The sequence below is a fragment of the Barbatula barbatula genome (genome assembly GCF_947034865.1).
Source record: "Barbatula barbatula genome assembly, chromosome: 6".
In the NCBI taxonomy this organism is placed as follows: Eukaryota; Metazoa; Chordata; class Actinopteri; order Cypriniformes; family Nemacheilidae; genus Barbatula; species Barbatula barbatula.
Window position 1 is genome coordinate 21795332 of NC_136765.1, and position 142618 is coordinate 21937949.

Here is a 142618-nt window from a genome sequence, read left to right on the forward strand (position 1 = left end):
GCACTTTTAATGACTTTTTATAGTAGCTTAGATGTTTGCAAAACCCAGTAACAAACATAAAGGGTGACTAATAATAAAGATTTATGATAAAAACAAAATGCAGTTACAAGGTTTCAGAAGGTCAGCAGCGATAAGAAATGAATTAATGTCGACTAAAGAAAGCTAACACTAGAAAGGGTTTTTCACAGCAATGCCATAGAAGAATCGTTTTTATTGACCGTGAACCTTTTGGTTATACTGTAGCTTTTTACTGTAAAGACAGACATAATATGTTTCTTACATTTTATAGTCTGAAGAACCTTTTTCCTCTACTGAGGACCTGTACTGTACTGCAGGTTTTTAATGTGAATATCATTCCTGTTTCCTTTATGAAGTAAAGAAAAATGCAGTTTTGATGTACTCATGCTTTGTTGGCTAGATAAACAGTCGTGATGCACAAAGGAAGTCATTACTAATTTAAACCAAACATATCTTGACAGAATGAAGTGTTTACTGAGCGCATTTCATATGGTTTACGTGATGAACAGGTGAGTTTTTCTCAAACATGGTTTACCTCATGAACGCCTGAGAAAAAATGAAGTGTTATATGATTTGTTTGCCTGTCACTGTTCTGTTAGATTCAACAGCAAGTGAGCAGATTTGACATTCAAATGATACAGGACAGCAGCTCCATGTTATTAAGTATTTAGTCAATTTAGTTAGGTATAATATTAACGGAGTAATCAGCTTCCATGCAATGTTTGTTCTAGATAGTTTTGATCTTGTACACATGCCGGTTTAAAGAAAATATCAGGATTTTGGCCACGGGTTCCACTCAAAGGAAATAAAAATCTCAAATAATTCATCTGTAATATCTGAGTTGTAAGTACTAGGGAAAAATTGAGCTTTTAAAATAATTTTCCAGTGGAAAAGGCCCAAGCAGTCTCATGTGTGTCTGTTCTGTAAAAAGAGAAAAATTGCAGTTCTCACTTTATAATGAGTTAAGATATTCTTTTTGCCTCAAGCATTAGTTGATGTAAACTGCATTTAAGTTGAATCATTCATATTAAATAAAATATGTGTTCACCTAAACTGGTTCATATAAAATTGACAATCTGCATCAAAAGTTAATTTATTGTCAAATTCTTCTAAAATAAACTGAACAAAGTTATCACATTCATTTTATTGCTCTATATTATTACTGTGTGTCAACAATTGTCTCATCTCATGGTTTTTGAGGAGAAACATACAAGTTTATGTATGGGGTAAATGGGGTTCAAAAACAAATCAAAACTAATAACTCTTATTAGGTCTCCTAAAATATGAAAGAGAGCGACCTCTGAGCAATGACTTTTTTCAGGTTCCATTCGTTTTCATGTTTGTCAAAGGTACATGTTTCAGCTTGGGATTCGTAGTTAAAAGGGTAGTTGACCGTAAATGTGTCGTTTAGTGCGACAGCAAAAATGTTGACAAAACTAGCAATGGAGAGAAATTGTTCAACAATTTTCTAATATAAATGTAGCTAAAATAATATATTATTAATCTTTTTTGTTGTTGTAACACCATAGGACACATGTACGTATATTTGTGAATGACCCATATCTCATAATGGAACAATTATACAAACTTTTCTCAGATAACCTATGATATTCTACGATATTAGATATTCAAAAGAGATTGTTTAATTTATTATAGAATATCTAAAAAAACATTTTCATAGCATTCTGAATTTAACATCACTTCTTTATAGGAGAATAAAGTATGAACAGACAGAACACAGACTAAATAAGTATGTGAGGATCCTGACGAAATGTTTTGCTGTATTTTTAGTGTTCTAGTTTGTTCTGAGATCGTGCAACGCTTGACGTAGAAGATAATCCTGACGTCCATGTTGACACATCAAGATGTGTCCTCCTGTCCCCCCCCACTCTCTCTCTCTCTCTCTCTCTCTCTCTCCCTTGTAAAAAGGGGGGTTAGGGGTTGGACCACCGGGAGGGGTGTGTCTCTATAAGACGACCGAGCAACAGCATCCTTTTAGGAAACAAACAGAAGCGGACGAAAGGAGAATAATACTGCCCTCAGTTTCAGCAGATCTGCTCAGGACGGGTACCTCATTTCCGCACATAGAACAGGTAAGATAAACTACAAATATAACATTTGACCACTTTGCAAAAGTCTGTTTAGTGACTGTTTGTGATGTAAAGTGTGAAATATGCAGTAAGAGTTTTGTTTTGAGTTATTGTGTATTAACAAGGAATGATTAAAAAAATGAAGGACCAGTAGCTTAATCCATACTTTATTTCTTATAACTTATGTAAATAACTCTTAATAACTATATTGAACTGTTATGTCCACATGCAGCTTTTTTATTTGCAATACTTCAGACAAAATGGATCAAATCTAAGTTAACCACATGCATGATACTTTTTACATGATCCCCAACTGATTTAAAGGACTGTATCAAATGAGGTGTGTAAGAAAGAGTTGTTTGCAGGTTACGTTGTTATAAATCCTCTGAAACCCATTAATGTGAATGACAGGGGCATATTTTTCACTTTGTGCTCATAATTGTATCATTGATTGATACATTAGAATCAATGCATCTCTTCAAAGGGTATAAAACAGGACACTACACACACACCAATCGCTTCAGGGAGATATTTATTGTACTCTGGTGTTCATTTAATGTTCTGATGTGAATATGAAAGGAAATATCGACCGTGTTGCGATATATTTCTTTAAAGGAACTGAATCGAGCTGCCCAAAATGCCCGGCACCTGCTCTCTTCATGGGCCATTAACATGCAATGTTCTGTTATCTGTGGCCAATGTCTTTAGATTGCTTATCTGCTAGAGTTAGTTTGGATTTAGTGTTTGGGTTGAAAATGGATGAAAGAGAAAGATGAAGGTCATAATAAATTAGCCTTTAAAGACTGTGGATCTCTAGACGATATTTTACCTCCGTAATTCAATAAATAACTTTCAGATGTTGCATCGTGATGGCTCATTTTGTTTACTGTCATTTGTGACCATCAGATTATGCCATTTATACACAAATACATGGACAGATAATCCACATATACAGATATATATTTAAAACATTTCTTACGTGGTAACACTTTACAATAAGGTTGTACTTTCTTGACATTAGTAAATGCAACTAAGCTGAGCTAAAAATGAGCAACAGTTTTCAGCATCAGCAATCTCTGTATGTCAATACAACTATTCATGTTAGTTTATTGTGCATTAACTGATGTTAACAATTACAAGGTTTGATTTAAAAAATAAAGAGAAAATACTCAAATCAACATGAACTTAAATGCTGTAGAAATATCCTAACATTTACGCATTTGGCAGACGTTTTTATCCAAAGTGACTTACATTGCATTGTGCAATTTTAGTTTTGTTTCTAACTATGTCCAATCCCCTGGGATCGAACCCATGACCTGCTCCAACCACTGAGCCACAGGATTTGTTAACAAATACAACTTGTAATGGGTTACCAATAGAGAAATAAGTTAGGAAAAAAGTTAGTTTATAGGGCCTTCTGAGGTTATGTGAACTTCAGTCTAATTTCTCAAAAACTAAACGTATTGCACGTATTACAGATGGCTATATACTATGAACAGTTTAACACGTTTGAACAGCACTGTGGGAAATTTTAGCCTTTGAATATGTATTTTGTAATATGTTGCTGTTTCTTCTATCTATGTGTTAAAGGAGCAATGGTCAGCATGTTCAAACATGTCATAAACAAAAAGCACAGACTGCGGAGAAAACAAAGCTTTGTGTGAAGTGCATTGCGGTACAGCAGCGTGGTGTGACGCAATGATTTATTATTGAATCCTCGAATAGAAGGCGTAATAGGTGTTAAAGGCCATGATAAGGGTACAAACTTTTATACGATTCATAACCAGGATCATCCGTACATTCAACTTGCATTATAAAGTAGTTTGACTTACATATTGACACATTAACGCTGCCTGCTCCTATTTTTGCAGGCTTTCGTTTTTAGACTAAAATGTGTGTTAAGAGGCTGTATAATGATATTGATTGTTAATCTAGAAAGTCTGGTCAAGGATCCATCGTGAAGATTCTTTAATGATATTTCATTAAGGAGATTTTGCCCTTAACTTCACTTTAAAAAGTAAATTCAATATTGCAGTTGAAGCAATGAATCTAGCATGCAAACGTCCTCAAGGCTTTTTGATTAAATAATCTATATTTATGTTACGGGCATCAATGCAAAGCTCATCCACATCTGAAATGTTTATACGCTTCTATATCTGCTGATTGTTGCTTATGAAAGAGAATATTTTAAATAGTAATGGTTATTTACAGACTTATTGGAGATATTTCACATTTAAATTGTACTTGTATTATTGTTTTGTAGGTGTAGGTGTAGGTGTGTGTGTGTGTACGACTGCACAAATGTTTGTCTTTGACCTTCATGGGCTGCAGTGATATGTAGTGGCCCTGCCGAGGATCTAACAAGTTATTTTATTTCATGAAATCTTTTGTGCTTTCATGGAGCCAACTCTAAATAATCTGTTCATTTCACATGAACTTCATAGCTCTGTAGTGTATGGCACCTATTGTTACGTTTGAAAGGAACTGTAAGAGAAACACCTGAGAAATACAAGAATGAAGCATAACTGTGAATCCCTGTTATGTTTCCTTAGCTATGACAAACAATGTCTGAGCATTCATCTTCTTCTGGCCAGTGTTGTTCCATCACCGGTTCTAGTAATTGCAGTAATATCCTCTATAGTCAATAATAATGGAGCTTTTACACATCAACTCTAGGATACCTAAGGGACTTTAACACCGCATTGACCATAATGGTCATTGATTTCTCCGTTTTTGATCCAATGATTCAATGGCTTATACGTGATAGATATCAACCAATCACCAATCCAAACCAAGTGCAACTGTTGGCATCATATATACTATTTATTCTCATCATAAAAACTGCTTTCTTCAAAGAAAGTTACAGAACTAATTTTCCCCTTGAGCACTAAATAACTAGCGGTATCTATTAAAAAAATAGTCAATTTAAACATCAAATCCAAATATGACAAAAAACATTATCTAACGACCCAACAATAAGAAGCTGTCACTTTAAGAAAAAATGAACTAAAATCAGGAATTACATCGACTTAAACCTACGCTACAAGTGATGACTGAAAACTGAAAAAACATGAAACAATGGATTCCTATGGATCTGGTTAAGGGACAGTTTATTTTAAGTAAATAAAGACTTGCGCAACTGCTTCCCGACCAAAATGGTTTGTTTCATACATAATGTAAAGTGCATAGCCTATATATATATATATATATATATATATATATATATATATATATAATGATATACAAGTACCCTTGCAGCAATTGTTCTACGCTTTCCATCTGCAGTTGCACAATTTGTGATGTAATTAGATGAAGCAGCGATGTGCCCCTCTTCCAGTATGAATCCCCTCTGGTGTTTAGCTTTGAATATGATGCTTTTGATTGAGAAATGAGCTGTGCATCACCAGCTCCATTTAACACTGGAGTTGAATTGAGTTTGTTTTAAACCAACCTTGTTAAAAACATGTCAAAAATGATGGAGAACATGTACAACGGTAACTGGTGGTGTAGACAGAAAATGAAGTGGTACTTGGTATTTGTCATTTACCAATTGTACCATCATAACATCATAATATATTTATGATCATCAAAAACAAAACAAAAAGGGATCATAATATAAAATATATGAAATAACGGAAAAAATAAACTGTATATGAAAGGTATATGGGCCAAATACAAGCTCAATTCTAATTTCAACTCTGGTTACAAAAATCTGTGAAATCTGTTCTTTGATTCATGCAAGAAATGTCTTTGGGGCAGGTGTTTAATGTCTGTCCTTTAGACAAATGTATTTAACCTAAAATATTTGCACATCACTAAATGTAGAGAAAGTGTAACAGACCTTATAAAATAAACCACACCATTTTTATATAAAAGAGTTTTCCAAGTAAATGCATAATCTTGTAAGCCAAGAGTTAAATCACAGTGTCTATCTTTAAGTCTTTTCCCTACATAACTGAGTTAAATAATTGAATCGAGCTCTGCATCCCACATGAACTTGTGAATACAGGCCCGAAACTACACAAAAGACTTGCACTTGCACTGCAAATGCGAAACTTCAAGAATGCAACATACGTAGAAACGTATAAAGTAATAACAATAAACAAACTAAGCTAAAAGATAAATACATCAGCCGAAAGTCACCAATTTCCTCTAGGACAATGCCGTCCCTACCCACCATCCATTAAGGTGCATCTTCTGGCAGTGAAAAGAAATAAATTAACTTAAGAAGCAGCCAAAATCAATATCCAGTCCTTTCACTCTGCGTAAAGTTGCGTGTAATTTACTCGCACACGTAAAATTATGTGCATCCCCTCTCGGTTGCGCATACAGTCGGAGAATTCAATAAAACTCGCTGGAGAGGTGGCAATCGATTCTCCGTGACTTACACCTTTGCTTTTGTTCCTGGTGACATCTTCAATACAAGCGCAATGCAGGTTAAATTGATTTACCTCCAAGTTGCTTTAGAACCATCTAACAACCTTTGCTTTATAAGTCTGACAAAGAAAATGCAGGGCAAGGATTTTATTCAAGCGTGTCTATACTTCTAATGCTAAAGTTGTATAGTGGTTTTTGAACTAATGTGCTTAACCAGTGTGCATCACAACGGCTTAAATCTGTCTCCCCGTCGCCATTACGCTCTCATTACGCCACGAGTGCTAATTCTAGCTTCAATTACTGCAGATGATAGGTTTTGCTAATGAAGTCCTTTAGATGCCAAGTCTGTCTCACAGTCGAACTACACACAAATATGATGCTGGGGGGTTATTCCAGGAATTTTCACCTGTTGTCTCTCTCTCACACTTTCTTCTATTTATCATCCGCGCAGACCGCACTTCAACACACTTCACGATGAAGACCCCACTGTGGACGCTACTTTTGCTCGGACTGTGTAACTCAGCGTGGTGTGACTGCCAGAAGGACTGCCACTTCTGCAGCCAAATGCTGCCTAAAGAATACGCCTTCAACAATCTGGTAATTCCTTCCAGACATTGGTCATACCTCAGAGTGATAGTTCACCCAAAAATTAAAATTCCATCATCATTTACTCACACTTTTGTTATTCCAAATCTGTATGACTTTCTTTTTTTTGGAGGGCTTAAATGAAGATATTTTGAAGAATGTGGTAACAAAATAACATTGGCCCCCATTGGCATTGGTTTTGTGTCCATACAATAGAAGCCAATGGGTACCAGCAGTTTATACAGACATTCTTCAAAATATTTTCTCTTGTGTTCTGCATAAGAAAGTAAGTCATACAGGTTTCATTTTGGGGTGATCGTACTTTTGATTTGTTCAAGTTTCTTACCCATACCCAGCTGCGAGATTACATGGAACACGTGAAGACTTTTGAGCGAGCTTCGTGCCTCTCCAACATTTCTTCTGAGCTTTGCTTTTCCCTCTGGTTTAGACTAGCAATATTATTTTCAAATCTCTATACATTGTCAATAACATCTCATATGTTTCTATTGATTCTTCATTTTTTTTAAACCCGAAGTTGGCACTTCAATGAAGCATAACTGACAACTTTAAACCACAAACATTAGTCTATAGAGGCAAAAAAAGCCTAATACTATTCTATATTTTCCATTAAAGGGATGATGTGTAGTATTCATGTCGTCTATCTCTTGCAGAAAACCATTTTGAAAAATGTTGGTGCCCCAATAATATTGACTTGCATTGGAAGAGACACAAAACCACTGAGACATTTTTCGTCTTACAAAAGAAAGAGTTATACATTTTGAATGAAAATGGTGCAAAAATAATGATTAAATTTCATTTCTAGCTGACCTTAATTCCTTACATTTGATCTCATGTATCTTTATGTATCAGTCCTACACGATACATATTGGGTTGTTTTGTATCATATGTTCCTTAAATTCCTTATTAGCCGACATAATTACAATGATCATAATAGTGGAATGTGTTACTGCACTGTAGTTGATTATAGCTCAGAGGAGAGGAGGTTGTCCACTCTATGATTCATGTCAACACGATGCATTTGAGGGGGCAGAAGTGCTAATTTGGTTAAAGATGGCCCTTTGACTCAAAACAGCTGCTGTGATTCAGTTATCTTGTCATGTAATTAGGTAGAAACACAAAGAAACATCATCTGGCAAGGCTTCTCGAGGAAATTGATGGACCAGCGGTGCCCTCCGTAGCGTTAAATGGGCTCTCCCCGGGGTGTTTTTTATCATCTTTCAGCATGCATAACCAGAGATCTCCACAACTCCCCCTTTCTGATGACTAAGAAATTCCCCCGAAACCTGGTTTTTAATTTGCATCGTCTAATTGATTCCGCTGAATTACAGAATGCAGATTGCCCTCTCTTCCCATTTTAATGTGCAAGCAACGTGATTTTTGCTCCTAACTGTTGCTTTCTAAGCGTCATTCCTGGTATGCTGTATAAGTAGTCTCTTTGTCTATAATAATAACATAATACAAATAATTATCTTTCATTTTTATAGAAGGACATTGTGCTAAGTAATCCCAAACGTTGTACCGTGAGCTCAAACAATAGGCTAAGCATTATTCTATTTCCCTTTCTGGACTCACAGACTGTTAAAAGCACTGTAAATAAAGGTGTATAATATCAAATTGGCCACGCCCATTTTCACACAGGTGCGCTAACGCGACGGGGCAGTTCGTCTTAATAGCGCGATTTGCCGATTCTTCACGCAAGTTAGATTCAAAGAGATGTTTGCTACATTCACCTGCTAAAAACGGCCAAGTGTGGCGACAAATCTTTAGCAAATGTCTTTATTTGTAACGTAATTGTAAATGCAAAATGTAAAATGCACGTTCACGACCCATCCAACCTGACATGTTAACAAGACAAACGTAATAATACGAGCCAATATTCGCTAATACTTTTTAAAAATTATATTATTAAACAGATTTATGTAATTTGGTCAAAACAGGTGTGAATTTTGACAAAATACATAATTCTCTTAAACATCGATTGAGTACTTACTGAAGTTGACGCTGTTGTTCCATGACAAATGACGTCACTTCCTCAACGGTGATGCGTTATGGAACAGGCTTTGGGGTATTATACAGACAAAAAATATGTTTATACGAATATATACAATAACATATTTATAAAATAGTCACATATACAAATATAATATAAGACTATTCATATAAAGAATCATGTAGAATATTTTAACACTTTAAACGGCACGTTAAATAAAATCTGTTCCAAAGTATTAAAATGATTTCAAATCTACCGTTGTGATAAATGCTGATATGATTTCCAACTTTATTCAGCTTAAAAATGAAAGAATTTGTTTAAAATGTTGAAAAAAAAAGATTTTCTCTTTTTCTAATAACAGATGGACACTGCAACTTTTCTCACTAATGATGCTGACAATATTTTTTCTTACATCAAAATTGTTTGTAATTTAAAGTTTAGCTTTTCAACCGTTGTGTTGCTGCGTTAACACAAAGTGTTATGTCGTTCTATCTAGGTATGTTTGGTCGAGTGTCATGGTAACCTTTCTCCAGGTGACACTTGGGAGTTGTGTCGCAGGACCATTGTGGAGCAGAATCCAAAAGCATCCGTGCTAAAAAGGGAAGAAGAGGAAGCGGACGCCTCTCTGCCTCTCAACCAGGACGATGGCCAATACTCTGAAACCCTCCAGAGGTTTGATCATGTAACACGGGCTGTGGGAGCACAGGACCAAGACCAAGACCAAAACATGCAGCTGGGTAAAAAAAACAAGTTCCTACAAGTACAGTCCACACAGGAATCTGAGGAAGAGCAAGACGGAGATAGCGAGAAGGGGGGAGATGAAGAACAGGCCATCCACCTGATCAAACGCTTTGGAGGCTTCCTCAAAAACAAGTATGGCTACAGGAAGTTCGTGGATCCTGGCAGGTCTTTGCAGAAGAGGTATGGGGGCTTCATAGGGGTCCGCAAATCTGCCCGGAAGTGGAACAACCAGAAGCGCTTCAGCGAGTTCCTCAAGCAGTATTTGGGCATGACCACCCGAGCTAGCGAGTTTAATGAGATATCTGATGATTACACCCAAGAGAACAAATAAGCTTTGACCTTTGAAGGCCAAGAAACTAATCGTCCAAACCATCAATTGTTATGCTTCATAATTAGTCATAAAATATCTATCTCCCTCTTTCAACACACAAAAATGTTGTTGTGTGTAACAAGGTTAGACGTGCATTTACTTATTTAAATCTGAGTTGTCAATCAAGACTCATAAGTTATTTTTGCTTAAATCTTAAGGAAAATTCAATTCCGTCTAATCCAAATAATCTATACATTTCTTTGATATTGTATATGGTTCATCCCTAAAGTTCAATCATTTTACAAAGATCATTTCAAACCCTGAATAGGTCAAAATCCATTTTCCCTGTACAACACTGTCATCTATTGGCCAAAGGATAAACCTCATTTGTGTAACTGGTGGGATGACACAACATGCAAAATTTAAGGAGTTAAGAAAGGCCAATCTGTGTTTACTGTCTCCCCTAAAATAAATAAAGCCCGATTTCCCATAATCCATTTCACGACTGTGAAATGCCCATTTTTTTTGTTTTGACTTGCATAACCTTATATGTTTTGCTTATAGTCAGTATGTTTTCTTTTACAGCTGCTTTGTAACAATGAAAATTGTAAAAAGCGCTATATAAATAAAGTTGACTTGACTTTACAAACACAGCAAATTCTATCACACAGAGTTTCCTCCTTTGTTTAAAGAATGGAAATCCAAAAATTTGTTTTTTTAAACTGACCATGTTGATTTGTGTTTGTGCATATGAAAATGCAAATATTGCTAAATCTTGCTTTTCCCTTTATTCCAATGATATAAATCATGATATTCAGTAAATTAACTGTATATAGCAACATTGAACGATCAATAAAATTGTTTACGATTTTCTGTGGCTTGTCATGCAGCAAATGATTGTGTCCAGACGTATTTTGTTCACGTTGCGTGATTTTGAAAGATTTTAATCTAAAACTGAGCTATATTTTAACATCATCACTTTGTGTTTTATTTTAATATACCCTGTGCTTTTAATAGCAGTGATGATTCATGCAATGTACTAAAGGTAAGGTGCATCAGTTCGGTGCGTGTTTGTTTTCCCAAACCATCCAAGTTTTTCACGTAAACACATGTAAGATTGCTCTACAAAAAGTCAAAGATTAAACGCAAAAGTAACAACAACTACATTATTTGCACTTGGGTCATTTATTTGCAAGTTTATTTTAAAAAAGGCATGTTCAAGCAACATTCGTTCATGAAAACAAGTTATTTTCTCTTCATCTTAAACACATCTCAGACAATTCAGGACTTTCCCTAAAAGGACATGAAAATAAAAATGCACCAAAAAAGATTGTTCTAGTGAGCGCCATCGAATGTCTCTCAATCTTTACAGACAAATTAGTACGGCCTAACATTGTGAATATTTGGAGTTATACTGACTGCCAGAAATGAATAAAGACTCTTGAGGTTAACGTACATTCAGTTGTATAAAGTCAAATCAAGCATTACAAAAGTGAGGCAACATATAAAAACATAAATGCTGATGCATACAAGCTTTATATCAACCCAAAAAAATATTGAATTTGGACCCAAATGTTAAGAACAAGAACCAATCAAATAGTTTGGTTAGGCTTTTCTTTTTGAATAGATTTATGAGTGATTTCACATTATTTTGGAGAGGTCTATATGATTTTATCATACGATTTATCTTGCAGAGATTCTCTTTGGCAAGAACACAATCCAGATAAACAAACAGCCAGTGGGTTGACTGGTACCAGAACGAGAAGCTAAACGAATACATATAAAGTGTTTCATTTCATGCATGTTCCATATACAGGTTTTCCTCAGCTGTGACATGACAGGAAAGTAAATCACCTTATTCCACAGAAGTATAACCTGTGTCATAAAAATACACTGATAATGACGTGACATATACACATCACCGATATCAAAACTGTAATACAAAATCCATTTCCTCCTTAAAAGTTTATTTTACAAAACTTTACAACGGAAACAGAGGAAATGTCTGCTTAAGAAGCAGGTAAACATGACATGCATGATCATAAAACTAAAATAAACCAAAAGCTGCCATTTTTGCCCCTAAAACTATAGACCGTTGTAACGTACGCCTCCATCCCGTCTCATATCACCATGGAATGATAAGAAAACTGTCCATCCGTTGACAACGTGAGGAGGTTTCCGTCCCGGGGGGTGGTTGGTTTAAAACAGATTCAACAAAATATGGCTGCTGCTGTTGAGCGGTGTTTGGCTGCCTCTTGTTTAAAAAAAGTCACGCTGGATTAGTTGCTGATATAATATAAGACGCAGGAAGACTGCAGGGGCGGAGTCTGTTTTTTCGCTTTAGAAATCTTTCAGCACCAACATGGTTGCTTAGCACAATTTTGTAAAACGAAAAGCTCTGTGGTAAAAAGTAAGTCACAAAGGTGCTATTTTGGTTTCTTTCAACCATTGTTCCAGGTAAGATCCCATCTTTTAAGGTTAGTGTTCAGTTTCTTTGTTTCTCAGGAGATACTTAGTCAAGGAATCTCTGGCAGGCCTTTTTCCAGCGGCAGGCGGTGCACCACTGGTCTCGGTGTTCGATGCCGTACACCTTTCTGCACTTCTTGGCCTCACCGCGAATTCTCCTGGTGCGGAAAATAAATCAATTAGAATTGACATTAACAACCTGAAATTGTATTTGCAATGCACATAACCTCGGTTATGTCACATTTAAGTAGAAATATTCTGGTTTAAATAATGTCATTTTTGAAGAGCATTTTATTACACGTTTTACAATATTAGTGGTTCATATTTTCCACACCAACCCAGTCTTCATTACTTCAGCAGAGAATTTATAATTTAATGACATTTTAGGATATTTTGCCTCATGGACTAAATTGCAAAATGTATACCCAGGCACCTCTGTTTAATTTTTTTGATTTTATTTAACATATATAATAAAACACTAACTACATTAGCTATATTTTTATTTGGTTATAAATCATGTTCTGTTGGTTGTATATTGTTCACACGTTTGTGTAGTGTTAAAAGACTGAAACAGGAAGTTCTTCAGAACCCACATTGTTTACGTATTCTGAAGTGGTATATAATGAGTACTAAACATAACACCTCGTTTCTATTTAGAAAGATTTTGGGTGACTACAATTATAACATTTTATAAATAGGTGGGAACTAACCTGGTAGTGCAGTGGTTTCTTGGAGGGGATACACTGACGGGATGTGGCCTGAAGGTGGCGCTGTTATTCTGAAGCCATTGTTCACCTACACTTACTGAACGACGGCGGAATGGTGAGCCCTGCAGTAGAAAGAGAGAGGGACCAACATAAGTCACAGCCACAAACACTACTTTGTCAAAAAACTATAATTTAATCTTTTAATTTAGATTACTTTATAGATTTGGTAGACGCTTTTTTCCAAAGCGACTTGCAGTGCATTCAACCAAATTTGTTTTATTCATTTGTGTGTTCTTTGGGCATCGAATGCAATGTGTTAACCATCGGTGCAAAATAAATTGCAATTTCAGATTGAAAATAGTTTAGATAGTTTTTAATAGATTTCGCGACTACCTCATATTTACACTGCTTGCAAAGCTCGACAGCGTATGCATAACAAATCATGCTGTATTTGTCCCAAATATGGTGACAAGCATGTGTTCAGACAAAGAGAACAAAGTCTGATGTGCTTTCTAATCTCCACTAGATGGCACTGCAATAACACTGGCCATGTCTTGTAGGCGGAGCAGGATAAAGAAAACAACATTGGCATGTCACTTCTATTTTCAGTGATAAAACGCATCTAAATCTGAAACCATGTGGCACTTGAAATATTCTCAAAGCCACAGAGAAAACATTGCATATAACCAATCCATTTGCTATAAATATTCACAGCACAAAGATCCTGTTGCACGACAGAGGCACACTGTTTAACATCTGTTTATTTTGCCTTTTGGTTGTTAACTAAAACGCTAAGAAATGCTCACCTGTTTGCTCTGATGAACCGTGAGAGATGGACTCCAATGACAGGACACAGGCACAGACAACGGTTTAGACTGCGTCACAACCTGAACAGACAAAGGGGCATAAATTGATGAACATGAAATATTAAAACAGCTTTAGAAAAGCGACTTGAATCCAAAGTGAGCCACAATGCATTCAGTTCATATACATTTATCAGCACGTGTACCCTGAGATTGAACCCGCGACCTTTGTGTTGCTAACATGCTCTTTAAGTAGAGCTACATGAACACAAACAAAGAAATCTGGCAACATTCAAAGCCGATCTGAGCTTTAACTGCAATTAAAAGCTTCCGATAGGAATGTGGTTTTTAGTTACATTATCTCACCTGGTAAGAGTGCTCAGAGTGGACCTGCCAGAAACTGCCCGGAGCTGATTGGCTGAGAGTGCTGGGCTGGGCCAGATCTGTGCTGGAGGGGGAAGGGGGTGTGTGCCGGCTGGGGCTGGATGGAGAAGCGCAGGAAGGCTGATGGCCGACAGGGGGAGACGTTTGCTCCATATCCTGATAGACTTCGCTGTAGTAGAAGTCTTCTTCCCTGTGGGAGTGTTCATCGCTTTGCCTACAGAAAAAGCAACAACATACAGTTAAAACAACAGTACAAATGTTTTGGTAGTCCCAGAATGCAACATTCATAAGCAATTAGATTTTACCCGAGGTGAGAATTCCGGATGTGACGTTTGATGCCCACCACTGTGGTCAAAACTTTCCCACAACTTGGCCACAAGCACCGATACGCTACTTTTACGGAGTTCTAAACAAACAAACAGCAAAAAAAGGAATCATTTTAAAGTTATTTCAATTTATTTGAAAGATTATGTTATCTTATTGAAATAAAGTGTTCAAATTAACTATACGTAAAACTACAAATACATTATTTGAAACTTGAATATCTATTCATATTTTTTAACAGCTTACTTTGCGTTTTCTTGGCGTCGGCTCGTTGAATAACATTTGGTCCATCTCCATGTCCAGGCCTTCATCGACATGGCCGGCCTTGTCCGACTCTGCGATGGGTGGGGATGGTGCGGGGCTTCCGTTTCCATGGTCGCAGCTCCAGTATCCACCGTCAGACAGTTCGCCACCACCGCTTTCCATTCCACACAAAGCTATCACAAATATAGAGGTGAATAAAAAATTGAAAAGGTCATTTAGATATTACATACAGTAAGAGAAAGTCATACAAGTGGAAAGATGTTCTACATTTTTTGCTAGCAGCATAGTTAGCAACTGAATTGCATCACGTTGGAATAATTTGTACGTGCAGATCTTCAGAGGATCTTCATGGTGACTAATGTCTTCTTAAGCATTGTGTAATCTCATCTGCTATCAGTCATGTGATTTGTGTACTGTATTGTCAGTGTGGTATGTGTTTACTAAAACTATAATATATAAAAAAAATGTATAATGTAGATAAAATATATAATGTTCTCCCAACCTGGCGTCCCTTTCCCCTGGGCTGAGTTTTGGATGACTGGACTGCAGGACAAACTGGTAAGCACCAGAGCAGCCATCATCTCATCCATGTCCACTGTCTCTGGCTTCCTGTTGTGATGAAGTCAAGTTGTAAGAGTGTGGATCATTCAAAGGTCAAAAATCCTTATGCATCCTTATACATTTTGCGTTCATATATGTATAAAATATAAAAAATACTTAAATTCTTATCTTACATAATTAAAAGTGAGAATTATGTTCTTGCACAACATACTTCATGATATACATCTCAAACAAACGGGGGAACTATAACCTCTATAATCTATAGATCATATACTGTACAATTTTTATAGGATCTTATTTAAAAGGGCTGACATCCTTTAGAAGCTGTACCTTTTTGGCACATCAATGTATGGAGAGACTGAGGTGGTGGGACTGGACATGGGGCTTGTCCAAACATCTTCCAACTTGCGGTGAACATGCTGGTTGAGCTGTGACAGGAAGATGGACACCTCATTGTCCACGTGGTTATGCTGCTCCACCACACCTCCGCATTCCTGACCGCCACAGTGCACATAGACCTAAAACATATCACAAAACAATTCCGGTGAAGTATCTGCTCGCGCTACTGTTAACATTGCGAATTGCACTGTGGCGTATTGAAAATACCAGATAGAATTATTGTAGAGGGACCAGTGAGGATTATTTGTAAATATTTAATCTTTATAATTACATTACTTAAACATTTTTACCTTTTGTCCTGGGTAAAGTTTGATTCTGTGAAACCCACTGTCTGAGGATCCATGGTGCCCCATTTCAGTCATGCCCTCGGCAGAGGAACTGCACACCAGGGTCCCCAATGGGGACCGTTTACCAAGTCTGGTCTTCGGTAGCATTTCTGTTACTAGCACCTTTTATTTTCTGAACTTTTTTAAGAACTCCTGATGGAGATTCAGCAGCACTTTTTAAAGGACAAACGGAGAGCTGGAAAGAGAAAACAAACAACGGTAACTGATTTTGGTCACGCAGCACATTTCGATGTCTGAAAGAGCCCCTGAACTGAAATTTAGCTGCCAGTATCTTTTTCAAAAGTGCTTCATAAATATTTATGGCATAAAATCTCAAAATGTCCCATTTAAAACTTAAAACATCCAGATACATTCAGTAAATAAAGGACAGTTACTAAGAACTGATGCAACTTTGTCCCGGGTTGTAACCTGCTGATGCTCATCTGTGAAATGTCAGGCCATGTGAGAAAATCCGGCAGCTAATCATCCAAATATTTAGATATCACAATACAACTGATGCAAAAGCTGAAGTATACGTGCAATTCCACGAATGACTGAGTCATTATTGGTCACCACAGAATGAACCGTGAGAAATATTTGAAACGATGCAACAGCTCAAGCTTTCAGTGGGTTGAATACTGTTCATTAAACTGAAGCCGGATCTCAAGTTTCCTACTTTCAATAAAAAGTCATTGAGAAAGTGTAACTCATCCTACAGAAAACGCTAAATGATGCATATTTATACAACTCACATCATTTGAGTAGATTCCATTGACTTCATATGCATGTTGTTCAAAGTTATATGAAACGGTTTAAATATACCTCTACAAATGGTGGCCATGTAGTAAAACATTTAGCAAATAACACCGAATCTGAACTGCGTTTATTTATTCAAAAGAACTTCCAAACCACCTTCACTCATTTATATCCATAAGCTAACGGAGCACAAAATACTGTGCATACCATAAACATACAGCAACATCACGTTTACATTCTCCACCCGGCACGCCAACGTTGCGGAACATACAGCGGCTCGATCCGATGTAAACAATGTACAGCAGCCGTGCGCGTTTGGTACAAAATGTACCGTTGCGATGTTTTGACTCGATCCAATGTAAACAATGTATAGCAGACGTGCGCGTACGGTACAGAATGTACCGGTGAAATTGTTGGTGTCCATCAACTCGTTCGGTTTCGATCATCTCTAGATTTCTCTCATTTCAACTGGCAATCTGTTCATATTTAGCGCTTAATATTTCCCTTTAGTCATTTTTCTACATGTAAAACACGCTGATCTGCAGCAAAGCTAGTTTCATAAATCGCTTCACTAAGTTTGTCTTCTTGACCGAGGCGTTGGAGATTATCCTATGAGCGTGACGTCACCGTCTCGCTCGCGTATTTAAATGTTCCATAGTATAGTTTAGTGCGTACACGCGCGCGGTCCCTTCTCACATGGCCGCCGCCGAGCGTCTGGAACGCGCAGCGGGAGCGGATAATCCGAGCGCTGTTCATTTGAAGCGAAAATGCTGTATTTGCAAAACCTTCCAGAATGTGCCATCTGAACAGTTTATTTCTGATCGCAGCGAGGCAACGCGAGAAAGTTCACGTTCGTGCATTTTCGAGAACATTCAATGAACCACATGCCTTATTTTTCCAAATATTGTTTTTCGTTTAATATTTAAACGATCTGATTTCTCAATCACACGTGCATAAAACAAAGTACGCAACTTCGCGCATAATACACGAAGAAACAGTTTAACAAGCCGCACGTTTGCCAATCTAGACGAAAATCGGGGAAAAACAAGCTTGAGTTGAATTTGCTGTTAAAAGGTACGAACCTGAATGACACGAAACACACGCAGTCTTGCCGGAGAAGCGTGCGGTGTAGTGAGACACAAATGTGTTTGTATAGCGAGAGAAACTTTCAATGAACGCACGTACCTCTGCCAAATTTCAACACACCCCCTTCCACAGGCTTGATCTGACCGGCTGTAACTTGAAAATGTCCTTTTACAGAGCTCAGAACTGGTTGCGTTCAGGTATTCGAAATCCCAAACTGGAGTTGTACAGTGAAACGGAATGAGCACGCAAACGATCCGCGGAATTATAAATCCAGCGACACGAAAGCAGCTTGTGTGGATCTGCAGTGTTTTTGTGACACGCGTGTGATTTCGTTTTAATCAGACTTGCTTTCGTTTTTGCCGAAATTAGACAATCTTTTAAAATCCGGCGCCGGGTTTTCCATCTGCTGGCTTCTAGCGGGCTTCTGCTCTTGTAGTAAACAACCTGACCATGTGGTAGGGACGTCGACGCTGATTGGCCAAGCAGTGCTTTCCAAGACACACGCCCTACAATTCCAACTTGTTTACGCAAAAGTTGAGGAAGGGTCAAAAACACAATGGCTTCGCGTTTGACAATGTATTTTTTAATATATTGCTTTCATCACCTTCGCGACCTCGTTGTGGCTTCTTGTTAATGCATTCGACCACGAACGCAGAGAGACAATGCGCAACAGGGATGCAATGTTGCATGATAACGTGCAAGCATAATAATGCTACTTATCTAAATCGCGGATTCCGACCAATTTTATTTTTTTCGTCGTTGCACTGTATGCACTGAGCTAACACGGAAGTTGAATATCACATGTGTGTTTTCAAGATGCAACATCTGTTGACGTGCACGTGCACGTCGTGTACTTTGTAAAAGGTGTCTGGTTGATGTTGCATTTGCATGCTTTACTTCACTAGATGGTTAAACGTTATGCATTGTGGTCTTTAAAAACATGCAGTACAGTAGAAAAGCACATTTGAAGAGCAGCAGATGCATTTATGAAGGGGGAGGGTGTGATTGGGTTACATAATACGTGGTTTCCCCAGTCAGGTTGCATCGCTGCTGCACGCCATTGGTCGATCGCATTGACGCGCCTCCCCACGCGCAGAGCTCGTGGAGAGTTTCAGGCCAATAAACGCGTACGTGCGCGGCCTCACAGCTTCATGCCAGAACGGAGCGAACGGTCCAGGCGTTTTGCACGTCTGTCACAGACCTGTGTGCGTTTCCCAAACACCGCAATGACATAATGTAAAGAGATTGTTTAACGTTAACACACGTGTCACAATGTGTTAGTTTGTTGGTGCGGTTTATTTGTTTGCTCACCGTCGAATTAAGCGATTTTTAAATGGATACACAAAACGGCTGCACATTTCGACACGTTTGACGGTGACTTCGTGACCAACTAACAGACAACCGTGTTGATAATGCAACATGTCGGTCATTCTTCATTTGTGGTGGCCCTCTAAGTTCAAATAAACTAAAAAATGATCAAATGTTGTAGGATACACACAATTTGTGCACTATTAACGGTTACATCTTTGTTATAAAATGACTTATTTAATTGAGTTAACTAAATATGCATGTACATACATAGAGAGGTATCATGGAATGTAATTGCAACATTGTTTTACACAAGTAAAGTGGTTGTATTGTGAATTATACTTTTATTAACATGTACAATTTTATGAAATTGTTCTTAAAGAAAAAGTGGTGTCCCCAGATTCATGTCTGTGGTGTTACAACGATGGATGTCGCCCCATAAGAAAAGTGGGGAATCTATTTGGACTACTTCCTGTGAGTAAAGGTCATTGCATGTGCTGGTTTATCTGAGGGGTGCATGGTGACTACATTCTTTCTCATTCTTCTTCTTAAAGTTAGCGAAATTTCTGAGGTGTGGTGATAACTTGCAGATTTTACATATTTTAAAATACATTTTGATAGATACATACTTATTAATGTTTCCAAAATGTCTCCTGATATTGAGATCATCATGATGGCAGCCTCCATTTGAGAAAAGTCTGGATTTAGGCACATTTTTCTGTGGTATTATTGTCTGTGGTGTTACTTTCTTTCCTGGTAACACCACAGACAATCTTTCCTGGTTCCGTGAGCGTAAAAATAAGGCATCACGTGTTTAAAGTTAGAAAGTATGTTATCAACAAGTAGCTCTCTAGAGGATTTTAGATATTTTGGTAGCCCTCGCTTACAAAAAGGTTGGAGACCCCGGATCGATAGTAAATAAATGAATAAAAAAGGTTGTTTCACCAGTGTCTGATTAAAAAGATTTTAAAATCAAAATGTCATTAAGCTTCAATTTAAATGGATATAGCACATTAAACTAATCTAACTAAGCAAGCATTTTTACAATTTCTGCCTCTAATTTGCAATTTATGACATCACTCTGCCTGTCATTAAAGAATGGCCCCTTTATTTTATTATCACGTTTCATTTGTAGTGTGGATATGTGTATATGGATGGGTCGAATAACATCAAAATAGTTTAAAACTTTCCTCATACCCACAAAAACGAATTCACTGTCTAAAGCCTAAAACACTCACAATCATGCTTGCGTTAATATACATACAGATATTCATCTAAGAATGAATGTAAAAACAGAACAGTTTCACGTACTTCATTTCATTAGCCTATAAAAAAGGTTTCTTTAGTGTATTGTCCGTTCACCTCATCCTCTGGTGTGGAGATGGAGAGTGGGACACTTGATGTTCTTGTTTAGTGTGGAATATATTGCATTTAAATCGGTGACCACCTGAATAGTGATCCCTATCAGAAGGAGGATCCCAAACAGGAGTGACCAGAAGATCTGGATCTTTCTCCTGAGGGTCTTTGTCCATCACGTCGTCTGAAATGTTGCATTGATTAACCTTTGTATTTGCAAGATATAGTTTCTATAGTCGGCAGCAGTTTCACATAGCAGGATGTGTCCGGTTTGGTAAGTCTGGAAATTTTTTGTTCTCCAACTGTTGGTTTACTATGAAAGCACTTTCAGGTAACATATGTATAGATGGAGGGAAACGACAAGCTTGTTTCCACCATTGAACGTATATTTATTGCTGCTGCGTGCGGTGTTACACCTTCTTATATCAAAGTCATTTTAGTCACCTCATTTTTAAACAAAAAGAGAGACACAAAAGTGCTTGTATGGTCATGTGACATTTCACTGGAATGCAACTTTGAGTGTATATACAGGATGGTGAAAATTCTTTTTGCAATGGAAATTACAAACAATTTTCTATTAGAAAGGTGGAAACCAAGCTATTTTAAAAGCAGCCAACTCAAAGTTCTTATTAGACACCCTATTATTCTGATAAATCTTCAACATTGCCGTTCAGTTTTGATCATGCAGAGTGACACCTGCAAAAACCAAAAAAATTTGTCATGTTATGTGTCAGTCTGTGCTGTACATTTCTCATGGCTATAAAATGTATATTTAGATGTTTAGATGTTCAGATCTATCAGAATAGCCTACAATATGTGATGTTAACCAATTTATTGACATCAACTGGGAATAAAGTACTTTTTTCAAGAACAATGGCTATACATACCTGGAGTGAGAGTGTGAGTTCTGTAGGGTTTGTAGGCGAGTTCATCTTTAGCAATTTCTATGTTCCCTAAAAGAACAATATCAAAGTGCATCTGCTGAGTTTGTTTGCCAAACATTGATAGTATCACAGCTACAGCTATTCAAGAGCTCTTCAAATGAAATGCTTGTGTAATTAAAAGCTCAGTTTACCAATTTCATCACTGGTGATTTCATTAATAGCGGGGTTGTGTCTAGCCTCATCCACCTTTTGTTCCTATTAAGGTGACAAGCACACGTTATCACATTGTCAGCACACACAAGGTTTACAGATCCAAAAAGCACTCACCACTCTAACAAGTGTTGATGATTTCTCCTTGGGTGTCTTTTCCTTTACCTGAAATGAATGTCTGCAAAGTAACGTAGAGGAAATGAGAAATGGCTCTTGATGGATGGGAGAACAGTGAATGTAGCATGCAATTTGCGATTACAAAACAATTATTATTCAATGCAAACTTAATAAGGCCTGAATTTTCTGGCACACACATTGTTCATGAACTACTTTCTGCCATCTGCTGGATGAGATTAGATCGCAATGTAAATGGTGAAACATTAGATTTTTCTAAATGAACTATAAAGCAGGGGTCTCCAACCTTTTTGAAATCATCCAGAGGGCTTCTTGTTGGATATAATAAGAAAATACGTCCAAACGTTAAACATTTTTTTCGTTTTACTTAACTGTTAGGGTTGAATTATAATTAATCGTTTAGTTTTTTATTACAGTCTATTTCACCTTACAGCCTACCACCATAACCATTTACAAAAAGTGATTGCTTTTTTGTTTTAATGTTATACGAAATTGTTAGAAACAAAATATGTAGGCCGCCTAGATTAATCTTTAAGAGCTAATACACGGATCCAGCATACTGTTACACGTGCATTTTATTTTGTACTGTTAACATTTTTAACTGTTTACGTTTGTTAAAGCAGGGCCTTTTTGACATCCTTTGGAATTATGACATCACGTTATGACGCCATTACTTATTAAACAATAATTGTCCGCCAAAACCCCTCAAATCTGGACCTTGTCTCGACAGAGCGCCATTCACATTGTTTAACAGATAATACATATGAAAATCTTCGTTAATGTAAATACCGACTAAACCAGGAAACACTTAAACACGTGCAAATGATAAACTTTCATGACGAGGCAGCACCCGCCCGATCGGTATAGTCCCGGACGTCATCCAGGATCAGCTTTCTGTGCTTGGCGGGCACCTCACACATTTCCGCGGGCACAAAGTTGGAGACCACCGCTACAGTCAGAGCCAATAAATAGTCTGTTAATCGATTTCCATGTTTAAGGGCTTTTTTAAGGAAGAACAAGTTAGAAATGTTTCTATTTAGTTTTTGCTAGTTGCTGTTAGAAAAATAATTCTATTTTTTTATATACTTTCTCATTCTAAAAGTATAAAAAGTAACTGCATGTAAAAGTTAGCTAAATTAAGTTAACTACAATTGTTAACATGAACTTACTATGCAAATATTTTCCTGGTTTATTTATGTTGCAAATAACAAATGTATCAAAATACGGTTTTTGCATTTGTATAGACAAAAAAAGGAGATCAAGGGAATTATGGGGAGCTTTGAAAGGTTAGTTTAGTTTACTAAAATTATTTTAGTTTATTGAAAATATTGGTCTAAAACTGATTGGGGAAAATAATAACAAAAAAATTAAATTCTGCCTCAGAAATAAAATTAGTTTAAAGCACTAAAACTAGGACTATAATAATAAAAACATAACACTAATAAATCTTATATAGCAACATAACAAATAAAGTAAAAATATTACAATAAAAGCTTATTTAAAATATGAATAAAAATGAAATAAAAATAAATTCAGAACTTTAATAACTCTGCTAAGGATACATTAAATAATACCCAAATACATATTATTTCTACAGCCGTTATTAATCTTAGTTAAGTCAAATTTAATGTTTACCAATACATTTTGGCAATGACTCGATGTTGGTGTCAAAAGTATAGAAATTGTGCTTGTTTCTTTCTTCTAAGGCTTTAAACACAACTATTCACACATCCCTAATAGTTACAACATTGTTCTGTTTTTTCACTTGTGCTTCCTTTTCATACGTCAACTGCTGGTCATATGCAAGACAATGAATGAGCCACATTCCTGCTTCATTCCACGCATTTCTGTAGTGGAAAAACTTGACAGTGCCGTCCTGGAATGCATCTTACAGCATTTATTGTGTTGACAGTATTACATACCCAAAGGACACGCACGATCGCTTCTTTACCTCTGACTTCATCTGTGGACACATGCTTTTGTCTCCTAATGCGGCACATACATATCATGAAAGGTTAAAGTCGTGAACCTTAAAATGTCATTCAGCGACAACTCACTTTTTACAGGTTGTGCAGATAAGGAGCAAGGCGATGCTGAGAACGAAGACGATGAGGATGGAGAGGAATGCAGCTTCTGGTGTCTCTGAGACCGCCCAGCCCGCCAGATCTGTGCTGATCGGTGCCATGATTCAGATACTACAGGTGAACAGGAAGATTAGAGATTAAAAGATGTGTCTCGGTTAATAATAATTGTTTATGAACACCACTTGAGAGGGAAAGACCACTATGCAGCAACCTAATATGAATACATTACTCAAAGTTCAGATACATATTATATTATACAGACAGATGCACATGCATAACATATATAAAACAACTCAGTGAAGACATGCAAATATAGTGACATGATGTATACCTTATATAATTTTATGTAATGATCATTTATATTTTACATCATCATGTAATTAACATGTATATGCCACACCAACAGATCTTTTTCACAAAAGTTAGGCTACATAGTGACATTTTATAATTTTATAATGGTCTCATCTTTATAGCTTGGTTCCTTAACATTTCTCTTGAAAAGTTAAAAACACAGACATTTGCAATGAAATTCAATCTTGAACTTAACACGAATTTAACTTTATTTCCTTTAAAGACTGACTTCACTAGTATCCGAGACATTTGTTTAAATGCTGAAGAGCTCAACAAAAAGCCTTTCATTTACTGATTTGCATATCTAATGAACTTCATCAGTTACCATAGAAATACGTTTTCGTATGTTTCACTGCTATCACCAGTAGATGCTTCTGATATTGACAAATGCTCCAATGACTCAATATATGAGAGCCTGTACTTAAGATGTCACAATTGACTGTTGATACTGTAAATCTTGAGAAGGCCAGTGTGTTTGAAGGGCCCTGAAACTATTTAAAGAATGTTTAGTGGCTCTGACAGTTTCATTCTATCTAGTTCATATACTATTTGTTGAAAGTCTTAGCCTTGAATGTTTCTGTTATTTTAGGGCAATTAATCATAAGCCAGAATATCCACTTCTCCATGACCTAGTAAACTATTTCTGCTGTAACCTTCCCAGCATACGGAAAATATTTTACTTTAGTTATTTTGATATGTAAATCCAATGTATATCATTACAGAATACATGTGTTAGGGAGGATTAATGAAACCTGACCCCATAGTCAAAATGACGATAAAAACAAAACCTTCAGATACACATGATCTTAGTCATTTAAGATGTTACCTCTCCAAGTTTCGCTCTTCTTTTATAACTAAACATTACAAATCAAAACTTTGATAAAGAGTTTTTTTCAAACCTAAAAAAGTAAAATCTAAAGGCAAAAACTGGCCATTTCTGTACATATTTTCTTATAACAGTGCACACAAAAGATCAAAGAGTCCCAAAATTGACATTGATAAAAAAATGAGAGATCAAGACTCACTTTCCAAGATGTGCGGCTGGAACCAATCCCAAAGAATCTGAGCCAAAAGTCGTACCAGCGTTTATAATAGTTCAATGATCCTTCTCAGTTAGTAATTTCTGCTTTTGCTCTTGTACACTACATGTCGACACAGACTAAGAACAGACGCCCGTCGGCCAGCTGACTTAAGCCTTACACTGACTCTACTACTGATGTGACCTTCTAACAGGTGAATATGGTTTTAACAAGCCTCATTTCCTCATTCCTTCACCTGTCTTCATACCACTTCACTCCCTCAAGACTCAGACGGTCCGCCTATGACTCACTCAACAACTTCAATCATACTCTTACGCCCAAGATCAACTTACAGATAGCTGCTTACAGACATTTTGGTACAGTCGAAAGCAGTCTTCAATATTTAGTTTTTTTGTATCACAAATGAAATATATATACGATAAGTAAAAACAGAAGTTTAATTATTCCAAACAGTAATACAGTTCTTATCTTAAAGTTGTAACAAAGATGGTTTGTTTGACATCTTTAGAATATGACCAATAGAGGACTGATGTTGTGTTTCACTGGTGTCTGTTGTGTCGTGCTGTTTACCAATACAACTAACTGGAAATTTGCATTTTATACAAATGTAATATTACGTTTCACTGTACCAGAGAAGACAGTTTATATGTATATACGGTGGACACTGGTAACATTTATATATAAGCAAATTCTATATGGTTACATTAAATAGTATAATTTAGCAAACAAAAGTCTGCAGACAACATCTTAAAGCGACAATTCTGTCATCACTTACTTACCCTCTTGTCATTTCAAACCTGTCATTTCAGACTCTTCTCTACACAAAAGAAGAAATTTTGAAGAACGTTACCCAGCCACGACTGTACCTGTTGACTTGCATTGGTTTTGTGTCTATACAATAGAAGTAAAGGTTCTTTTGTGTTTCGCAAGTGGAGGAAAGAATGTCATACAGGTTTAAAATGAAAAGAGGTTTGAGTAAATGATGACAGAATTTTCATTTTAGGGGGAGCTATCACTTTAATGACACAGAAGACCGGGCTAGTTGTCACAAAGCGAAGTCACAAGGGCTAAATCTGACTAACTAATACACAAATGCATTCTACATATATTTCACACACACACACACACACACACACACACATTTAGTACTGTATAATATGTTTATAATATACTGTAGAATATGCTATGAATTTCTATAACCGTTTATACCCTGAACACAGAGGATGCCGAACCCAGTAAACAGAAGAACAAAACCTCAGACTTTCCTCTATTCATATTCTTGACCTCTCCCCCAGTCACGCATAAGGTGTGGAAAATGTCCTATTGGGCCATATTTGAATGAATCTATAGTTTCTGTAATATAGTTCTAATTGAGATGGAATGACATCAATTGACACCAGATCCTCGTGTTCAAGGAGCTCAATGAATCTGCAAAAAACGATCTGTTAAAAAACATGTTACATTTACTTCGACGTGGAGATTGCTCCTCCATACGCAAGATAAAAGCCCTTTTTTATCATAGCCTTCCCGGTGTAGTGCTATTTCTAAACACTTGCATGCAAAGTCATGCTTTCATTCCCCTCACATTTCATGCATATCTCAGTCGCCCGGGCAACCATGCTTGCATCCATCGCAGCTCCCTTTGTTGTATTTAACCTCTGCTGCAGCTCTGACAACATTGTGGATTTTAAAGGGAAACACACCCCTAATAAGCTGTTCTCAAACACTATATGGGTGGGTTTCTTTTGTGTGTGAGGAGGAGCTCATGACAGCATGGCACATGTGCACATTTAACATACAGGCGTGTACTGAGTTTGCTGGGTGGGCATGTGTGCTGGACGCAACCCAGCCAGCAAATCCTCTCACCATACCCCCCCCCCCCAGGAAGAATTTCTGTCTCTCTCCCTTGCTCATTCTCGCCTATTCCCTGTTAGCGATCTGGCGATAAGCTGATATCACAGAGGAAGCCGGGAGTAGATGTTCTACATGTATCAGGAGACACGCACATTCGCAGCAGCACAAGTGTTAAATAGGTAAAATGCCAGCTCAGCTGAGCTTGGCAGACCAGGAGCGGGATTGGAAGAAGGCAGGGAGGATGGCAGAGCTGGGTCTCTCCATCGTCTCAGAGAAGGGACCGCGGAGGATGCACGACCCTGAGAGGAAGCAGAGAGGTTAGTGATGCCGTAACATATGTAGCATTTGTTCCCCTAAACTGTCATTCTGTTGCATGCGTGGTTTCGATCAGTGCTTTATAGAACTGGATTAAATTTAATCTGATTTAGCATCAAGATGAAACATGCGACGCCTATTCCAGAAAACTGTTAGTGGCCACGATATACTACCCATGAGTGTGTATACTATGTAATAATGCTTTAATTTCCTCATAAATTTAAATGGTGACGTATTGAGGATGGTTGCGTGTCTATGTATGTGTGCCAGATGCACTAAAGGTCTTTATAAGGGTTAATCTCAGTTACAATCATATAGTAGTCTGTTATATAAAGGTCCCCCAAAACAAGTCTGCTTTATATAAATATTCATGCAAGTTTATTCAGCAGGAGTACAGAGATTTAAAAAATTTGCATTCTGTCATCATGCACACCCGCGCATTTTTTCTTTCAAGGAACACAATAGGGAACATTTGGCCAGAATGTTGTCTGACTGCCCCATTCACTTTTTATTGTTAGAAAAATGATAAATATCAACAGTCTTTAAAAAAATGTCAAAAATGTGACCTTGATCCTTTCATGAAAGAAAGTCACACAGGTTTGAAATAGTGTGAAGGTGAATGAAGTTAGCCCTTTAAGGTCCACCCCAATAACATCACTGTAGTGTTACTCTTGAGTGTTAAGTTCACCTCACAAGTTCAGTGTCAGCACGTAGTCTTCAGTCAGGCGCTGAATATGTTGTTCTACACAGCAAAAGTGAAACAAATGTTGTCTTTGTAACTGTTTTCCAGCCTCAGGCCATCTTTATTTAAAAAAATATGCTCAAATCTGGCATAAGACAGGCCTCATGTTTTCTTCCATATTTGCCTTTTGGCTTTGATTTGGGGTGTTAAAGGTATTTTTATTAACTAATACATTAGGCTAATACATTTTTAATTCTACTTTTTAATATTGTATAGTTACAATCGTAGTTTGACACATTTAACCCACTAAGGTTAAGAAGGCCTTGTCAAGAGCTAGGTGATGAATAATCTGAGTTTAAAAAATGCCTCTGGGTTTATAAATATGTGAAAAGTGTGAAATCCCCATGACACCATGTGATCAAATACTAAGGAGACTTTAACAGGTAGTAACATTCCATGAAAGTATCTGGCTAAACACAGAAACATCGTCATAGCAGAAACAAGCATTCATAATTCTGAGCAATCCTCATTCTTTCTGTACTATTGTAAATCATTGCAGGTAACCCGCCTATGTGCTTTTCAAACAGGGCGGTCGAAGGTTTCTTGTGTGAAGAATGTAAATGTGTAAAAACATAACTGGCAATATAATCACAAGCTTTGGATAATGAAAAATGTGAAGTTTTTTTATTGTTATTTACAGTTTTAAAAAGAAATCACCCTACACTATTCAAAGAACATTCCCAAATATTTCATAATATTTCCAAATATTATGATATTGATATTATCAAAGTTGCCTGAGTAAGAACAGATTCAGGTTTTTGTTTTGCAAAATAATGAAACGATGTAAACAAAATCATTAGTGTTTAATATATACAAAACTGAGTACCTTAAAATCTATCTTGCTAATATAAGTACATAATGCAAATTTACAACGCATCTTCTGCTGTCGTTTTTAGATCCCAGCTCTGACGTGAAACCCAAAGTCGTGGAACAAAAGAGAAAATCATGTGCTCCTCCGCGCATCAAATCCACTCAGATTATTTTCAACAAAAGAAACGCAGCAGGTCTGAAACAGCTATGATTTATATATCGCTTCCACTTGTCATTTTTCCTCTCAAACGCTTCCCCCACATTCATTGAATCTTCATTGACATTGTATCCCTGGCAGCAATGTCAGTCTTCAGTTCTAAACCTCGGAGTAATCTTTTTTAATGAAAGCCTGAGCATATCCAAGCTGACTTTTAGCTGTTTCCATCAGCGTGTTTTTGAAATGAACATTCTGTGCACTGAAACTATGTCATGTTCTGACATTTACTATTTTGCCATTTAGAGTCAAATGCACTCAAAGTGGATGAGAGACTGCTACTGGCCCGAGAACGAAGAGAGGTGTACCAAAAACAGCTGGGTATTCCATTTAGTCCGACTGCATAACATCTACACCGACTGAGAAATGAACTAAAAGGATAATTACTGTTAAATTACGTATTTGATCGGTCTGAATCTCAATTTTCTGTGGTTTATGTGAACCGCAGCCTTGCGAGAGCGCAGTTGGTTGGCGAGGGAGGAGCGAGCCAAAAACTTCTACCAGAAACAGCTTGAAGAGCGCAAAAGAAAGCTGGAGGAGCAGCGACAGAAGGAGGAGAGGAGAAGAATAGCAGTCGAGGAGAAACGTAAACAGAGACTTAAGGAGGAAAGAGTGAGTTCCCATAAAAGTGAAAAATCACAGGGATAGTTCATCAGAAAATCTGTCATTTATTTACCTTCATGTCACTCAAAACCTGTATCTGACAAAAAAAATATTTTGATAAATGTGTCAGTGGTTTTGTTTCCAAACAATGGAAGTCAAGGGGACAAATGTTGTTTTTAATTTTATGTACTGCAGAATATAGTCATACAGCTATAATTTATAGCTCTGCCTTTAATATTTAAGCCATTCATATGTAAAATAATATAGAAATATAAGCCCAAGATCATAAAGTTCTGCAAAAGTGTGTCGACATGTTGACTGTCCAGTCTATTCACACAGAATATTATCTGAAATGCTATGGAGATTTTTCAATGATTAAAAACGTACGCACAGCACAGAATCATGGGAACACTGTTTTGCATCAATGTCACAGGAGCGTTATGAGTCTGTGGTGCGAAGGACAATGGAGAAAAGTCCGAAGGCCAAACAGAAACTTGGCCACTGCTCACGACGGACCACCAACAGCGACCAGAGCAACAAGAACGGTGAATTTCTAACAACACAAATAAAAAAGCACTACTCTTTTCTAAGCTTGCAGTATCTATTTCCTCAGCTCTGTCTTGTCACTTTCTGTTAGTGTCTGTGCTTTCTGCTGTTCTCTAGCTAAACGCCGCTCTCTTAGCCAGTGGGAGACCGAGCTTGTCAGTCGTCTTCAGACTCCCACCATTTCCTATCTAGCCAGAAGTAGAAGTGCTGTGTGTCTGTCCCGAGACACAGGTACCTCTATAAAACAACCAAACTATGAGGAAATGTACTTTGAGTTAAAAGGAATTTACCAATCTGCTTTCTTCCTTTCTGACTCACCAACCTTTCTTTCTCCATGCCCTCTTATGGCCATTTCACATTGTGTTGTGAAACAAAATCTACCACATTTTTTTAGTTGTTCATGTTTGTCGTCGTTCAGCATCATGCCACTCTGGTTCCACCCAAAAGGCCAAGGCGCATTGTGGGAAGGCAACCAACAGACCTGCCCGCACAGTTCCAAGCGTCAGCATCCGCAGAACCACTAACAGAGAGCTGGTGAGAAAATCCGACTGCATGTTTGGATAAATCAATGTCACAAAGCTTAGTTCTAGTTGCATAGAAATCTAAATTACTGCCGTAACAAATGTTCGTATGCGTTCTTACACTGGCTTGCAGGTGGCAAAGGGTGGTTTTGAGGCAAAAGACCACCAAACACAACCTCAGACAATAGTTGAAATCCATCCCAGACAGGACACAAATCCACAAGAGAATGCGGAACCCCCAACACCAGGGTATTTTTTCTCTGTAAATAATAATGATTGTAAATCTGTATGCTTTAACATTGAGATTCTTTTCATGTACATCTCAAGTCTGCAGATTAGACCCCACCTTAGACACGCTTTACCCAAACAAGATGGTTTGCCTCCACTTCTGGAAGAGGTGGATTTAGAGCAAGAGTATGAGCTCGCGCCACGTTTTCAAAAACCCGAGACGAAAAATCCACAATGTCTACAAAGAGATCTCAAACAGGATGTACAACTGCAGTTCAATACAGCTCTGAATCCTCCAAACTGCTCTCGGACTCCTAATGGTTAGTCTTCTGTAGAAATCTGTACATTTATTTATGACCCTGGACAACAAAACCAGTCATAATGGTCAATTCTTCGAAATTGAGATTTTTACATCACCTGCATAAATACGTTTTCTATTGATGTTTGGTTTGTGAGGATAGGACCATATTTGGCCCAGATACAGCTATAAAAAGTAATTTGTTAAAGTGTTGGCTATTTAAAAGGTACTAGCAGATGTGTTTCTTCACATAAAATCAAACTTAATGTAAATATCTTTGTGTGTGTTTTAAAAAGTCTTTAATGAACGTTAAAGACGATTCGAATATCAGTCCTGGACACTTCTTTCCTCCACTGTTTCTTCGTTTTTATAATACCTGAATACTCTGTCAATCATTTTTATAAATCAATGTATTTTTGACTGTATATACTCGTGCTACAAAAGACTACCTTTTGGTCCAGGGTCACATATATAGAGATGCTATAATATAGTTATAAATCCCCTAACTTTATTTATGCTTAATGACACCTGTAATCTTTGAAAAATGTCTCCCGTCTGTCCAATCTCAGGACCAAGTCAGATTGGTGACAGAGCCCAAATCAGATCTCCTGCATGGACCACAAACCCAGAGGAGGCCACACGCTTGCTGGCAGAGAAAAGAAGGCAAGCGAGGCTTCAGAGAGAAAAAGAAGAGAAGGAACAGAGACAGAAGGTGCAGATTGAGAGGTAAACGCAGACTTCTGTATTCCAACATAATTTGAAAATCTTGTTAGTTGGATTGTGATCATAAAGTAGCTTGTTTTATATCACAGAACGCACATAAAAGTTATGAGAGATGTTGAGATCTGACTGGTCTGTTATTTAACTCTGTAGAAGGGGAAAAGAAGAACTGGCCCGTCGGAGAGCCGAAGAACGTGCCAGGCAAGAGGCAGAAGCCGTGAGACTAGAGGAGGAACAGAAGAACGGAGAAGGAGAAAACAGACGTCAGGCTGAGAAAGAGAACTCTCGCAGACAACAGGAGGAAGAAAAAAGACTTCAGCAACAGGTATGTAAATAAAGGACCATGTAGTTTGTTATAAGCTATACTTTAAAGGGAGTACTGGACGTTATTTAGCATTGTGGTCCCACCCTGCAAGACTATTAATATAGTTTGAAAAACTAAGACACAATGACGTCAAAACAGGAAAAAGTAATATCTATGCCCATTGTTTCAGGTTTAGAGCATTTCTTTCCAAGTCTGTACAATATTATTACATTATGGTTGTGTAGTACAGACATCTCAATAATGTGTTTCTCAGAGAGAGGAAGAGGCGCTTCAGAGGGCACAAGCGGAGCAACAGAGGCTGGAGAGAGAAACTCGCTTCCAGAGAGAAGAGGCCGAGCGCCAAGAAAGAAAGAAGGTACATGTCCAACTCGCTTAAAGGGATAGTTCACCCCAAAATTTAAATTCTGTCATCAACTTGTCGTTTCAAACCTGTGTGACTTTAAGAAGATATTTTGAAGAACATTGTTAAATTAAAACTCGGCGGTCCCCATTCACTTCTCTTGTAAGGACACAAAACCAATGCAAGTCAATGGGTACCGTCGTTGTTCGGTTACCGACATTCTTCTATATATCTTCCTTTTTGTGTCTTGCACACGAAGTAATACAGGTTTGAAATGATAATACGGGGAGTAAATAATGACTGAATTTAAATTTTTGGGTGATCTATCCCTATTAGGTGAGCTAAAAACAGCTCGCTTGTTACTGACCGTCTGCATCTTGCATATACTGTATTTATAATGCTTTTTTACATATCTCCCAATAAGCGCCTAGAGGAAATCATGAAAAGAACCAGAAAGACTGAATCTGAGGATAAGGTGAGACTGGTTTTAAAATGCACCATGTTGCTGCCCCGAAGGAAAAATCTCACCTTACTGTGTCCCGTAGAAACCAGTATCGGTGAAGGGCACTTTATCCGGCGAGAATGTGAAGCCTGTTATTAGGCTACCAGGTCCCGGACAAACATCAAAGCTGGAGATGAGGGAAGCGGACGACATGCTTCCTACTGTTGCCTTCAAAGAACGCAGATCATTCCGCCCTCTGTCTGGCCTGGATGCGCATCAGCAAACAGGTATAGGAATAAATTCATCAAATTTGTATGAAATCTTAAATGTACCAATTTTTGTCAACAAAAGGGATCAAACAAACATTGCCAGCAAATCACTTGACACACTTGACTATGAAAAGATAAACTTTAATACCTTAATATTGTTAGGAAAGCTATTTATGAAAGGTTCAAAATTACATGGAGTAATATTAAAGGTCCTGTGTGTAAACTTTAGCGGCGAGGTTGCGAAATTGCAACCAACGGCTTACTTCACCCCTCCACCCTCCCTTTCAAAGCACTACAACGGCTGACAAAGAACTAAGACGTCGTCAAGTTTTCACTTCTTTGCTGAGGGAGAAAACGTATTTACGAAACACAATCTGTAGAGCAGTTTGTCCGTTTAGGGCTACCGTAGAAACAACATGGCGAATTCCATGTAAGGGAACCCGCCGTGTTATAGATAGAAATAGCTCAATCGAAGGTAATAAAAACACAACGCTTCATTATGTAAGGTCTTTATACACCTACGAACACGTAGTTACTGCATGTATATTATATTGCATTTCTGTCGATAGATCCTCCAACAAATTACACACTGACCCTTTAAGTTATAAGAATTAAACACGGTTTCAAATATTCATTGTATTTTTATAAGCATTTGTACATATGTGATGTTATTTTGATGCTTGAAAGGTGTTATACAGTACAGTTGATAAAAAGTTTGTTTTTTCTCATGTCCTTCAGAGGTTATTTAGCCCATGGAGTCATCACATGATGTCAAGACGTTCAGAGCATCTTTAGCAAGCTTTTGTTGGTAAAAACTGCTTCACCTGCACTTAAAAAATCTTTTTGGTAACAACTGACAGTTCTCTGCTCTACTGCACAACTAAAAAGCCCAATAACTGCTTGATCCGCTGTGGTGCCATGTCACTCCGTACTCAGTAGCTAGATAACTTTGTGTGTGTTAAGATTGTCCAATAACGGCATGTTAACCCACTAAATAAAACTTGAAACATTTTTCAGCTTTGATTTACTCATTTTATTATTTTATATTAGAGTCGGTTTATGTTTATGGTGAAGAGAAATGTATAGCTCACATTAGTCTAAGAGAGATGTCAGTCTTAGGTATGCACATACACGTGCTCGCAGAAATTCACCTGCACACAGCTATGTGTATTTATTTATTGTCAGATTGCTGAGCTACAATAAATAAACTATATGCTGTATCTTTGCACTGCTGCTGTTCGTAATACACAAGTACTTTTCCATCCGTTTATGCTGACTGCAGTTTTTTCGTCACAGTTTATTACCAAAACAGGTGAGCTTATTCATTTCTAGTTTCCATTGTTCATTTTGCTCTGCTGCTATTTAGCTGTTCCAAATAATGTTGAAAACTGCTTTTCCTTAAATCACATTATATTAATAATATGATAAAGACTATCACATGCTCGGCTGCCTTTATGAGCATTATTATTGTGCTTGTTCCTGACTTTGTGCAATATATAGATGCTTATTCAAATGTAAAGATGTAAACGATTTAGTTCATTTTTTAATGGTGTAAGTAAATAAACTTCAAAACCAAAACTGTGGTTGTGGTATGTTGGAAAATGTGAATGGATCTATTCATACAGATTGACGCAAATCATTCAAAATATTTTATAGTTTGGCTCCAAAATTTGATTTAAAAAAAAAAATTATTGTGCGGTCCAATGAATGTCAATCAAACTGCAGTTGGTTTTGAGCCATAATAATTCAGAAAATACAGCCAACTTACACAATAAAAACATGTTAACATAACTCAAATGTTTTTATCATCTCATTTTGCAACCAAACTCTTCATATAAATTCTACATTTCTTTGACATCCTTGACTATAAGATAATCTAAAGATGGAGCACAGCCTGTGAAAAAGCTAAAGTGTATTCAATTTGGACCGGATTTGAAGATGAAGCTCTGCATTAAGCTGAATTTTACTGGAAAGGACTGAATGTTCCTTTGTACCCGTGTAACGGACATGCTGCCAGTTGGGTAAACAGTGCCACACAAGAAAGGGAACATGAGAGAGTACATGAAGTTCAGTACTGTTAATTGCTGGCAGAAAAGACTACATTCAAAATAAAACCTCAGGAGTTACCAATGTTCTGGCCTTTAACAAAAGGCCCCTTCAGGTTTGGATATTAATCCTTGCAAACAATGACAAAAATCAAACTACAAGCCAGTGAGCAAGGACGGCATACTCAGAGGTGGGAAGAGCACCCAAAAATCTTTACTCTAGTAAAAGTACAAGTAACAAAAGAAATTGTTACTCGAGTTAAAGTCACTATTTAAAAAATTACTTGAGTATTTTTTTTTCATAGCATATTTTTTTACTTTTACTCAAGTAGCTAGTTACTTTGTATCTGATTATACTGTATAGTATAAATATTATTCCTAAAATCAATATTAACGCCAATATTTTAATTATTATTATGATCATAAGCAGATATCTTTGCAATATACACACAGAGACTAAAGAATAGACAAACACAGAAGAGACGAGCATTTCTGTCGCAATTGAATCTAGTCGCAATGTCAATGTAGTCTACACAACTACCACTTATTTAGAATAATAGACCATGTAAAACAAAAGTGAACCTAAGTTTTGCATTTACAATGCACTTAACTAAACTCAGAGCATTTGCTAAGATGATCTAAAACATCTGCAGCGCTCTCTTATATGAAATACAAACCGATTTTAGACTAAATTAATTATTATTGTGTGTATTGTGTATTAAAGTTTTCAAGTTACAAGAGGTGGACTAACCGTCTCATTTGGCTCGATACAATGTCACATTTTTAATGGTGTGTAGAACACTCAAAAGTACTACAATGTCCACAAGACATATACATTGTGCTTTCTGCGACAACAGTCTCGTGGGGTGACTGTTCAGACGCACGCACTTTGGACTTTTAACAAAGACCTTCTTTGAAGACTTTGTAAGATTGTGGAATGCTCAGCTGTCGTTCCATTTATAGTCACCTGTAAACAGGTTTCATATACACTATATTTAACTGTGGGTCGACCATTTGCCACAAACATTTCAAATATCAACTCATACTTCTAATTTAAGCAGAGCAAAACGTGCACACTGGTTTATTGATGTGAGCTACGGAAACGACCGAGCGTGCACGAAAATTCACGAGGTGCCTATTGCAAAAATCCTCTTCGCGAGGCACACAGAAACTCTATAGGGCAGCCAGCATATTGGAAAAGAGTGGACCGAACACTTTGCTTGTTTCCTTTTATTCAAAAGTCTGTGTCAATTGAAAAGCCACCGCCACATAAATCGCCACTTTAGTAATACAGCAGGCGGCGGAAGAGTTCAATATGTTAAACTTCTTGGTTGGATAAGTGAAACTGGATCAAATACTCCTTTTTAAAAATTCATGATCTTTTGCTTGACGTAGGCAACATCTATCTTCCTATTCAGAAGCATTCTTGTATTATTTTGCCATAACACCGATTCTAAATATACTTTCAATTATAGTTAAATACATTTGAATTCAAATCGAAATGAATACATTTATGACTAAGAATATATTTAAATATATAATTTCAGATAAATCTAAAAATAAATATTTTGTCCTCCAGGTGGCGTCATTACACTAAACTCAACCTAAACTAAATGTCGAAATACCTTTATCACTAAACATTTTGTTTTTTCAAAACGTACTCAAAGCAGTGCAAAACAAAGAAAAGACAGCAACAAAAGGATATATCATTTATTGCACTCCGGTGCATTAAACATGAATAATCTCCATTACAAAAGCAGGACAGAAATTCACTTGGTGACTTTTAAAATGTTAAAGACACAAGTTATTTCCCATATACATTCTCATGCAGACTTGCAGTCTAAAGTTTGGCTTATGTGCGGTGTTGGATGTATGTTGCAGGCTGTGAATGTTTAGGATGCGTAACAATGGTCTCTGTTCTGAGTTCAGTGTAACTTGCCACGATCATGCCACTGTGCTGGTTTCGGGATTAAACATAAGGGAAAACATGTTTTTAAGACATTAGAGGTCCCGCGGGCCCTGTCATTTAGGGATTTACATCAGTCACGAGACCTTAAACACCACTGACAATTTCAGTGTCCGAAATTTTTAATTCAGTCAATATATTGTCATTATAAATGTGTAAATAAACAAAACCTGTTCAAGATCCTTGCATTTCGTAAAATGCATAACATACTGTATATAAGAGCAGAGTGTATTATTTAAGGAATAGACTAATTTTGTCTTGTGGTAGTTAAAATTTTCATTCACTGAATCTTTGGCAGCTCTTCTCTTAAAATATTAAAAGTGCGTCTGAGACCATAAAAAGCTTTCTAATGTAACTTAGAAAGCCCTATAGGTTTTTTTCCTTTCAAACAATATGTACCATGAATACCCTGGCCTCATCTTATAAAAAATGTTCACTTTAAACTATCTCAACATATATTTGTGCTGAAAAAACTTTAGTTTTATATAACGCATGTGATTTCATAAAAAGGGCGTGATCGGTGTGTTCATTTGTTAAAAAACATAAAAAAAACTTGAAGCTTAATAGCATTAGAGCATACAAAGAATCTTGTTTTTCTTCATATAATCTAAGCCCACACAACATAAAAAGCCAAAAGGCATGTTCTTCAAAAGCATTATAAATAACCTACGTAGCATGGGCACCTCAAATCAGGCCCGGTTGACACAGATTCAAAGGTTACCCAATAAAAGTTATCCGATGAACAACAGAAAAGAAACACTTTCCATTAGTCTCCATGTCCAGGTATAAAAGTAACTAAAAGGCAACAAAAGAAATCGTTGTGGTGTCAATTGTCCTGTCCTTCATGCTCTTTTAAAAGCTGACCTGTGGTCAGAGCTCCTGGTTTCTGTTTGAAAGCTGATCGATGAGAATCCCGATCAGAGGTGTCGGTGCGAGAAAGTTTCTATCATTCGTCGGTGTTAAAAAACAGTTTGGAAGGCGTCCGCGAGTCCATCTGAGGCAGGACAAAGATGCAGTATATGAGGAGCCAAGCAACCAATAGGATGTAGATATCAGACCAGGCTGTATCAGATGTGGTTTCTGGAGTCGCTGCAGTCTTGCTCTCCAAGCTGTGATGTAACACAGAAACACACACACAAGTTTGTACCACATGTAATTAAAGGAGATGAAAGCTCATAGGGATGCACATATAAAACACAATATCCTATTATATTTTTAGGATTACTGTTGTAAGAACGGTTTGCTCTGTTACATCACCACAGGATTGCCTGGGACGACATGAAATTGTAAATGTGAGGATTAAAAACACATCAGGAACACGTCCCATGCAAATCCTATAGTGACACTCATATCAGCGGGTACCCTGAAAGCACCCAGTTTGAACAATACAAACAGTCCTGGTGTGCAACTTTGAGGCAGCAGGGATCATAAAAGAGGGATGGAATTGTTTCTCTTGGTAGGTTTTAAATCTGCTGAGTCAGCTCTAACACCGTAGATTAAAAGTCAATACTGCTATTACTGCATTGTGTGAGGTGGTAGGAATGTGGATTGACTGTTTCTGTAAAACACAATCATGAAGCTATCCCCCTAAAGGCTATTTGCACACGTCTTGATAACAGATTATAGTTTAATAATAACTGCGGAAAATGACTCTACTGCATCTTCAAATACACTATCACCTCTGTAGAGAGTAAACATATTTGCATAAAGTTACAATCTTGTTTTTTATGTCCTCTTAGCATAAAAAACAAATCCGTACTCATAATTCTAGCATTAAAGTGTTAAAAAACACATTCGGTTACCTTTTATTTATGATGGCACTGTCTGTGGCCCTTCCATTTCGTCCCTGGGGAAACAACAACAGCAATTGACATAAGACAAAAATTTGATCAAACTATTAATTCAACCGTCCAGAAAAGGGACACTCTTCACAGTGCACAATGTGTGTTGTAGGTGGCTGCTAGGGTATTGCAAATGGTTGCTAAGGTACTCCGAGGAGTTTGCTAGGGTGTTCATGCTCAGTCCACTGAACCTCGATTTGCTATAATTGTCTAGATTAAAAAAGCATGTTTCTTAAAACAAAACAACGGCACTGGCGTACTTTAATATTCAAGTGTCTTTCATTTTTTTCCATGCTATTTTAATAAAAGATGCTTAAATATTGCAACTGCACTAATTTGCTGTTAGTGGCCAAACTTGGGCACTTTGTGATTCCATAGATATTTTACACACTGTCAATGTCATAACACCATCTTAATGTTAAAACTTTCAAGATATGCATTTATTTTGTGATATGCATTTATTTTTAACCTTATGTACCTCATTTACCCCATTCATTTGAATATAAAATAATTTTCTTTTATGTTTTTTAATCATTAAATAACAGTTTTTATTTGACATCATTCCGAAAAAACACTGTTATAGGCTTATTCAATTGTACGTTTTTGTGTATGTGTGCGAGTGCCGGCCAAACTGAGGACGTTCTATACGCTCACTCCTTTATATATGTGTATGAATGATCTGCATTATGTTGGATTTGTTGCATGTTTATTGGACGAATAAAAGAAAATTGCTGTGACATTGAGTTATTTTCAATGGAATTTTATTGTCAACAACTTAACATTATCGAATAAAGTCCAACTATTTTGGGTGTGCTTAGGTGAAAAACTTAGGAAAAGTAGAGTTTTGTACCAATCATATTAAGAGGAAAAACATTTCTAGAAAAAAACTAAATAATTTTGCCCACATTTGTCCCCAACATCACTTTAGTGTTAAGCTAAGCCCTGTCTATGAAACATAATATTTAGGGTTTGAACACCAAACCCATGACCTTAAGTATAGATAATGGTTACGGTGATAGTAATCTTATCTATATCTTGTGCATTACCTTTGATTCACTGGTTTCAACAGTTTTCCTTAAGTGTATTGTAGTCAAAGGTTGGCTTTCGTCTGCTCCATCCCTTTTAGAAGAAAGACAAATTCATCATAGCTGATAAAACGGTTAAATTCATAAGCTCAACTCTAAAGAACCTTACAAGGACATAAGTTACAGTTAATGTATTCACGACAAACTGAATCCCAGCCAGAGAAAGGACTTCTGTTAATGGAAACCAGATTTTTTTACAGTAACATCATCCAGCCATATAAAATGAATATGACCTGCTTGCCAACTGCAAGTTATTTGAGTATCACAGAGTACATTTAAGGAAATGTACAAGGGATCAAAGGCCCGTGAGGTCACATCCTTCAAAAAACACAAGGTCCCCCGGTGCATGGATTGTTCCTGCGGGAGACTAACAATAGATTAGTACCTCAGGGTCTCCGTGTTTTCTCTGGCACCAGCACCGGTCAGGTCTGCATCTGTCTTAATGAGCTCACGATGCTCAGCTGGCGATTCAGGTTCCACAGCGCCCCATTCTCCAGGGTGTCTGTCAAAGGGGTTTTGTTCCTGGATATGTGCGGATCCCGCTTTTGCCTAAAGAGACACGTGTAGAGCGAACAAATGGGTCAGGGGTTCGATTCTCATTGTACACACACGCACGCAGACAGATATCGATTTTCAATCAAATGTATTTATAATAATATTTGACGGATGCTTTTATCCAGCAATTATGAGTAAAAATAACGGTTTCTAGATGCATTTATTTGCAGAAAATTTCAGAAAGGTCAGAAATTTTTCTGTATTGTTTCAGACCTAAAATATAAGTTCATATTCACTTTCAAGCAATACAACAGTAATAATTATACACGTGTTCAGGAAAGGTTCAAAAATAAAAACAATTGTGATAACCTCGACATTCATCACTGTTTCGTGTGTCTTGTCATGCTGTCAGTCTTTCACATTGCTGTTGGATGATTTTGTATCACTCCTGAGGTTTGATTTTACTGAAATTAAGCAGACACTGGACTGGCCACAATACATCTAGAAATGCTGCTTACATGTATACTGAAAACTGTACATACTTACACAATACATACTTTTCTGGCTCTGAAAACTGAGCTATACTCAAAGACCTGATACTGCAGCTACTGTAACACAATATTAAAGCAGGAGGAGCTCATCTACAGTAACATGCTCAAGTGAACTACATTCAGAAAAGGAGGTTATGACCCTAAAAGAGCACATACAGTACTCTGATATCGTTGTTTTTGGGTCAGTGCGTTAAACTGAGCCTACTTTTCTAGGCCAAAGAAATGGGAAAGTGAAAAATAACCTTTCTCGTCTTCGATCCCCCGCCGTGGCCCTCCGAAGCATCTTCGGTGTCTGTATCCGACTCTGTCAGTGAACGCTGAGGAGGTGCGGGCTGAAGAGGAGTCATGCTGAGAGACAAGCGTAGCTCCGCCGGACGTCTATCAGGGTACCCGCGGATCCCCATGACGTGCTCAGTCTCGCTTTGACTGCCGGGTGACTGACGGTCCACATCATCACGGGGAAGTACTGATAAAGGTCTGTAATTTGTGGCTTCCCCGGGCTTCTTGTTTTCTGAAACCTGAGCTTGGCATTCACCATTTGCATTGTGAGAAACCTCAGTCTCCCTCACGCCGTCTGACCCACTTTCTGACTTTCTTCTACTTTCACTAAGGCGATTGTTGCTAATACTATTAGTCTCTCTCGAGTCACTCCCAAAATCCCCTAAAGTTCCATTCAGCTTATTGTTCTGTTGATTTAGTATGTGTTTACACGTTTCACCTGCTTCCAACTCCGAATTATAACCGTCCTCTGTTGAGCTTTTGGCCACCGGACCTCCACACATACAACACACCTGATCTTCATCACATTCTTCTCCTTCATTTTGGATCGGATTAGACACCACCACAGGTTCCTGTAGTTCTTCCAAAACCACGTCCTTCGCCTCACTTTCAGGAAGACCGTTGTGGACGACATTGTCGTCTTTAGTTTCATCATGACCATTTAAGCCATTTGGAAGATTGTTTGTGTCTGGTTCCTCAGCCGTATCTGTGCTCAGTTTAATGTCCTCTTCACTTCCTGATATGGAGACCCGTTCGTACTTGAGAACAGGACATTCGGGTTCATCCTCGAAAACGAGAGGTTTTTCATCTGTTAATTCCAGAGGGTTCCTCTCCGTGGCTTCTGTATTGGAAGAATCAACATTGTCCTGAAAAGATTCATTCTCAGTTTTATTTTCATCTCCACTCATGTTTACATCGATATTGGAATTGAGCGGACTCTCGCCAGCGTCCTCAGGTTGAGCTGGTATGGCTTCCTTATGATCCTGAAAGTATCCTGAGTCACTATGAATGTAAGTGGGTTCTTCAGATGGCTTGATGGATTCCTTGTATTCCAAAGAATCCGTTGGCGTTCGTTCTAAGCTTACTGCATCTGTCTCATTCCTCAGCAAACTATCAGCAGATTCCTCTTCTTTAAGATCAAGGATATATTTATAAGCATCTTCCTCCTCCGTCAACTGGGTGGATTTGCCAAGTAAACTATCCATGGAGCCGAGAGAATAATTCCCCTCGTCTATGAAAAGCTGGACCTCCGGCGTGCTCTCTGGTGAAAATGGTGACCCGAGATCTGACGTACCTTCATCGGTTGTCGAAGACTTCTCACCGGTCATACTGCTTTCAATTGAGTCATCTCTGACCCGTTGAGTTTCCTCTTGTGTTGTATTCTCACTCAACGAGTCTGGCGAGTTCACCGCAGAGTCCGAGATCGCAGGTTGTGGGGATTCTTTGTTCAAGTCCAGAGGGTCATAAAGCGACTTGTCTTCTGCAGGACTGGGGCTTGAACTTATAGATGAGGCTTCATTTGACCAGGGTTTGTCGTCAGGGGGCTTTAAGAGGACAGGAGAGGTGTTCTGCTCTTGATCTTCCGACACAGAGGAGACAAAGATCTTTGGTGGCGGTTGAACCAAGTCTCTCTTGACCGTGTAAGATTCACGTTTCCTCTGTACGCCATTCCGGACAGGATAATTGTTCGTACGAGCGTCGACTTTACTTCTTTCCAGAATATCTGATGTCTCATCCTTTATGAAAATATAAAGGACATAAAGCACCATTAGTTAACAAAATATTTTGTCATGTTAAAAGGAACAGTTCACCCAAAAATCATTACATCTTTCAAAGCCGTGCAGAACATGCAGAATTTCCATTCTCAGTCACCATTCAATAAAAGTAAATTGTTACGGAGAGAGGCTGTCAATGCAAACATTCAACCTTTTGTGTTCCATAAAAAAAGTTTTGAATGACATCAGGATGAGTAATTGACCACATGATGGTTGTTTATATACAACAGGATGTTCCTACCTCTTCTATTCCAGGAAAGTGTTCCAAAAACTGGGACACGTAGGTCATTATAGATTGTTCATCCGGACGATTTAGCATAACATCTGAGGAGAAATGTTTTATTTTTAGTTCAACTGTGCTGATTTATTTTACTCGAAGTAGAACAAACGTTCTTCAATGACACAAGGCGTATCAAAACATTTTGACATTTACCCTCAGGTTCCAAAAGTCTTGGGATGCCAAGGCTATAATGTGCTGTTCTGAAAGCCTCCTCGATGTTCTCTCTGGCCGACCGGAGCAGAGCCCGTCTCATATCCACCAGACTGGAGTCGATGGATTTGATCACAGCGAGAAATGCCAGACCGCTCGCCCAGCTCTTTCCAAAGTCCTGTACAGCAACTCCATATCTAGATGAACCGAATATAGTAAGTGATGCTCTAACCGTTTCCTTCATAAAACCTATTATAAAATCTTGCTTACTTTCTGGTACGTCTCTGGACCCACTGTAGGAGCCTCTTGATGGCCTTCCCGTGGCCCCTCGGAGCGACGGTGGGCTTCTTCTCATCCGAGGGTGTGCTAGAGTGGGAAGTGTCTGAATCGGAGCTGGTGGGGATGGAGGAGAGGCTGGAGGAAGACGGAAACTGACTCTTGATGTTTCCTGTGAGTTCCTTGATCTTTAGAGCAAAGAGATCAATAATAAACATTGGCTCGTGCGATGGCCTTCTGTGGTACTTCATATAACGCTGTTAAACAAACTTTAATCTTATCTAAACATTGACTAGACAGAAGTGATAAGAGTGTCGCCTTGTTTCAGAGAATTAGTCCTTGATAAGATAAGTGAGCAAAGAAACACATTTGGATCTAGTGTCGCATGGCCAATTATCACAACTACTTAAAGGCACATTGAAAAGACTGTAAAGTCACACAATTCATTGAATGCCCAAAGAGCTAAATCTAATTATAGGCGGTCGAACTCAATGCAAAAACTACAACAGAAGTTGCTTGAAACTATATTTTTATACCTGGAAAAAGAGTATGATATTCCATATAAGCCCAAGCACTATGGACGGATTTCCATCTGCGACATCGGCTGCATCGATGCTCACTAACTTCACCTGAAACAGGACATTGATTCATCACACGGATGTCATTTCAACAGGATCAATAAGGATGTTTACAATAGGGTGGGATATCAAACTAGACTTACGTTTCTTTCTTCCAGAAATGTCAACACCTTGGCAATGTTATTGAGCCTGAAAATACGATGCGAGGATGGCTTAAACCCATGCAGCTGAAATGTCAAAGGTCACGATTTCTTAGTCGTTCACAGTAACCGGTGATTCAAAAAGATTCATTATTAGCCATTAAAAGAAATCTCACCAGTTTGCATCCTGAGAGCTCTTCAAGTAGGGCCATCAGAAGCTTTCCGTCTTGGATGTCACGAAACAGATCACGTACCTCCAAAGGGGGATTGCACTGCACACCGAAATACAGTCACAGTTTACCATTTAAAAAAGATTTCAGTTTGTAATAGATGAAAATAATAGACTTTATTTACTCATCTTCATTTAGTTCCAAACCTAAAACTTTTTCTCAGAAAATAAAAAACTATATTTTGGAGAACGCTGGTAACCGAACAACACAAGCCCCCTTTGACTTCCATTGTATGGACGCAAAATACAAAACATTTCTCAGAATATCTTCTTCTGTGTTTCACAGACGAACGAGTCATATACAGGTTTTGAACGTCATGAAGGTGAATAAATGATGACAGAATTTTTCTTTTTGGGTAAACTGTCCTTTACTATCCCTAATATAATATATATTTATGAATAAGAATTTATGCAGCAAAGAAAAATCTATTTTATTTTAAACGAAGGAAACTTAGAAGGAAACAATGTGACAAAACAACGGAATTTGGAGGGTTAAGGGTAAAATTTTCCATCGAAGTAGACAGACAGTATGTAATTGTCCGATAGTGGGTCGAAGGTTTCAGAAATCGCCAAACTTGAGGTCACGGAATAGAGCAAGATTGTGTGTGAAAACAAAGGATTCATCAGTGGTTGTTTTCAATCAGAGCTTTGAGGCTCTCAAATATGGCAATGGTTTGATCTACAAGCGTCTGCAGCACAAGAGGCCGACCAGAGGACTGCCAGAGCAAACAAAAGTGAACGACTAAACCTACTGTTGTGTTCAATGACTAATACATCATGCAAATATTGAGCATTTGAGTCTGAATCACCGGGTCTGGTTGCGAAGTGAAAGGAGGAAAAAAAACAATGAGATAAATAAGAGTAAAGATGAGAGAATATTAAAGGGGTTATTTATAGAGAAAGAAAAAGTGTTTTTTACTGTTTAAAACAAAAATTGCAGGTTATTTGTCATTAAGATTGTCCTTAAAGGAAAAGTTCACCCAAAAATCCTGACTCCGTTTACAAACCCTCAAGTTGTTCCAAACCAGTATAAATTCATTTGTCCTGCTGAACACAAAGAAATATATTTGGGAGAATGCTAGTAACCAACCAGATCTCATCCCATTGACTCCCATAGTATTTATTTTCCCTACTATGGCAGTAAATGGGGAATGAGATCTGTTTGTCTTCTGCAGAACAAATACATTTATACAGGTTTGGAACAAACTGAGGGTAAGTAAATGAGAACAGAATTTACTTTTTGGGGTGAACTGTCCCTTTAACTGTACATGGGCAAATGACGTCAACCTGACATTTCCCATGAAATTAAACTAGACGCCTTAAATTATAAATCATTATTACATCAAACAAAAATGAACCCAAAACGGTTATGAATTTCAGCATTAAGCCACTTTGTGGCACAAAATGACAATGTTTTCTCATTTCACCCGTGACCCTTTTTTAAACTGAAGAGTAGTGTTACTACATCATGCAAGATTACTTCCAAGAAACGACAATCCAATTTCAATGTGCCTAATAAATAATGCATGACGGATACATTTCCTGCCATAAATATGTCTCCTTTGAGATGCACAATGAAACGTCAAGAAGGAAAATTTGAACTTCAAGTCTATAAATTCTATAAGCTCCATCAGTTGGGTCCAAATTGCTTCCTACTAACCTTCTCTAGGTGTAGATTCATCCATCTGGTGAACGTTCTCTTCTGCACCACCTCCCTCTCAACTGGAAAAGCAACAAAGATAAAACAGTTTCGTTTCAGTTTCATGGAGGTAAATGATGCACAGAAATGAAACAGCGGTGCCGTCTCAACAGCTCGGTGTTGCCTAGTCATCAATCAAATATAGCCTGAAGGTATTGCACTCTTGTGAGCTCGCCATGGCAACAAAGAGCAAACAGACCATAATCATTATAGCTCATGTGTAATGACTAATGACCATTGACATTAAAACTAAGCTGGTATATTTAATAAGTGACCAGGGGCAATTTTGCTTGTCTTTGCATGGTTACCACAATCAAATGTTGAAGGATCGGGTATCATGCTATGTCATGCATTCTGACTTCTTTACACTGTTTAACATGCTGGCTTCTCATGCTTAACTTGCTGAAAAACTAGTTGGATGTTTGGCATAGTATTTCTGTACTTGATACACTCTCCCAGCACTCCTACTTGTTTCGTAAAGTTGTTTTTATCATTCTGGATCCCTGTGTCGTCAAAGGGATTACTCAATCGCCGGTCAAGAAGTAAGGTAATAATAACGGTCTATTATTAGAAAATGAAAGTGTTTTTACACCGTGTATGTACTTTACGTACTTGAACTTAAACTCCATAAACCAAAGTAGAACCTTAAAAATCCCCAATTATTTACTCTTTAAACAACAAATAGCATCCTGCTGCAAGTGCCAAATTGCAAAGTTGTTACTAAAAACCAGCATTTCTTAACCAACTGGTGACTCCATTTCACCTCTGGGGAGGGGTGGGTCACATGCTTGTGTACTCCACGCGAGTTGGCTCTGTGTCCGCCTTAAAATGGCCATCGCTTGAAATTAAAGACATCTGCCCCAGAGAAAACCCAGTAGTTGAAGACTCCCACGAGAGCGTGCGATTATATGATCCATCAGGCAGGCCGTCTAATCTGTCTACCTCCTGATGGATGGTTTCGTCCTAACATTTCTCTTCCTCTGCCTCCAAGGCGGCTCATTTGTGTTCTGTAGGTGTACAAACGTATAGGATGGGATTTTGAACGGTGGATGCCACTTTCCTCTTTCATTATTCAGTGCCAAAATTATAGAGGCTCCATTTGCTGGAATCAATAACCGTGGTTCAAATGGCATGATGGAATAATGACCTAACAAGAAGTCTAGGCATATAACCACATTCTAGGCGGCACAATAGAGCACATTCAGAAAGCACACCAGTGGCCCGAAGTTTCCAAATGGAAACCATTTTTGCGACACCATCTCTCATAACTCCATAAATGCTTCACTATAGAGCGCTTTATTAAAAACATTTTGGCAGAAATTTCATTTTTTGAAATGTCAAAGACTAATGTTTGGATAATGCATGGTGGCTGTAGAATGTCTCCCCATTTAGTTACGTCAACTAAAACACTTTATTTGTCATTTACGTAACCTTTACTCTTTATGATCTTCCATTAATATTAAGCAACAACACAGTGGTGCCAAAGTCCAGTATGCAATGCAAAGGTAAAACAACAATGTCTTGTCATTTTTGGCTCTCTGATTATTTGCTGGTCAAAAGCTGGTCACCTGTCAGGTTTATGAACGGCTACAGTGCAAAGAATTTTGGTTCTGAATGGCTGCTCTTGCAGTACAAATGGGATGTGACAATACGCCAGTATTTTCAATAACCGTGCCATCAAAAACAATGATTGTCAATATCCTGTCAATTCTACACATATTGTAATATCATAAATTACACAACACTCATAAATATATGCCTTAAGGGTCACAATAGTTACAAACTCATTATCTGCCCCATACACCTTTTGAGTCTGATTCATGGACTAAATAATAGAGAAAACAAACTAAATTAAAGATTAATTTGACCAATGGCATCATTTATTCCAATAAAATAAATTCAATAAATTGGTGCTGGGAGATAAATCGATTTTATCGATTAACTCGAATTTGACGTTTAGGGCGATTTGTTTGAATGAAAATCGGTTTTCTCTTTAACTTCTACGACCGACGCCCCCGAGTGTTCACACCAAACGCGAGTTGCACGAATAAAACGCGCTATTCGCGAGTAGTTGGGCGCTTGAACATTTTGAGTTTACCCGCTTCATTCACGCGTGTAATTCGCGCCATTCGTGAGTGAAATACGCGTCATGGGAGGGGCTTCTGGCAAGCGGCTCTCGTCTAATTGTGACATGGATTTTGTTGAGAGGGTAGCGGCACACCCAGACACTGATCCACTTCATCTAATTTAGTCATTTTTGCCACATTTATTAGACCAAAAAGGGACACACAATTAAATTATTTATTTATATTTTAAGTTATTTTGAAGGTGCATTGTGTCACTGTAAGTTTGAGGTTATTAGAAAACTGATAAGCTACATTTTCATTGTTTACAAATGGCAGGGCCTACACATCGTTTACAAGCATGTTTTAAGGCTTGTTTCCTGTTACACTTATGCCCCAATGGGAAATTTAGATTAAACTGCATAAAGGAAAATCAGAACAAAATAAAGAGTACATTTGTTTTGAGCAATTTCTTTGTCAGTTGTAGTTTGTTTTTAAATAATAAAATTAAATCGATTAAAATCGAAAATTGGGTTTGGTGTGAAATTTTTTTTTTTTAAGCCATATCGCCCAGCCCTACAATAAATATTGTGATAATAGCCGGACCAATATTGTGATAATAGTTAACCAAAAATGACAATTCTGTCCCTCAAACCTGTATACATTTCTTTGTTCTGATTAGCACAAAGGAAGATATTTTGGAAGAATGTCAGTAACCAAACAGATCTCATCCTCCATTGACTCCCATAGTATTTATTTTCCCAATATGGCAGTAAATGGGGAATGAGATCTGTTTGGTTACTGACATTCTTCCAAACATCTTCCTTTATGTTCAGCAGAACAAATACATTTACACGGGTTTGGAACAATCTTAGGTGCAGTGAATGATGACAGAATTTTTTGGGTGACCTATCCCTTTAATGATGCATAAATAAAACTAAGAATTGGTTTATAAAATGAGGTCCGTTGTATTAAAATACACAGGTAAAATATAACAGGGGAAAACAGTGCACTGAAACTTGCTTTGTATAGTCATCTTCCAAACGCATGAATATGCATTTTTGCATGACTATATCAGTGTCATCTAATTGTCGAAATCTACCAATATACCTGAATTCACCCTATTTTTTTATAAAGAAATACATGCAAGGGATAATCCACGGCTAGCTGTGCATTAAAGCATTTTAATGCACGACGTGGAGGCGAGAACCACCTGACCACTTGGCCTCCATGTCGGGCATGTAAACCCATAAAGCACGGCTAGCTGTGGACATGTGTGTACACATGTATACAAAAAACTATTTATGGCCATCTTCACCAATTGTCTAATCCGTTGCAGGATTAACTAATTGACTCTTGTAACCCATCATATTCTAACTAAAAGCTAACTCTGATCTCCAGAGACGCATTTATTAAAATAACAAAGAACATTAACACGGCAGCCTTCATTTTCTTCTTTCCTGCCAAAGGAGCTTTAAAGTGTTTTGGGTCTGGGGCCCCAGCCAAGAACACAGCTCTCTTCGTCTTTCTGCACAGAACATGTCTGTTTAATGAGGGGGCCGTCGTCCAACTCCAAAGAGCCAGTCCTCATAAACACAAAAGGCCACTGCCCGGCCATCCGGGACAGCTTTGAGCTCTCTAATGTGACAGACGGGCCAGAACCGAGGCTGTCTGACGATTCTTCGGGAACAAAGACAAAACCTTTCAGAGAAACGTCTTTGTTAAGGCGGTTATTTTGTTTGCTGCAATCAGTAGTTTGGTACACTACTGTAAACAATGCTAATGTATTATATAAACTCTATGGGTGCGATAACATTATTGTGCTACGAATCAAAGGCTGAATGACTTTTATAACAAGAGAGCTTAAGAAATATACTATGAGTTTTTCATATGCTAATTGTTTGCTGCTTTGCAATAACTTTGCCTAACAAAGCAAACCCTCCAATGGTTTTCACTTCTCTGGGAATGACTTCTGCCTGTTGGAAGCTATTGCACTTCAGATTTTATGAAGGTTGCTGGTTCAAGCCCCGCAAAGAGCAATTGTTTACATAGTTGGTTTGGGCAAAATGACTATTTAGCGGTTGAAAGAAATAAACACTGTACGTGATAACAACAGCTCTTCATGAGGATGTTTGAAAATAATGGTTTGGAGCAAGACAGTCAAGCAACAACTATGATAAACGCTTGAATCTTTCTGAAAGGTGTACATGAACAAACAAACAAAAAAAACGTTGTCCAATTACATAATTCTATCATGTGAAATGCAAAATCTGTGGGGGGAAATTCCTGCCTGGTGAAAAGGTGACTTTGGATGCTCGGATTGGTCATTTCACTCTACTCTCTTTTTACCAGATAAATATGTGCACACCGTGAGTCATGTGATCTGTATTTGCTTAACATGCAAAGAATGGGTGTCGACATCATCGAGCAGGAAACTAACCATTTATGCAAGCAAGAGACATTGTGATTCCAAAACAGAAATGATTCCCATATACAGTGTGGTCAAAGAGGGGCTAAATAAATAAGTCAACCATTTTGTCTCTGCAGCACATGGTAAGGTATACAGAACTTAAGGTCGTCCATGCAAACATGCCCCATTAAATAGAAAAAACACTTTAAAAAAACAACAAAGTTCGCACAAGATATAACCTTTGATAGTCAGTTACTGGTACTAAAAACCATCACTCTGCTATCCTTATTTACCTTTGGCTACTTCTTTTTCCCATGAAATACATGTTCGGTTTGTTACACTCTGGACACTTTTGACCTACATGTTAATAATGGGATATCGGACCCTTCGATGGGTCCACCGGAGGTTAACTAGCTTTAAGATTTTATTTTAGATTTGAACCTGTCTGCCTTTGACATCTTAACTCAGGATTATTGCTATGAAGGGCTCGGGAACCGAACATCATGGAAATTATTGAGAACCAATTCTCAATTCCCATCAATTCACTCTGCATGGCTTCAAGCATTAAACATTATTATGTTTAGCTCGAGGTGTAGACAGAATTTGCCATTTGGATGAGCCTCTGAAAATGGGTTTGCCAATAGGCAAACCTAAAATGTATTCATCTTTTCTCAAGAATAAAAAAAATGGATGCACTAGCTGCATGTTTGCATCTTAGTGAATTTTCACATAATATAAAGTTGTTCGGTATCACTGGATGTGTGTAAATGCCAAGTTTCAAATACAAATTTCCACATTTTGCTTCGCATTTAACATACAAAAACTACAAATGCACACTGAAACCCCACGGATAAATGTTGCTCTTCTTAGGGGCGTTCCATGCACAAGAGCCTTTTGAGTGATCAAAAAGTGTACTGTGCTCACATAGGATAATAGTGATGTCACTTAGTCACGCTTTAGTTCCAAACTTTGAAAGGCACCATTGTAAGCATTACAATGTTTCCCAGCACTAAGTAAACAGATTTAGATAAGGCTCATCTGATTTAAAAATGAGCGAGCTACACGATACACAAAGAGCTACGCCCGACTGCTTTACTACCATGGCATTGTTTTCATTACTATAGTAAACAAGGGTCAGTGACACTAAAAGAAGACCCAAAGCCCAAATGTAAAATATGTTATGTAATTTGTGACATTATTCTTTATGACAGCAAAGTGTATTTTCCTCCCAAATTCTCAATATCATTTAGGGCTGTCAAACAGTTAATCGTGATTGATTGCCTCCAGAAGATTGTGTTTACATAATACAGTACCCTCCACTATTATTGTCATCCTTGATAAATTTGAGCACAGAAGGCTGTAAAGATAAATCTTTTATATTAAAAAAGACAATATTCCAACATTTCAATCAAGTAAAACAATTTTGTGGGGGGAATATAACATTATGAAAAAAATCTGTCTTATACACCCTGGTCACAACTATTGGCACCCTTAGAAATTCTTATTTGTAAAATATCTCCCAAGTATATTCCCATTGATATTTGAATTGTCTTAGCACACCAAGGTGACTAGAAACATGATGTTGTCCAGTCATGACATCTTGTTCCACAGGTTAATAAATATTAGTAACACAAAGCCCAAACCCACCTAATCACATATCACAATGGATAAAACCAAAGAATATAGTTCTGGTGTGCAATATAGTTCTGTTGAGCTACACCAAATGGCTTTAAGCCAATAGTTAAAACAATAACAAATCTCATTTCCAACATGATCAAGAAGTTTTAATGGACTGGAGATGTTGAAAATCAGCTTGAAACAGGATGTGTATCTATATTGTCTAGATGCACAGCGAGGAGAATAAATTATTTGGCCAAAGACTCTCCAAAGCATTGCAGTAATCAGTTGAATTTTGGGGTCAGAAAGCATTTAATAAAATTAAAGGACAACTGCACCTCCATCGCCACAAGTTGTCTGGGACACTGTTCAATAAACAAGTCTTCTGCTCTCATGCAAAAACAAACTCCATTATATTAATCTGCCATACTGGAACTTCAAACAGGACTGGGGTCTATGGGGTCCATTTTTTGGCAGCAATATCGTGCACACAGGGATAAAATAATGCCCCATGTCCACAGTTATATAAATATTTCGCCAGATCTTTATTGTTGTGGACCTACTTTTATACCAGAGGTCCTGGACATCTTGTTTTATATGAAATACCAACAAATAAAAAAAATTAAACCTGACTTGCTCTGCTAGAAATATCATAACGGTTAGATCTTCCATCAGCACACTGGTTCAAAAAAAACATCAAGATCCTTCCATTAGCCATCCCAGTTCCCTGATCTGAACACTACCGAAAATGAGTGGGATGAACTAAAGATAGGAGAGCACCAACATTTGTAGGATTTTAAGAGATTCTGTATGAAGGAATGGACTCGGATGACTTGCCATATATTCTCAAACATCGTCAGACATAAAGAAAAGAATCAGAGCTGTGATTCATGCAAATGGCCGTTGCAGAAAGTTTTGAATACAAGATGCCATAATTGTGACCAGGATGTTTTAGAGAAAAATATTTTTATAATGTGATATTCCCCCACTTCAAATTGTTTTACTTTAGTGAAATGTTGGAATAATGTAGATTTTTTTAAATAAAAGATCAAGAGCAGTGTTTTTTGCTCATATTTACAAAGGGTGCCAATAATAGCGGAGGGCACTGTATATATCGGTGTACTGTGCATATTAATTTTGTTTTAATAATCATAAACACATAAATGCATACGTATTTAGGAAATATTTAGATGTATTTATTTATATTTACCAATAATTTAAATTATATAAAATGTTATGTTTCTTAAATATAAATGTGTATGTTTTTATAAATACAAAATTAACGCAGACATATATTTAGTAAACACAAACATTTATTCTGGATGCAATGAATCGTTTGACAGCGCTAATATCATTACATTAAAACTAAAATATATTACAATAACAAATGAGAACAAATTATTTTAGAAATAAAAATAAATACTCTGCAAAATTTACTGCAATATTATTTTTAATTACTGGTTTTGTATTGAATATGTCCTTTATCTTCACGAAGTCACAAATGTAAATATATTAAAGGGACAATGTCAATGAAAAATCTGACTCAATAAATATATTTATAAATGTTACCTTACTCTTAGTGTAAACAACAAAATGACGCTTTACAATGCATCGCCATAAAAACAGAACACACTGTGATTGGTTGCTTTACATGTCAATCTGATGGCCTCCTGGGCTGTCCGTGACTAATAAAAGCTGCCATGTAGTCTGACTTGGTAACTAGTCCAGCTGTGCAACATCAAAAGAAAAGAGTTGTCCTTCAATCGTGAGCAGAATATTTTAAAAAATGAAACTAACAAATATTTAAAGAGTGAGAGGGTGAAAGAAGACCATTACAAAAGTATCTATTTAATGATATTTTATGGCCCATGTCATCCAAGGGGTTATTTTTGTCACATTGCTGTGAATTTTCTCAGTCTTTCAGGTTCTTTTGTAAAACAGAGCATAGCTGTTGTTATTGGACAATGAATTGTTGTCCGCTATAAGCTTCAAATTAATCCCTTCACAAAAGAGACTCTTATGCAAGAGCAATTAATAGCCGGTTCTTCTCCCTGACAAGTTGAGCAGTGAAAAGAGTCAAGTTGACATCTTCTGTGAGACTGCCATGGAAAACTCATTCAACCGTTGACAAGGTCTATGGTGATGACAAGCGCTTAAGCTGAGGCCATGAGGTTTTATTCAGTCTGTTGATAAACCAACACAATCCGTTTGAGAGTCAAAGGACGGCTGTGTTTTTATTCATGTAATGATGAACAAAGCCATTCATATAATACCATGGTAACACCATGTGTTCTCTTGAATAGCTCAGAACTGTACATACAACGTGCGTTACATTCTTCTCAGATTCAGGCATATAATGGAGTCATTACAGCGCATAGTTTTAGCTTTTGAATACGTCTTGACAACTAGTTCATCGGGATTAGTAAACTCGGCTGTTGCAGACAATGAGTCTAGTCAGAAAACTGTCAAGACTGTCAAGCCAGGTTTTAAAATTGCACAGCTGAAACCCCTGCAACTAATAAACCATGATGATCTTGATGTTCTCATCACCCTAAAGCAAAACATCACTTCAGAAACATATACGTCACACGAAGGTTTAGAAGTCAGATGGAAATGTTTGTTTGCACGCTTTTGTAAATGAGTTTTTTACAAACTTTGGGAGCTTACAGGAGTTTTGTTAAAGGAACAGTACACCCAAAAACGAACATTCTGTCGTTATGTACTCAACTTTAAGATGTCCCAAATTTGTTCACTGAGAACGATATGGAAGGAAAAATTGCTTTGTAAATGTCTTTGTTCTGTTAAACACAAAGGAAGATACTTTGAAGAATGTAGGAAAGTAAACAGTTCAATTTTGACTATATACCAGTGTAATTCTTTCGACTATGGTAGTCAATCGGGGCCAAGGTTTATTTTGGGGTAAAATGTCCATTTAAACGTGATGGTAAGAAATGTTTTTGACTTGATTTCTGAAAATCTAGAAATATTTATTCTTTGTATGCAATGCATCTTAATGTTTTATTATACAGAAAATTTAAACCAAAGAAAGTTATGACATCCAATCAACAAATCTTATATAGTTATGTATATATAGATGGCACACTTTTTCTAGGCCACTAACCAAATGTAACCAAATTTGTGACACTGACCATCTTAACACCATTATACAAAAGATGAGACTTACAATTCTGTGCAGGACAACCTGAGTGCACATTTCAATGCACTTTAAATACATTGTCAAATCTACAGAACGGAAAGAAGTGCAACTTAATGCATACTCTCTATATAAAGCAATCCTTTTGACAGCCTTAAGGGATAGTTCAACCATTCACTTCCATTTTACGAATACAAAACCAATGCAAACCGCCATGTTTCCAACATCCTTCAAAATATCTTCTTTTGTGTTCTGCAGAAGAAAGAAAGTCATGTTGGTTTGAAATGACAAGACGGTTTGGGTGAACTATCCCTTTAATAATGTCAAACACCCTGACCCACACTGTAAACAACAGTACTGTATCGTTCATTTCAATCTTAGATACGTATAAGGATGCTGCGGTTCACCAGCCGTCGAGTTACCCAAACAAGCCGGACACTACAGAGTTAACACATCTTACATAATTTCTCAGCTGCAGAGGTTTCTACAGTAGCACTTAGCTGCATTCTCCTTCCATACAGCCTGTGTCAGACAGGCGAGTCATTCACGCGTGCTGAAGAACCTGCTGGCTAAATATAGATAATTGTACACCCACGATTCGGCTCTCCTCACCCAATGATACACCTCTTGATGTCGCAAAGCCAGACTAAATCCCTCAGATCTTAAACAAGGGGATCATGAGAAACAGTAGTAGCATTGTGAGGTTTATGACAGCTGCATAATACAATCCGTTTATCTGAGATTCCTGAGATAGTTATATGGCCGCACGCACAATGAAACAACAGGGAACCATTTAAATCGTGACTCAAGCACCACTTTACCTTTCGGAGAATGGTACGCTGTACTTTTTATTCCAAAGACATCGTTCCAAATAAAATATTGAATTATTATGTGTGCATGGCAGGGGTACAGAGCGATGCATTAGGTCATTGATTATTTTTCACAGTTTGGGAACGGCGAGTAAGTCTTATTTAAACAACATGATTCACTTCAGGAATGATCTACTTAAGATTTTATCATTTCATCGTGTTCGCTGTATAAACAGCAACAGACTTCAAGGGGGAAATTAAAGCGAATTTGTGCTGAGAGCTTATTTGACTTGCTTTACTTGCCAAAGGACAGTTTTGTAGTCTAGTATACACAACAGAGAGAAAAAGGAGGTTATTGTCCTGATTTCCAGACGTTTAAACACAATCATACCAAAGTCTTCAAGCCCAAGTTCATCTTCTTAAAAAGCCCTCTAATGCAGTATGGGTCCTGCAAAATGTGCCTGCATGCAAGCGTCCGTGTGAAAGAAGAAGGGAGGGGAGATGAACCAATTTTTCATTCTATAGTTTATATGAAGATCTGCTTGACATCTCAAAAGCCATTTTGCCCAGAGCGCGTCCAGCATAGTCTCGCTGATCTAGACTTTATTGCACTTTTTCAACCCCAGAGCACACTGGCTCCGCTTCAGAACCCTTGAGCAGATGTCCGACCCATAGATGTACTTAAAATGACTATTGTAAGCACGGACTGCTTTGTGGCTTTGTTTCATCACAGGTTTAAAGACTTCTAGGAATTTTCTTTATTAAAAAGGCAGTTGCGAAAAACTATAGACCCGGAAGGCAAACAAATGGTTTCCCCGAAAGACCTGCATTCCTGCAATGATCTGAAACTTCAGCTTGACATCTGAATGAGGAAATGCAAACCAAAAAAATACTAGGTATGTGGACAGAGCATGTGCACACGGTCCTAAACAAACAGGTCCCAAATAAATGCTGAACAGATGGGTTCTGCATCCTTGAAGTGCAGCAGACATGCACTGCATTTGATGCATCTGAATTAGAGGTCCTCAAGGAGGGCTACAGATTATGGGATCCCTCTGCACTGCTTTCCAGCAGCCTGATGAAGAGGGCATTGCTCCTTCGATTGAAAAAATATGTTATGTAATGTGCTTCCTCGTCTGCAGTGTTTCATTCACATTCTAGGTGATATCTCTGCCACTAAGCACGAAGACTTATTGTCTGAATCCATTTGGCAAAGAAACCAAACTAGGGCAGTATTAAGATTCAAAGCAGTTCTAATAGTTATCTGATAGTCCACTTAATCCATTGCTTTAAATGTTTTCCGTCATTTAAAGTCATCATGCAACACGCGCAGACTGCTCCGAGACATTACCCAGGAAACACGAGAAGCGATTAATGGTTCCCATTAAAGTCATTACCAGTAAAGCACGATCAGTGATGTGTAAAACATCATCGTTAATCCGATCACTACCAGGTCGATGATTTATTTTTGTTTATGCGTCAGACAAGCGCTGCTTTGCAGATGAATAACAAGAGCACATCTATAAGAGAAACTGTTGCTTCCCACCTGTAGAAAGTTTACCAGTGGCCCATAAAAAGCATTAAGCCCAATTCTTAGCGTCTATTAATACAGCACCACGTCACTTTCTTTCTTTCTTTTAGTTTAATTCAAGCAGATTTATAGCAACACGCCAAGAAAAGACAAGCGACCAATCAACGTTAAGCAAACAATGACAGCGTCAGATATTAAGACTACGGACCGTTAAAGTGCAACATTGAAACAATTTCGCGGGTAAACTGTTACATTCTTGATACAATGTATCACGATCTTTTCATAGCAGAGAGCGAGTCGACTCTAGTTACTTCCGACATGCATGTCCAGAATCATGAACTATTCATACTCATTCACCCATCCCTTGCCTCCAGCACTTACCTTGCAGATTCTGCACTCGGATGTCGCTGATCTGACCGATCAGTTCCTCTCGTTCAAACCAGTCATCCCACTCGTGCCCCGCCATCTGGATCGCAGACGAGCGTCGCGTCTTCAACCCTCCGTCCCGTGATGTCGCTGAGTTCCTTCTCTCAAAGTGCTCTACGTTGCGGTGGCCAGGCGGTGGCCATGGGTGGGATTTTAAGGGAGTAGATCCAGAGAGATGCTGGTGTTCGGGTCCCGCATTGCTCCGGTAAAGTTACTTTGTTTCCCGTGACGCAAATAGGAGCCTTTCCTGCGTTGCTTGGAGGAAGAAAATGAGAGGGAAATGTGAGAGGAAAAGGCACCTGGTTAATGTTTGGACGACTCTGTGTGCACGCCCACACTACCTCTGATACTCTGAGGACAGGGCTGTCTCGGTGATGCCCGATTCGCGAACGAATCGTTGTTTTGAAATGATTCAGTGGAACCGATTCGCAGTGCTGGTAAATCTTACATGCCTTTGTTAAAAGAATCCGAGATGGGAAAATGTTTTTTCTGAATAACAATTGTTGCTAATATGTCCTCATGTCGTTTTTAAAATAGAAATAATAGTTTTAAAACCGACATTAATTGCTTGCAGGAACCAGTGCAAAAATGATACGAATAGGCCTAGTGAGGGAAAAATAAAACCTTACGAAAAGTAATTAAAAGTGGTAATCATGCCTTAACAATTGTTTTATATGTTTGTTTTTATATGTTTTATTTTTATATTTTAACCATGGTTAATATTTCGTAAGGGAACATCAGTTTACGTAAAACATTTGTGAACACAAATAAATGAATCGCGCCGCGCGAGGACTCCTGTGGCTGATGACTCAAAGATTCGTCGAATCCTATAAATGAACCGTCCGAATGAATCGATCCTCTGAATTGAATCGGACTTCCCAACGGTGAACTCGGTGACGAAATACGGCTGGGAGAAACCGTGTTTAAATATGCAGTGCTGTGCGGCATATGGATCGGCCTGACTTTTCTACACAGTGACTGAGCTAAATCTGCTTCACGTGATGTGCAAATCACTTACACACCCCGTCCTAGTAATCGACAAGCACGCATTATCTTGCCTTCCTGCACGCTCTTTTTAATGACTCCGACAAATACAGCACAAGTCAATCTGATAAGAAACAGAAACAGTCACAGTAAAGGTTATATGGATAATCGATGTTGAAAGTTACATCTGCAGAAAACATATTATAGCCTGTTCAATACTCCAAGCTTTATTTTGTCCTGCCCTGTTTGTACTTCATAGAGAAATGAATCTTTGGAAGCAAAACATGCGATTACAAAGATACTAATACTAAGTTCATTTAAATGGTCATGAGTGTAAACTTTAATCATAAAATGTCTGTATTGGTAAGACTTAAAAATGCTACTCTACTGTCCCAACCTCACAAAATCATAATCTTAAGAATTGCAAAAGTAAAGTTCCTAAATATTGCTTGAATGTCCTGAAATGCTTATAACAAGCTGTCATCAATTGCAAGGTCATCTGGGACAACATACACAATATAATCTTTCATTAAAATGTCCTGTTAATTTAAAGACACAGTGTTCTATTTTTCATTTATAATATGCAAATAAACCAGTGCCTAAAGAGCATTCTTATATTTGACTCACTAAATTAGATTATGCTAGAACTTGTGGAGTTAGTATATAATAATAATCACTTCTCACAGCAGCTTTTACACTCGCTTTAACCCAATTCAATCATTATACATTCACCAGCATTTCCTACACAATAGCAATGAAGTACTGTTATGTGCATGCTCCAGATGATGGAAAGAAAAAGCGAGATTTTTAACAGGATTGCAATGATTATGATGAGACATGTCTGTGAGGTCAGCGTTGCAGAATAATCATAAGGATCAATGGGCATTAGCGTTCACCCACCCTCTGTTCCGGGCGGAGGCGGCTGTTGTGTAACAAGGAAAAAGATGAGAAGTTTAAAACCACCCACAGCCAGAAGCTGGAAGAAAATATTTCATCCAGACGTCTTTGTATTCTGCTCTTATAATGCAATTCTCAGTATAAAACATTAATATGCATGTTGAGACATGAGACTAACAACTGCAGCCAGGAGTAAAAAAACGGGGGCGTAAAGGGATAGTTCACGCAAAAATACAGTTTCTTTTCAAATGTATTTACCTCATGATGTTTAAAACCTGTATGACTTTCGTTCTTCTGTGAAACACTGTGAAAGAAGATATTTTGAGTGGAAGTCAATGTGGGCCACTGTTGTTTGGTCACCAACGTTCTCCAAAATACTGTATTCATGCATTATATTTATTGGCTTTAGATCTACAGTCAATATAGTCAATATTGTGGGAATAATGTGCTTTGATCTTTTAAGGAATGAAATCAATATTGGGAACAATTACATTAAACCTTCAAGGGAAGAAAAGTCACTGTGCTTTGAATCGTGATTAATATTGACACTCAATAGAGGAACAGAATCTATATTTAATTTACACTGACTTGGCAGTCACCTTGTGTTGATGTGGGTCACAGCTGTTGCCTGCATCTTGCACATTGACGTGAAGCTCTGATGCAATGCCGCTGTTACTTCAGAAGCTCGGGTTGGATTTATTCCATCAGCTCTACAAATGAAGTGCCAACACACTTGTGGTACCCATCTGTCCTCTGAAACATTGAAGAATAGAGAAATGTCACAGTGGAAGAGGTTAAATGAACACTAACGGAGTGAAAGGATATCTATCATCATAAGACTCTATGTAAATACAAAATATCGTGACATCACTCCATCTGCCAGCTGTTTAGTGCCTAGACTGAAGGTCAGAGAAAACTTTTACCCAGGATTAGTGGTTCACCATATATGGGTGTGGAAAAGACCAACCGCAACATATCTGTCCTCATATGACGGAGACCACCACAAAGACATTATTAAGCTCCGGATGGATTTAGCGTGGGATAATTACAAGGGTCATTCCATTACAAGGTGCGTATCAGGTCAACCAGCCCCATTTTTCCCTACTTTGTGCCACATGGTTTCACCGCGGATGAACCCAGAAGGCAATGCTGTGAGGAGGGCAGATGACATAATTGCTGGCATGCATAATATTTAATTTGGTTAGCAATGCAAAGCTCATGGGTTTGGTCCCTAAGAAGCACACATTCTGATCAAATGTATACCTCGGTATAACGCACTGTTAGTCGCTTCAGTTAAAAGCGTGTGCTAAATGCATACACGTAAATACAAATTAATTTTCATACACTATCAAACTGAAATGACTGAGCAAATCATGTGATTGGTTTTACCTGTCATGTCATAAACATACAAGGCATTGAACTGTTTTACATACTATGTGTGTATGCCGTGTTGAGGTAAGGTGAATGTGACTAGTCAAAGCAGCAATATCATCACCTCTAGTCATAAACAGTCTTGTCATTTGTTTTAAGGTCTCGTACCAGTACATGGAATCAGTCTCAATATATTTGATCCGGATGATCACTTATATTATTATGCATACTTTTAATTTGACGCTTTTCTAAACTACTAATCCTAAAATTCAATACGTGTCTCAGTCTGCAAAGTATATGAATGACCATGTTACTTAAAGGGACAGTTCACCCAAATATTTTCATTGTCATCGTGTACTCACCCTCATGCATTTCAAACCTGTATAAATGTATTTCATCTGCAGAACACAAAAGACGATATTTTTAAGAAAGTTGGTAACCAAACTGCAATTGCTCCCATTGACTTCCATTGTATTGACACAAAACCAGAGGGACATTTCTCAAAATATTTTCGATTGTGTTCCACAGAAGAAAGAAAGTGTCATATACAGAAGTAATTTATGACATTTATTTGAGGGAAAATTGGATAAAGAGATTTAATTTTAGACATAGATCTAGATCTGAACAACATAGATTTACATTGAATCTACCCAGTCCACTAGTGTCCAATGACCTACCGCATTTTTTCAACTTTTTTACATCTATCTTTTAATGACATCTTTTGTATTACTAGATCTTTCTAGAATTCTATTGGCAAATTAGACAAGCTTTTATTTTAAAGACCTGTCGATTTGCATTTTCTTGATGTTCCCAGAGGAAAACCCCTATGACATTGGAACCTCGGCTGCCATGGCAACATGCCACAAAATTAAATATTTACTACAGCGGTAGTGGCCAGTCGATGCAATAAACCAGATTCCTTCCGCCACACTATTGACAGAGCAGGTGGAGAGAAACATTTTATTACTCTTGCTTACAAATGAGAGCGCTACAAATGTGTCTTATTCATCTCATTCCAATTATCCCGTTGCCTCAAGCATCTGCTTGACTTTTACACTCGCCAACGTTCCTTAATATTAACACAAGACTAACAATTGTTCAAACCTTAGTGTTATTACAAAGTTAAAAGGAAATTCCAGTGTTTAGCAAGGTGAGGCATGTTAGGGTCATGGAACACAGAAGTCTGTCATGTGACCGAGAGCTCTTGTGTTTTCCATAATCCAAATATCTGTCTGATTTCATAATTGAACACTGTCAATATTTGTGGGGGTTTCTTTATATTAAATTATTTAATGCTCATTCAAAAATGTGCCTTGTGCCTCCACGTGGCATATTCTGGATCCTTTCTTCTGGGTTTACAGGCATCAATGAATAAGCACGATTTTGGATTGCCCATCGATAAGCAGGAAGGAAACCATCTTAAAGGAGCAGTTCACCGTCAAAATGAAAATGTCGTCACCATTTACTTACCCTCTTGTCATTTCAAACCTTAATGACTCTCATTCTTCCACATAACACAAAAGAAGATATTTTGAATTTGAAGAATGTTCTTATCAGCCCCTCATTCGCTTGCATTGGTTACAATGGGGGGTTACTATTCCGAACATTTTTCAAAATAAATTATTTTGTGTTCTGCAGAAGAAATCATACAGGTTTGAAATGACAAGAGGACGCACGTACACGACGACAGCATTTTCATTTTGTAGGTGAACTACTCCTTTAAAGCTGAAAACGAAAATGCTTTCATCATTTACTGACTCTTTTGTCATTTCAAGCATGTATGACTTTTTTTCTTGCGCAGAACGGAAAAGAAGAAATTCTGAAGAATGTTGGCAACCAAAAAACATTCATATTTTGAATGTCATGAGGGTGAATAAATGAAGACATAGTTACTTCTATTATAATACTACTATTCTATTTTGGGTGAACTATCCCTTTAAATAGAAATCTAAACTCTATAGGCTGTCATCCTGTTGCCTACTGTGGGTGACCAAGAAATGATGACAGATCTATGCAAACAACCAGTCAACAACATGTTTATGCAAAGGTCTGAACAAGTAGCTGATGAAAAATCTGATATGGTTTCTGTTTTCCAACTAACAAAAATAAATGAACTCATTGCTAAAACCTTTATGACCTTACAAGGCATTTTAAAGTTGAGAAGGCCTTGCTGTGTGAGGTTTATTCATACTTGTACGCTGGTTTTATATTTCATTATCAGTATTTTTGTTAAACACATCTTGTTAAACCAGTTGAGTTTCACTCTAACGCCAAAGCAGGCAACCAGATACGTTTCGAGCTAAAAAGATAATCACTGGCTTTAAGGAATGCGATCTTTATATTGATAAGTAGTCACATTTATCTGGCATTAAATCTAAAGCCATAGTAACAAAACAAACAGACACAGGTCATGTTATGAAAATGCACTGCATGTTTATTGCCTTGTAATACATTTTATATATAACAGTTTAAAGATGCGTTATAGGTTTCTTCAAACATACGTAATAAAATAAATGTTTAGGCTTTGTTAATATTTTTTCTTATGATGACACTTTGTGCATTTAAAACTAGAATTTCTACATGTTTGCATCTTGCAGTCCTCCCAGTATTCTCCTATGAAAATCTCTCATGCACACCGTAAATCATATATATTAGCATCCGTTTGATCCTAAAACACCAAACCTCTTGACCAAATTTTATACAGCTTAACTTTGCAGCATTTTCAGCCTTTAAGAACAGTATTGTGGATAACATCGGTATAGTTCAGTAAAGGGTTTGCATTGAGCAAGAGTTTAAATTGAAACATTTCAGTGCAATAAATTAAACATTACAGTTTTGCAGCATATTTTCTCGAGTCTGTCTCTGCGCATGCACTACACCGTTTCATGGATTTAACAATAAATAGTGCAATAAATATGCGCAGAAAATACTGTTTTAAGAGCAGTTAAGATATGCGGTTCTGAATACGATTTTGCTACAGGAAAAAAGCAGTACAGTATATAATGTGCGTACAGTATATGTAATACTACACAAAGCTTAAAAGCCATGCAACTTGTCTCAGATTCTCCTAAGCAATGTGTCTTACATTTAAAAAAATAACACTTTGAAATAAAAGATAGTCACGAGCCTTGTCAGTAAAACCTAAATTGTGCCGGACAAATCAAGAGATTCATTCCACGAACATCAACCTCTCATCTGTGGTCCTAACAGAACCAAACTCGACCGCTGATGTTTCTGAAACAAAGGAGCCCTTATAACTGGCATCTGAGAAGAACTTCCGTCCGAGAGAAACAAAACAGACCAGGAAGGTCACAGACTTCCAAAACTTTGTCCAAAAAAGGACACTCTCTTCAAACTAGGCATGACAACCTTCAGACGCCAGCCGATGCCAAACGAAGTCAACAAAAAGATTACACAACCCCGATATCCAAAATGAACACACTTTCTATTCTGAGACATGCATGTTGTAGCACCTTAACTATGGAGTGATTGGTTTTTCTGTTGAAGACAGACAGGGAATGTCTTTCATCATTTTTAAAGACAGCTTTCTCTTCTAAATCTAGAGGCAAAGTCTTAACAACTGAGTTTAACTGAACTGAATCACTATACGTAACACAGTGATATATCCTATAATACAGCAGGTTTCGCTGCACATGCCTGAGTAAAATAGCAGATTAAATAAAACATAAGGTAAAAAAAATATTGGTTAAATATGTAAGACATACCACAGGTAAAATGATTTCTGTGATTAGTAGCTAGAAATAAAACATCAAATATGGGATGTGACACAACTCCTGAGTAGAGACATCTAAAAAGGGACTTTTGTAAAGGCATTGGTTTCTCCAAATACATGTAGAGAAGGAACAGCTTGATTCAAACAGAGCAGGTTGTGAGCGTCTCTGCCATCCACCCACTCACATTTTCACCAACACTGAAACACATACACACGGTTTCTGATCTGCTGGGTCCATCAATAGGTGTACTGTGGACCAAATCCATCCAAGAACCAAAAATAAAAGACATAAACCACAAATATAGAACATATACGATAAGTAAATGTTACATAAACAACCACAGATTGCAGTCTTTGCAAAAAAGCTACGTTTTTGTTTATGCCAGAAGTGTTACGTTCATCCTTAAGTGGGTGGTGGTCCCTCATAGCGGAGCATGACGTTGAATGAGCGGGCGAAGTTGTTAGACAGCGAGCAGCTTACGCCCTCATCCATCATAGGAAGAAGGAACGCCAACAGCAGCAGGGCCAATAGCAGGAGCTGAAGAGGAAGAGCCACACGACACACACGGTACAAGAACCCGGGGCTGCTGTTCTTCTGCAAAACACAAGCATAAAAGGTGAACGCATGCCTAATGGCTCCGTCACGAATCCTAGCCAACAGTCTTGCTATTTACATCTCAACCACTATTCTTTTATTGACAGCAAGCTCATACAACACACCCGTCTGCCATCATGAATGAAACGCAGCTTGTTGCAGTGCAATTTTGGGATTGGTGACCAAATACAAAAATGCCTAATAAAAAGAGGAAGGCAGCTCATGCTTTATACTCAAACGGTGCAACGTTTTCATCATCAAAAACATTCATGACTCGATGGAGGCAGGAAAAAAAATTCCCAGACAAACATCCAGTATATCAAATGCATAGAAAGTATGTCCACCCACAGCTCACCATCAACCACGCGTCCACGACTAAGCGATACGCCATGAGATACTGATCATAATACAAACCTTTCTATTAAACGCCCCTGTAGCTGAGAAACATGGGAGGGTTTCTCTCTGTGAGTGTTTGGGGAAAAAGAGAGCGGGAGAAAGAGAGAGACGGGTTGAAAGTGCGAGAAAGAGAGTAGGAGGAAATGTGGGTGGATGAACGCTGAATCTCCTCTCATTTCTTTTGCCAGCCTCTATTTAAGTGTTCTCGCAAAGAAAGGTAATGAAAGCGGTGCTCAGCTTGAAATAATATACAGAAAGATGCATGTCTTTATATCTATAAATCTATACACATCACTCAAGCCTTTTAAAAGGTTTGGAAAACTACATATTTTCAATATCGAATAGCCTGAGGGTGCCTGAGCGATAAGTTTCCGCATTTACCTACGGCACATTCTTGCACTCATACACCTAGATCAAGAACCCACAAGTCTAGCATCATGATGTCAGCAAGTTTGCGAGATGAAAAACCTTTTCGAGCTGTAACAACGGTATTCGAATGTGTACAGCATTGTACGGTGTGTCATAACGTGAGGTGCGCTACAATGCTTAGCCCTTATAAATAATAAAGGCTTTATAATAGAGTGCGCAGGACACCTGTGCTTCTTCTCATACAGACATGACGCTCAAAAAACAGATGGCCAGAAAGTGACAGAGTGGAAAGAGAGCTGTTAAAAAAGGTGTGAATCCTGAAAACGTTACTCACAGAGAATAACACACTCCCCAGAGAGATCAATTGGAGCGACGGCCTTGTTCATTATCAAACTATGAGAAAAAGCATTTCACTTGGGAGCCAAGAGGTGCTTTTTGGGAGCCTCGCTTTCACAGTCTTTCAGGTCATCCAATTGTCGTTCATCATTTTAGACATCTTAAAAACTTTACATCATTTGTCAAGTCAACGTGAGGTACCATTCGCAACCCATTATACCACTATGAAGAGACGCTTTTTTTGAGGAAATGTACCTTTCCAGCACGAACAAGCTCCTGTCCTTGTGCACTTGCACCCTGAAATAAACAGAAACATTTGGTCAGTTTCTGCAAAATAAACCTCTGCCACCTTGTGGTGGATACATGCTACTACACAGCAGTGGTTAATAGTGATAATACAAACACTGTGACCATTTCAAACCTCTTTTTTAAGTTTTTCTTTTACCATTTATATTTGTTTGGGTAAAATTATCATTTTTGTTTCATCCTGTGAGCTACTAACAGTATTTCTATTTGCATTTATTTACAGAAAATGCAACTGGAGAAACAGGTGAAAATAACAGAAATTTGTTTTACTTGTTCTGTATTTTTTCAGACCTCAAAAACGGCAAAGTTCATATTCACTTTTAAGTATACTTGTATTTAATATATTTGTGTGATAAATGATAATCTCTATATTTATCCGTTTCCTTGTCATGCTGTCAATCAGATAAAATGAAAATGTGGAATGGTCTCTTACTTTTATAACGTAAAAATTAAGAACTAAAAGCTTGGTTAAGCAAAACAAACTTTCAGGTAAGAAAGGGCTCACTTATAAAATACATGAACAAAGGAAAATATTAGATTTTTCTAGATTTTTGCACCTTGTGTTTCTTCAGAGCTCTGAGGTCACCGGCCTCTTTCAGTTTAGACTTGTATAACATCCAATTGTATCGCAGATCCTCCGCATCTTCATCAGGTGACTTATTCTCCATTAGCTTCTGGAATTGACTTTGACCCCAGGACACACCAGCATGCAAACCCTGAGTCAAAAATGTATAAAAATGTATAAAGTATGAGGGAACTTGACACAAATGTTTGAAATCTAAAACTGACTTTTCACCAAAGTCATGCACATTCCATTACAAACTCTACCTTAGCAAATTCTGCCATCTGCAGTATGATCAAATAAGCTTTATTAAATGATTGATGGGACGATAAACAGTGATAGATAAAATACAACACTTTGTTTCAGACCATTATTATTACTACTAAGCAAATTTAACAAAAGAATTACAATGTGTGTTGTTTTTAGATACTTCCTTAAAGTCTGATTTACATATAAAAAATGAGCATGCGATAGACGGTTTCATCTTAACAACATAAACAAACGCTACAGCGCATGCGCACTTTTGTGACCCCCCACCAACTTAACTTCCGGTACACATGCACAAACAATAAAGTGCCTGTAGATTATTGCTTTTAACTCTTAAGTGTAATGGGTTCAAATATCAAATAGTGTTAACCACAGAAAACAAGGCAAATATTTGAACAAACACCCCTAACCTTGAGTGTATCCCGTCTCATAGCCAGTTCTTTGGCACTCGAGGTGCTTTGGCTGTTTATAATATTTGTGAGCCTGTCATTTTCTTTGAGAAACCACGCTTCAAACTCTCTCCGGAGGGCTCCTGTGTCGACATGCTGCTGAAGCCCCTGAGAGCCAATCTACAGCAGAAATAAGGACACATTCATTCATTTGCTAATTAAGTATTCGATTTATTGCTCGATGTTGAGACTTGTTTTAAATATTTTAGCATCATCTTGAAAGACTTAATAGAAGAAAAATGCCATACAAGGACACCGGATATTTTTCCCGACCTACTGGTTTAATAAAGCGAATTATTTTGCCCCTAAATAGTAAATTAAAGATGCAAAAATGTGAATGTGAATAGTTTAATCGTCCAAACCTGAGTGTCACCAATTGGAATTTGAGATGTCCATGATCTTCTTTTTGAATCATCAGTACGGGCCCCACGAACAAAGCCTTGCAGATCTAAATCCTCAATCCCAGAACCAGCGATATGCTCCTCAACCCATTCTCCAGTCCTATCAGCACTCCTGGTCTCAATCTTTCCAAACAGGTTACTGTACGTATCCGGCACCTTAATCTGTTTTCTGTTTCCTCTACCATCCCCTCCGGAAGTGACTGCATCCACCTCATCATCCAGGGTCCTCTCATGGTAACTCTTCTCTCGTCTCCAGACCTCATGACGTCCCGGTCTTTCGATGCCCTCGGGGAACACAACTTGAAATTGATTTTGAGTGGCTTCGATGGTCTTTGGGTAATCTGTTGATTCTGATCGCAGTTGGAACTGTAAATCGAGTTTGTGATGTCGACGTTGACCTGTTTCCTCATCACCTGTGGCTAAATGTCTACCTTCAAAGCCGGATGCTGCTCCAGATCCTGAGCCCTCGTGATGCCCATCCGCCCATCTATCCAGACACTCGGTTCTATGTGACAGGGAGTCTTGTCCCTCTATTGCAAGATGTCCATTCAGAAGTCTAACATGAAAGATATCAACAAATACTCATAAAATCACTGTGGCATCAGCTGTAACAACATTGGCACATAATATAATAAGCATTATAACCTGTAAAGATTGAGACTAAGCGTGTGGAGGGACATCCAGGATTCTCGGAGGCGATTAAGGTCTTGTCGAATGTAACCTTTGCCCTGATCTGAGGTCTTGGCCAGCACAGTGTGACCCTGAGCCTCCATCAGGTGCAGCTGAAGCTCCTTTTCTGGAAACTCCCCTAGCGCCCTCTAGAGGACAACAACAGCAATACAGATTACACAATCGCCTTCAAATTCATTTAAAGGTGTTGTTTAAAAATTGAGAATCAAATACAATTAAAACAATGAATGACAATTTGTGTAATTGTGTTGTGAGATGGCTGAGATACATTATCGAGCACACAGTACCTCCGCCTCCTGTTGCCGGTTATCGATGCCCCATTCTCCATTTCCCCCACGGAACGATTCCAGCTTCTGTTTCATGATCATTAACCACTTCTCCAAATTCAGGATATTGTCATGGAAAAGTTCATGTTCCACAATGTTCTCCTCACTTTCATTCACCTTAATCTGGTACAAACAGAACACACAAACAACTACATGCTTTACATCAAGGGCTTTAATGTAAGAGTCCTGGTGTGCGTGTTGCTCTGAGTAAAGGAAAAAATAAAACATATCCTCAGGCCACAAGTGTGCATTAAAGGCAAAGTAAGGATGGTATGATCAAGGCCGTTAGAGTCATCTTCTTCAACATCATGATTAACACTCAGCAGGAGGTTTGGAAACCACAGGGTGTGAGCTACTGATCTTCAGGGTTAAATCAGAATCACTTGTGAAGCCGGGCATTTCTGAAGCAGATAGTAAGAAGATGTGTAGACTTTCCCAAATCCAGAATTTCACATCTCTTTTAATTAGAGAGACGGGGTGTGACGTTGTAAAATAGTAAAAAGGTTTGGAAAGTACAGGTTTCCAAAAAGCGCTTTGAGACCCCCACAGTTGCTTTCATTCTGTTGAATGACATCTAGCTGTATCTTTGAAAAACACCCTTTAAGACTAATCTTCAATGAAAACAAAACCAGCCTATTTGCATAGGTACTTTGTTGTTTAGATTAATATTCAACTAGTCAATTATGAAAGTATTTGTAGGCGAGTACATCAAACCGTAGAATATCTTGTTTTGCCGTCCAAAGAAGAAGAAAAAATCTGGTCCAACATGAGCGTAAATAAATCCCAGACTTTTGATGTTTATTCAATTCAAAAACTTCTGAAGAATAGATCTTACCCGAACCGCATTGTGTAGCAAGTTCCAGTCTGCATATAGACGCTCAAACTTGGTGGCGTGTGTCTGGTTGGATGACACCAGCGTCTCAAGGGCCAAAATATCGGCCTCACAATCTTCCAAATCTTTCCGTATGATCTGCAGAAACACACAATCTTTTAAAATGCAACCTGTCATCACAGTCCTTCCTGTTCCCACCTGGAAAAGCCACCCGGCCGCCCAGCGCAAAAACACAGTGAGCTCAGTGTGATGGTACTCCGAGGTCATTGTACATCTATAGGATACCACATGCAGAAATCAAATCCAAAACATCTGTGTCGATCGAAATTTAAGGCTGTGGGTAAAGCAAGCTATACATGTTGCTCACCCTGAGCTTGTCTGCCTGACTCTTCTTTGTTAGAATATCAGGTTGGAGGCCATTCACTGCATATAACCTCTCCTTTATGAAGCGCAGCTTTTCGGATATGGTGTCATAAGCCTCAGAAAAGTCCTTTGTCTTTGATATCAATCCCTATGGACAAAACACACGTGGTTATAGGTGGTCAGAAAACCAAGAAGGTTTGAGAGAACAATGATGTGTCTAAAAGATGCACCTGGGCCAGAGTATACTTCTAGTTTGTGTTTGGTTGTAGTATAACAATTTATTAGTAATATTTTATTGTATATTAATTGTTTTAAATGACATGAAATCTACTCAACAGTTCTTAATTCATTGCAGAAGTCTAATGGAAGTTACGTTTGGGCCAATGTATTGTAGAGGCTGAGACCATCTATAGATTCACATGAGACACTTTAAGGTAGGGACTAGGGAGTGTTCGATTCCGGGTTTTTTCAAGTAGACTCAGATTCTCGACTCCCACTTTTGGAGTCGATGGAATCGACACTTCGACTCCATTTACTGTCATTCAAAACAGGGTCAGGAAAACTTAATATAAAATAAACGAATGTAACTTCACAATTTTGGGAACTTTTGGCTGGCCCCAATTCTACAAAGTCACTAGCAAATACACATGCATTTGTGCAACGAGCACACCATGTCGAAATGATCGAAATATCCCTTATGTGCATAACGCAATATGCACATCGTGATGGTTTGCAATAAATAAGCTATTTATTTAATTCTTTGAAAAGTTATGTATGGTCAAAGTTTTAGGTCGATGCGGATAGTATAGTACAGGAGTATTCAATTAAAGTTCCAATATGTTTTTTTTTTAAAATGTATAAATATTTAATTAATTTGGCCCAGTTGGATACACTGTATAAAAGATATGATCTTTTATCAGGCCATTTATTTTATATTTAGTCTGTTAACAAAATGTCAGATTTGTTTAATGCAACAGTAAAACATGGCTGTTCACTTTCAGAAGTTGCAGTGATGCTTTCAATTTCCTAAAATAATGTGAAATATATGTTGGTTATATAATTTCTTTAATATATTTGAATACAATTTAAATAGATTTGAGAAAAAGAAATATCGTATTGCATATCGAATTTGACATTATTTTACATGCTAGAGCATATCGCTTTTTCCCTCAATATTGCAAAGCCCTACACACCATCACGGAGAGTTCAACACTTTAAAAAAAAGACGTTGAGCCTACCATGTGTACTTTTCATAATGTAACTCATTCCCTTTCTGTGTTGGGCATTTAACAATAAAAAGTGTTCTGGATCGGATGTAAACGTGTAAATGTTATTCATTTCTTTTAGCCATCACAAAGACAATTTAACCTACCTGACTCAATGTTTACGTTAAATATTGAGTCGAATCCAACTTTTCGGTACAGTAATGTCAATAGCTTGCGATGACATCTCCATGGATGTTTCAGTCAATGTACAGACATTAAAACTGTTGCCAGGTATGGCAGGTTAAAGATTGTTCATGTAGCTCGTGGATTTAAATACAGGAAGTACATTTTGGACTGGTAGCTGGTGATATACCTGCAGACGACTCTTGCGTTCCTGGAGCTGACTGTGGAGTGATTCTCTCTTCCTCATATCTCCGCTTAGCTCCTTTAAGAGATCGTCGGCTTTCTCCTGCCCAAAAACAGAGATGAGAAGATCGCTCTTCACCTGAAGCAAAGTCAAACGCTCCTGCAGCTGCAAGCTGGTCTTGAGTAACTTCTGCGGTAAGAAAAGAACAAAGAACACGGTCAATAACTTCAAAGAGAACAAAGGGGTGGCCAAAAGGCTAAAGGAATTTCAAATGTTCAAATAAAACACGATCATATCAAAAGGAAGTTTTGATGCATAATTAAAACGTAGTTTTCAACCTTGTTCTTCCAAAATCAAAGAACACATATTGGGTATTATTATAGGACGGGGAACTCAGTTCAACTTGGAAAAAAAAGATGTATCTTTACCTCAATATTCTGTACAAGCAGAGCGATATGGGAGAATTCAGTCACGTCGGCGGAGGCTTCCAGGACCTGCGAAACCGCTCGACTCCACTGGCTGAACCGGAGCAGAGGGTCCTGCAGTATCTGCCGTAAAGTCGATTCGCTCTCTGAGGACAACCTGAACGATCTGCCTTTCAAACTGCCACGCGAAACACAAAACAGCCCTTCAAAACACTGCTATTGTATAGGGATTTTTACCCATACAAATAAATAAATGCCATAAACCCTGTGTAATGCACTAATTGTTTGAAGTGCTTGCATGAGCACTCTCTTAGGGATGGAAACACATTGTTTATGGCTGACTGGGCATTGTGACTAACATCATAATAACTGTAAGACAATAGGGGAGTTGTGTGACATGCCTTACATCGCGTCTGCGGTAATGAAATGTTTATAATTATATTAATAGCTAATGACTGTTAAAATATTCATCAAAGTGTTTCATATCAGGGTCCTATGTGGGTTTGTGGATACAGCTCACCTCTGATACTCCTTTACCACAGCGAGCATCTCATCAGACAGCTCTCTAGAGTTCTGCGGGAATCTGAAAAGCTCTTTTAACCGAGACTTCAACTGCTCCACGTTGGGCTCCTCTGCGACGAGCTTGCTACGCACACTCTGAAAAGTGGACGTGAAGAACAAATCAATAAAACGTGTTCGCACATTATGAGTCTCAAGAAAAGGAGCTCATCCAAATGGACATTAATGCATAATTTCTCCACATGGGGTCCAGACAGCATTCACTGATCTAAAAAGGCTTTCAACCTTGTTGGTTCCCCAATGCTAATAGCGAACTTGGCTCGACTGATTTTTCTGATGGATGGAAGACATCAGTTTTCAAACATTATAAAGGATGCATTTTAATAGAAGTTGAACTGTAAAACCAAACCCTTTTATTGCCATTTAAAATGATAAATGGCTAAACAATTATTTTTATTCTTTTGACAACATTCTAGACATTTTAACATAGGGTGAAATCAGGTAGACAAATTTCGACATTGAGATTACTATCAAACACGGCCCTGTGTCAACCAAAAATAACCTGAACCGGATAAAAATGTTCAATGAATAATAATTTAAGGTTTTTTAATATACAATATATAATATAATTCAAAAGAATAAAACTAGCATTTATCTATATAAATGTATAGCTACATTTTAGTGCATTAAAAGTGCTTGGTATACATGGCCAAGATAAATCAGTTTGGGAGAACTCCAAACCACTTCACAAAACTTGTAAAATTATTCCAGCTTCACAAAAACAGCTGTCACACCCCGCAGAGGAATTGACCCAAGGCATTCCCTAAATCACTGATGCGCTGCCACATAAATATGCTAAGCTTCCAACAGTGTCAAACAGCAACACACTAAACGTCTTTGTGAGTGGCGCCATACAATACCAGAATACTAACCGTGTGAGACTTCCATTGAGCAACCATGTGTTCCTCTGTCCTCTCTCCATCCCTGCTCTCGAGCTCAGAACTGAGGTTCTGGACCAGGGTTCTGAGCTTGGTGAGGTCCGCCCTTTGCTCCTTACAGCGGTTTGAGTATTCGCTCTCAGAGTCCAGTGAGTTCTGGAGCTCTTCATGAACCTCAGCTAGCACCAGCCGTAACCTCTGCCAGGCCAACCTCAACTCCTCCATCTCCTTGGTGATCCTCTCTGCTCCCGCTGGAGATGTGTCGGTCTTCACCGCCTCAGACAATCCTTCAATGTGCTGGAGTGTGAGTTCTTCTTTGGTTATACTGGCGTCCAGTTCCTGATAGTGGATTGAAGGATGGAAAAGAATCAATCAGAAAGTTACATGTACAGTAACTATTTCAAAAGGTTGAGATAAAAAACAGTAATTGATTATATGATTCACAGTTAAACGAAAACGATAGATCTATAATTTGATTTCTCAAGCAGGAATCATTTTCCCAGTCGACCTTTCTGACCTCCCCCAAATAAGTAAGTTGTTGTACCTGCAGAGCTTTGAGCTTATTTTGTTTCGTATCCTTCGTGTCGCTTAAGCGATTGACTTCTTCTGTTTTAGACACAAGCCAGGTTTGGAATTGACGAACACAACTTTGGTACTGCTGGTGCTCTTCTGCTCTTTTCTCTGCCAATGCCAACCTTTCCTGAAAAAACCCAATAACCGTATTTTGAATCAGAATAGCTTCATAAAACGTAATAATATAAGAAATTTAGCATTGAGAGAAATCTGAGTTATAAATTGCATTTACATGAAAGGAATATTGTATACTTTATGATTGAACTATGTACTTATTTTATTTTAAAACCCACAAGAATTCATTTTTATCATAATAACTGTGTGTCAGGGGCCACACATGTTCCAACAAAAAAGGGCATTTTGTTTTCATATTTATTTAACGTAAGAGGCCTTATAAAACAATGACAAAAACATTCAGCATTTCAATAAAACCCTTAAATATCAAAAGAGACTTTTGGTTAAAAATCATTGTTCCAACAGACCTGTGCTATGTTTTGAACATGGTTGTAAGCATCTTGAAGACCTTGTTGAGCCTGCTCATCAACACTTGGATCTTCAGTTCGGTTGAACAGGGTTGCAGCCTCATCCAGAAGCCTCTCCAGAAACGGACCCTGGGCCTGAATGTCACTCCACAGAACTCGCAGATGGTCAACCTGCCACAGCTTCTCCTGCCGACCCAGCTGTAGCTCAAGCTGTGGCTCCAGAGACCGGTGCATCTTCTCGAGCCACATCCCAAACTCCTTATGAGCCTTCAGGTATTCACTCCAATGAAGCCAAACCCATTCGATGCGACTAACAGAGAAACCAAATAAACAATAGGCAAATATTTCTTCCCCGCATCAGAAAAAATGTATGTTACCATTTATTGTTTTTATTGCATTAAATACAGATTTGCAGATTTCGACAGAACCATCACAATCCAAATGAGTAGATATTTTTGGAGGCACATGAGGACAACATGATCCTATCTCCACAACAATTGCTGTACCTGTGACAGTGAATTATATAGGTTAATGTCTCATCCCACAGCGCTTTCAGATCCTTCAGTTTGGAATGAGTCTGATTCTTCATCTCTTCATCTCCATTTCGGAGCAGAGCTTCAGACGCCACCAGCACCCTGTCCATCTTCACATGGCCTTCAGACTCGGAGCTATGGATTATCTTTACAACAAACATTCAGTGATACAAGACATATGAGATTAAACTAGCATAATGTTTTAGGGAAACAAGTTTGATGAGACTGTCGTCAATTTAACAGTTCACCAGTCATTAGGAAAATATTTGAATGACACGACTGACCAATCAGAAAAAAGTATTACCAATAAATGGGTGATTCTCACGAAATATTGCTTTTAAGATGTCAAACACGATTTTCTAAGAAACACGTGTGTAAACAATTTGATTTAATTTATTTTTATTCAAAACAAGGTATGACATGTTTAAAGGCATTCATTTAAAAACTTTTACTGACAGTTCAAGAAAAATTTACCAAAAAATGCCTTAATATTCTCATTACCATAACCATTTAAAACTGTAATATCTCATAACATATTTAGCTGAAAACAGGCGAAGCCATGATGCCTAAGCAAGTTTTTATTAATCATACATAAGACATTCATTAATAATATTTTAACAGAGTATTATACATGTAAAATGTCTTTAAATGAGGAAAACTACCCGTTTCGGTAATGAGAAGGGGAAAAAGTTGTGTACACAGTGTGACAAGAGAATATTGCGTTTTTAACTAGAAAAATATTAAGTAATTTATTAACTTGTAAGCCATGTAAAAGGTAGTTAAATGTGTTTCTTTACATAAAATTAAACTTAATTGTTTTGTCTCAAGATGCAGACCAGTAATGTTTTTGTGAAGTGTGGTTTTTTAAATTGACTTAAATATCCTAATCTAACTAAGGCCTATTCCTTATTTAAAATAATCCTTGTCCGGGAAACTGCCCCATAATGCACTCAGCAGAAAAAGCAATAAAATACATAAATTATCAATTCCAAGGTCAAATGTCCAAGGTAGAGAACGATTATCTTTACTATGATAATTTTTTTTGTGTAACAGAATTGTATGTTTTATAATTCAAATCTTTACTGCCATTATGTTTCAGTGGTTTTGTGAGAATCACCCAAATATAATAATAAATAAATATAGTTTTTATTAGTTTCTAGACTTAAAGAGCATGTGCTTTTTTATTAAGAAAATATGACATCTGAGAAACCGGAACAGCTGTATCTCAGGAGAATCATGCCCTCACAGGTCAAATAAGGTCTCACCTCTGTCTCTCTGAGTCTGGCCTCCAGTGCTGTTCTGGGACCCTGGGTGTTATCATTTTGCTTAAGCCTCTCCTGGATAGCCTGCATCCAGGACAGGGCTTCCTCCAAACTTTCCCTGAACTCATGCTGCTCGTGTTGGGTCATAGGTTTAAGGAAGACCTAATGCAAAAAAGTGGACACAGTTACTTCACTCAAAACCCTCTTCATTAATTCTTTCATCATTTACTCACCCTCACATCATTACAAACCTGTATGAAAGGATTTCTTCTGAAAGAAGATATTGTAAGATGCATTCAAACAGCACTGAGCCCCACTGAATGGACACAAAACCAATGAGATATTTCTCAAAATATCTTCCTTTGTGCTCCACGGAAAAAAAAGTCATATATTTCCCCTGAAAATCATGTTCCATGCCTACTTTACACTAGTTAACGACTCTTTAACTTTCAAACTTTTCTGGTATATTTTTAATTTAAAAAACAAATGATAGATGTTCTTCCAGAGCAACCAAGAAATTTTTTATTAATAGCCACATGTTTAACAGGTCTCAAGACAGAAGCATTCAAACATTAGACTGATTCAAACAATATGTTTTATTCCTATAATTTACACAATCATAAATAATGTATCTACAACAACAATGTTTTGGTAATAGCAGAAAGTGAATGACCCCGACAGAAAGACAGTGCTGTACTGTGAACTATGAGCAGCGTGCAGCTGAAGAAGTTTAACCAGAGGAAATTATTTATCGGCTGTAATATGTTGACAGATACCGATAACATAATAAATTACCAATTCATGGCCGACATGGCTGATAATTTATCGTTCATCCCTTATTTTTACAAGGGTTGAGTTTGTTTCTTACAATAGTAATAATAGTCAAATTTGCGACCGTGAATCACACCCCTGGCAAAAGCAAAACATTTGGTTGCCAGCCCATATTTGTAACCACTAGGTTACCCCCCACCATATGGCATGTTCCCTTCAAGAACGTTCGCTATGCTGCATAAATGCCTCGGGGAAAGAAACACGAAACCAGAAAGAAAACAAGTTGACAAAAATATTTAATCCAATATTTGATGATAATATTGCATAAAATGTGATTTATATGCAAATTTTTGGTAGCCGACCCGTGAACACCACAAGTGTTATATGTTTTTGAACACAGCACGAGTGTTAAGATGAACAAGCCCTGCGTCAAGGAGCACGGCATAATAAAGAGTCTTTAACTGACGGCTGACTTTAAATGCTTGCAATGATCACTACAAAACATCAATAGACGCACCGACTACACAACACACAAAAGTCTAGCATTGTTTTGTATTAAGTGTAGCAACTGTGATGTATTATGGCATGTTTCCTCCAAGGACGTTCTCTATGCTGCTTAAATGACTCGAGGGGAACTTATCTCAGTTCCTTGTGACCACACATGTTCCTAAGACAACAAGTTAAAGAATAAACACCAAAACATAGTCTTTTGGCGCCCAAAATAAGAACTATGGGCCACTTTCCAGAATGACTCATATTTCCGACCACACTTGTCTTTGTTATTCCCATGGCAGTTCACAAAACACTTTCATATGAAAATGCCCCACAGTACAACACAACAGAAGGATTACACACAGCATAACAAACACAGGGAAGCACACTAAAAACTACAAACATAAGGCATTATACATGGTAACAATTTTAGGAAAAACACGCCTCTATGGCCTAATCTAGAAATGTAATAACACTAGAATAAAACGTAAACAAAGATTATTGTCCACGCCCTCTCGTAGAAGATGAACCAGCGATTTGAATGACATTTAGCTAGTTTGAAGGCATTGGCTGGCTTGCTCCCTGCTTGTTTTTTGTGTAAAAAACATCAATGAAATACATATGTAATGACACAAACAGTATTATATGTAAGCACTACCTCGAGCATGCAAACTCGATCAACGTTAGCTGCGCTAAATCCTATTAAGTTACACCGCACTTTGAAAGTTGTTAGCAAGTAACAGAGAGGACTACGCGCACTGATCATAACGAGTCAATAAACGGGTTGTACTTACGGATTAATGTGCATCGGACGCGAGTGTTTTGGATAAGAAACGACCTTATAAGTTGCCTTCGAGCTACAAAGTTACGGAGATACGTCATGAACCGATCAACCGCAGGCCTGTCAGTTGCGAGGGCTGCTCGAGGGATGAGACAGACGGAAGCAGCAGATACGCCGAGCAATCGATTAACCGTCGTGTTGCGTTCGGGTCGTTTTGACCAGATTCTACACACAAATACTAGTAAATGTTATTGGATTGGACTGACATTTGGTGACTTTGTTCATGAAGACTATAAAAACCTCAAATCAAAAGAATGCATTTTGTTTTGTTGCTTTTCGTGATTTCCCCCCACCGTGTTACACTTGTGGTGTTAACCCGCTTACCAAAGGATTTAATCCTTTTGTCAGCTCGGTTTTTTTTTTCATTTAGGACTGGTTTTGTGTTTCTTTTTCAAATTGGTTTGGCAAAATATTTGGTGATATAATAGCATATTATTGAGTGATTTATAAGGTATCTTTGGTAGGCGGGTCCTTTTGACAGGGGAACACCACAAGTGTTAAACGTTAAAGTAGTCTAGTGTGGACAACAGTGCAAAAGATGATCATATTTTATTTAATATTGCCAAAATGATTCACAATTTTTTTTCATTTTCAGTCAAAGACTGAGGCGCCTAAGCTTGCCTTATAGACCTAGGATTAATCCATTCGAAAAAGAAACACAAAACCAGTCCTTAATGAAAGAAAACAAGTTGACAAAAAGATTGAATCCAATATTTGGTGATAATATTGCATAAAATGTGACTTATACGCTATCTTTGGTAGCCGCGTCATTTTGACCTGTGAACACCACAAGTGTTATATGGTTTTGAACTGACTGTACGAGTGTTAAGACGAACAAGCCCTGCGTCATGGAGCACACCATAATAATTCAAAAATAGAGTCTTAAACTGACTGTTTTATTTAACGATTGACATGCATTTATAAATGCATGCAACGATCACCACAAAACATCCGCACCGACTACACAAAACAACACACAAATGTGTAGCATTGTTTTCTTTATCCCTTACATCACACAGTTAATTTTGTCTTAGCATCTAAACTGTGATGTATTAAGTATTAGTTAACCAGTACATGGCTTTAGGGTAGGGAACGACACATGATAATTTACAAATAAAAAATATACTATATAAGTTTGTGTTTAGCACATTTTAGAAATTATCGCTGACGGTGAGGATGGTAAAAGGTGCCGTTTAGAGATGTAGGCCTAATGTCAGGTGAAGTTGACGTATTGTCCCATGCCAGGTGAAGTTGACGTATTGTCCCATGCCAGGTGGTCTTTATTTATTCATACACTTCAAACTAAAACTTTTCACCAATGCATCAGTTTGCTTAAAAACATGTAGGCAACAAACATGTTTTATTTCATTGCGTCTTTTTCTAGTCAACACATTTCACATTCTTAACAGTTACATAAACATCTTAGGGACTAGAATTGTCTTCATAGATGTGATGGTGTGGTTACCATTCCAATAAATACAAACAAGACCTTCAAGCACATATTCCCAGTTTGCATGTGACTATGTGCACTATGCTGTTCCACCAAGAAAAACAAAAGCAACAAATAAATATATAATTAAAATGTCAGTAGTCAGTAGGCTGTTTTAAGTTGTATTCAAGATCGTTTGAATTCATTACACTGCCTAATTTAACAAGCTTTGTGCTCAACTCCTGTAAGGTATAATGGCAAATTTGTAAGTGCGTTTTAAAATATAACTGATAAAAAATACATATAATCAAGTAATATGCACGTAGATGAGCCACAGTAAAGATGCGTGCTGGGTTTATTTTTGCATGGTCACATGAGAAATGCAATGCTATGAAATATGCACACACGCTCTACAAACACTCATCCATATGCACAAACATACATACCGTGTTATCGTTTATTAAATATAATACATTACAAGTGTGTTTGTTTGAACAGACTTCTTTCTTAAATGGCGTGTAGCTGGATAATGTGGAGACAAATAAAATAAAGGGCTGCTAAGCAATGCTTCATCTGTGTTTTGTTGCCTTTTTACTAAACTTCATACAGACGTGAATGCAAGATGTTTTCTGCTGCTACCTTACGCCAGAGCTGTTTTTGTTTTGTTCATCTATGTCTTTTTGGTTAGACACAATTCGGTTGGACATTCTCAGATTTAATTCCTTAACATTCTGGGTCGAGCAGAGGAGGTTGGCTGCTGCAAAAGACGTGCCGTTTTGCTGACTGCTGTGCAGGTTGTTTTTCACGCCTGTGCATTATGCTCCAGCATGCACTGCCTTGTGTCTTTAATATGTATTGTGTTGTATTGTTTGGTTAACTTGCCTGTGATTTATTCGTTCGAAGCGTCTTGAAGAGGTGCTAAAGTAATTCAAATTTGAAAAGTGAAAAAGTCAAAGTCAAACCTGTTAAACAAAAGCTAACAACATGCTTTCTTGCTGTACAGTACTTATCACAATCCACATGAACATTAAAATAAAACACATAAGCCCATACAAAATCTGATGTGCATCACAAGTAACTTTTCATCAGCCTGAAAAGGCCTAAATTGCAACACACAGAACTGATTTACATGCAATATCTTTCCTTTTGACTTCAGTGAAAAGTTACAGATAGATGTAACTGCAGTTCACGTAAACCAATTTTTGATGTGCATCAAAAGTCAAAATGATGGTTGTATTAACCTAACGTCCAACATTGTCTGACAATCCAGTATATAATGTTGCCGAGGCGTGATCAGCAGTAAACCGACCAGTAAATAAGGTTGAAAATTATATAGGCTCCTGGGAAGATCATACGGGAGTACTTATCGATGGCATGCGTGTTCTGTATAATGCGTAAGCCGCGAATGCCCTTCTTCTTGGTGGCGTTGGACTCATTGCTAACTGACAAGTGAACCACCATATGTTCCTGTTTCTCTGACACCACCTCCTCTGGAACCATGGGAGCTTCTGTGTAGCCAGCCAAGCTGTTGGTGTCAGCTTCGCTGTAGGTCCCATCCAACATCATGGTCCTGGTGTGGGACATACCGCACGTGCAGAGCATTGACTGGAACAGGTTGGACACCCAGGGAGACAAGCAAAATGAACTGTTGGCATTAGTGGAGCGATGGCTGACTACCAGAACAACATTTCTTAATTACACACAGGAACGATTTGGTTAAATTGTTTTATCGGGTCATTTGTAACTTTTTTTATTAATACTAAATCGGTTGAGCCGATAAACCGATACTAAGAAAGCAACGTGGCCATAAAACACAAATGTATTGTAAATGAGATTAGTGAAACTAAATAAATATTTATTGTGTATTACATGTTTAGTTTAGCAGCATGTAGCTTCACAAACTTAAACAAATAAAAGGGAAACTCCACACATATGTCGTCAATTGTGGACAGTTAAATATGGCAGATATTGAAAAGAATTCAATAAAAGTTATTGTGTGTAACGCAATGTAATGTTGAAAAGCGAAGGTTGATTAGTCATTTTTTAATCTGTCAGATGCTGGCTTTACATGTGACTGGCTTTTCTTTAGAGAACTAAGTGCTAATGCACTATATGACAGCTTAAATGGAAAGGTTTATTAAATGAACTTAAAGATCATCTGATGTCAACAATAAAACAAATTAAATTATCAGCCGATATTTCCAACAACTGTGATTACATCGGTCTACTATATAGCTTTATTAAACTATATTACATTATTATATATATCGACATGTTATATCTTATTCAATATTTAAATGTACATCATTTCCACCTGTTGCTGTTTTATACCTGTTCTCTGACACGTTCTCTGAGTTTCCGGTCTCTCCTCTCCTGGACTGTGGTCAGATAGTTGACCGCCGCATACTCCAAGACAGATAGGAACACAAATACAAAACTGACCCACAGGTAAATATCCACAGCTTTGATGTAGGAAACTCTGGGCATAGAGGCGTTTACCCCAGTGATGATGGTAGACATGGTGAGCACCGTGGTGATACCTGGTTAAAATCATCACATCATGTTAAGATCTGGAGGATGCTAGCGGCGAAAATGGTCATTTGCGATAATCTTACCCAGTGAAACTCTGGCTGGAACGGCCCTGCGATCAATCCAGAAGGATACCCAGGATAGCATAACCATCAGCGTAGCGGGGAAATAAGTTTGCAGCAGGAAGAAGAAGATGTGGCGGCGAAGCGTAAAGTTTATATACAGGCGATTATACCATCCTAGAAAGAGAGAGCGAGAGTGATAAAATATATACGATGAACATCAAATGCGAGTTTCTGAAGTTGTCGCAACAAAGTTTGTCTTTTCAAAACATATTACGTTTTATGGGGTTTATAAATATATTTCGTTGGCTCGTGTGATTTCAAGCTACAGGTAAGAGGAGTTAGATTTGATGAAAGTGAGCATTGCATTTATTTTGCATTGCATTACGGGAAAAGTGAATGTGAACTAGAAAGAATGTGCAATTTAGACAATACCTGTGCTGCTATAAAACGCCAGTCGAGAGGTAGTATGAAACTTCTGTATAAGAAACTGGGAGAGGGAGATTTTCTCATCTATGCTCAAAGACTCATCTCCACTTTTCCAGTAGAGCATCAGATCCTCATCCGTGTATGCGTCTGGAAAACAAGGATCCTTGTTAGGAAAAGCCCTGTTAGGGTGGATTGAGTATCTCCGGTGCTAAGAATAACACAAACTTAAACTCACAGCTCTCCAGTTCGAGAGAGCAGGTCTGAGTATCCAGCGGGAAACGGCTGAAGTCCATGTTGCAGGCTGCTGTTACGGTGACCCTGGAATGGGCAGATTGACAAATTTGGGATTGTAGGCGAGTGACAGATTTCTGTTCAACTATACGGAAATACAGCGATATTGACATCTAAAGCCAGACTATTCCATTTTTTGACAGTGCACAATTTGTATTCACTTTTAACCTATAATTCATGGACATTTTGTGAGCAATTTGCCGTTATTTACAAAAATGCAGTCTAAAATGGCATACTATGACCATTCATTGAACCAACACAGGCCGTCTCATTTTTCTCTCCACTTTTCTCTTTAGTAGTGTCTATCATTTGTCGGACAGTGGAAATAATCAGGACCGGTCTGGTCAATAATGACAGTTTCCCTGGAGCTATAATACAGTCTGAAATTTGACATTGAACACAACCCGATTGTAGCCTGCGTGCAGGTAGCTTGGCCTCATTTTTTACATGCATCACAAAAGACATGGCAAAAACATCACAGGCCAGCAGCATCGTTCTAATTTTAACACCCCAGCAGTATGCAAATGAATAAGCCCATTGACATGCTTTTGTTTCCCAACTACATTTCTGTAAAGTTGTCAATAATGTCAATAAAATCTTATCTCTCTGGCCCGTATGTAAAGGTATATATGCATAAATATAACAGATATAATAGTCAGAATTGGTAATCTGTTATTTTCTGCTTTGTTTACCTCAGGCTGTATAGAACGTGTCCATCAGGAAACACTCTCAGCATGATATTTTCTGTGGTTGTGTCATGAATAAAAGATCTCTTAGAGTGGACGAAGAACACATCGGGAACCCATATCTTCTTTACCAGACGTCCGTCAAAAGTCATGCTTTTATTTGTGGAGCTGGCGAAGGAAAGGCGCTCATCCTTCCAATAGTGTCTCAGGTATAATGTAATAGTGAAGTCCTACAAATTCAAAGAGGTAAAGTACAGTTTTAAAGCAAAACTCATTCTCATTCATTTAAATGATCATTTACAGCATCAGTTGTACTTTCATTTTTTCTACAATGCCAGTAAATCTGTAACATCTCATGAAAACATGCATGTGATTTTTCACCCCAAAATTAAATTGTATATATACAGCATAGTGCCAAAGCAAAGATACTATTTTAGGACCGCTCACATTTTGTTGTATTGTTTTATGAAAATTAGGAACATTGTCCCCCAAATTCTCATTAGCGTAATGCACCTGGACATTTCACCTTTTTTGTCATTCCAATTATTATTGATGTTCATTGTCATTATATTCTCATTACTGTAATACAGTTCCTTTTACCAATGGTACCATGCATTGTAAACACTTCATTAAAATGATTATAGCTTTTTTTGCATTACAGTAATGAGAACTGGGGGAGATGCTCCCTTGTCATGACAATAATGTTACAATGAAAAAAAAGGAATGTTCCTGGAAGCCTTTATTTTCTTTTCGCAAAATATAAATACAGTTTTTGTCTGATGATGTGAAATTCGCCCATTTTTCAAACAGGTTCACACAAATATCTTATACGTCTCGTTTTTTGTAGTTTGTTTTAAATGGAATGTCTGAGTGTGCATCACTCATTCTTCTATATGACAGCCGTGCCTCTCTAAATCGCTCAAGCTGAACATCTCTTCTGTTTTATCTTTCAGTTATGTAACCTTAAACATTGGTCGCGGTCAGTAATTATAAATGGTCAACAACAGCGCCACAGTTTCTGTTACATCACACAAAGACTTTAGATGAAAACGCAAAACATAAGAAGGGATTGACAGCATGGGTGTCATATACTGTTAAAACAGGAGTAAAAAGAAGATACATGATCAAAGTTTCTACCATCAGAGGCTCAGCATGTCTTTTTTAGGAATACCCTTGTGAAACACAGTAACTGCAATACAGCTAGTAAGACGTGCAAAAAACGAATCATTTAAAGAGACATTTTATTTAGCTTATAATATATAGTTTGTAACTTATTTTCTATAATACATTTAAAAATATTTGTCTTCTGATTTTACAGTGAAATGTCTGGTTGTGTATTTTAGTGCAATTGATTCATTATTTCATGACTGTGATGCAAAACAGGTGCAAAAAATATTATTTGCCCTGTATCATATATTGAATAATTTAGATTTTAAGTGCATGTTATAAAAAACATAAATGGTTCGGATGACCCACCATGTCAACTTCTGAAATACTGTCCAAACTTTCCACTTGCACATCAACTCCAACTGGAATAGCAGGACCTGAAAAACAATTTATACAACATAACTTTGTTCATGAATCACGTTATACATTTCTCTTTTTTTCTTTCTTATTGTCTTTTGACCTCCTTTACATGTCATGCATTCATTTTTCATAACATTCTTTGTTTGTTGGAGTCAAACAGCTTCATAGCGATCAGTATCAGCCCTGTGTTCACCAAACCTCTGTGAGCATCATTACATCAATACGTCCTAACATGTAAATCTCATTCTGTTTCCTTTTTTCTTCAGATCTTTTCACAAAAGGCTTAGCAGCAGCTTTGACGTCTGACGTATTGTAAGGAAAGCTCGTTCTCTCAGAGTGTTCAAGCAGAACTGCAGCTTTGATACACGAGGCTACACTTCTAAGGTCTTTCTTGCCAAACATAAACCCTTGCTCTTCACCAGGATGATTGTAATAGCCGTATCTGTTGCTCAGAAGGTAAGGCATTTAGGCAAATGTGTAGGGGGCGGCCTGTACATATGGACGGTTGTGATTCGTGGACGGCGGACAGATTTGAAACCAGATTTCCAGCACGCTCCGCCGCCACCGCCACCGCACTTCTAGTAATCCTACAAGATTACTGGAGATGCTAAATGGTGGATTATATTTTGATGCTTAAAATGATACGGACAACGACTGAAACTTGCAATTATGTGTCACTTAACGACATGTCACTCATCGAAATAGTATCAATCGTGAATAGCGCTTGATGTAGAAAATGCGACTGATGTCGGTCGGCAAACCACGCAGATGACTTTTAGAATTTTTCTTATACAAACTCATCTGCGAAGGATTCATGCAATGCGCGCTGGAACCTTCTAGTCAATTTCCCTGCCATGTTCCATCAAGGTTTTTCATATCACACCAATTGGCCTCAATGAGGACACACAGTTCCTAGGTAAAATCAATTTGTCCAAACTAATCAACCCCATGCTGCCCATTTGAGACTGAAACCAACAGAATGACCTTGAGTTTGGATGCCCCATTTCTCAGCGTAGAAGCCACTTCAGGTCATTTGGAAATGTTCATTGAGAGAGTTCATATTTATTTCATGTTCAACCTTAGGTATGTGGAATGTTTTTACAAAGGATACCAAATAAATTGTTCTGATTTAAATGAGCCACGCCAACACAATACATTATGTGACTTAGTCTGTGAAAACCCATTTCTTGTGATTGATTGTTTTCTATATCAAATCATGTAATGTAATGTAAAGATAATCATAGTGAAATTAATGCTTGAAATCAAACTTTGATGCTCATTTTCTCAACTAGACTTTGAAACTTTAGACTGGATTTCACATATTATACCGATCTGAAACTATTTTATGAGGTTACACATTTATATGAATTATCAATTGCAAGATTTGGTACAATCTGCTTTAGGCTTTGGCCTAAATTTCTATGATAAATTTGAAATATTTGTCTTCTGATTTTACAGTGAAATATCTGGTTGTGTATTTTAGTGCAATTGATCCAATATTTCATGAATTTGATGCAAAACAGGTGCAAAAAAGATTATTTACCGTGTATCATATATTGAATAATTAAGATTTTGAGTGCATGTTATTTCAAATTTATATGAATTCTAAATTGTAAGATTTTGTACAATCTGCTTTAGGCACATGCCCTTTTTACTTTCAAAAGTCATTTATAAGTTGTGTTTTATCTCTCGAGTTTGCTGACGTAACTCATTGCCGGGTGATGTATGCTCACTAGGTGGTCTTTAAACCAGCTGTCTACAGTGCAGCCCGGGATATTCGCATGTGCTAATCCACAAATTTGGTTGACCGGCCGGCCGGCAAACCACTGCCAGATTAATCTTGTCACTAGAGCCAAAACTCAGCAGTCCATAACAGATCGAGTGATCTTCCAGATGGACAAGCCCATCAGCGTGTTCCGCTTAAGTCTTTAACGGGTGAAAAAAGAGAAAGCGAGAAAGAGACACGGGAGCAATGAAATGTAATGTCATTACAGTCTTTCTCAGTTTCACGTGTTGTTTGATTTAGATCGTAAGGACTGATCCTTTTTGCTGAATGTCAGCGTTTTCACATTTCATCTGAGGAAGGCCATTTTGTGGTGTATGAATAAAACAAACAAAAAACAGTGTATAAAAACCCTTAAAGGAGAAATGGTGACATTGGGCCACCACTGTACACTATGTGCAGATCTTTAAATGTTTTCTAATCAGATCTGATTACAGACTGTTACTGATTCAATTGGCTCCTTCCACATTTCTTGGACTATCAATAAACATCAGAGTGAAATGCTGAAAGCACCATTTCACATCATGAGGAGCCATCTGCAAATGCTGAATGAATAAACAGTTATGAGACAAATCCTTAATGTGTAATCCTACACATACACCGCCCTGTTATGACCCCAAAACATGGTATGAGTGCTATATGCTCTTGATGTACATCAACAGATACTCCCCTTGTGAAGGATTAGGTATAAGCTTTATGCACCATCAGTTAGACTTCTCTGGATTAAACGAGACTGCAGCCGTACATTAGCAATTCTGTTTCGCTCCTGAGGTCAATCTCATTTAAGCAGTACATACGGCACCTGGGGTACCTTTAACCTCTTTGCTTAGAAACACATGCTGGTGACCAGGTATTCTAGTCTTCTGGCCTAAGTGGGTTAAAGTGCATTTAATGACAATTTAGGGTGTAATGAGAAAAACCTTTGTTGTTATAAAATGTAACCCACTGCTTCGCAGGGATTATTGCTTTTATAAAACATTTATTTCATGGGTAGCAATGTTTCATAAAATAAAGTAAATAAAGCGATATTTAAGCTGGGCAATGCGGTCGGCAGCTGGGTATTGGAATGGGCTTGGAAAGGTTACCGACATTCTTCAAAATATCTTCTTTTGCGTTCTGCTGAAGAAAGAAAGTCATACAGGTTTGACAAGAGAGTGAGTAGTAAATGATAACAGAACTTAGATTTCGGGGTGAACTGTCCCTTAACGTTTTTTAAACTGTGCACTTCAATCGATTGACATTTTTAATCGGAATGTATATTGCAAAGAAAAAGCTATTAGACTCAAAACTGGACATGTTTACCCCCGTTCCTCCACTGGACGAAAATATGATCAAAACGTACCATATCATACTGTGAGATTTTCCCTGTCAAACAGATGCAACGGTGCTTTTCTCTCAGACAAGGTGGGACTGAGAAAGCAGCTTAGGGAGTGAATATGTTTGGGCTATTTTCATTCCCTTTTGCTGTGACCCCCCGCTGTCACATCAGCAATTCCCAAATGTCTGCGGAGTCTGAGCATCCAGACAAAAGCCTTTTTAGACGCTCTATTCACGGCATCAAATGCTGGAGAATGCATTTCTTTGTTTTGTTCTGTAAAGGAACACATCAATGAAGAAGAATCGGGACTCAGACAACTTATACCACTTGCTCATGTGGTGCGTAAATAAAAAGGCGGCGTAAATCTTACACCGATTGTATTTTATGAGCCAACAGTGTGTAAGAACATATAAAGGCCTTAAACTGTGATCTTCGGTAGGGTAAAGGGTGATTTTACTTTACCTTTCCTGACATTATACGATGTGTGCATGTCTACTTTTTATGTGAAAACCTGAAGGTTCAAAAACAGTTCACACAAAAAGAAAAAAACTCCTTTGACCCTCTTCTGCAGAACGTAAAAAATATTTTGGAGGACGTTGGTAACCAAACAACATCGGCCCGACATTTACATCAATTGTATGCACACAAATCCACTGAGACATGTTCCACGGGAGAAAGAGTCTTATACAGTTTTTTCAACGACACGGGGGTGAATAAATGATGCATTTTATATGCATTATTTCTTTAAAATCTCATATACTATATACAGTACCACTGCAGACTAGACGATATCTCTGCTTTTTAAAATCTTATTGTTCCCAGAGGAGCAAACTGTACACACATCCAGCTGTTGCTACATGAGTTGATTGACTGTTAACTCTCCAAACAGCGATCACAGTGACAGTCATGTGGAACTTAAAAGCTCAAGCACTGTGTGAAGAGCTCCATGTGACAGGCCCATGGCTTTCAAAACTATGCCTGTCATTCATTTGTTCTGAATTAATGAAGACCTGCTTTGCAGAGGAAATATGTAAAATCAAGGTCGGTGTAAATACGGGCGAATGTATAAATAAATTAAATCAGACCATTATAACTTTTAAAACCTTCTATGGCTCACTGCTTCTGTAATGTCACATGACATAAGCTTTACAAGTACTGCAATGCAACAGAGAGTCAGAAATGAAAAGCTGTCTTAAACATTATAGTGTTCTGTGACTTCTTGTGGAAAGGCTTGGATTCTTTGGTAACACTTTACAATAAGGTTGTATTTGTTAAAGGGACTATAAATAAAACTGAACATTCATCTAAACTGAAACGCAAGGAATCCAGGAAATAACCATGCTATTATTTTACATCAAATATAAATTCCTTAAATCTTCAAGTTCTTAAAGGGACAGATCACCCACATTTTTTTATTCTGTCTTCATCGGTTCTCAAGCTGTTTCGAATCTGTATGAATTTCTTTGTTCTGATGAACACAGAGAACGATATTTGGAAGAATGCTTGTAACCAAACAGTTCTTGGCCACTATTGAGTACCATAGTAGGAAAAATGACAATGGCATTCCTCATTCTTCAAAATATCTTCTTTTGTGTTTATACAGATTTGGAACAACTTGAGGACACATGAAGACAGGATAGTCAATAGGGTGTGTAGACTTTTAGGAATCTATATTTGATGTAAAACAATAGAATGGTTATTTCCTGGATTCTATGTGTTTCAGTTTTATTTATAGTCCACTACAGTTTCCTAATGAGAAGGTTGTTTACTCCTCTAGAGGGAGCCAATGTAGATCGTATGCCCGCTGGTCAAACAAGTGCCCTTGACACTCTCCATACTAAATATGCTCAAAGTTTGGATCGAAAAAGTGTCACTAAAAAGGTTTTACCATAAAGTGAGCTTTAAAAAATGCTACATACGGCGTTTGTGTCTTTGTGAGTTTCAAGTTGTCGTTTAAAATACTCTCTTGCTCCAAGTGTAGTTGCCTTTGTTTCGAAAAAGTTCAGATGCTCGTGCAAGATGCTGTCAGCAGACCTTTCACTCTACACAAAAAATGTAACAATGACGATAATCTAACCTGCAAATGCTGGTCTCATAGTGAAGTCATGATCATCCACTTTCAATAACTGTTCGGTTTTCAGTCTCCGTGATTTCGTCACGTCTGGTGGCTTCTTCGCTAAGGAGCTGTGAAAGGATTTCAAAGCATCATAAACATATGAGGTCTCATATCATGAACTGAAATATAAAAGAGTTCTATTCTGCAAAATATCTGATGAATGGTTCAGCTCGTGTGTCAAAGTCAACGCCGTTTACATAATTTCCATGAAAACCCAGCAACAGAAGTGTAATGAAGGATTAGGATCATGCTTGGCGCTTGTATCAACAAATTGTTAAAGCGGAATCGAACTAGCTGCAGCTGCCTGCTCTGTTTTCAAATGACAGCAGATCTTATCGAAAGTCACTCGGGTTACTTCTGAATACAGGATTTGATAAACTGCACTTGGTTCCGGTCTAACAGGGACCGTAATTAACTTTTTATCAGCTGATATAATGCACACTGACGGATCCAACCCAGAGACCTAAAAACGCAAGAAAGCGGTCGAGTGGCCTGTCACGCTCCCCGTTGCTTCTTGCCATTTGTAATTTCGTTCCTGTTGAGTGTACATCAGACGTAAGGCGGCATGCCATGATTGGCACCCCGTGTACAGTAATACTGCTGGATTTTCTCATGCAAATTTGCAGGCTAATGATATGTTAATTCTCAAGACTGTTTGTTTTCATTTAATAGTCATGAAACACAGTTGGGTGTACCAGTACCAACTTTTTGTCACGACAGCTTGGTGCCAGCGTACGGTCCTCGGCAGATGGGCGAAACGTGCTCGTGACACATGGCTGTTTATCTATGAAAGGAACGCTGGTTCAGGCATGCCAGTAATACGTGTTCGGTTCAGTGGCTGTATCATCTGTCTGGGTCACGTTAATTGCACACCCGCCTCTGGCCTCATTTTTGGGACTGTGTTTGTCATCAGGCTAATAAAGGTGAACACGAGTCCGTGATGGAACTTGGATGGAGTCGCATGATGATAATTGATGCCACCAGTCATCTTTCCTCAGCAACACACAGACATCTTGTTTATATGATTATCATCATTCTTACATGTGTTAATGATGACAGGTCTGTATATCAGTCTGGTCGATGAAATCGATCAATGTTCAAAACTTAACCCAACATGGATCACAAATACATATAGCCTATATTAGATGCATTTCTTTTAAAGACTACTTATTATGTTAAATACAATTCGTTTTAATGTTAATTCAGATTGTGTGCTACCTAAAACAAAAGAATCATTTCAGAAATGCATTCGCAATTTCTACTAAATGCTACAAAAGGTTCTGCAATGCCATACAACCTTGGTTCCCCAAACATACTTAAAAGAACCTTTTCAATTTACTCCACAAATAACGTTTTGTGAAACAGAAAGGTTCTCTGGATGTTAATGGTTGTTCATGGAATCACCCAGCCGAAATAAAATGTCTTTGTGTAGCACCTTCATTTTTTGAGAAAATACAAAAACATGCCCATGCATTTAGACGAAATGTTGTTGTTTATCTCCTTTTCTATCATTTCAGTCACAATGTTTTAGATCACCACTTCTAACTTTATCTGCATCAGCAAATGACTGACAGACAGTCATCTTCAATATCATTTCCACATTAACGGTCATCTCCATCATTATAAATCTTGTACATTATAAGCATCATCATTTTAATGTTCCAAAAACACATTTCACCAATGTCAAGTTTACAGTTAGCCTAGATGACAACCCATGAGTGCCAAAAAAATAGAAAAAAAGCCACTTACGTGCCATGCTTCAGAGTTTCCACGGGTCCCGTCCACCTCCTCTCTCTCGTGTTGTGTTTATTTTGGCATTCCCCAAACGAGTCCAGACAGACCACTAAAACCAGTAAATGTCTCAGATAAGGCATCATGCACAGCAGGTGAAACATCTACAGGTGTGTCCCGGAATCCAGTTTAATCCAAGAACGCGACGACTCGGTGGATGCAGCATCTTTTCGTTGACAGCGCGGGGATCGCGGAGCCTCTCATCGCTACGGCATGCGCGTTATGTCGATGGTTTAAATATCAGCGCTACGCGTACCGCCGGTTCCGCACCGCGGATTCTGTTTGTCATTGGTCATCAAGCGCACAGCTGTTCGGACCCGCAGCGTTCAACACATGGCATGAGCGGTGCGCGTTTCCCACATCTGTCTGTAGTGCTGCAGGAAAAGAGGGATTAGAAAGACACAACGACCTCAAAAAGCTCCGCGTGTGCGTGCTTTTAAACCTATAATGCCGAAGTGAAATGCATCCGTTGCATCCACTGCTTGTTGGCTTAACAACACTGGCATGAAAAACAGAGGCATTGTGATGTTTGCTAAATAAAACGAACACCTATATCTATGAAAAGTTATCACACTTTCTTGGTTATGTTTGATGCGTTTTCTTGTGAGTCTTGTGAATTGTTTACAAAACATTCAATGACTTGTGCTTGCGGCCTCAAGTAGGGTGGCCGTTTCCATAACACCAAAAAGGAGGACACTTTGCGGCATTTAGTGAGGCAAGAATAACCGCATCTGGTGTAGGCCTACTCGCAAATATAATACAACTGTGTCTATCATATCGATGGTATCATGATACAGTGATTCTGAACAAGCCTACTCTATTCATTGCAAGACAATTTGATCAACAACATATCTTGATGTAGACCAGTGTTTCTCAAACTTTTCCTGCCATTCCCCACATTGGAGGTAAGGAAGGGGTGCAAGCCCCACCTGTCCCCAATAGCTAAAAAAAGGGTAATAAACTTTAGGTCCACTGTCTGGTTGGCAGGTGTCGAATCTCCAGTTTTCTTTTCATTCCATGTCAGAAACCTCTGACATAAAATCATACTTGCAATTTATTTGCAATCTGATGTTGTTTAAGTAAGGCCGATTCAGCGCAACTCCGAAAAGGAGGACAAATGAGTTTTGTGGATTGGTTTGGGTCTTGAGAGCCCTGTGATGTTTGCGCCCCAAGGTCCCGTGTTCTTCTGATCCAGCCCTGATTTAGTGAAATAATAAGCATTGACAGGAAAAACCCAGAGACCCAGAAAGAATCGAGCTTTAAGAGTCTTCCCATTTGTAATTTATTCCTGTTAACTGTGGGCTCACATCAGACAGAAGACAGCTTGTAATGTTTGGCACTCTGTATACAGTAAGACTGCTTGAATTTCTCATGCAAATTTGCATGCGTTTGCATCCATTAAGAAGAATGTCCTCAACGTGACGAATGCAATTTCACAGGTTTCTCTGACTCATGCATTGCAGACATGAATAAATATGTCAAAATGCAATGTCCCCCCCCCTCATGTATTTAAAAAAAATCTGCAGCTCACAAGAGAAGATATTTTGAAGAACGTTGGTAACCGAACAACATTGGCCCCTATTGACTTTCATTGTATGGACGCAAAACCATTGAGAATTTTTTTTATTATCTTATTTCGTCTTTACAGAATAAAGAGTCTTATGCAGGTTTTCAATGGCATAAGGCTGAACAAATTATGACAACATTTTCATTTTTGGGTGAACTTACCCTTTAAAGAAATAAAGTATATTCTTTTTTTAAAGAGTAGAAAAGAGATACAAGTCAGACATGATCGGTCAGGTGTTGACGGAAGAGATGTGTTTTCAGCCGATTATTAAAGATGGCAACAGAATCTGCTGATCTTGTAGCAGCGGGCAGATCATTCCACAAAGTCGATATGCGAGAGAGATTTTTACCTTTTTGGGATGGCACCACAAGACGTTATTCGTTTGCAGAGCGGAGGGATCTGATGGGTACATAAAGTCTATATTAGCGAGTTAAGATAAGGGGGTATGAAATCAGTGGTGGTCTTGTAGGCCAGGAGCAGAGTTTTGAATTTGATGCAAGCGACTAAAGGGAGCCAATGTAACTTAATGAAGAGAGGAGTGACGTGTGCTCTCTTCGGTTCATCTCTTCAGTTCAACTCTTGACGATGCATTCTGGATCATCTGTAGATCATCTTTTTGTTGTGCAAGCAAGAGTACCAGCCAGTAGCAGAACAAGAGCCTGGACTAGTACTTGCGTAGCATGCTCGGATGAGAAAGGTCTAATTTTCCTAATATTGTAGAGGATGAATCTGTGAACTTTAGCTGATAATGGATCACCACTCCCAGGTTTCTGGCCGTTCTGGTAGATGTGATGGTTGATGAGCCCAGTTGAATGGAGAAGTTGTGATGAGTCTGTGTTGGCCGGGATTGCGAGCAGTTCTGTTTTTACAAGGTTCAACTGCAGGGGATGGTACTTAATCCAGAGCGAACTGTTGGCTAGGCACGCTGAAATGCGTGCAGAAACAGTTGTATAGTCAGGCTGAAGTGACAGGTGGAGTCGTATATCGTCTGCATAGCAGTGATAGGAAAAGCCATGTTTCTGAATGAATGACAGAGCCTAGGGATGTCATGTATACAGAAAATAGCAACGGACCACGCACTGAGCCCTGAGGTACCCCTGTGTCGAGATGTTTGGACTCAGAGACCTCACCTCTCCAGGATACTCTAAATGACCTACCTGAGAAGACCTGTACCATTGTAGCACCATTCCAGAGACACCCATAGCCTTGAGGGCCGACAGGAGGATGTGGTGGTTAAACGTGTCAAAGGTGGCAGATAGATCCAGTAAGATAAGTACAGATGAGTCAGAGGCGGCTCTTGCCAGTTGCAGGGCTTCAATGACAGAAACCGGCTCAGTCTCAGTGGAATGACCACTCTTGAAACCAGGAGGTTGTTCTTTGTCAGAAAAGATGAAAGCTGGTTACATACAACACGTTCAGAAGTTTTAGCAATGAAGGGGAGGAGAGATAGCGGTCTGTAGTTCTCTAACAGTGCAGGCTTTAAAGGGGTTCTCTTCAGTAGTGGGATAATACAGGCCTCTTTGAAGACTGTGGGAAATGTACAGTGGTGAGAGACGACTTGATAATGTGGGTCAGAGCGGGAACAACCGATCGAGAGATGGCCTGGAGGAGATGAGTGGGGATGGGATCAAGTGGGCAGGTAGTTGGAAACGTCATCTTCAGATAGGAGAAGAGCGAGCATGTGTCGGGGATTTCGTGTGTTCAACAGGCAACGGTGCGGAGAACTGACTGCTGATGGTGGTCGTTTTCTTTACGAAAAAAGACAATATTACTGCCACAGCAGCAGATGGTAGGGCTGGATTTTTTCATGCATTTGTCTTCCTACTCTATCTCAGCCCCGGCTCTTCTGCCACTGAAACTCAGCTTATCTGGGATTTTACAGCAATTCATCGCTGCCACGCCCCAGCTCCATATCCACTTGATTGCGGCAACTGAGCTGGAGCACAGCCAGTGTGTCTCAAAAGGATCTGTTACGTAAAAGTTGGTCAGGCCTCTCATATTAAAGGGCTAAATCTGTCCCCTGCACAGCCAGCGCTTTTGTGCTGCAGAGTTTGCAAATCAAAATGTAGAGATAAATTACAAATGTAAGCAAAGCTCTCCTTTCCTTTTTAAGTTGACAAACCTGCTGTGTCAGCTTTATTTGAGGGCACATCGTCCAAGTCTAAATGACGGCTGGCATAACGGCAAAGTGACAAGGTTTGAAGGGCGCTGCTCATGCACACAGGTGAGATCTCTATAAATAGTTTAATATCCTTGGATGATGGGAGCAGGAAGCATTCTTTCAATTCCGACCGCTGGAAAACACTTAAATATAAAAACATAAAATATATTGGTTGCAATTCGCAACCTCCCTGCTATATGCTGCAAAATTTCATACACTGGACTTCTGCAAATCAATAGCTTAACATGACAGACAAACAGTTTAGTGACCATTTCAGAAAAAAATATTTGACCTCTGCATACCACCATTGACCAATCAGACTTGAGTATTCCAGAAAGCCAGGTAAAAATCCTTTTGAAGTCTACCGTTCCAGACACATATACGTAAGCTTTTGGCTCACAGGAACCCAGATTCGAGTCCGTCCCAGGTCATGTCCCAAATCCACCCCCTGTCTCTTACAGTCATGTTCCTGTCTGCCTCCACTGTCCTATAAATAAAAGTATGCCTACTTACCCCCCCCCCAAAACATCCTTTTGACGATTAGATTAGTTTGACTTTCCATTCTTGAAACACTTAACATGACATAAAAAGGTTCCAGTTTGAAAGATGTTATTTCAAATCAGATATTGGATGGATAACGGAGGATAAATGAGTGTGAAATAACTACCAGTTCGGCATAACCAAATGTAAAACAGGAAGATAAACCAGTTATACAACAATGAATTAATACTGAGAGTGATTAGAGGAAAATATAAATATTTTTACAGGCCATATAGGGTCTTGAAAATGGTCAACACAAATCTAAAATGACTAAGTATCTTAAAACTTAGCATCGCTAGAGAGCATAGTGTTTCTATTAATCATTCATTTTCCAAAAAAATAACAGTAACACAAAAAGTTTTCAACAAGAGGTGATCTTTGCTTGTCTTCACAGGAAATCTGTTTTCACGGTGATACTTCAGAAAAATAATTCAATGCTGGAGGTTAAATATAGACAGCAGTCTCTGTTCAGTTTGTAGCAACAATCAACTTGGATACACGTGACATGTTTTGTACCACTTGTATTACGTGACAACAAACCTAAACCTTAGGAATATGTGACACAGAACACAAAGTGTACGAAAAAACATCAGACATCACTTTTGTAACTAACATGAAACACTGTGATGTCTGTCAATTGTTGCTCAAATAAGGTCTATAGTTTTGTCAGCCTATAAGATTATACACAGTAGAAAAACCATCACGAAGACATTTGGTTTCTTTCAAATCATTTGTTTACTTCAAGTGTACTATTCATGTTTATAGTTCTACCTTCATTTCCATGAAGGTTATAAACAATGTAAAATGTGAAAGTGGGTCACACAACTGTGAATAAACTGTTAAATGTTGATTACATTGAACGTTCGCCTCAGTTCTTGAAAATGAAATGGTTCTTAGATTTGTTGGATGCCGAGAGTCTAAATTATAAGTTATCTTTAACGAAGCACTTCTGAATTGTTAATAATAATATTCGGGCTGCATATTCATGTGTCAGCGGGAGGTAAACTCACAAGTCAGATCCGTCGCGTTTTTCCAACGGTTTTCATTCCGACGGGAAAACAGCAAGGTCAAAGCCATGCAGGATGGATGCTGGGCTGTCCTCTCAGAATCTAGGGCTGTTGATCGGGGGCAAACGTTATGCAACAACAAAGATTACTTTTAAGAGACGTTGGATCTGAAGATGTTCTGGACTTCCTGCTGTTGAACCACAACTGCAGCCGACTAAAATCCAGCTTGATTAAATCATTTTTGAGAATTATTTTTATTTGCTTGTAGGAAAGAATTGGTTAACAGGTCACTTTTTTATTAACTTTCATCAATATCAGTGTACAAGATTACATTAACACGTCCCTATATCATTAAATAACTCTCATTTTATTCAATATAACAATTTGTAGTTAATGTAAACGTAAATGTGTTCACATGTACCGAGCAACGCGAAGGCTGTTCTGTTTTCACCCAATCGATGATGCTCTTGTGAAGGGCCCTTAAAGCCTTTTCTTAATGTGAAAAGAGACAGCTTAAGTTTTGAAGCAATCTAATCCTCAATGACAGCCTCAATCAACCCTGCCAGTCTCCGATTGGTCCTTTCACTCGCTGCTGACTATATGTGCCTGAGAACTAGGAGTGATGGATTTAAATGACACTCGGTTTGACAGAGCAACACCCAAGCTATTCAAAATGATGATATACCCTTTCAATATTCGAACATGTTCCCATTTATAAGAGAGTGCTTATACTATACCCTCTCCCTGCGCTTTAACAATACATGCAAGGAAAAGCCCTCGCTCACAGATGGGCCCCTGTTCTTGCTGAGTAAATAGCGCCCGGCCTTCTGATAGAGATTATAATACTAAACATGAAATTGTCTTACATAACACATTGTAGTTTCACTACAGATGATTTTGTGTGCGTCCAGAGAGGAGCAGCTCTTGCGTAATCGGCTCTGACCTCATGAGATTTACCCAGAATCCCGAGGCAAAGGTATCCCCTGGGATTAGTGCTGGTGCTGTAACCCCGCAGCGGGACGCCTCCCACTGCAAAGGCATTAAAACCCTGACAGCAGACAAGCCACTGAAATCAGTTACATGATCAAGGCGCTGGAGCGTTGGCGTGTCCACGCACTTCCTGTGACGGCAGAGAACCTCATTATTGGCACGGAAAAAGAAAATGTGTGTTTGAGTTAATGCGTGAAGATTTCCTGCATTTAATTTAGAAGTATATAAATATTATTTATGACAAAGTAATGGAACAAAAATGCTTTTAATATTCAATCAAATAAATAAATAAATATTTAGCAAATTAGCATTCATTTGTATTCATAAAGACCGCATATTCAGATGCAGAACAACCATTTATATGTCTTTTGATGTAACGTTGTTGTGTTTGCTGACATGTTTTTGCTTTAGACACAACTAAGAAAGTAAATCAAGTACTGTAAATTGTCATATCTATCAAAAGTATTGCAGGGGTAATGAAAACAGTTTATAATAATTTCAAAAAGGAAAATTGCTGAACCATAAAAAAGGTTGTGCCACTAGCATTGTGAAAACAATATGCGTGTTTAACTTTATAACATCAAAATACAGCAAAAATCTTGAAAATTGTGATTTCAATCAACCTGCACAACATTGCATGTAGTGGAACACATATCATGCTTGTTTTTCTGAACATAAAAGCAATGTTATAACAATTTTCAGAAAGGTTTACACTTATCTAACAAATGGCTTATAGTTGACTGCATATTAAGCTGGAGAGAGAAAAAAATATGCTTCACGTTTTGATCAAGGGGTTAAATATATATATATATATATATATATATATATATATATAATTTGCTCTGATCTGTTACTTTTTTGTGTTCAATTTGACATTAAAATAAGTACATAAAAGATAAAGGACTTGACTCCTTGCCTTATAATAAACATTTATAATGTGTGCTGTCTGGTCTGATTTCGCTGGTTTTTACCTTATTTACCTTCAACACATGTAAGTACGTAACGTTGATGTTTTATGTTTCAAACACATATTGCAATGAAGGTGCAAAAGTTACGATGCATATATGCAACTATCATATTGTAAAAGCTGTTTGTGCCCTGAAAAAGCACTTGAAGCAGCATGATCTGATGCATCAGACTTAAAAAAACGATTAACATTAAGAATGTTGCTACCTCACAGACAGTTAACACATGGGCGACTAAGTTCAGCAGTGCAAGGCTTTGAACGCACAATGCGGTGTGTATTGACATTCTGGATGCCTGTGGAGCAGTAAGTGGCCCTTCAGAACCAGCGCACAATCAAGTCTGCGTGAATCCTTCACTTCTGAGTCACAGCAACAGGCAGGACAGCTTTCTGCTGCTCTTCAATGGTGATGCAACTGAGATCCATTAGGCACCGTCTGTCTGCTCCAGCGTCTCTGGCTTAGAAGCTTGCGATTTCTCTGCACTTGTAATCGCACATCAAAAACCTCCTCTATGGCTTTCTTGAAACAGTGGAAATTGTAGTCGATGAGTCCTGTGCGCCACAAAATAAGTGTGTAATTAGAAAGCAGCAGGAAGATTGGACGGCTCCTTTGAATCGCTGCATAATCGTAAGTTGTTGCTGCCAAGCAGGCTGACAAACAACAGTGTTTGTTTTATTCAGAGGACCGAGACGGCATTTCACTTTGATCCAGAGATAAAAAATCGACACGAAACATTTACCAACATCTACATACAGAAAAACTTTGAAGGCTGCTCTAAAACACTGCCTGATTGATGTCATCAGAGGCAGAGATAATGAAATATTAAGTTTGAACAGAAATATTGAATACAGGCCCATAGCAACAGCTCTAATAGCTTGAAGGTGAAATCAGTAATGTTTAACATGTAAATGAAGCGATATTGCGTTATGTTGCACGGAACATGCATGTAAAATAGCTCTTTCCCTGCTAACCACTGCACGGAAAAAAAAACAAAGGCTATTTTAAAACCATAAGGCCATTTTCCAAATTAAGCGATCGTGGATTCAGAGGGGAAAGACATATTCTGATTTTAATTTTATAACAAATTTTTGATGTAATCATTTTTGTGGATTGATGTAATGTCGACTTTGTTTTTATATTTCTTAGATCCCGACACATTCCCTTACAGTCCCGTGCATGGAATTTAATCTTCATTGGCCACCCAAGGATTTCTCAAATGATCACATTGTCTCATATCAGTGCAGCTCAAACCAGTTAATGTAGCTGAAAACGAGAACACGGTCTACTGTATAGGCAAAATCCTTTTGCTTTTAAATCTGTACCAGTTACAAGTATTTTTCAATGTTGTTTCATCACAATTTACGGTCACAATTTTATGTCAAACTCACAGTCATGATTTTGTATTAATGTAGAGATTCTTGTGCTTTGCTAAGATGTTTTTACGGGTGGTTTCTTACTAGCCCAAGTCAAAAGAGCCCACCCCAAAGCCTCATAGTCTTTATGACTCGGTTTTGTAAGTGTAACCCTGTGGGATTTTTTTATTTAATCGTCTATTGAGAAAAAAGTATAATCACTTACGGGTAATAACAGACCTCCGCTAGCACGATATTATACTATTTCTTAGCACAAAAAGTACAGAATGAGTTACAAACATACCCCAATTCATAACCCTACATATCAGAAATATTAACGCTGATGATTGGAGTAGCAGTGAGAATGAATAATGAAGAAGATATTAAGAAGACAAATCACCCGAAAATATTTGACCATTTACTTACAATCGTGTCATTGCATTCCTGTGACTTTTCTTTGGAAGATATTTGAACAAATGTTGGTAACTAAACTACATCGGCCTCCTTGACTTCCACTATATCAAGATGAGATAATAATGTTTTTTTGAATATTCTAAAACAATCATGTCTTTTAATGTGCATTTCAACTAATATCAATCAAATTAAAATGGGTTTGTTTTGATTTAATCCATAATAACTAAAAACTACAGCCAACTAACACGATAAAAACATGATTTTTGAAACTTTTAAAAACTGAATTATCTCATTTTGGAGCCAAACTCTTCATATGGACAAAACCACCAAGGCACTTTTCAAAATATCTTCTTTTGTGCTCCACAGGAGAAAACAAAGAGTCCTATAGAGGTGATGTTAGGTTAAATCGTTTTTTTGTAACTACAGTATCCTCCGATAACATATTAGGCGGGTCGGTTCAGATAGTGCTCACCTTTCCTCTCAAAACTCTCCTCTCTAATGAAACACACCAGAGCGAGAAATTTGGTGACTTCCTTAAGGTACATGACAGTCGTGTTGTTCAGGTGAATTATGGCCATGGACTCTTTGTCATAAGGAGTTCCTGTCTCATCACCAGTCAACCTAGGAGAAACAGATGTGAACAGCTTTTCTTTTGAATGTGATAAATGCTAATAAACAGTTCTGGCATGTTGCCTAAAAACTCAAGGAGCGCGCCTATTACTGGTTCATCAGGAAGTCTCTTCTCCTCTTCAGCTTAACAACAGACGGTATGTAGTCAAAAATTATCTTTAAATTTAGCAGCGCAGAACAGATGTTGATTAAAAATTAATGAAATGAACAGATGCCCTGTTATAATCCTCTGCTTTTCTAGCTAAACAATTTGAAGCTATTATGCGCCGATATAAATATATAAATATTTTGACTCGAATGATGCTTTTCAAGTTGCGGAAAAGATGGGGAATAAAAGGAGCTGACATTGTAAAGGGTGTAATTTAGGCTTCCTCGCATTGAGAACATTGAATCAATACCAACATGGTAAACAGGAAATAAATCAGTCATCTTTAAAGCTGAAGTGTGTTACTTCTGTGCACTAGCGTTGCCATACAGAACTGTCATAACATTGATTGTATTTGAATAGGTTCACTGCTCCATCTTCCATTGCTTGGACAAATGGACAGCCCCTTCAAAACGATTGGTTGAGCAACTTTTGATATCGTTTTTACACATCTGGGGTGACTACTTTTAGAGTAAATCATGGCTTTAAGTCACCGACTAAGACCACAATTCACAGGGTCAACCATCCTGCCTGATTCCTATGCGTCTGATGGTGCTGAGGTGACTCATCTGCTCATACAGGCCACCGTGAACTGACAGCTGGGCGGCTCGGGGTCAGGCCTGCCTTTATGCACCTACCGAGACCCCTGAATCATAGGACAAACAAGCTCGATGGTGCCCGACGTGCCAACCTCTGCCCTTTCAATGCTTATCGCCTCGTTAACATATCCTGGAGTTACATACTACTAATCCACAAAAGATTAGAACACAACCAGCAAAGGATGCAGGGAAATCTTTGCATGCTAAATTTTATTCACATGTGCATCGTTGCAAGCTTCGCAAAATTGGTTAAAATAATGAAAAACTGTACATTATAATAATGATTTGGACATAGGTTTGTTTAACGGAAAGGAAAATGCATGCCGTTTCATGGGACCAGGTAATGTCATGTAATTGTGAAGACCGAATTAGTGCGTCACTCACCCGTAGATGCACGAGATGTCAATAACAACATCTATCATGTCACAACACAACTCGTAGGTCTGCATATCCACCGGGCTGCTGTCTGTCGCTATGTAAATCTTACTGACCACATCAAAGAGAAAAGCCTTTTCAATCCCTGAATTCTGCAATAAGAGTACAACATGATGGGGTTAGAGGTCAGCTGCTATTCTTAAGATGAAATGCAGATAGTATACACATCCTATAACACTTTGAAGTGGAAATGAATTACGCAAAACCAACTATCAACTATACAGCAAACACTCTGCTAAGAAAAACAACAATCTAACTCTACAAAACCTTTTCTCACAATAGTAAAATGACTGACTGTGATTTATTAAACTTAATAAATGATATTGTAAATCTAAAAAGTGACTTCCGTTATTCAATAGCATTTTATTGAGCTATATATTATATCTTATGATTCTATAAATACGTCAAAATATTTAAAAAAACATGCATACACGAACATGATTTACATATAAGTGAGGAGTGGGGAAATAACATTAAATATGAATCCATTAAAAACAGACAATGCATAAAAATACACATTATTTCTGTAATACTATGAGTGGCAAGCAGATGGTTAAGAGATTTCAGCTTCATTATTTCAAGTCACAAAATGGTTCAACTCTCATCTTCAAAACATCTCTTTTTACCCTCTCCTGCCACCAGCTGGCTAATGTTAAAACAACGTTTTAGGTATTTAGGATATTGCACATATAAATTGCTTTCCTTATTAAAATGAAATAAGCACACCATTAAATTATATGTTGATAGAAAGGAGATTTACTGGGATTTATAATGATGAATTGTACTATAAGGCACTATAAGAAACAATTTAAACAGTGGCAACAAAATTATTTTTTACATTCAGTATGAATAGATAATAAGACCGTACTGATCAGCACTTGAGTTTAGAGTCCAGTAGGCTGACAGCTGAGGGAAAGTAAGTGTTTCGGAGTTTGCTGGTGTGACAGATGGTGGTGGTGGTTACACTTTCAAAAGCTCAAATGCATTGTTAACATGTGCTTGCATTAAAGTCAAAGCTCATTCCTTCAGTTAATATCTAATCTGTTGTTACGATGTTAACAATTTGAGCTCCGCTCTTTCCATGCATAATTTTAAGAAACCAAAGAAGTCAATAATTGGCAACTTGTGTAAACAAAAGAAATCTCTGATGTTAAAAGTCACTAAGCAATCACATAATCCAATCCAATGCTAAGAATTGGGTTTAGTATGGTTATCTTTGCTGCTTTTGAAGGACGACCAGACAGCATGACCGAAGATGAGTTTAATATCTACTCACAGATATGAAAATGTTGAGCAGATTCTCAAGAGTCGGAAGCTGAGGAATCAGTTTCTGCACGACTTTGCTGAAGGCCTCGAAAATCGAATGATCATAGATGCTTGTCAGGTAAAAGCTGCAACGAATCATACGCTTCAAATCACAGCTCCAATTTACAAAAATCAAAATAAAACACTGAAACAACAACAAGGACACAAACCTTAGGTGTATTCTTTCTAAACCAGCATCAGCTAGATCATCATTGGCTCGTTTATGGATGTCACTCTGTTTCTCAATCTTGTGGTCGTCTGACAGTCCGTCCACCTTGTGGATAAACACCTCGAAGTTGATGTCTGGATTGACCTTGTAGGCCCTTGTCACAGTGAGGTGAAGTCTGCCTAATGCCTCCACATAATCGTCCTACAGAAATAAGATTTTTTTTATGATGCGTTTACAAAGACTTCAATACAAAACGATGGACTGACAGACACACAGATACCTGTGAGTCTATCACAAAGATGAGAGCCCCCGTTCCACGAAATATCATCTCATAGTCAAACGTGGGGTCGAAGAAATCAATCTGACCGGGGAAGTCCCAGATTTGGAAGCTGACAAAAGAACTGTTGGATACATCCTCCCGGCAAATCTTGTTGGTGCTCTCCAGGAAGAGCGTTTCGTTGGGTGACATCTTGTGAAATACAACTTTCTGAATGGATGACTTGCCGCTTCGCCGCAGGCCCATGAGCAGAATTCGAGGTTTTACCTCACTGCTGAACGGATCGCTGAACCCCAGAACTGTCAAAGACAACAACACACTCACGTCATAATCGACATTGTAGGCGTTTGTTTGTAAGATAAGAATGTAAAAATGTTATAGTTAAAGTATACACTACCGGTCAAAAGGTTTTGAACACTTACTCACTCACTAGTGAGAATAGTAAGGTCATCAAAACTGTAGAATTTCACAAATGAAAACTATGAAGAAAATCTAAAACTTGTAATAATTTAGCATCTTGAATGTACCTCTTGCCAAACATTTACAGAAATTTTCTCTTGCAATTTTTCTCAAGCAACTTCCATGAGTTCCCATCTATTTTGTGCTCTTACTGGCTACTCCTTTTCTTCATTCAGTTATTTATTGTTCAATAAATGTGTATTAGTTTTTAATAAAAAGAGTTTATATTTGCACACTTATATTTTCATCTGAAAACTAATTTCAGATAAAACGTTTTTAAGACAATTAGAAACTTTTAATTCAAGTGTTCAAAAACCTTTAAAGGCCCTTTGCTTTGCACACGCACACAGCTTTAATACTTTACCAAAAAAAAACTTTCTGCCAGGACATTATCCCAAAATATTAAGTTTACATTTCTGTAAACACAAACACAATGCCGCGTAAAATTTTAAACACAGATAATAACTGCAAAAATTAATACGCGAAACCCCTTTATACATTGTGCTGTACCATACATTCAGTTTCTACTAGGAGAGTGTTTACTGAAAAAAACAATCTGATGTTAAACAAACAAATGTACAGTTAAACCCTAAACAAACTGAATCGGATGATCTCCTCCTGCAACTTTTTTTATGCGAACTTTATAAGCATGGGAATAAACCCCTATTAGAATCTTCTTCTTAAGAACCTGGCATGATGCTTACAGAGTTATACAGCAAGTATAATAAGAACTGAATGGCAGTGATTCGTGGAGTTGATGTGTGTGGAGTTGTGGGCACTGCCCACGTTGGCATTCCACTCCTCCGATCACGTGTTGCAGCTGATGTGACAGTTGTGACCTTGTTCACTCTCAGCCGAGGAATGTGCACTGCATTTGGAGAGACGGCGAGCCACTTCAAGTCCAAAATACAGTCTTAAGAATCCTGCCGTGTTTATGCCGGGACATTGAACAGTAAGGGAGTGCTATTATGGGTTTGTTTCACACTGTAGACACAAAAACTGCTTCCAGGAGAGAGAGGAATTCAGATATCTGAGGTTTGGTTTCGAGGAATGATTTGTAAGCAATGTCTGATTTAAGGAAAACCTGCTTGGAGACTTTGCCTAGGTCAAGAGTGAATGTCAGCTGAAGGTCATATAGTGACCGAAAACGAAAGCCCCAAATTCGACAAATAGAACCAATTCGAAATGTCTTAAATATTAACATTAATATACATACAGAATTCATTAGTATACAAAAAACATGCTTTTATATATGTTATATATGTTATTTGTATTAAAGAAATAGGAACTAAAAAAATCATTATGATAACAACAGTTGTCCCATAACTAATACAACTATTGTAAAGCAATTCAATTTGCCACAAAACCACTTTTACTATAGTAAAATAAAACCACGTCCTTTATTTGAATTTTCCTCTCATTTTCAGGGAATACTTGCCATGGAAACGTCTAAAGGAACGTATACGCCACTTTAATGCACGTTTAGTTATTATGAGCTATAAAAGAATCACAACCTCCTTCTTCATCGCAGCCGCAGTCTCCGTCCGCGAATGCGTCGAAATCGTCATCGTCCTCATAACAATCGAAGGGCAGCGCGTCGATTTTCCCGTAAACCTCATTGTATTTCCCTTTGCTTGTCATGGTCCGATTCTGAGACATTTAATATGCCGAGGCGGTCAAACTTTTTCACGCTGTCACCTGATATGACCGAGCCATGGTGAACTTTAACCTCCCCGCTCTCTCCTCCGTACTGAAATACCAGCCGCCTGCGTGAGAAGTCACGGCACACTGCGACCATTCATCACCATCACAAAGACAGAGTCTCATGAAGTTACTGTACATGTGTATTTTGTGAAAGAGGACGCCTCCCTTCTCTGAGCAAAGAGGCGTGGAGTCTTCGTGAAATGGCCGGATTTCGGGAGATGTAGTCTTTTATCAGGCAAAGCGCAGATGTCGATCATTTCTTTATTGAATCGTTTGTTTGTTTGTTTGTTTATTTGAATAGCTGCGAACGCATTCCATAAGTATATAAAAGGTTATTATAATTAATTGTATATTCATTTTATTTTGACCTGCATGAATGACCGGTGTAAACCGCGAGGTGGTGCTCTAGGTGCTATTATGTCTGTTATGGCGATTGAAGTAAGTGGCTTTAGGTTGAAATATCTCTAAATATATTTCTGTATACATGCAAGAATACCAAACATTTATTTATTGAACAATTTACATTTAGTCATTTAGCAAGACGCTTTTGAAGAGGTCGGGGAGCAATATGTCGATATGTCATAGTACATTAGGTGCTAATACAAAGTTACTAGTTTAAACTAAAAGCTAGACCACTACCCGTTGAGAGAAGAGAGAGGGTTAGTGTATTTTTGCATTTGTTCAAGAAGAAGAAAAACACTTTATGATTTCATTAATAATGTCATTTATTGATTTATAAACAGTCAAGAAAATGTATTTAAAGCCCAATAATAAAGCTGATAAGATATCTACATTTTGGAACAAGGTAAGAAATGTCTTATGAATGATTTTTGTTACAGGATGAAGGTTTGTTTATGTGAGTCTTGATGTACTGTATGTGTGTGCGTTTATATATAATGTTTGTGTATATGTACTTTTTTGTCCCTCTAATTTCCGTGTTTAAAAATGAACACCGCAAGAAGAAGGTTGTCAGAGTTTCAGGCTTTTATCACAAGATGTTTCAAACGAACCAGGAGAACGTATCCGGACCTGACAACCAACACAGGTTCCCCTGTGTTCAATGAGGAAAAAACACATGCAGGACTTAAACCAATGACCTACGCATCATAAACCAAATGCTTTAACCACAGACCACTTTGCTTTTTGAATGGAGCATTCTTAGACGTGAAGCCCTTCAAGGTGATACTGGGGAAACAGTATATGACAGCTAAGAATCTTCCTGTCAGACTCTGTTTCCTCAAAGTTCTATAAGATATAAAAGTCATATGTGTCTTAAATTTACACTGCCGACTTTGTACACCACAAGAAGAAGGTTGTCGGAGTTTTAGGCTGATATCACCCTTTTTCCCCAACAAAGCAGCAGAATGCATCCTGACTTCTAAGAATGTTAAGGTTCACCTGTGTTCAATGAGAAAAAATAACAGTCATGCAGGACTCAATGACCTGCGCATCACAAACCAAATGCTCTAACCACTAGACCACTGGGCTTTTAGAACGGAGTATACATAGATGTGAAGCCCTTCAAGGTGATAAAGGGGGAACGGTATATGACAACTGCGAATCTTCCTGTCAGATCCCATTTTCTTTGAGTTCCATAAAATAAGTCTTATGCAAGTTATAGCATGGGGAATGGTCTCTGAGTGCTAAGAAGGTTTTGCTGTCGGATGAGGTTCCCCTGTTTTCAATGAGAAAAAAGACAAACAGGCAAGATTCATTCAGTTCGCTATTGTACAATAGGAAAGTTATGGAGAACGTTCAAAGTACATAATACAACTAACTAATACGCTGTGTGTGATGATTCGTCTATCTGCCCTGCAAACAATTGGGACTTTTCATTTACAGACAATTGTCTTTCTTTCCTTTCAGCATTTTCACACATGATCATGATTGTGGCTTTGAAAACAAATAAAATATTCACTGTACAGAGCCATTGAATCTGTGCCGGCTGTGTTGGCAGGTTGACCCACAATGCTTGCTGCCACATGTTGTATCCATTATAATACTTCAAATGTGATACATTTATATCAAACAGTAAAACAGAGTAACACGAATGCATATGTATTTTGCTGTCTATGAATATGAAAAATTAGAAGCTCTTCCTGGCATGAAGATTTAATCTGTTTGTTGTATCATGTAGGATTGTTTTCTCAATCATTTTTCATCAAGGCCATGTGTCCTATTTGTTATGTAAATGTAATATTGCTTCCTAAAGCTCTTTTTCTGTATCTTTTTAGAATGAAGTTATATACAGTACAGTAACATATGCAATGCATATATTCGTCTTTAATATTTCCTCATAATTTAACAAATACTATTTAATAAACAAAATTACTATATCGTTATCATGTTAACTTTAAAAGGTCATATTATATAATGCATTATTTACTAACACAGGTTTGAACAAAAGCATGTCTATATTGTTTTGGCTTTGACAGAAAGTGTGTCTATTTGTTCTAACATGTGCCCGTCTACAGCTATAGATCAAACATTTGGGGTTATCTTACTAAACCCTCCCCTTACTGTCATTTGTGTCTTCGGCACGTTTAATGTGTTCTTTGATGATTGCTTATTTGTAGAACCTGGTGACCATCATGGTGACCATCATGCGGTCCTTTCCAAAAGGTTTTTTAAGCCAGCTGTAAGGTCCAATAAAAAAATAATCTCTGTACAATTTAAATTTGACCATTTAAATGTCAATATATTTATTAGGCTTTATAAAAGAGGGTCTTCTTGGCACACATTAGATGGAGGCAGAAATGAAATGAAATCTAATGCTCAAGACACTTACATCTGATGAGTTTCAATCTCCTAACAAATGTCCTCTTGTGCATCTATAATAAAGACTACAATGAATTCCTGTGCAAGGGATTAACCACATTTTTAATGTCCGTAAAGCCAGCTGGCCATGCGCTCTTAGTCTGTAAATCCCTGTGTGCTAGATTGTGATGCATCGGAATATAAATTATTTTATGTGAGCATGCGTGAATTGTTTTCTCAGGACCATTGCTGTCCAGTGCACCTGCTTTCACATACCGGTCGTGCAGAGCAGAGAAGCACAGTTGACCGCTACCGAGGGAGTCTGGAGGATGTAAACCCATGGTCTCATTTGTTTCTTTGTTTTTATCCGTGTCAACCTGTTATTTCCTTAAGAGATTGATTCCAGATGCGATTAGCAAAGAACTAAAGATATATTTTGGGCCAAAGCCACTATTTGTTGCAAATCTTACAATGTTGCCGATTTATGACCTTTTGTAGCTTTTAGCTGAAATGAAATTCAGAGCAACACAACTTTAATGTGTTGAAATGATGTGTTTTAGGATCACCAAACGGCTTTACACAAGGCGGCTGTTGTGGGAAACCGTGACGCCATCTCTGCCCTCATCCGTGGAGGCTGTGCATTAGATCTACAAGACAAGGTGTGTTCACATAGTGAAATACTTCATTGTCATATACCCAAACACTTGTTAGATCATATAGTAGATATTTTATTTAATAAAAGGACACATTTTGAGTGTTAGTTAGTAAAACACCAACATTTTTTAGAAAATGATAAAGTAGGACACCAACTTTTTATTTCGCATCTCTACAGATTGTCCTTAAACACGCCCAGTAATTTTACAGAATTTGTAAGATGTAAAAAAAGCTTTATTTTTGTAATGTATGTATTTATAAAATAGGGTCAACATTTTTTAAAGACAGCAAATTTACAATAAAAACAGGTAAAACTATTTATTGTATATCACTTTTTTTGTATTGTGTAATAAAAATCTTTAGCTGCTTTCAACTAAAGATCAACAGAATATGATTTTCTTTCAACAGGAAGGCAACACTGCCTTGCATGAAGTATCGTGGCATGGCTTCAGTCCATGTGTGAAGCTGCTAGTCCAAGCTGGAGCAGATATCCATGTGAAGAACAAAGTATGTTGAAGTCATAAGCAGTGTTTTCCAAATAACAGTTAAATGATATCTGTCGTTTTACGGTGCTTTTTTGTTTTATTTTGTAAAGGCAGGAAACACAGCACTACATCTGGCGTGTCAGAATGGACATTGTCAGACTGCCAGAATGCTGCTACTCGGTGGTGCTGTGCCCGACGTCAAAAACAATGCAAGTGCAATCTTTTACATCAGAAAACTAGAATAGCCAGAAATTGACTGAAAAGGAAAACTTAACATTTCTTATTTTCCAGACAGGTGACACATGTTTACACATTGCTGCTCGCTACAATAATTCATCTGTGATTAAGATCCTCTTGGGTTCGTCATATTCCATCGCTGAGAAAAACCAGGTCAGGTCCTTCAACACTCCACCAGCAGTATTATCATATGGTTTAGTTTATCGTTATAGTACTGAATTATTTCAAATAGGTAATAATGCGCTTTGAAGAATATTCAAGAAAATAGCCCTACTTTCTCTTCTTTATTCTTAAGTGAAGAATAAATAAATTAATAAATATTGAGGTCGATTCGTTTATGACTCACTATTTTTAACAAAGAATGCATGTATTATGTAAATAGCAGATATGTTTTGGATCTTACAGGTTGGGGAGACGGCGCTTCATGTCGCTGCTGGTTTAAACCACAAGAAAACTGTTGGTTTGTTACTGGAAGATGGAGCTGATGCATACATCAAAAACAACGTAAGTTATGCAGTCTAATGGCATTGATCTTTTGTGTTATGTTTTAAAAGATCTACCCTGAAATGTAAGCTTCTGGAGATCCCTGTGGAAAAAAACAATGGATCCCTGCGCAAAATAATTTATTGTGATCTAATGGTTATAATGAGAATTGTATTGGTTTTAATGGGAACTATAATGCTCTGGTATATGATTAATTTTACTGCTGGGAAGTTAAATCTTTTTGTAATAACCCTCAAAACACACTACAAAAATACTTTTGTAATGGTTTAAATGGAAAAGGCTGATGGTTTATAACGGTATTTTGATGGAAACCATTAGAATTTCTGTAATGGTTTCTAATGGGATTTCTTATGAACCAATAGGGTTTTCTATAAAAACAATTACAACATTTCTTTTTGTAGTTTATTTTGGGCATTAATCTGCAACACACTACCACATACACCTTTAAAGTTTCCGTTAAAACCAATACAAATGTCATTATAACCATTAAATCCATTTATTTTCTTTGTTCCAATTTTTTCAGCAGGGATACGTGCACTCAAAACGCTTTTTTGTTTGTTTTTGTACAGTTAGGCAAAAGACACCCACCAGTTTAAACAACAATACTAAATGACTAACATATTCGCTTTCATAAACATGTTATATATATCAACAGGCAGGCCACACTGCAATTGATAAAGCACGGGTCAATAATAATCGGGATCTGGCCATTCTTCTATCAAAGTCTAACCAGGTTTGTAAGGATTTACAAGTTCCTTTTTACCTTGTAGTACAAAAAGTGGTTCTTGGTTCATAGGGGAACCACATTTAGTGCTATATAGAATCATATTTTGGTTCTTCACTCTTACTATATAGGACCGCTGAAGATCCATATAGGGGTCTAACAGGTTCTTCATACGGAAATGGTGCTATATAGCACCTCGGCCACCCCAGAAAACCCCTGAAGCATCAACATATGGTGCTATATTGCACTTAAAGTGGTTCCCCAATGACTACGAGCAAAGAACCACTTTTAGTGCTCTATACGACCAAATTTTTATCCTATCCAATATTGTATAAAAATACCCCAAAGCATCTCTCTTTGTGTTTCTGCCCAAAAGTGTGCACGTGGAAAGACAGTAAAGAAAATAAAAGACGTATTATGGACTCCGAGCATCCCCAGAGATCAGGTCCCCCAGGAGAAGCTGCAAATTTCAGATAAGGTTCAGTTATCTCTGGCATTTATGGTGCTGTTCATTCATCATTTATAATATGATTGGGGTCTAGGGGCCAGTGAGAAGAAACAGACACATGACCACTAAGCTTTTATAACCATATGAGACCAGCGGTCATGTGACCATTTGATCTTTAAATCTCTTTTCAACTGAGTGATACAATGATTGTGCAGAACTTTACTGAAGTGGTTGAAGCCCAAGCCCAAAGCAGGGACCATTTACTTCACAACATACAACCGGAGGAAGACAAAGCAAGGAGAAAGATCAAAAAAACAATACGGAAGGTATTATACATTTTACTGTATTATATTAGGTATGTGGTCTGGATATGCACTTCATATCATTGTATTAATCAGAATCACAGAGCTGTGGAATAACTTTAAAATGCAGTAAATTATATATTTAAGTATGATATTAGGAGAAATATCTTGCATTAAAATATGGAAATCATTGTGATTATTCTCATAGAAATTGCTGTTTAGATAATAAGAAAGTTGAAATATGTTTTCAAGAAAGACGGCAGCTCTTACAAGGAAGAAGAACTTCCACATAGAAAAGCCTTTCAGCTTTATACTCTATACCGAGATAAAGATGGACAGATAAAGCAGGTAACATTCAAGCGATTAAATACGATGCATTTGCATGTTTTAAACCTCTTAACCACTGACTTCTGCAAACAGGCTCCTGCAAAGGACTGTTATTGTAAGCCCCTGCTCAGAAAACTGGAGAATAAACTGAAAGCCACAGAGATGGAGATGAGATTACAAATTCACGCTGTTCAAGAGCAGATGAACAGCAGACTGGGCAAAGTAGAGCGTAAAAACAAACAGCAGGTTTGTTGGTGTTTCACCAAATTTCAAACAAATATTATCATGTGATGTATTTTGAAGTGACAAGTTGCATATATGAAGGAGTCTGAAAGCCATGATGCTGAAAAGGTTTTATAAGTATCTTAATTCCCGTTCAGATGGAGAAACTCACACAGGAGCATGTGTCCTCTGAGAGGATGGAGTGTCATTATCGGATCAATCAGAGAGCCACCCTGGAATGCATGGAGGGCGAGAAAAGACAGGTACAATTGTACCATACAACAACCCAAGAGAAAAGGTTTTCATGATCGCCAATATCTGGATGATTCAACAAACGGAAGTTTTGGTCTTTCAAGCAGGTGGCCACGACGAATGAAGTGAAAAGCTGGTGCATGTCTAAGATTCAGGATCTCGAGATGCGAACGCCTGAGACCCGACGCTATAAGCTCCTGCAGTCTCCATCGGTGGAAGATTCAGTGGTGGACATAGAATCAGAAGGTCTGCCTCTGCTTTCACTCCACTCGGAGGAGAGCTCAAGCTCACTGGCCACATACGTCAATGTGTTACCCAGCCCAGGAGCAGGTGGGAAAAGCCTCGGGTTTGAGGACGCCCTAGGGAGGAGATACTATGATGCGAACCGAAATGGCTCTTCAGGTTGGAAAAATGCCTAGGAAAAAATGCATATACATATAAACTGATTACAATATATAGAAATATATACAAATTATATAAAGAGTTATGTAAAGATATTGGTAAAATATTAAACAATATTACAAAACATAAATAAAATGTTTTTATTATTATTATTATCTTTAACTTCAATATATACAGGTCATAAAGGGATATTACACCCAAAAAAGAAATTTAGTATATTCTGCACAAGATAATGTCATACAGTAAATAATGACAGAATTGAATTTTTTGGGTAAACTATCCCTTTAAGATATATGGCCTTAGTAAAGTATGCCTTTATTGCAATAGATAGCAAATCAACTCTACAAACTTATTTTGAAACATGTTTTCTTTTAGAAAAAACGTTTTAGCTCATCACATTAACTATGGAAACGATGATAATTGTCAAAAACAAATCTAAATATATATAGAGAGAGAGCAACTAAATTCATCAAATGTTTTATTCTTTTTATTATTAAGCATTCTGTAGTGTGCTTTTCTCTAAATGAAACCTGATTAGGTTTTTAATCCAACTGTAGTTTCAAAACCCTGCATATTTCATATGGTTGAAATTAAACTAGCAGTATCCAATCATCCACATACTACAATTGATGTTTTCCTAAAATGTCTCTTCATATTTACACAGATGATTATGTTAATCTGAAACATCTATCCATATTCAAACACAAACCACTCGTGGGCAAACTGGCCACGGCTGACCCCCAGTGGGAGAGAACAAAACTGCAGAGAAAAGCTTTTGGGGCCTACAAGGGAATTGACCAATGTGACAGCAGTGCCAGTAGCAGCCTGTCCACATCCAGCAACTTCAGCAAGCAATTTCATGACAGTGATACAGAGACACTGCCCGGCCCAGCCGGCAAACACAGCAAACATCTGAAAAACAGAATTAAAGGGCACCGCACACACACCCAGCAGGGCGGTGCCATGTCCACTCTAGAGGTTTTTGCCCAGGGACCTGCGGATGCCACCTTCATCCAGGAGCGGGCAAACTTGCATGCTGTGGAAGTGACACAGCGTTTCTTTGAGACGGTCTCTACGCAGCTGGAAAGCTGGTATGAGAGGAAGATTCAGGAGGCACAAAGGGTGGTGGAACAGAAAGCTTTACAGGATAGAGTCAGTCTGCTGCAGAAGATCAACACGCTGAATGAAGAGCTGCAGAGGCTTCGCACTAACACAGAGTCTAACTGTTGATCTACATACATATTATTTTAAATGAAAGTCTCTTAAAGGCCGCCATATTCGAAAAGTCTCCCATACAAGCATACTAGACCAAGTCCTACCAGCACACAATACCAAGACCTATTTACTTTAATGGAGGAAGGCTGAAATTGGTTTATTAATTGGCTGCTTTAATTGCTCATTAAGCTCAAATACGAAAAACAACATGAACATGAAACTGACATCAACGGTTCCATAAATGTTGTTTCTTAAGCTTAAACTGCACTTTAAGATTTTTCAGGTTGCAGACCATGTATAGAGCCCCTCCCCCAATGAATCGCCAGTTTTTAGCGATTGACGATTCGCTCTTTTTATTGGAAGGCGGAACATACTTTTTTCATTTCATCATGAAAAAACAAACAGTTTTGCTGAAAATGTTTGTAGCTCTCACGTGCAGGAACCAATGAAATTAAATATTGCAAATTAGGCTCCTGGTTTGTATAGACATGTCTGTCAGTTTACATTAGTAATAGCCAGATGAATAGACAGTTCAGTAAAGAAATGTTTTACCTTGGACTGAATCACAAGTTCATTTAGATACAGTGTTGTTGTGAAACTTTGTTCATTGTTCGAGATTGTATAATTGTTCAGTCTGTGTAACTGTACATACAAAATATTTTATGTTTAGATAAAAATATAGTTTCAATGTGTTATAGTCAAAGGTAAAAAGAATTGAAATGCTGTTCATCATGATTCATGACCCACGATGACCTGTCTACTTGTGTTTCACACAGTCCAACAGTACCTGAGAGAAGCTCCAGTTTGCTTATGTGATTGATTTTTATATTTGTTTATTTATATTATTATTTCATATTATTTTCTGATGTTTAGAGGTAAAATGTTGTTCACACTATTCTTTACCCCATTTACACCCTAAATCTCTTGTGGGTAAATATCTGCAGGCTCTCTGGAATCTCATTATCTCCAAACACAGATCAGGGCTGCACGAGCTTGTATTGATTGAAATGGATCAGAGTAAAGTAATCTATAAGCATGGTGGATGTCCACCCCACTGCCTTCAACTTCCATTTTCTAACTCCACGCCCCCAATGCTTTTACATGACAACACAAATAAAAGCCTGTTCCAATGGCTACAGCTACACTTTTCTGTGATAGGCTATAAAAGTTACATGCTAAAAACGTTATCGCGTCAAAAGTGGACAAACCCAATAGTTGGGTAAAATAAACCCAGCACTTTGGGTTGAAACAACCAAACAGGTTATTTCATAACCCAATGGTGGGTTTGTCCATTTTTGACCCAACGTTGGGTTTAAAATAATCCAAAGATTGTTTATTGTGTACAGATAAAGTTATTGCATGCAAAAAACACAGAATATTCTTAAAGCTTACAGTTGCTTTCTTTTACATTTAGACTTGTAAAACAGTGAAAAATATCTACACCAAAAAATAGTCGGTTTGGGTCAAACAGGGACAAACCCAGCCATTGGGTTACAAGTAAACCTAAACAATTTCAATATTTTACCAATGCTAGAGTTGAAACAACCCCAAACCACCCAGCACATAGGTAACTTAATGATACTCATCCATTGTGATTGTCCCTTTTTGATGGGTTGAAAGCAACCCAGCAACACAGCCAGAGCGCATTGTTTTGCTTCACGTCTAAATAGCACTAAGTAGCATAATCTCAATATATCAAAACATCGCTGGATTTCACAGTGCACATTTTGCAATCAAGGCAATTAGATCCAATGAACAAACACAGGATGAACTCATTACGTAACGCTGCGTCCCTGATGTGACTTCTGGCATTTGCAGTTCAAGCTTCTGCAAAGGAAAATCAGATCAATCCTCACTGATCCTGCCAGCATGTGATGGAAAGATAATAAAAGACCCTCGGGCACGGCTGGTCATTTTATGAAGCACGTAGTGTGATCAGTTGGTAAAGGTTTGAACAAGGACAACCGACTCATGTGCGCACTCTGATCGGTGGATCGGCTCCTCGCTGTCCTTTCTATATAAAACGTGCTTTTTGATCAAGTTTTGTTGGATTTGCACGATGTTGTGGAAATATGCTTTTAATGAGATTTGTGCCAGATGAAAACAGAAAAACAACGAGCTAAACAAATCACAGCAGTATTGATATTGAGCTTGGGGGGAGAGGCTGATGCAATCGAGCGAAATGTCTTTCATTTGACATTGAACGTTCGCAAATGTAAACAACATGGAAAAATGTTGGCACAAACTCACTGGGGAACAGAAAGGAAAACGATGAAATAGGGTTGATATGTATTTCATATTATAATTTTTTTATTTATGTCTCGTGTGATAGGTTAGATAAAAATACATTTAGATAGAGGCATGTACAATGTTACAACATTGCACGTTGTAGATAGTTCACTTAAACAAAATTTGATGGAAATGTGCGTTCACGAGTTATTAAAAACTCTTTTTGATATCAACACGATAAATGAAAAAGAGCATTTTCAACGAAGTGGTTAGAGGACACTATCAACATTTTATAATGGCAGAATATTGTATCGACTGCATGAGGGACATTTGGTTGGTTAGCATCGTGGGCAACTTTTTCTGTATGAGGGGGAGCTTTTTCAACCGTTGCTTGATAAGATCCGCCATAGGCATTGTCCCTTCACTTTCAGATCAATTTCTACATCCCGTGAACTCAGTGCATGCAACAGCTGTGGGGAACATTCACTGTTGCCGACATGATGCAGAGAGTCTGTCTGTATTTTAACGTGCAGCTTCCATGGTTTTGAAATGAGGGAATTATTTTCCTTGTTGGGGAAAACATGCTCGTTTATATACCGAGGACTCTAGACAGCAAATCCCACTAAAATGTAAGTTGATTTTTGTCAAGTTTCATCACGTGTGTGTATAAAGCTGCAATCAATTTGCTTACATCATTTTGTGCAAGATTTAATACAAAGTAGCTATTTTTGCAAGATATTTAGAATGCAAATGACCTCAAATTTTCTGTTTCTGTGTGCATGCCCACAAAAACATCTTAAATTTGTGTATTACTCCAAAAAAGGCCAACGTTCGAAATGCTTTTTCCCCCTCAAAGCACGGACATGTGGCGGTGAAGATGGGGGACTGGACCTTGTTGGGGAGCATTTTAGAGGAAGTTCACATTCACTCCACCATCGTGGGGAAAATCTGGCTGACCATCCTGTTCATATTCCGGATGTTAGTTCTCGGTGTGGCGGCCGAGGAAGTTTGGGTGGATGAGCAGAGCGAGTTCATCTGCAACACTGATCAACCGGGATGCAAGAACGTTTGCTACGACCAAGCGTTCCCGATATCGCTGATACGCTTCTGGGTGCTCCAGATAATTTTTGTGTCGTCGCCTTCGTTGGTCTACATGGGACACGCTCTGTACCGACTGAGGTCTTTGGAGAAGGAGAGACACAAAAGAAAAATCCAGCTGAGGGCCGAGCTGGAAGAGACAGAGCCCCTGCTGGAGGACTACAAGAAGTTGGAGAAGGAACTTAGGAGGTTAGAAGAACAGAGGAAAATGAAGAAGGCTCCGTTGATGGGCTCTTTACTCAGCACATATATTATTCATATCCTTTCTAGATCAGTTTTGGAGGTGGCATTCATCGTGGGACAGTATATCTTTTATGGCATAGGAATGGATCCTTTGTACAAGTGTGAGAGGGTGCCCTGCCCTAACAGCGTGGACTGTTACGTCTCCAGGCCGACAGAGAAGACCATCTTCATGGTCTTCATGATTGTCATCGCAGGTGTTTCTTTGTTTCTGAACCTCTTGGAAATATCCCACTTAGGGGTGAAGAAAATCAAAAGGACTCTAACTGGTCTCCAGCTCGCTGAGGACGACAGTCTTTGCAAAACCAAGCATTCAAACATTCAGCAGCTGTGTGTGACGACAGACTTGTCGCCTCATAAAAACGCGCAGTTGAAGACTTTTATCACTCGGGAGCAAATGGACCCTGCAACTTTGTTCCTGACCGGCACTTGCGTGGGCTCGAGCAACGACATGCCTAGATACAACAGTTTTGCCGCCGCCACCCTACCGTTGTCCTGCGTGACCCAACAACCTTGCCAAACGTGTCAGCCCATCCAGGGCATGATCCACGAACTGCATTCGCAGGCTTCCATGGACCAGCTAAATGACAGTCGTGACCAGCATCTAAAAAGCAGTAAGGGCTCAGAGAGGGACATCAGACCTTTAAACTCGGGTCATTTGGGTTTTAAAGGTCAGCACGCCCATGGGCCTTGCCATACTGAAATACCAGCCTGCCTTCGCAACGCTCTGCACAGGCCCAGCCACTTGTCTGACCTGGGGGATGACGTTATGGATTCCTCCGAGAGCGACTTCTATCCGCAAAACAGGAAAGCCAGTTTCATTGCCTGTGTGCCCTCAGACAGCGTTACCGGGAGTCCGTCCTGTCCCTCAACCAGGAGCACAGAGTCCGAATTTGGTTCGCTCAGCGACCTGCCCACGAACCCACCACCAGGGGGACGCCGGATGTCTATGGCAAGTAGAGGCTGACTTAGTTTCATTATAAATAATTAAGTCTTAATATTCTGCATTTTCACTATTTTCAATTTAATAAAGAAATTGTATGTATTTATGTATATAATCTAAAGCAATAAATTATGTATATAATAGATAACAAGTTAATTAAAAAAGAAAATAAATTGAAAGTTATACAAATATTTATAATAAAAAAATGAATTCAAAAAACATTATGCAAACATTTCTTGTTTTTTATTTTAAAATGTAATTGATAAAATAATACAATATCTAATACACAAAATTAAGTAAAAAAAATTATTAAAACATTTTCTATTATTTACAAATAAGAATATTAAAATATTTGAATAGTGAATTATTGTATGCAATATATTATTAAATCAATATTAAAATTAATAAAATAATATAATACAATTTTTTATTATAAAATGAATATAAAATAAATCATCCATCCATCCATCCATTTTCTTCCGCTTATCCGGGGCCGGGTCGCGGGGGCAGCAGTCTTAGCAGAGATGCCCAGACATCCCTCACCCTAGACACTTCCTCTAGCTCTTCCGGAGGGACAACGAGGCGTTCCCAGGCCAGCCGGGAGACATAGTCCCACCAGCGTGTCCTAGGTCTTCCCCGGGGTCTCCTCCGGTCGGACGGGCCTGGAATACCTTCCAGGGAAGGCGTCCGGTAGGCATCCGGAACAGATGCCCAAGCCACCTCAACTGACCCCTCTCGATGTGGAGGAGCAGCGGCTCTACTCCGAGCTCCTCCCGGGTGTCCGAGCTTCTCACCCTATCTCTAAGGGATCGCCCAGCCACCCTGCGGAGAAAGCTCATTTCGGCCGCCTGTATCTGGGATCTTGTCCTTTCGGTCATGAGCCAAAGCTCATGGCCATAGGTGAGAGTAGGAACGTAGATTGACCGGTAAATTGAGAGCTTCGCCTTGCGGCTTAGCTCTTTCTTCACCACGACAGACCGGTACATCGACCGCATTACTGCAGAAGCTGCACCGATCCGTCTGTCAATCTCCCATTCCATCCTTCCCTCACTCGTGAACAAGACCCCAAGATACTTAAACTCCTCCACTTGAGGCAGGAACTCTCCACCAACCTGAAGTGGGCAAGCCACCCTTTTCCGACTGAGGACCATGGCCTCGGATTTGGAGGTACTGATTTTCATTCCAGCCGCTTCACACTCGGCTGTAAACCGTCCCAGTGCATGCTGAAGGTCCTGGTTTGAAGGGGCCAACACGACAACATCATCCGCAAATAGCAGAGACGAGATCGTGTGGTCCCCAAACCTGACACCCTCCGGCCCCTGGCCACGCCTAGAAATTCTGTCTATAATAATTACGAACAGAACCGGTGACAAAGGGCAGCCCTGCCAGAGTCCGACATGCACTGGGAACAAGCCCGACTTACTGCCGGCAATGCGAACCAAGCTCCTGCTTCGGTCATACAGGGACCTGACAGCCCTTAGCAAAGGACCACAGACTCCATAATCCCGAAGCACCCTCCACAGGATGCTGCGAGGGACACAGTCGAATGCCTTCTCCAAATCCACAAGACACATGTGGATTGGTTGGGCAAACTCCCATGAACCCTCAAGCACTCTGTAGAGGTTATAGAGCTGGTCCAGCGTTCCACGGCCCGGACGAAAACCACACTGTTCCTCCTGAATCCGAGGTTCTACTATCGGCCCTATTCTCCTTTCCAGTACCCTGGCATAGACTTTCCCGGGAAGGCTGAGAAGTGTGATCCCCCTATAGTTGGAACACACCCTCCGGTCCCCCTTTTTAAAAAGAGGGACCACCACCCCGGTCTGCCATCCCAGAGGCACTGTCCCCGACCACCACGCGATGCTGCAGAGGCGTGTCAGCCAACACAGCCCCACAACATCCAGAGACTTGAGGTACTCAGGGCGAATCTCATCCACCCCCGGAGCCTTGCCACCGAGGAGTTTCTTGACTACCTCAGTGACTTCGGCTTGGGTGATGGACGAGTCCACCTCTGAGCCCTCAGCCTCTGCTTCCTCAATGGAAGATGTGACGGTGGGATTGAGGAGATCCTCGAAGTACTCCTTCCACCGTCCGACGACATCCCCAGTTGAGGTCAACAGCTTCCCACCTCCACTGTAAACAGCGTTGGTAGGGCACTGTTTCCCTCTCCTGAGGCGCCGGACGGTTTGCCAGAATCTCTTTGAGGCCAGTCGATAGTCCTTCTCCATGGCCTCACCAAACTTCTCCCAGGCCCGAGTTTTTGCCTCCACAACCACCCGGGCAGCAGTCCGCTTGGCCTGCCGGTACCCGTCAGCTGCCTCAGGAGTCCCACAAGCCAACCAGGCCCGATAGGACTCCTTCTTCAGCTTGACGGTTTCCCTTACTTCCGGTGTCCACCACCGGGTTCGGGGATTCCCGCCTCGACAGGCACCGGAGACCTTACGGCCACAGCTCTGAGTGGCCGCTTCGACAATGGAGGTGGAGAACATGGTCCACTCGGAATCAATGTCTCCAGCCTTCCTCGGGATCCGGTTGAAGCTCTGCCGGAGGTGGGAGTTAAAGATCTCTCTGACAGGAGACTCGGCCAGGCGTTCCCAGCAGGCCCTTACAGTACGTTTGGGTCTGCCGAGTCTGTCCAGCTTCCTCTCTCGCCATCGGATCGAACTCACCACCAGGTGGTGATCAGTTGACAGCTCCGCCCCTCTCTTAACCCGAGTGTCCAAAACATATGGTCGCCAGTCAGATGAAACGACCACAAAGTCGATCATCGATCTGCGGCCTAGGGTGTCCTGGTGCCACGTGCACTGATGGACACCCTTATGCTTGAACATGGTGTTCGTTATAGACAAACTGTGACTAGCACAGAAGTCCATAAGCAAACCCACACCAGCCCTTCGCCTCTCACCATGGGCAACTCCAGAGTGGTGAAGTGTCCATCCTCTCTCGAGGAGTGTGGTTCCAGAGCCCAAGCCATGCGTGGAGGTGATCCTAACCATCTCTAGTCGGAACCTCTCAACTTCACGCACCATCTCAGGCTCCTTCCCCGCCAGCGAGGTGACGTTCCACGTCCATAGAGCTAGCTTCCGTATCCAGGGATCGGGCTGTCGAGGCACTCTCTTCCGACTGCCGCCTGATCCACTATGCACCGACCCCCTATGGTCCCTTCCGAACGTGGTGAGCCCACGGGAAGGCGGCCCCACGTCGCTCCTTCGGGCTGAGCCCGGCCGGACCCCGTGGGGAAAGGCCCGGCCACCAGGCGCTCGCATACGAGCACCGACCCTGGGCCTGGCTCCAGGATGGTGCCCCGGTTGCGCCATACCGGGCGACCTCACGCTCCTTGGTATATTTAACGTCATAAGGGATTTTTGAACCACTCTTAGTCTGACCCGTAGCCCAAGACCTGTTTGCCTTGGGAGACCCTACCAGGGGCATTTAGCCCCCGACAACATAGCTCCTAGGGTCACTCGGGTACTCAAACCCCTCCACCAAGTTAAGGTGGCGGTTCAAGGAAGGGTAAAAAATAAATCAATTATACAAAAATGTCTTCTTTTTTATTTAAAAAAAATATATATTTAATTATATTTAATTAGATAATATTTAATTAGTTTATAAATTATATTTTAAAATAATTATTATTATTTTAAAATATAATTTATAAACTAATTAAATATCTATCAAATATCCCAAAATAGAGATTTATAAGGTCATTAAATTCAATATTTAGTAACTAAATGGTAACATGTTTGCTTACAGAGTGTGTTCTTGGATATCTCTTCAATCATGAAGAAGTGAAATGAAGATGGACAGAAGGACACCAGGAATGTAACATGCCGTTCACGAGCAGAACTGACCGGAGATGAACGCAGCTTTATTGTAGTTAAAGGAGGGCTGTTTTATACCGTCTATTTTTTATTATAAGCACCTTAATTTACCAGTAAAGCACTGTGTACAGTTTTCCATTACTTTTATGGAAGCCACAAGCGGTCATAATTATGTTTCAGACCTACAGACAGCTGGCAAAAAATTACTTCCATAAATTGTGATGCAAGCTAATGGATTCACACATCAAATTATGAAGAAAATAAAAAGTAATTATTTCCAAAGGGTTTGTGTTCGAATCAGTTTTGGAATGATCACGCAAACATTATCCTCAAGACACACAAAATCAGCATGAAACATGCTTGGTCATTTATTTAATATCCTAAAAGACAATTTCAATATGGACACATTCAAGAATTTTACAAATACACTTAGATTATAAACATTGAGGTCACAACTTTTTAAGATTTGAGAAACAAATAAGACAGAGCGAAACAATCGTTTGTTAAGCATGAAACAAATATGTACAAACAGAATTTATTTACAATACATACCAAATCTACATAAAATAAACGACCAAAAAACATCCTTTTAAAAGGTTGAAAACTATTTTAGCTACAAACCGTGTCAGAGATGAGAGGTATATCGATGTTACAGGTAGATCTGTGAATGTTGCAAACTCACCTTACTTCATGTAAACTGATGATGAATATTTAGATTTGCCCTTACTTCATATCACAATGATGCATTATATAACAAAAAATTATTAAATGCTTAATTTATAACTAAACATCATTATTAGCATCTATACTTAAAGATCACAAGAACCAAAAAAATCCCTGTGGCCATATCTGAACAGAAATGAGAGATTTGTCATGCATTACTAAATGCGTTTTATTTAAGGCCAAAGTTATTTGACTGCTTTTGTCCAATACAAATAATACAAAATTGATTCAAGACTTCGACGCATTGACCAGATTCCCCAAATGTTTTGCCTTAAACGGAATATGTCAACATGTTTTATGCTGTGTATACTTCTTGGGTGCGGGATTATTTAAATCTGTATTCTCTTTCAAAGTCATGCAATAAACAGGTCAAGTAAATCAGTTAAATTACACTTTAAAAATCTCACCTTTAAACTTCAGTATTGTGACTGTACACAGGTGAGTAACTCGTAACACACATGAAGTAATACAAAATAATGTTGGACAAATAAAACTAAAACAGCAGTGGGCGTTTCTTTAACTTGTGTCATTTTAAGGCTTTGTCGTGACATGTTATTAAGTCAAAGGTGTAGAAGTGTTTTAAGACTAATAGGGGAACTCGTACAAAAAGTAAACATGTAAACTGACATTTAAACTTTCAGAAGTGTGTACAGTATATCAGGATAAAACATTTTCATTGCTGATGGTGTTCTTAAGTAGGTAGAAAACTAGACAATGTGTAATGCAAACAAAATTTACCCACAACCAAAGATTTCACACAATAGTAACAATGACAAGTGCACAAGATCCTGAAGGAGTGCCAAAACACACAAAGTCAGAATAATTTAATTCATCAAAGTTTACTAGGAGCTGTAAATACAATAGATGTCCCTGATCAATCCATTTAAAATGTCTAGAAAACTGATTTTTAGAAAATTTCTTCTGTATCCAATGTCGCTTTATCACAAAATATTTTAGAGGACAATCATCTACACAGCTAAATATTAATAGAATGGAGTGTTTTATGATAAAATCCCATTCATTACAAAATGTTTAAATAGTCGATTTTTTGGAGACTTCGGATAAACTGAGACTGCTTGGCTTCTGGCAAGCAAGAGATAGATGTCATGAAATGTCAAAGAATGCAATTAAAAACACTTCAGAATTCAGACAAGCAAAGAAAGTTTTTCTGTTTATAATTTGCGTTTTTCTTCTCTTTATGTACATTGAGATCGCAAAACGGAAAATGGAGCAGAAAATGGTCCAAACTGTTTGAAAAGCTTAAATACTCCATTTGCATATGCTGCTTCATATGACGTTACAAAAACCCCTGTATTTCCTGAGATAAATCTGAGAACTTGATACCAGATAGATGAAAGATAAAAACTGTTACAAAGAGAAAAGATTCTTGCTTTATATGTGAACACACACGCGCCGACTTTCCCCTAAAGTAGCAACAAACTTAACGTAACGCAGAAAACCTTTAAAAAGACACTGAACCAATATTCTTATTTAATAAAAAATGACAACTCAGCTCTTGGCCTGCACATCTGTGGTACACTTCTCAGTCATCTCCTGGCAGAAATCGCCGGTCACGTTCGAACCGCTCGCCTCCAGCAAAGGCTCTGACCTCAGAGACATGACGTCGTCCGGGAGCATCACGTTCTCTCCCTGCACTCGCAGATATTTGGCCTGGCAGTCACTTAACCTTGAAGATGTCTCCACGGTGCTGTGGGAGGTGAGCGTGAGGTCTATACTGGTGGGACTGGAAGAGATTTTATTGGTTGAACTGGACAAAACGGGGTCTGAGTGCAGATGATACAGATATTGGGTCTGCCCTGGAATCTGCTGTTCCTCTCTGCAGACCTCCTGAGATAAAAAGGAGAAGTTTTCCCAGAGTTCACCCATACAGACCTTCAGCTGGTTTCGTTCGGTTAGAAGCTTCTGTCGCTCAGACACCTACCACAGAAAAACATGCATTAGGTCAACACAGAAAAGTCACAATCTTATTTTAAAAATATTGGACCATTTTAAAGAAAAAGTTTGACTTATTGTTAAACTTAGTATTGTTATTTATTTTTAATCACTTTTGCCTAATTTGTAAAGCTCTGAAATGAACATTGACATGAATTGTCCCCGTCTCAAGACGGTTTAACCTCCCTCCATAGAAATTTAAATCAGAACCAATTTGAACCAAGAAAAAATCTGTACAAATCAGTTTGTACTTTTTTTATTTTAAAAAAAACATTTTACAAATTTTGCTGTCATTACTATCCTAACAAAACATTTCCAAATTGTCTTTAAATTAAAATAAGTAAACAAGAAGTGACAGAAAACGGTTTAAATAAGGTTTCTTTTTCAAGATGAAAGCAATCTTGGCAGATGCTGCGTGGGGTTGTTCGTACTTCCTACCAGTTTATGAATCTCACGCTCCAGGTTCTGGATGCAGTCCAGCTTTCTCTTCCGGCAGCGTTGAGCTGCGATGCGGTTTTTACTGCGACGTCTCATCTCGTGGATGAAGTCTAGCTGATCCGAGGTCAGTTTGTGCATCTTTATCATCAGCTGAAAGTCGTTCCGTGGAAGCTCTGTGATCTGATCCAATGAAAACGGCAGTTTCACCTGCAAGCACACAGCGCATTAAAGCTACATTACATGCATTTAACAGGCATCTATTGAAAATACGTAACATTGTGGAAAGAAAGTGAAAACAGTGCTATTCACACATCTAGAATATGACAGTTCACCACTAGATGACACTGCCAACTAACATGTATGACATGATTTATTGTTTTGCATTGAGAACACTGACCCCCTCAAACTATCATTAAAAATATTCAAAGCATACATCACATCTAATATTCTAGTATGATATACAGATTATTGCACACTACAAAAAAGCTTAATTATACACTAGTAAAGGACACTAATAACAGCTGAATTTATAGAAAATGGAAAGACAACAGATATAAAGATCAGTGGTGTCACAATATACCGTCACTGGCAATAACCGTGATATCAAAAAGGATTATTATCGATACGGTGTTAATTCTACACATATCATAATATAAAAATGTACTCTATACATATCATAATATATAAATGAAATAATTCAGCAACTGTTTAAAGTTTTGCTTTTAAAGCCACAATGGTTACAAACTCACTCTCTCTAATCCCTATACTCAAATCTTAAGTGCATTATAGCATATTTGTAGCATTATGTGGCCACTCAAAGCGTTAAAATACCGTGATAACACCGCCACCTCAAATGATTCTGATCACAATAACCGTAACGTGACAAAACAGACATCGTGACAAATGGAAAGATGACCAAAACATTTATCGATAACAGTCCGATCTAAAAATGTATATCAGAATTTTGTGGCAATACGTCAAACTGACATTTCCTGTGAAATTGTAGCAAACGTCTCAAATTACAAAATTATTATAAAATGTGTTTATTATTTAAAAGAACTATTCAATAATCTATTTTTGTTCATTTTTTATACAAATTGAAGCTTTCAATAACAAGGAATCCTGCCTTTGACATGTATCCCCCAATATTCCAGCTATAACAAAAATAATGTCATCATAAGAAAGGAGAGTGTGAATTCACTGGGTCATTACTTGAAACATAATGAGAGATTTTCTACTACCGGGACAGTAATGATCTATGTGATTCGATGCAATTATCTTAGGCAAAGAGCGGTTTAGTTTGTCATACAGCCAATAACGCTTTCAGTTCTGAAAATGTCACGAAAATGCAGATGTCCTACAAATCCTGCTAACAGACCGCCCCGACAAAGACGAAACCTGACTTGAGGCTCTGTCGAGGGAGTATAGCAGTGATGACCGTGACGAATACTCCCTCTCTGTATTATGACCTTGCGCCACTGCTCATTCTGTGTAAAATGGAGGTCTATATTTAACCGCTCTACTACTGTGGGGACCGCAATAAGGCTAGAATGACAGATTACGCTTCCAGCAGCACATTTTCTTTTCTTCTCTCAGGTCGTTTCTGGGAGAAGGAGCTCATACTGTGAAGTAGGACTCATCTGTTAGCCTGTGAGGTGAAGCAGACCATCATCAGATGGGTGCCTGGGGGCTGCTGCCCCACTTCTCTTTCTGGGGTCCAGCAGCTGGAAGCTCCAAACTCCAGTACAGTGAAGGGCATAATAAAGACGGCTGTAGAAAGATTGTTTCTGAAGAGAGTGTTACACTACAGTGGGATAATATTCTGAAATACATATTTTATTGAGGCCTAATTTTTGTTTTATTTAAGCTGACTTCTCAAACATAATCCTTGGTATTATGGTTTTTGGACATGGGGGCACATGCTTTGGTATACTTTTCTGGGTGTCATCTTTGCATATGCAATACTTAAACTACATGAATACATACAACACCATACCATAAAATAATTGTTATTTTTACAAAAAATTGTTTTGTTTGTGTAAATTACTTTTTCTTTGAGGGAAAGCAAGACATCATTTACTCAACCCTCATATCATCCCAGATGTATTAAACAATATTTTATTTTCAGATGAAATGGACATTTTAATTACTTTAATATATTTAAATTAATATATATATATATATATATATATATATATATATATATATATATGCATTTTAGCAGATGTATAATGCATTTACTCTTCATATCAATTAAATTACATATGTACTCTTTTTATCAGTATAATACTGTATGTTCCCTGGGATCAAACCCATTACAGTTTCATTACAAATTAATTAGGTTTTTAAGCAAATGCTTGCAAAACTATAACTACAAAAACTCATTTTTACCCTTTCTCTTTTTTGGAAAAACTATATTTCTGACTCTTTCAGATACTTACAAAACTTCAGGACAAATCTTGTCAAAAGTGGGTCATTAGAAATCAATAGACTTCACGAGACAGCAGACGATCACACACACATTCTTCAACTGCCGATGTGTACAATGCTGTCTGGAGGTGCTACAATTAAGTCAATGGGACCCGAGGAACAAAATCGGCTCGGCGCTTATTGCCATGGCAACCCTACGGTGTTTGTCAAGTTCCTGCAGCTCGCCTCTCAGTCTCTGCCGACTGGGTATCATATGTGGGCATGTTTTGTAATTATGAAATTACTCCACAATAAATATTACTACTAATCTAGTTAATGATTAAATTGTTATTCGATTTTAGAGTTAGAGTTATCGTCATCATTTACTCACCCTCAAGTGTTCCAAATCTGTATGAATTTCTTTGTTCTAATGAACACAGCGAAAGATATTTGAAAGAATGCTTGTAAACAAACAGTCAAGAACTGTTTGGTTACAAGCATTCTTACAAATATCTTTCAAGAAATGTATGCAGATTTGGAACTTCAGGGTGATATTCTAAAAACTGAATTTTCATTTTTGGGTGAACTGTTCCTGTAAGTATTTAACAATGGTGAGCAGCAAAATGTATTGGACGAGAGACGAGGACATATATTCTAACCTGTGCTTCTATGAGAGCACCAAGGCTCAACATGCAAAAGCATTTAACCACTGGACCACAGCTCTGCTCCAACTATAATTTCACGAGTTCGCCCTCACCGATAAACAGCTCCTTGTTGGGATAGATGGTAAAGCATGGGAATGAAGGTTATGCGTATTTGGCGTGTTGTGCAGGGAGTGGGCTCCGAGCTCGCCGGATCTATCCGAACCCTGCTCAGAGCAAGTGCTCCGGGCTCAGAACCGTCTCGAGCCCAGAACACCCCCCCCCCGAGGGTCCTGCGGGACTTAGAGAAAATGAGAGGAGCTGGGGTGGAGGAGGGATGCTTATCTGGCAAGATGCATCAGGTAAGATTGTTTGTCTATTTATGATAGAGCTTGCTGGAGCTGATAGGGTAGATACGGTGATTGCTGATGGTGAACCAGCCTAGATAATTAAGTAGAGATTGCGTGCTCGGCTGATAGGTGATTGCTGCTGATGGAACATCGGGCTGATTTATATGCTTAGGTTCCTCCCGAACTTTGTTAATAAAACATCATTTCTGTATTTGGAATACAAAGGCTATTATTTTATCTTTTATAAATATTCACATAGAAATGACTTTCGAAAAACCAACCAACCTCTTGTCTGCGCTCTTTGCTTGGACACGATTCGCTATCTCCATCAGAGAACGATCCAGACTCGTCACTGGAATTACTGTCGTACGACTTCTCGCACTTGATCTTGGGTGGCCCTGTCATACTGCACTCCCTGTGTTCGAGGGTCAGACACCTCTCCATGGTGGAGCAAGGCGAGGTAGAGAGCTCAAACTGAGGCAGGCTGGAAGGAGAACCTCCACTTCCATCTTCAGCATAGGAATAGGACGAACACGAGCTGGAGGTTCTGATGTGACTCTCAGTTCGAGAGGAGCGCGGACACATTTTAATGGGCACGGGACGGCTGCTCTTTGGCCGTCTGCGGTAGGATATCGGGGGCTCTTGAGAGACAGAAGTGGGTGAAAGTGTTTGGGAGCAGGGAAATGACTGGCTGGATCCCGCCCATGGGTCTTCGTGGGCATCCTGACACAGATAGCTCTCACGTGGGTAGGAATGTGCTGGGAGATGGTTGGGGGCCCCAGATGAAAAGATGACGCTTCTTCGGTCGCTCTCAAAGGAAGGTGATTTGATGGAGGTGTTTTCGATTAACTTCTCAGCCCTCTTTGAGGAAGTCACGCCAAGATCCCCAACAAAACCCTGATAGTCCATTTGTCCATCTTGAACGTTAGAGGTCCTCTTGGCACAATGCAGATCTACGGCAAAACACGGATCCGAAGACATCATTTCCTTTTTCACAAAGGATTGCAGGCACACTGGTGAACATTTGCTAACAGGAAGTTCATTGGGTGTTGAACAAAGCTGCCTGTCATCTAACTCCATGTCCATCTCGATCTCCATTTCATCCTCCGTACCCTTGACCAGACCATCCTGCTCAACCTCAGACAGGTTCAGTGGCACCGAACCCTCTCCGCTGGTTGGTTCTGCTTTCACCTTAGAGAGATCCGGGTCACTAGGGCCACTGATGAGGGTTTCGTGCAGTAAACCGTGCATGTTTGAGGTACTGCTGTGTGAGGTGTTCATGTTGTGCTTAGCCTGATGGTACTTTCTATATTTAGGATAATGATGGGGGTCGGAGGTAAGTAGGTCGTTGTTGACTTGTAAGCGCTCCGTGTTCTTGGACGAGCTGAGGTCACAGGGATGTAGCCTCGATCCAAACAAAGGTGGTTTGGAATTGTTTTGCATCATGTTTGGGTCATCTGACCCATGATGGTTTGGGTGAGGTGATAGGGGGGTTGAGCTGGTGTGTGTGTGGTCGACCTCACTTTTCAGCTGGGCCTGTAGGAAAAGGAAGCAAGAGTCTTCAAGGTTGTGCATGCCCAGGATTTCTGCACAGCGCATGACATCCTGGATGTTGTCTCTGTTTAGTAACAGCTTGGCTGTGTAGGCAAACTGCAAGAGTGGGCCGAAGCCTTTTTCAGTGATCTGGAGAGAGAAAAACAGAACAGGAGATGATATTGCCATTTTAAACAAAACAAAGGTCAAACAAATCCGAAATGTGGCTGCATCTGGTGGTGAAGTTGAGAATTGCAATCAATGGCTCACTTCACCCCTCCCTTTCCAAGCACTACGGCGACTGACACAGAACAAAGATGTCGTCACGTTTTCACTTCTTTGCCGAAGGAGTATTTATGAAACGTGTTCTGTAGAGCAGTTTGTCTGTTTAGGGCTACTGTAGAAACAACATGGCGAATTCCATGTAACAGGACCCGTGGTCTATGTAGATAGAAATAGCTCATTGTAAGGATTATAAAATATATCACTTCATTATGTAAGGCCTTTTTACAGCTCTGAACACATAACAGTTATATATATTATATTGCATTTCTGTCAATAGATCATCCAAAAAATGACACATACCACCTTTAAGGTCTTATGTTCTACATTTATGTTTTGCATGTCTACTTCTCGAACGGACTAATTTTAAAACAGCATGCAAAATATGGCTTCCATGATATAAGTGCAGAACCTGATCTTGCAGAAACAAATTTTACAAAGTGGTGAGTTCGTCAAAAGTTCGCAAACAGTGATTGAGCCCTGTATACCGAGGGCTCGCAAGCTTCATGTCAAGGAATGAAAAGAAGTCAAGATAGTGTCAAGAGCAAAAATAAACCGCCCTTTTCATCACTTTCAATTGTGCTATCACTCTCGCAGGTATCCGGGAACGCTCTGGGCAGCGCGGCCGCATCAGGAACATCAATTTTTAAATAGAAAGTCATCCAGCTGAAGTACATCTCCCCCAGACACTCGGTCCTCCAAGAGCGGCTAATAAATTGAAAAGCTGGGGGGAAAATGCTGAGCATTCGGTGGATCTATTTTCAGCTTACATCAGCAGCTGCCGCCTGCAGTCGCGCGTCTTTATGGAAGCCAAGCACCCTATGAGATTCCTTTAATGTTACTACCAGTTTTAATGAGGGCAGCAGGCTGAGACACATGCACAAACACACATACAAAGACAGGAAAGACTGTATAACATAAAACATGGGATTTTAAGTTTAATAAAGCCCTTTTATCAGATGTGGGATGTTTTACAGGTCAGCTTTAAGATGCAAAACACCTCCAAGTACAGTGCTACTATAACACAGACTCAGCAATGAATAAATCATACTTCCCGCAGCTTCTGTAAGAAAACACTTAAACCACTGCTGTCAAGGAAGAGACAACCAGTTATAGAAACTCAAAGCTACAGAAGAACCTTTGACACGCCTGACTTCTCTATCCGTTAGTACATCTAAATGGGTGTTTCTGTAGCTATATTACACATTTCAGCACATAAACTGATAATATTGTATGCATTAATTGCATAAAAAAGCAAAAATGACTTTGACCAGCATTGGTACAGCATTGCGCAAGCAACTCCAAAAGAATTGATTCGATTCTGGGAGAAAGCATGTCCTGAATTTGGCAAATCCAACAATGTATCGTCAAATTGTTATGCATTTTAATGTCAATCTATTGCGCACCTCTCTAAAGCCCAAACTATAATCCAGCATTTGAAAATAACAGTAAACCATCAAAACCATGGAATAACACAATTGTAACTGTGAAAATTATGTTTTGACTAAAGCATCCAAAATAAATCAACTCTATGTTATATTTTAGAATACAGTCAACCTTTGCCTAGAATTGATTAATTATTCAAGTAAAACTTTGGAAAAATATTTTAATTAAAAATGTTTTCTAATGAAATAAATTAAAATGTTGGCAAAATTCGATTTTTATCAACAAAAGGGATAAAAAGAATTAATATACACATTGAGATCAAACCTTTTTTAAGATCACAAGAAACATTTTTGTCAAGTCATCCCGAACTTTTGACAGGTTCTGTATGTTTAGAAGTTTTCAGTAGGCTGTGGCAGTGAACAACATATTTGATCTAATTGTAATAGATTTTTTTTTAATTTATATTTCTAAAAAGATATGCATTTATACATACATCAAATAAATTAGATGTATATGCATATATTTTAGTAATTTATTTTTATTTTCATATTATGTTTATTTAAAAGATATGCATTTATACTTTAAGTTGTTGCCAAAGTAAAAAATAATCCTGTTAAATAACTGAAATCTTTATACTGTTAAAATACTTCTGAATATGTTTTGGGTCAAAATCAAACCCCTCCCAAATCAAACACATGCGGACACTCACCTTCTCCGGAAGACTGATGAGCGGCTCATGTTCCATCTGTCCCCTTAGCAGAAGAGAGAAATACTGGCTGCAGGCCGCAAGCACTGCCCGGTGGGCACGAAGCTCCCTCCCCTCCACCAGTACGGTCACATCACACAAGACGTCCTGCTTCCTCTGTTCATTCAGGCACAGAAGGATGTTGGCACAATGCACTGTCGACTCATACACGTACATGGGAGCTTCAGGCTTCACCTCCGTAGACATTCCTTGTTGTGACCCTGCAGACAAAACGAGAGCACATTTAACCCATTAAAGGATAAATAATGATCAGGTTAGCCGCCGGGACATGAGCCATTGCTTTGTCTGTATTGTACCTCAGAGCTTGAATCAAACGAATTCACATTCACAATTGCTTTAGAGTATTCAAGTTTTTTAAATGATCTGTTGCCTGTGTGATGAAATAAAAGAAATGTCTAAGTGGTTTCGTTTCCATACAGTGGAGGTCAATGAGGGACAGTGTTGTTTAGTTACCAACGTTCTTAAAAATACATTTTGTGTTCTGCAGAGGAAAGAAAATCATACAGGTTGAAAATGACGAGGATGAATGAAAGATAAAATTATTAAACCCAATTGCCAATGGATCTTCACAGATCTCCCATATTCAGTCAATAGCAAAGGTGTTGAAAAGCTAAATAAAAGAACAATATTTTTATTATTTTGAACCAGTCTACTGAAGAACATGACTCACTCTACAGTAACTCCTGTCTGTGGCGATCTCTGCATCAGCGCATGAATCATTTAAGGTTCCCACTAAAGCTAATGCAGACTCACTCGACCCGACGCGGACCGTCTGATAACAGCTGTCTTTCTATTGGCCTACCGGTGCTAATAAGATATCAACGCCGTGTTAAATCGTTCAGAAACGCGCTCTGAAACGAAGAAAAAAAATCATCAGGCAAATGCACACAGAAGGAATTACAGGGTGTTTCATCATCATCAACACACGATGCATGACAATGTTAGACAACCAGGACCAAAATACAGATGAGCGTTTTACAATGAAACCTGAAGTATTGCATATAGTCTATCCGGCACAGTGAAATGAAATAATTCACCAGGAGACGGTTGTGGAATAAATTAACGTCCACCAAAAACTAGGCTGTGGCTGTGTGTTCTTAACAGAATGAGTCTATTCTGCTATTGGTCCTCTAGGACTGAATGAAATATAATTAGAAAACTTTTTATTTAAAGGCCCGCTATGTTGACCAGCTCCAAAATCTTCGTAATTTATGAACCCCCAAATTCCCTGACCCAGATCTACAGCCAACACCAACGTGGTTTGATATTGTACTGAAATGAGTTCTTGTGGTTCAACCGGTAGTGCACTTTGCGAGCAAGAACAAGGTCGGATTCTAGCAACAACAAAAAGAAAACACACACAGATAAATGCAAAATAAATTCCATTTTGATAAGCATCTCACAAAATACATCAACATTGTTTCGAAAAACACGAATCGATTAATTGTGAATCCTAATTTGACACGCATGAAAACTGAGAATTCAGCAATTTACAATGAAAATATATATATATATATATTTGATAATTTAAATCAGAAACACTTAAGATTAAGTTGGAGAAAGCCCATGAAATACTTCACGACAAACATTAAATTGATTACAAGGGAAAAAACGTGGTTGACCTCATTTTCCACATGATTGCCAAGTTCATTAAAAAAGTACATATAATTCTCACTTTAGGGGGCAATAGGGCCGTTATGACCATCATGAGAAGACCGGCCTAATTTCATACTGACCTGATTAAAACACCCGTCCTTTCAGTTACGACCACGAAAAACCTTTCTGAGAATAATACGAGTATTATTGTCTTTTAAAAATAGCTTATGCAAGTTAACATGCTGAACAAAAGAAAAACTTTATCAATTAACAGCAGTTGGAATAAAAGTTCACAGTTCACGGTAAAGATTCGGTCATTATTTATTATTATATATAATTATTATATATAATTATTGGGGGCTAGTGTTGTTTGGTTACCAACATTCTTCAAAAATCCTCTTTTGTGTTCTGCAGAGGAGAGTCATAGAGGTTTGGGATGACATGAGGGTGAATAAATGATGAAAGGATTTTCACTCCAGGTGAACAAATTGGAAGATTTGACTTTCAAGGCAAAGTGCAAACAGGCACTAATATATATAGGCATCACGTTTTCAGAGATTTCTCATAACCTAGACATGAACTCTGCCTGCCTGACCCTCTTGTGGTAGGAACATTTGATGAATGAAAATATCCTCATTAAATATACAGTCCGCTATTTCTAGATCCATGAGCTCATGGTATTGTCGAGAACAGAATGCTTTAGAAACAATCCGGTCCTGTCTGCAGCTTTCAAGCCTGCAGGTTGGATGATGAAAACCACACAACCACCAGAGATGCAACCCACCTCCGATAAGAGCTCATCTTGGAGGGATTTTCCAGCAGGAAACTCGACAATGACATCATTATTTTCAACAATGAACTATTGTGCTGAAAATAAGGTTAGCTGTCTCTGTTTCAGAGGGTCGCTGTCACGTTCACAAGCCAGTATAAAGGAAGTGAACAAATAATTTTGAGAGCTCTTTGAAAAATGCAAGCCATATTTGCACTTACAATTGCATTCATACAGCTGCCCATCTCGAGTTCCCAATGTAACACTGATACAAAATTCTTCTGTGTAGCCTATGTGAAATGAATGCATGACAATTTCATTGTTTAATGTTATTAAAGATGCACTCTACACAAAGTAAATCAATGGGTACTGTCGTTGTTCAGTTACAAACACTCTTCAAAATATATAATGATGGAAGAATTTTCATTTTTAGGTGATCTATCCCTTTAACCTTCATTCTGCTCTAGATAAACAGGTGAAATATAGCTCATATAGGGCATTCCTAAGAAGGCTATTCAGTGCAAAGATAGATGGTGACTCCATGCCAGAGTATTTTGGGCACCGGCTGCTGAAACATAGCTTGAATGAATCATGATTTCCCAGGCCGAAGTGAGAAATGACTCATAACTGTCTTTAATATGGGCTACAGTGACACAGAAACACAGCAAGCCCTCTAAAAATACACACAGATGCTTGCAGCTTAGTTGATAAACATATCAGTACAAGCCGTGTGGAAAACAATCAGCAGATGTTCAAGGGAAACATACAAAAATACATATTAATTTTTAGACTAAAGAGAAAAGACACCAAAGGCTGAGCCTTTGATTTTACCATACGTTAAAAGACTATGAAAGTCAGTTTTTGTGTTGCATTTTTAAGCATGCCAACTTTTTCAGATCTTATATGCATTAAAAAGCAACTCAACAGAACTCAATAAACAAGTTGCCTAGACTGGAAGTGCACTTCACAGTAAAGCGCTTTGTGAACTACAACCAACTACAAGCATTCTAGATTTGTCATGTCACTCTCTTGTAAGGTGGATGGGCTGTCAGCATTACCAAGGTCTGGACATGGCATATAAACAGATGGTTATTGAGGCCAGCATGTGAAGGAGAGACAGACTGATGGTGTTAAGCCAGCAGGTCGCACCTGATTTTCTCACTACGATAAAATTTCACAGTTCACTCGCCATAGCGGAATGAAAAACTCACATGCACTACAGGCTCAAATATTTCAGAGAGAACCATTAACCTCAGAATCACTGAAAGGCTTTGAAGATTTCATTTAGCTGGGATCTCATTACCTGGTCGTAAAACAGCAAAGTGAAGGGATGCAAATAGACTAATGGTGAAATGTCTGAACGCTTAATAAAAATTCAACATACTTTACTCATGCACCATTTAAATGTTTGTGTCTATGTAAAGACAACTTGGACAATACGAAGACGTATCTTGTTAGGTAACGTAAAAGTTGCACTTGGTTATGACCAACTTGAAAAAAATATAGCAAGCTTGAAAAAAAATTATGTGCTTAAATCTCCAAGTGAGTTTCCAGAAAACTGAGACCACGTTTACATGAAGCCGCCATATTGTTTTGGCTTTACTTACGGTACTGAGCGTGTAATACGCATGTGCGTGACTTCATCGTTTTCAGAATGTTTCGTCTTGCAGCGGCGTTTTCACAAATTTGCACTTTGAGACCCGTTTTCAAAGGTGTCGTTTTCAGTCCCCTAAAATGCGTTTCCGTGCAAACGGACAGCCAAAACACACAATTTATTTTGCATTTCCAGTTGAAAACGGTCTCGTTGTAAACGACCTCTGAGAAAACCAATAACACAATGACATTTTGGAACACCACCCTGAAGATGAGATGAAGTTCACTGTTGTCGTTTCAATAGATCTTTCTCAAAATAAGCATAGGTATTTTAATCCACTGGGAATGACCTTTCCGTCCCATCACTCCATTTTCTAGGCTGTCGTCCATTCCTCTCTTATTACAGAACAGCCACTGACATCACAGGATCACAACATTCGCCCGAGGGAAGTTTGCTCATTCTAAGAGCAGACTATAACCAGTGCGATCACTTTTAGTAACTCAAAGAATAACCAGGCATCAAATGGTGGTAACTAAAATCTTCAGTGAATTTCAGAATCCTTCAGGTAAAATGACTTTTATTAAAAAGACAGCTCTTATCAGAAACAAAACTACGGTAAATATCACTGCACATCATCAAATGGATGCCATCATTAAGTATATTTGCATGACAGGGATATATTTTTTTCTATAAAAGCAAACGTTTTAGTGTGAATGTTGTCACGAATGAAGTGAAGGGTCTAGGAATTAAAGGGTCTAGCAAATTGTAGCACAGTCCCGTAACTTGACTGAACTAGGCTACTATACAAACAAGACAAGGTGACATAGCATATTCCCACACATGCATTCGGCTGTATTATTCAGCATCGCCAAAAAGATGCTGTTAAGTGAACCTCTCGGGGACATAAAGCATAAAGTTGATCTCACATTCACTACAGTGCTGTATATCAGGTAAATGCAACCCACACATGATACCGAAACCGTTGTGTGTTACTGCTTACTACGCATCTGGTTTCCTGCATTCATATTATGTGCTGATTTGACTCTGTCACTTTTACCCAAGTCAGCTGATCATGACCTACTTAAAAAAACACTTCTTTCATCTTTTCGTCGAAGTCGAGGGTTCTGGTAAAGTAAAAGAAGCGCCGTGCTTAGCATCATAACACCTACATTTAAAGAACTCATAGGTAAGTGAACAGGATAGGGATGTTGTTGGCAATTCGTGTGCACCGTTTCGGTGTGAATGTGTTTTGAGGTTAAGCATTGGATTTAGTGGTTGAGGCAGGCCAGCACAACTACTAGGCCTCTAGTCTTGCACAAATAAGGGGCAATCATATATGGTTTTTATTTCATTTATCATTCTTCTGTGATTCATTTGACAGATCATTATTTAATAGTTAATACAAACAAGTATTTAGTAAGCAAATGAAATTGAATTGCAAATGAATTGTCAGCTGGATATTCTTGGAGTGGCGCAAGAAAAATCTGGATGGAAATGCCCCCCTAGGCCCCCCCAGACCCGGCCCCGGGTTGAAGCAACAATGACTGCGATGCTATCAACACATTGCAAGATACACTATAAAAAACGGTCTTGGGAGTAGACTTGGGGTACTATATAGTAATAAAAATAATTCATGGAATTGAAAAATTGGATTGTGTTAGTTATTTTAACAGGCATCCCTCGAACCAGGTCAATCTTTCAGACTAATACAACTAGCTGTCCAGCAGGATGTGAATCATTGCTCAGTGGGTTCACCAAGTCCATACAGTTAATAAATGACAGCTGTGGCCAAGTGCATTCCAGCTGTTTCCCTTACCCTTCTCTTAGTCCTTTGGTCCATCTGAGGACATTAGATGCTGAAAAGAAACAAGCAAAACCAGTGATTTGATAATGCAAAAATAAATGTTATCTCAAAAAAGGTGAGGTGCAGTGTTTCTTTTCTAAGAAATCAGACTTACTGTTTTAACCTGACAGATAATAAAATGTACCAACAAATCCCATTTCAATTTACTTTGAAGAGATTCAAACTAAAGAGAGCCAAGCATACAGACTGGCTTCTTTGACTTTGACCTATAAGCAACAACCAGAACAAACTAGAAACCACGTAGCTAAAACCACTTGTAAGACCTATACTATAGCATGTGCATAGCA

At 38.4% G+C, this 142618-nt stretch overlaps 11 protein-coding genes across 16 annotated transcripts; 4 read left to right on the plus strand and 7 right to left on the minus strand.

Annotated features, from left to right (window-relative positions):
• The first annotated feature begins 2021 nt into the window (after positions 1–2021).
• Positions 2022–11295, plus strand: pnoca (prepronociceptin a). Its single transcript, XM_079459233.1, has 3 exons — positions 2022–2111; positions 6937–7082; positions 9578–11295. Exons 2-3 carry the CDS (start codon positions 6960–6962, stop codon positions 10151–10153), a joined length of 699 nt encoding a protein of 232 aa, XP_079315359.1. The 5' UTR covers positions 2022–2111; positions 6937–6959; the 3' UTR covers positions 10154–11295.
• Positions 11296–11304: 9 nt separating this feature from the next.
• znf395a (zinc finger protein 395a) lies at positions 11305–18633 on the minus strand. Of its 3 annotated transcripts, none has more exons than XM_079459234.1 (10): positions 18308–18633; positions 16331–16562; positions 15972–16159; positions 15583–15689; positions 15063–15253; positions 14798–14898; positions 14475–14706; positions 14112–14192; positions 13309–13427; positions 11305–12756 (listed from the first exon to the last, which is right to left on the minus strand). In XM_079459234.1, exons 2-10 carry the CDS (start codon positions 16472–16474, stop codon positions 12645–12647), a joined length of 1275 nt encoding a protein of 424 aa, XP_079315360.1. In that variant the 5' UTR covers positions 16475–16562; positions 18308–18633; the 3' UTR covers positions 11305–12644. The 3 variants fall into 3 exon arrangements, with proteins under 3 accessions (XP_079315360.1, XP_079315361.1, XP_079315362.1); XM_079459235.1 differs by having other exon boundaries at positions 18205–18349; XM_079459236.1 differs by lacking the exon at positions 18308–18633 and adding an exon at positions 17330–17741.
• Positions 18634–19735: 1102 nt separating this feature from the next.
• LOC306895593 (uncharacterized protein) lies at positions 19736–26120 on the minus strand. Its single transcript, XM_079458961.1, has 6 exons — positions 25562–26120; positions 24159–24296; positions 22084–22144; positions 21948–22011; positions 21760–21825; positions 19736–21568 (listed from the first exon to the last, which is right to left on the minus strand). The coding sequence occupies exons 2-6, from the start codon at positions 24284–24286 to the stop codon at positions 21543–21545; spliced, it is 345 nt and encodes a 114-aa protein (XP_079315087.1). The 5' UTR covers positions 24287–24296; positions 25562–26120; the 3' UTR covers positions 19736–21542.
• Positions 26121–27494: 1374 nt separating this feature from the next.
• On the plus strand, positions 27495–35374 carry map7a (microtubule-associated protein 7a). 2 transcript variants are annotated; one of them, XM_079458959.1, is made up of 15 exons: positions 27499–27747; positions 29384–29491; positions 29758–29832; positions 29960–30123; positions 30548–30659; positions 30778–30891; positions 31055–31194; positions 31315–31430; positions 31509–31729; positions 32277–32433; positions 32581–32752; positions 33006–33107; positions 33517–33567; positions 33638–33821; positions 34542–35374. In XM_079458959.1, exons 1-15 carry the CDS (start codon positions 27615–27617, stop codon positions 34550–34552), a joined length of 1860 nt encoding a protein of 619 aa, XP_079315085.1. In that variant the 5' UTR covers positions 27499–27614; the 3' UTR covers positions 34553–35374. The 2 variants fall into 2 exon arrangements, with proteins under 2 accessions (XP_079315086.1, XP_079315085.1); XM_079458960.1 differs by lacking the exon at positions 30778–30891 and having other exon boundaries at positions 27495–27747; positions 31079–31194.
• Positions 35375–37073: 1699 nt separating this feature from the next.
• On the minus strand, positions 37074–59570 carry clmna (calmin a). Its single transcript, XM_079458593.1, has 13 exons — positions 59158–59570; positions 47154–47215; positions 45441–45536; positions 45268–45351; positions 45083–45175; positions 44541–44734; positions 44274–44467; positions 44082–44164; positions 42029–43801; positions 41126–41289; positions 40702–40774; positions 39617–39660; positions 37074–38923 (listed from the first exon to the last, which is right to left on the minus strand). The coding sequence occupies exons 1-13, from the start codon at positions 59240–59242 to the stop codon at positions 38761–38763; spliced, it is 3108 nt and encodes a 1035-aa protein (XP_079314719.1). The 5' UTR covers positions 59243–59570; the 3' UTR covers positions 37074–38760.
• A 5293-nt stretch (positions 59571–64863) lies between these two features.
• On the minus strand, positions 64864–80557 carry syne3 (spectrin repeat containing, nuclear envelope family member 3). Of its 2 annotated transcripts, none has more exons than XM_079458939.1 (18): positions 80441–80557; positions 78387–78545; positions 77095–77267; positions 76589–76898; positions 76078–76233; positions 75528–75872; positions 74597–74733; positions 74080–74254; positions 73658–73840; positions 72084–72227; positions 71720–71854; positions 70846–71007; positions 70514–70686; positions 69830–70424; positions 69429–69587; positions 68747–68905; positions 68139–68180; positions 64864–66782 (listed from the first exon to the last, which is right to left on the minus strand). In XM_079458939.1, the coding sequence occupies exons 2-18, from the start codon at positions 78528–78530 to the stop codon at positions 66591–66593; spliced, it is 3384 nt and encodes a 1127-aa protein (XP_079315065.1). In that variant the 5' UTR covers positions 78531–78545; positions 80441–80557; the 3' UTR covers positions 64864–66590. The 2 variants fall into 2 exon arrangements, with proteins under 2 accessions (XP_079315065.1, XP_079315064.1); XM_079458938.1 differs by lacking the exon at positions 80441–80557 and adding an exon at positions 78635–78692.
• A 461-nt stretch (positions 80558–81018) lies between these two features.
• gabrr2a (gamma-aminobutyric acid type A receptor subunit rho2a) lies at positions 81019–94818 on the minus strand. Its single transcript, XM_079458234.1, has 9 exons — positions 94407–94818; positions 92619–92725; positions 87390–87457; positions 85920–86143; positions 85172–85254; positions 84943–85083; positions 84532–84684; positions 84248–84456; positions 81019–83521 (listed from the first exon to the last, which is right to left on the minus strand). The coding sequence occupies exons 1-9, from the start codon at positions 94550–94552 to the stop codon at positions 83210–83212; spliced, it is 1443 nt and encodes a 480-aa protein (XP_079314360.1). The 5' UTR covers positions 94553–94818; the 3' UTR covers positions 81019–83209.
• A 6082-nt stretch (positions 94819–100900) lies between these two features.
• Positions 100901–109368, minus strand: rragd (ras-related GTP binding D). 2 transcript variants are annotated; one of them, XM_079458130.1, is made up of 7 exons: positions 108978–109288; positions 107008–107303; positions 106729–106928; positions 106530–106644; positions 105203–105345; positions 103917–104065; positions 100901–102229 (listed from the first exon to the last, which is right to left on the minus strand). In XM_079458130.1, the coding sequence occupies exons 1-7, from the start codon at positions 109120–109122 to the stop codon at positions 102078–102080; spliced, it is 1200 nt and encodes a 399-aa protein (XP_079314256.1). In that variant the 5' UTR covers positions 109123–109288; the 3' UTR covers positions 100901–102077. The 2 variants fall into 2 exon arrangements, with proteins under 2 accessions (XP_079314256.1, XP_079314257.1); XM_079458131.1 differs by lacking the exon at positions 100901–102229 and adding an exon at positions 103436–103826 and having other exon boundaries at positions 108978–109368.
• Positions 109369–112169: 2801 nt separating this feature from the next.
• ankrd6a (ankyrin repeat domain 6a) lies at positions 112170–118830 on the plus strand. Its single transcript, XM_079459515.1, has 14 exons — positions 112170–112266; positions 112485–112583; positions 112987–113085; positions 113174–113272; positions 113355–113453; positions 113706–113804; positions 114460–114537; positions 114905–115006; positions 115192–115302; positions 115531–115626; positions 115699–115851; positions 115986–116090; positions 116184–116481; positions 117146–118830. The coding sequence occupies exons 1-14, from the start codon at positions 112264–112266 to the stop codon at positions 117709–117711; spliced, it is 2007 nt and encodes a 668-aa protein (XP_079315641.1). The 5' UTR covers positions 112170–112263; the 3' UTR covers positions 117712–118830.
• Positions 118831–120410: 1580 nt separating this feature from the next.
• gja10a (gap junction protein alpha 10 a) lies at positions 120411–122230 on the plus strand (the record flags this gene model as incomplete). Its single annotated transcript, XM_079459365.1, has 2 exons — positions 120411–120554; positions 120782–122230. The coding sequence occupies exon 2, from the start codon at positions 120803–120805 to the stop codon at positions 122228–122230; it is 1428 nt and encodes a 475-aa protein (XP_079315491.1). The 5' UTR covers positions 120411–120554; positions 120782–120802.
• A 4125-nt stretch (positions 122231–126355) lies between these two features.
• Positions 126356–136850, minus strand: bach2a (BTB and CNC homology 1, basic leucine zipper transcription factor 2a). The gene is made up of 5 exons (XM_079459401.1): positions 136805–136850; positions 136452–136708; positions 132827–134224; positions 129142–129348; positions 126356–128688 (listed from the first exon to the last, which is right to left on the minus strand). The coding sequence occupies exons 2-5, from the start codon at positions 136692–136694 to the stop codon at positions 128260–128262; spliced, it is 2277 nt and encodes a 758-aa protein (XP_079315527.1). The 5' UTR covers positions 136695–136708; positions 136805–136850; the 3' UTR covers positions 126356–128259.
• Between the last annotated feature and the right edge of the window lie 5768 nt (positions 136851–142618).

Excerpts from the sequence above, each read along its gene's own strand:
- map7a (XM_079458959.1), top strand. The coding sequence starts at position 27,615 with ATGCCAGCTCAGCTGAGCTTGGCAGACCAGGAGCGGGATTGGAAGAAG. Across the intron at positions 30,124-30,547 it reads AGAGACTTAAGGAGGAAAGA|GAGCGTTATGAGTCTGTGGT; the intron begins GTGAGTTCCCAT and ends TCAATGTCACAG. Across the intron at positions 33,568-33,637 it reads AGACTGAATCTGAGGATAAG|AAACCAGTATCGGTGAAGGG; the intron begins GTGAGACTGGTT and ends TGTGTCCCGTAG.
- rragd (XM_079458130.1), bottom strand. The coding sequence starts at position 109,122 with ATGTCTCAGAATCGGACCATGACAAGCAAAGGGAAATACAATGAGGTT. Across the intron at positions 106,929-107,007 it reads TCTTTGTGATAGACTCACAG|GACGATTATGTGGAGGCATT; the intron begins GTATCTGTGTGT and ends TTATTTCTGTAG. Across the intron at positions 105,346-106,529 it reads TGCTCAACATTTTCATATCT|AATTCAGGGATTGAAAAGGC; the intron begins GTGAGTAGATAT and ends CTCTTATTGCAG.
- ankrd6a (XM_079459515.1), top strand. Across the intron at positions 113,805-114,459 it reads ATGCATACATCAAAAACAAC|GCAGGCCACACTGCAATTGA; the intron begins GTAAGTTATGCA and ends ATATATCAACAG. Across the intron at positions 115,852-115,985 it reads AGCGTAAAAACAAACAGCAG|ATGGAGAAACTCACACAGGA; the intron begins GTTTGTTGGTGT and ends ATTCCCGTTCAG.
- syne3 (XM_079458938.1), bottom strand. The coding sequence starts at position 78,679 with ATGCATCTTACAATATCTTCTTTCAGAAGAAATCCTTTCATACAG. Across the intron at positions 76,899-77,094 it reads TATATAATTCACTGTCACAG|TCGCATCGAATGGGTTTGGC; the intron begins GTACAGCAATTG and ends TTTCTCTGTTAG. Across the intron at positions 71,008-71,719 it reads TGCTACACAATGCGGTTCGG|ATTAAGGTGAATGAAAGTGA; the intron begins GTAAGATCTATT and ends TGTTTGTACCAG.
- bach2a (XM_079459401.1), bottom strand. The coding sequence starts at position 136,694 with ATGTCTACGGAGGTGAAGCCTGAAGCTCCCATGTACGTGTATGAGTCG. Across the intron at positions 134,225-136,451 it reads TCATCAGTCTTCCGGAGAAG|ATCACTGAAAAAGGCTTCGG; the intron begins GTGAGTGTCCGC and ends TTCTCTCTCCAG. Across the intron at positions 129,349-132,826 it reads GCAAAGAGCGCAGACAAGAG|GTGAAACTGCCGTTTTCATT; the intron begins GTTGGTTGGTTT and ends GTGTGCTTGCAG.
- gabrr2a (XM_079458234.1), bottom strand. The coding sequence starts at position 94,552 with ATGTTTCACCTGCTGTGCATGATGCCTTATCTGAGACATTTACTGGTT. Across the intron at positions 87,458-92,618 it reads TATGAGACCAGCATTTGCAG|GTCCTGCTATTCCAGTTGGA; the intron begins GTTAGATTATCG and ends ATTGTTTTTCAG. Across the intron at positions 85,084-85,171 it reads CTCTCTCGAACTGGAGAGCT|ACGCATACACGGATGAGGAT; the intron begins GTGAGTTTAAGT and ends CTTGTTTTCCAG.
- LOC306895593 (XM_079458961.1), bottom strand. The coding sequence starts at position 24,286 with ATGGCACCGATCAGCACAGATCTGGCGGGCTGGGCGGTCTCAGAGACA. Across the intron at positions 22,012-22,083 it reads CATCAACACTTGTTAGAGTG|GAACAAAAGGTGGATGAGGC; the intron begins GTGAGTGCTTTT and ends TCACCTTAATAG. Across the intron at positions 21,826-21,947 it reads AATCACCAGTGATGAAATTG|GGAACATAGAAATTGCTAAA; the intron begins GTAAACTGAGCT and ends TTGTTCTTTTAG.
- znf395a (XM_079459234.1), bottom strand. The coding sequence starts at position 16,474 with ATGCTACCGAAGACCAGACTTGGTAAACGGTCCCCATTGGGGACCCTG. Across the intron at positions 16,160-16,330 it reads AACTTTACCCAGGACAAAAG|GTCTATGTGCACTGTGGCGG; the intron begins GTAAAAATGTTT and ends GATATGTTTTAG. Across the intron at positions 14,193-14,474 it reads ACTCTGAGCACTCTTACCAG|GTTGTGACGCAGTCTAAACC; the intron begins GTGAGATAATGT and ends TTGTCTGTTCAG.
- pnoca (XM_079459233.1), top strand. The coding sequence starts at position 6,960 with ATGAAGACCCCACTGTGGACGCTACTTTTGCTCGGACTGTGTAACTCA. Across the intron at positions 7,083-9,577 it reads AATACGCCTTCAACAATCTG|GTATGTTTGGTCGAGTGTCA; the intron begins GTAATTCCTTCC and ends CGTTCTATCTAG.
- clmna (XM_079458593.1), bottom strand. The coding sequence starts at position 59,242 with ATGGCGGGGCACGAGTGGGATGACTGGTTTGAACGAGAGGAACTGATC. Across the intron at positions 45,352-45,440 it reads AGCTCTCAGGATGCAAACTG|CTGCATGGGTTTAAGCCATC; the intron begins GTGAGATTTCTT and ends TTGACATTTCAG. Across the intron at positions 43,802-44,081 it reads ACTTTCCTGGAATAGAAGAG|GATGAGACATCAGATATTCT; the intron begins GTAGGAACATCC and ends ATTTTCATAAAG.